Consider the following 110,673-nt stretch of genomic DNA (forward strand, 5'->3'; position numbering starts at 1 on the left):
TCTGGGACAATGTGTCTTTCCACCGCTCTGCTCTGGTTCAGAACTGGTTTCAGCAACATCCACATTTCACCGTCCTACATCTTCCACCATACTCTCCATTCCTCAACCCTATAGAAGAGTTTTTCTCGGCATGGCGGTGGAAGGTATATGATCTCCGTCTCCAGGCTGAGGTACCCCTCATCCAAGCCATGGAGGAGGCCTGTGACCAGATGGAGGTAGCAGCAATGCAAGGATGGATTCGTCATTCAAGACGTTTCTTTCCAAGGTGTCTTGCTAATGACAACATTGCCTGCGATGTTGATGAAATTCTCTGGCCAGATCCAGCTAGGCGAAGAGACAATGTCTAGTTATTTTTTTTTATTTTTTTTTGAACTTACAATACGTAAAGTGACGTTTGGTTACAGTATTATGAATCTCCATGTCAACATTTTGGGCGTGTTGAGAAATAAATGAGTTTCTTCAGTCTGCAACATTGGTCTTGTGTAGTGTTTGGTGAATTTACATTATATTTGTACTTTGTTGATAGTAGCCTACTCTAATCATAGGGAAGTAGAAGTGCTAAAAGTGTTTTAGGTTTATCACAGCAGAGTGTAACTCGTGCAAATAGAGTATAGTAATGTGAAACGTGTGTGTTTCATATGGTAACAAAGTGTGGTTTTTAAAAAGAAGTGTATAGATTTTACAAGAGTGTTTAATTTTGCAAAGGATCTGTAGTGTTTTGCTAATTGGATGTGTGGTTGTGCTAATTGTGTGTAGTGTTTTGAAAACACGGGCCCTGTTTTGAAAATCGTGCTTAAGCAAACAAAAAAAACTGTAACACAAATGACAACACACATGTCACTCAATTCAGTACTTCCTAGTTCCATGTATCAAACAGTTATTTAAGTTATATTAAAACCAGGAAAATCTGGAGAGTCCCCTGTTGATTATAAACCCCTCAGTATAATACAATAAGTAAAAAAACAAGATATAGGTTTATCAATAATGGCTGTAAATGCCGAAAAGGCTTTCGACCATCTTGCATGTCCTTTTCTATTCAAAACTTTGGAACTCTCCAGCTGAAATAATACATTTAATAAAAAATTTGTATAAATGTCCTAAAGCAAAAATAAACACAAATAATACACTATTTGATTAAATTACCTTAGAAAGGGGCATAAGACAGGGATGTCCCCTCTCCTCCCTCCTGTTTGCACTGGCAATTGAACCACTTGCAGAAAGAATTAGACAGGACCCATTGTCAATGGAGCAGTCCGCAGTAGGCTACGGTGCGTTCTGTGTACTGCATGCGTTCCAATATTTTCATCTCGTGCGTTGCTTAACCGCGTGGTGGGACAAATGGAAGTACACACAGACTACAACTAGCTAGCGTTTAGCTAATTGAAAAGCGAAGCACATGTACGGAAAATGCAGGCTAGACATCCGGCAAAACAAAACGCATATGCATCTGCTGGACATCAGGCATAAGTGTTGGTCATCGTTTCACACTGATTGCAACTCGTTACGGCATGATAGCATTCAGTCCCGCTATGCTCCATATGTTGCAATGGGAAACACTGTTATTGCCTGGCATTACATTTGATGGTGTACACTGTAAAGTATGTAGACAGCCCTGTCTGGGCTGTTGTGTCATACCCAGGATCGTATACACACACACACACAAGCATTAACCGTGGCAAGGTCGTAAAACAGACTCTGACACGGAGATAAGGCGAAAGAGAAATCATGAGTGAAAAACATTCAGCTCCAGTGCGGGGATCAGTATTACTAGAGGTGCCTGGTGTGTAGTAGTAGTAGTAGTCTGAACAATGTGGATGGTTTCTCTCTCTCAGGTCTCTTTTCCTCACTTTCTCTGCCTCCCATTCTCTTTCTCAGTGAGTCTTTTTTCCTCACTTTCTGTGCCTACCCTTCTCTCTCCCTCAACCTGTTGCTTGTCTGCTTCTCATTGTTTTTACTTTCTCTCTCTTGGCTCTCTGATTTCTGTCGGTCAATCATGCTTCTCACCAATTTCTCAGCCTCTACTCTCTCTTACTTTTTCATTGTTTTATTATGTCCCTAGATGCTTCTCAGTCACACACTGTTTGCCTCACTGGCTGTCAATCTCTTGCTTTCTCTTTCACTGCTTATTTGTACTCTTCCTCCCTATACCTTCTATCTCCACCTTTGTCGCTGCCTCTTGTTTTGTATTCTCTCTCTCACTCTCTCTCTGTCTTCCCCTGACCCTCCCTCTGTCTCTCTGTCTACCTTTCTCCCTCTCTCAGTCTACATCTCTCCCCTATGTGAGCTTGCCTGCCACTGTACAGCAGGCATTGGGTCTTGCGCAACCCCTGTGCTGTGCTGCCTGTCTGTGTGTCTGTGTAGCCAGTGGGGCTGGAGCAGTATTTGTATGGCATTACCTCAGTCCCACTCCTCTGACACGTACCACATTCCTAGAAGAGGGTTGACTTTCAGCCACACAGACAGACTCACTCGCTTGCACCTGAAAGTGAAGGGGGGCAGCTTACGCAATGGCCTGGGGGATTGCTCAACCTCTCCCTCACCGCCAACAGGAACGGTGTCGACACACCGGGAGAGAAAACAAAAGCCAGAGCAAATAAGTCACTATAGTAACTATCAACACATGCAACCAGCAATTCAATATTTAAATGGGGCCCAAAAACGAATCATTGAGAGGTTGCTGCACTAGCAGACTAGCCCGAGGCATGTTACTGTAGTTAATAATATACAGGTTTCACTGTCTGTGCTGGCTTGTGGTGCATCTGTATGGACAATCTGAGTGTGTCTGGTGTGATAAATACTCATCATCACCATCATCCTCTAGCCTCTTACAACCATCCTGATCTCACAGACATTTCAGGAAAGTCACACTGAGTTCCAAGAACGCATCACAACAGTGGTCTGTGTAGGCCCCTTGAGGACACCCAAACCCATCTGATCCTACTCTGTTGTTACTCGTCTGGAAGCGTTCTACACAAGGAGGCTTGAACAAAGAAGAAGACCATCCAAGAGATAAAGTGAATACCACGTCAGTGACAGTAACACAATTACACCCTGCCTATTTGTTTAAACCCAGAAGTTCAGTGAAACTATGTTGTGAGGTAATAGCAGGTTGCTGAGTTTTTCCTCATAACAGGATGTTTCCTCATAATAGGGATGTTCCACAGAATTGACTTCTACCTCTGATTGCTAAAACTTCTATTTAATTCATCAGGAAAAATAAAGGCTCAAATTATCACAGGCTTCAACTAATGACAGAACCATCACCTTTCAGAATCCCACTTCTCCACAGTTCGCTAAACACTCTACTGTCGTTTTCATTAAGTGTATGTGATTGTTGGAGTTAGATCATGCGGCGCTTTACTAACTCTCCCCAGTGGGAGTTCCCAACAAGAAAATAAAGAGACTTTTACTCAACTGTCAAAAGCGAACAAGGCCTGCAATTTGAATCAAACAGAGTGCCGATGGTAGAGGAAGATTATTTTTGACCCTGGTGTATGACCCTCTATTGAATTGACATACTGCATTACAGAGTGTTTCATCAGAGTTTCATTCCCAAGCCTGCGTGTACTGAAATGGCTACCACTACCATAGCAGTCATCTGGGCAAGGGGAGTTAATTATTGTATAAGGAATGGGGGTGATATAAGCCTGAAGTAATACGAAGAATGGGGTTGGGGGAGGAGAGGAGGCGGTGTGCAAAAAGTGGACATGTATTTTTCCCTTTGTGAGACTTTATAAGTTAATTCTTGCATATGGGAACTACAGTAACAGTACAGCTCTATTTTATCAACTGTAATCTCTGAAGTATATCATAACCTATTCGTATCAGTGCATTCATTAGTATCTAGTGGATATCAAATCCCTTCCATCAATCAATCTTTAATTCTCAACTGGGAATTAATACTGTACAACCAAGCTTACTAGTCTTTATTAAAGTTGTACACTGGATGAACTCCTTCAGTTCCAGGACATTTCTCATGTATCTGTCCATACCCACCCAGCTATGCGGACAAAGTGTTTGCTTCCTTTTCCTTCCTGGTTTGCGACCCGGCTTCATGGGCAACAGGGAGTCCGATGCTGTGGCAACCGAGGGGAAGGAGCTAGGAGGAAGGAAGAGACGAGGAAATTAATCAAAGCTCAGATAAAGCACAGATAGTTCTATGGATTTCCTGCTCGTAGCAGGATGAAGCTCCCAGCACTGAGATGAGATGACTGATAGTTATTTTCTAATGAACGGCATTAATAGTGGGGCTTGCGAATACTTCCGACATCTCGTTATTCAGCCCCCATTGATTTTGGTACAATGTTTGACCCAGTTAGCATAAGAACACGGCATAAGCCATGGCAAAATGTGTAGAATCCCAGATAATTTGTCTTAAACCTGCAATTTTTTTCTCTCAGCCCCATGACAAAATGTGTAGAATTGTAGGTTTCTAGCTATTATCTGTACAGTCCCTCAGTCGAGCAGTGAATTTTAAACAAAGAAGGCCACCTATACATAGACGAAAATAATTTTGAATATTGAATTTTTGAATATCCCTTTGTGCATGATGAAGTTATTAGTTATATTTTGGATGTTGTATCAATACACCCAGCTACTACAAAAGTTCCAGTAACATGAAACACAAGGCCAAATCTACACTGGAATTCCTTACCGAGAAGACAGTGAATGTTTCATTTCCAAACCTTTGTGGGCTCTGCCTGTCAAGCAGCAGAAGGGTGCACTTGCCGATATACTATTAGCTGACAATGTTTACTTTGCAAGCTTCAGAGGGGTTTAGTTAAATGTAGAAGGCACATTTCAGTTGAAGGCATTCAGTTGTACAACTGACTAGGTATCCCCCCTTTCCCTTTCCCTTTCCCTTTCCCTTTCCCTTTCCCTTTCTGGTAGAAACTTTGTACAGTTGGCTAAACACAGTGGTAAATAGACCTAATGTACCTTTTTCCCCAACCAAACTATGCCTATCTAGCAAAGTTAGGTAACATTATCCCTTTTTCAACATTGCTTTTAAGAGTGTTTAATCACGGCTACATTGATTAATGGATCGCATCAAATTCGCTAGCTAGCTAATAACAGATCACGTCAATATGGCTAGTTAACAAGCTATCTTTCAGGGGATGAACTAGATGGCTATATTTGTTTGCCATCTACAGTGGTGATGACAGTAGTCCGACTGACAACTTTGCCAATGTCAAGCTCTTTCCAAAAGCCTAATCTCTGATGAAGCAAGCTAAATGGCACGTTGTTTGCTTAGCTCGCTGGCTACATGCCAAATGGATAGGCTACCCTCACCTATATGAAAATACATGATAAATTGATGTTTACTGATCATGAAAAGCATGCAGTTATTTGCTGTATAACTCTGATAGAGCTAAATGTGTAAAAAAAAATTGGAAATATGTAGTTCTGACTGTGTGCTTTAAGAGGTGATGATATTAAAACCAAATACACTGAACAAAAATATAAAAGGCAACATGTTAAGTGTTGGTCTCATGAGCTGAAATAAAAGATCCCTGAAATGTTCCATACAAACATTTAACTCAAATTTTGTGCACAAATTTGTTTACATCCCTGTTAGTGAACATTTCTCCTTCACCAAGATAATCCTTCCACCTGACAGGTGTGGCATATCAAGAAGAACCTGATTAAACAGCATGATCATAACACAGGTGCACCTTGTGCTGGGGACAATAAAGGGGCACTCTAAAATGTGCAGTTTTGTCACACAACACAATGCCACAGATGTCTCAAGTTTTGGGGGAACGTGCAATTGGCATGCTGACTGCAGGAATGTCCACCAGAGTTGTTGCCAGAGAATGCAATGTTAATTTCTCTACCATAAGCTACCTCCAACATAATTTTAGAGAATTTGGCAGTACATCCAACCTGCCTCACAACCGCAGACCCCGTGTATGGCGTTGTGTGGGCGAGCGGTTTGTTGATGTCGACATTGTGAACAGAATGCCCCATGGTGGTGGTGGGGTTATGGTATGGGCGAGCATAAGCTACGGACAACGAACACAATCACCTCATGTTTCAGCATGATAATGAACGGCCCCATGTCGCAAGGATCTGTACACAATTCCTGGAAGCTGAAAATGACCCGGTTCTTCCATAGCCTGCATACTTACCAGACATGTCACACATTGAACATGTTTGGGATGCTTTGGATCGTGTTCAGGTTCCCGCCAATATCCAGCAACTTCTCACAGCCATTGAAGAGGTGTGAGAAAACATTCCACAGTCCACAATCAACAGCCTGATCAACTCTATGCGAAGGAGATGTGTCGCGCTGCAAGAGGCAAATGGTGGACACACCAGATACTGTTTGGTTTTCTGATCCACACCCTACCTTTTTTAAAAAGGTATCTGTAACCAACAGATGCATATCTGTATTCCCAGTCAGGTGAAATTTACAGATTAGGGCTTAATGAATTTATTTAAATTGACTGTAACTCACTAAAATCTTTGAAATTGTTGCATGTTAAGTTTATGTTTTTGTTCCGTATAGTCATAACTTTTATTTAACAATTTCTTGGAAATGGCACGTAGTTGTCAATGGTTTTAGCGGAGCTGGGGTCTCCTTGTCGAACACTCACTGACACTGACATTTTATTGATCAGGAAATAGGAAACACTGTCTCCACCGATAAATCCACGATAATTGAGAATTTCAATAAGCATTTTTCTACGGCTGGTCATGCTTTCCACCTGGCTACCCCTACCCCAGTCAACTGCCCTGCACCCCCCACAGCAACTCGCCCAAGCCTCCCCATTTCTCCTTCACCCAAATCCAGATAGCTGATGTTGTCACAACTTCCGCCGAAGTCGGTTCCTCTCCTTGTTCGGGTGGCGTTCGGCGGTCGACGTCACCGGTCTTCTAGCCATCGCCGATCCACCTTTCATTTTCCATTTGTTTTGTCTTGTTTTCCCACACACCTGGTTTATATTCCCTCATTACTTGACGTGCATATAACCCTCTGTTCCCCCCCATGTCTGTGTGTGGAATTGTTTGTTGTAAAGTGTATGTGCACTTCAGACTGGTTTGAGACAGGTTATTTCAACCCGTATTTTGTTGTTCTGGGTGAAGTTTGTTTTGCCGCATTAAACTGCTCCGGTTGTTACCCATTTCTGCTCCCCTGCGCCTGACTTCCCTGCAGCCAGTTACGCACCTCTTACAGATGTTCTGAAAGAGCTGCAAAATGTGGACCCCTACAAATCAGCTGGGCTAGACAATCTGGACCATCTCTTTCTAAAATGATCTGCCGAAATTTTTGCAACCCCTGTTACTAGCATGTTCAACCTCTCTTTCGTATCGTCTGAGATCCCCAAAGATTGGAAAGCTGCCGCGGTCATCCCCCTCTTCAAAGGGGGAGACACTCTAGACCCAAACTGCTACAGACCTATATCTATCCTACCCTGCCTGTCTAAGGTCTTCGAAAGCCAAGTTAACAAACAAATCACCGACCATTTCGAATCGCAGCGTACCTTCTCCGCTATGCAATCTGGCTTCCGAGCTGGTCATGGGTGCACCTCAGCCATGCTCAAGATCCTAAACAATATCTTAACTGCCATCGATAAGAGACAATACTGTGCAGCTGTATTCATCGACCTGGCCAAGACTTTCTACTCTGTCAATCACCACATTCTTATCGGAAGACTCAACAGCCTTGGTTTCTCAAATGACTGCCTCGCCTGGTTCACCAACTACTTCTCTGATAGAGTTCAGTGTGTAAAATCGGAGGGCCTGTTGTGCGGACCTCTGGCAGTCTCTATGGGGGTGCCACAGGGTTCAATTCTAGGGCCGACTCTCTTCTCTGTATACATCAATGTTTTTTCTTGCGGCTGGTGATTCTCTGATCCACCTCTACGCAGACGACACCATTCTGTATACTTCTGGACCTTCTTTGGACACTGTGTTAACTAACCTCCAGACGAGCTTCAATGCCATACAACACTCCTTCCGTGGCTTCCAACTGCTCTTAAATGCAAGTAAAACTAAATGCATGCTCTTCAACCCGATCGCTGCCCGCACCTGCCCGCCCGTCCAGCATCACTACTCTGGACGGTTCTGACCTAGAATACGTGGACAACAACAAAGGCCTAGGTGTCTGGTTAGACTGTAAACCCTCCTTCCAGACTCATGCTGCTAAACATACCCTCGTAAAACTGACTATCCTACCGTTCCTCGACTTCGGCGATGTCATTTACAAAATAGCCTCCAACACTCTACTCAACAAATTGGATGCAGTCTATCACAGTGCCATCCGTTTTGTCACCAAAGCCCCATATACTACCCACCACTGCGACCTGTATGCTCTCGTTGGCTGGCCCTCGCTTCATACTCGTCGCCAAACCCACTGGCTCCAGGTCATCTACAAGTCTTTGCTAGGTAAAGCCCCGCCTTATCTCAATTCACTGGTCACCATAGCAGCACCCACCCGCAGCACGCACTCCAGCAGGTATATTTTACTGGTCATCCCCAAAGCCAACACTTCCTTTGGCTGCCTTTCCTTCCAGTTCTCTGCTGCCGATGACTGTAACGAACTGCAAAAATCGCTGAAGCTGGAGACTCTTATCTCCCTCACTAGCTTCAAGCACCAGCTGTCAGAGCAGCTCACAGATCATTGCACCTGTACATAGCCCATCTGTACATAGCCCATCCAACTACCTCATCCCCATACTGTATTTATTTATTTACTTTGCTCCTTTTTACCCCAGTATCTCTACCTCCACATTCATCTTCTGCACATCTACCACTCCAGTGTTTAATTGCTATATCGTAATTACCTCGTCACTATGGCCTATTTTATTGCCTTACCTCCCTTATCTTACCTCATTTGCACACACTATATATATATATATATACTTGGCCAGGTTGCAGTTGTAAATGAGAGATACGTTGCGGTGGCGGTGGATACGTTGATCCTGCTGCTTTGATTGGATAGATGTCTCCGTTCACTTGCTGCACCCGGTCACTTCTTGAATGTTTCGGTCTGATCATTTAGATTGCTGCTGCCTCCTGGAGCCTGCTACTATGATACATCAATAGGTGAGGACGTTTTCTAGCAAGCTATCAATGTCCATAATATCTAACAAGCGAAGCGAGAGGAGGGAAAAAAGAAGAAACGAGTGACAGCAAACTTGTCTGCCTGCTGCAAATTTTTTGTTGCCTGCTGCAACAGAAACATCGCTCTCTTGCATTAAAGGGTAACTACACCCAAAAATCTAAATTTCTTTTATTTTTCCCAGACCTAAAAAAAAAGGTCTCCTGATGTGGTTTAAGCATTCTTAGAACATCCAATTTGTTGTTTTTATATTTAAAAGGTGTGAATTTGAGAGCAATTTTTTATTTTACTTGAACAAACTGACACCTGGAAAAACTAAACTGAGAAAATTGAATCAGGTGTGTATATACAGTGGGGCAAAAAAGTATTTAGTCAACCAACAATTGTGCAAGTTCTCCAAACTTAAAAAGATTAGAGAGGCCTGTCATTTTCATCATAGGTACACTTCAACTATGACAGACAAAATGAGAAAAAAAATCCAGAAAATCACATTGTAGGATTTTTAATGAATTTATTTGCAAATTATGGTGGAAAATAAGTATTTGGTCAATAACAAAAGTTTATCTCAATACTTTGTTATATACCCTTTGTTGGCAATGACAGAGGTCAAACGTCTTCACAAGGTTTTCACACACTGTTGCTGGTATTTTGGCCCATTCCTCCATGCAGATCTCCTCTAGAGCAGTGATGTTTTGGGGCTGTTGCTGGGCAACACGGACTTTCAACTCCCTCCAAAGATTTTCTATGGGGTTGAGATCTGGAGACTGGCTAGGCCACTCCAGGACCTTGAAATGCTTCTTACGAAGCCACTCCGGGCGGTGTGTTTGGGATCATTGTCATGCTGAAAGACCCAGCCACGTTTCATCTTCAATGCCCTTGCTGATGGAAGGAGGTTTTCACTCAAAATCTCACGATACATGGCCCCATTCATTCTTTCCTTTACACGGATCAGTCGTCCTGGTCCCTTTGCAGAAAAACAGCCCCAAAGCATGATGTTTCCACCCCCATGCTTCACAGTAGGTATGGTGTTCTTTGGATGCAACTCAGCATTCTTTGTCCTCCAAACACGACGAGTTGAGTTTTTACCAAAAAGTTCTATTTTGGTTTCATCTGACCATATGACATTCTCCCAATCTTCTTCTGGATCATCCAAATGCTCTCTAGCAAACTTCAGACGGGCCTGGACATGTACTGGCTTAAGCAGGGGGACACGTCTGGCACTGCAGGATTTGAGTCCCTGGCGGCGTAGTGTGTTACTGATGGTAGGCTTTGTTACTTTGGTTCCAGCTCTCTGCAGGTAATTCACTAGGTCCCCCCGTGTGGTTCTGGGATTTTTGCTCACCGTTCTTGTGATCATTTTGACCCCACGGGGTGAGATCTTGCGTGGAGCCCCAGATCGAGGGAGATTATCAGTGGTCTTGTATGTCTTCCATTTCCTAATAATTGCTCCCACAGTTGATTTCTTCCAACCAAGCTGCTTACCTATTGCAGATTCAGTCTTCCCAGCCTGGTGCAGGTCTACAATTTTGTTTCTGGTGTCCTTTGACAGCTCTTTGGTCTTGGCCATAGTGGAGTTTGGAGTGTGACTGTTTGAGGTTGTGGACAGGTGTCTTTTATACTGATAACAAGTTCAAACAGGTGCCATTAATACAGGTAACGAGTGGAGGACAGAGGAGCCTCTTAAAGAAGAAGTTACAGGTCTGTGAGAGCCAGAAATCTTGCTTGTTTGGAGGTGACCAAATACTTATTTTCCACCATAATTTGCAAATAAATTCATTAAAAATCCTACAATGTGATTTTCTGGATTTTATTTTCTCATTTTGTCTGTCATAGTTGAAGTGTACCTATGATGAAAATTACAGGCCTCTCTCATCTTTTTAAGTGGGAGAACTTGCACAATTGGTGGCTGACTAAATACTTTTTTGCCCCACTGTATGCTATGCTCAGTTAACTTATGTGTCCCCCCCGGGGGGCAGAGGTGCTCCGAGGGAAGGGGTAACGCCTTTCCGGCCAGTGGGTCCCTCTTCCCACTGATCCCCCTCCAGCCCAGAGAAGACTACATGAACATCCCGCTATCATCCAAATATGTTGTAATATGTATTTTATTTAATGCCTCGTTGTCTTCTGTGCTCTATTATGACAGTTGACATATACTGTGGTATTTTGGTAGGAGAGTGTATAAAGGTGTAGTGGTCCGAGTGTAGCTATTTCTGATTAAATGTGTGATCTAACTGCCCCACAATCCAAAGTAATAAGGTTTATATAGTAGTATATCAAAGTAATTAGAACAGTTATTTTACTTGACTATATGTAACTGCTTTGCTTTAAATAATAAAATTAAACTTTTTAAACTTTTTACACTACCACAAAACTAATTTTAAAGACCAAAAGCAAGCCCCACTACGTTACTTCATGTAAAGTTATCATCTAAGTTAGTTATTATACAACATTTGAATGACCTTGTCATGAGATATCAAATGGACTTTTGACTGATCTCAAAGTGCTAGACTCATATCAACCTGTCAAATGTGTCAAAGTGCTAGTCAAGTAAAGTGTCTCTGAATAGTCTTTCTTACTTTTGCTTTTGTTTTTGGCATGGATTGTACAGCCCTCATTGCATAGTACTCGTACTCCACATGCAGTTCTGGGGCCTGTTCTATCCGCCGCTGCTTGATCTCGGTGGCCTGGTTACTCACAGGCAATCATATGAGCAGGGAGTGGAAACGCTGGCTAAACCACAGACCTCAGCCCCACCACTCCACTCCAGTAGCGCCCCTTTCCTGCAGGCAGGGCCTTGTGGTTGCCAGTGAGACTGTGGGACTGTGAGGGGGGCTGAGAAGGGAAATCCTCACAGAGATTCAGATGGGAAGTGTCCCAGATAATTGCATCCTGATTCCTGACTATTGTCCCTGCCCTGTCTCCAGGGTCCTTAGTGACATCCCCTGACCACAGACGACCTGTGGGGGAGAATCAATCATGCTGAGCCACTTTAAATCTACATCTAGATACCCACTAATGTCAGCTTAGCTGAATCACAGAGAACAATTAAGCCAAAATAGTCATCTTCTCCTAAATACAGCTTGGAAAGCATCCAATTAGCAACTAACTCGTATTAACTATTAGCAATATGAGTATGACAGACAGAGGGAAAGGTGCCAGGTGTAAAAGTATCTGTAAAACCACAGAACTGTATACTTTAAAGCAGCATCGTCATTGGTGAATCCCACAGGCCGTGACATGCCTACCCAGCGAGAGGACCCACACCTACTGCTGAGCTCATCTAAAACACATATATAGTCAATATGGAGTCAACACCAAACCCTACTACCCACACTAAACCTTTTAATCTGTACCGCAGTTACAGAAAGACTTAGTCATTTACACCCAGTGGCCAGTTTATTACACCAACCTGTTCACGAAAATGGTATCTCAGAACGCACAACTCATTGACCCTTGTCATGGATGGGCTATTGCAGCAGACGACCACACTGGGTTTCACTACTATTAGCTAAAAACAAGAAGAAGTGGCTCCATTGGGCACGCGATCACCAACACTGGACAAATCCCGGTTTCTGTTGCGTCATGCTGATGGCAGAGTCAGGATTTGGCATAAGCAGCATGAGTCTAAGGCCCCATCCTGCATGGTGTCAACATGTTCCTAATAAACTGACCACTGAGTGTATATTGTTACATCATTCCACACACTGACACCTTTCTGTAGTCTTCGACAGCCACTGACCAACATCTGTTAAGTCAGAGTGGCTCAATACTAGCCAGTAAATGTAAACTCCTTCAAATCAAAGAAAAACAAAACCCCGTATTAAAGACTATTGGATCTGAGAATCTATTGAATCCAATAGCTAGATATTTGGGGAACTATACTGATTTGACCACAAGCCTAGGGCTTCTGTCAGAAAGAATGGGTGAGAGAGAAAGGCCTGTAAAATCCCACAAATAGCTCTGTTTTAATGATCAGACCTTCATCTTGTATGGTAAAACAGAGCTAAACAACAAGCGAAAAGCACCCTGCTGTTTTGGTCCATGCTGTATGTATGAGTGGTGAGTGTATCCAGACCATGCTGTATGTATGAGTGGTGAGTGTATCCAGACCAAGCTGTATGTATGAGTGGTGAGTGTATCCAGACCATGCTGTATGTATGAGTGGTGAGTGTATCCAGACCATGCTGTATGTATGAGTGGTGAGTGTATCCAGACCATGCTGTATGTATGAGTAGTGAGTGTATCCAGACCATGCTGTATGTATGAGTGGTGAGTGTATCCAGACCAAGCTGTATGTATGAGTGGTGAGTGTATCCAGACCAAGCTGTATGTATGAGTGGTGAGTGTATCCAGACCATGCTGTATGTATGAGTGGTGAGTGTATCCAGACCATGCTGTATGTATGAGTGGTGAGTGTATCCAGACCAAGCTGTATGTATGAGTGGTGAGTGTATCCAGACCATGCTGTATGTATGAGTGGTGAGTGTATCCAGACCAAGCTGTATGTATGAGTGGTGAGTGTATCCAGACCATGCTGTATGTATGAGTGGTGAGTGTATCCAGACCAAGCTGTATGTATGAGTGGTGAGTGTATCCAGACCATGCTGTATGTATGAGTGGTGAGTGTATCCAGACCATGCTGTATGTATGAGTGGTGAGTGTATCCAGACCATGCTGTATGTATGAGTGGTGAGTGTATCCAGACCAAGCTGTATGTATGAGTGGTGAGTGTATCCAGACCAAGCTGTATGTATGAGTGGTGAGTGTATCCAGACCAAGCTGTATGTATGAGTGGTGAGTGTATCCAGACCAAGCTGTATGTATGAGTGGTGAGTGTATCCAGACCAAGCTGTATGTATGAGTGGTGAGTGTATCCAGACCAAGCTGTATGTATGAGTGGTGAGTGTATCCAGACCATGCTGTATGTATGAGTGGTGAGTGTATCCAGACCAAGCTGTATGTATGAGTGGTGAGTGTATCCAGACCAAGCTGTGCTCTGTCTCTTGGTATAGCCCAGCATTAATGGCAGACCACCATTGAGTCAGAAAACTTGGCCCCTGATTTCATCACATTTTGTTATGAAAGGCATGTGATTCAGAGAGAAAACGCAGCCGACTCAAGGCCACCTTCGTGCCTGGGTGTGGAAATGCATTTGAAATGTCGCTCTCAATATAGAGATAGCGCCGTTGCACCAGCCAGCAGCTATGAAATAGTAGCTTGGGGGCCGTTTATAATGCACATCTATTGAGTCCCAAATGGCACCCTATTCTCTATATTATGCACTACTTTTGATCAGACCCCTATGGGCCCTGGTCAAAAATACTGCACTATGTAGGGAATAGGATGCCATTTGGGACACAGCCATAGTGGGTGAACTCTAGCTTGGACTGAAGGTTAGTGAGCCACGGCAACACATATATTTCATTTGGTTGACCCCAATCGTGCCTTATACTACAGTACCAGTGAAAATGCCATGTTAATTTTGTGTTCTGTTGAAAATAGGAAATTGCTGATGTGGCATGTGTAAATCTTGTGTACTTGTTTGTGGTTTGCCGTAATGGTAGAAACACAAACAGAGCAGACTAGAGGGAAATGAATGAGCTCAATGTGTGGCCTTATCAGCCAGAACCAAAATACCTTTCTCAGTATTTCACTGGGCCTTAGTTAATTCTCCATTGACCTGGGCATCCACTGGCTCTCTTCTAGTACACCCAGGCTCCTTGGCTTCTATGCCAGTTTAGTATGATTTCATTTAGCCCACGTTATGATTTTATTACAGTCATAAGGCTCTCATTGAGATTGTATCTTTTGCCCTCGACTACAGGCTCTGCTCGCTTGCGAAAGGTCATTTCAGTTTCAGAGGCCTCATGCTATGTTTACACAAGACTCGAAGACATGTGTTTGACATGACTCACATAACCACGTAGGCAGGAGTTCTTTGTGAAGACAGGGGTTTATTGTTTTGATAGAAAAGGGCAAAAGACAGTACTAGGGTATCAAAGACAGATTGTCTGTACCTTTCCATTGGCTAAAGTTAAGCAATAGCCTACAGCAGGAGAATTAAAAGGTTCAAGAAGTTCTTCAAAGTTCATAGACTTTTCTTCTTTCTTTTGATGGTACCAAAAAAAGGTTACATCAAATCAAATCAAGTTTATTTTATATAGCCCTTCGTACATCAGCTAATATCTCGAAGTGTTGTACAGAAACCCAGCCTAAAACCCCAAACAGCAAGCAATGCAGGTGTAGAAGCACGGTGGCTAGGAAAAACTCCCTAGAAAGGCCAAAACCTAGGAAGAAACCTAGAGAGGAACCAGGCTATGAGGGGTGGCCAGTCCTCTTCTGGCTGTGCCGGGTGGAGATTATAACAGAACATGGCCAAGATGTTCAAAATGTTCATAAGTGACAAGCATGGTCAAATAATAATCAGGAATAAATGTCAGTTGGCTTTTCATAGCCAATCATTAAGAGTTGAAAACAGCAGGTCTGGGACAGGTAGGGGTTCCATAACCGCAGGCAGAACAGTTGAAACTGGAATAGCAGCAAGGCCAGGTGGACTGGGGACAGCAAGGAGTCATCATGCCCGGTAGTCCTAACGTATGGTCCTAGGGCTCAGGTCCTCCGAGAGAGAGAAAGAAAGAGAGAAGGAGAGAATTAGAAAGAGCCAAGATTTTCAAAATGTTCATAAATGACAAGCATGGTGAAATAATAATCAGGAATAAATGTCAGTTGGCTTTTCATAGCCGATCATTAAGAGTTGAAAGCAGCAGGTCTGGGACAGGTAGGGGTTCCATAACCGCAGGCAGAACAGTTGAAACTGGAACAGCAGCAAGGCCAGGTGGACTGGGGACAGCAAGGAGTCATCATGCCCGGTAGTCCTGACGTATGGTCCTAGGGCTCAGGTCCTCCGAGAGAGAGAAAGAAAGAAAGAGAGAAGGAGAGAATTAGAGAGAGCCAAGATTTTCAAAATGTTCATAAATGACAAGCATGGTCAAATAATAATCAGGAATAAATGTCAGTTGGCTTTTCATAGCCGATCATTAAGAGTTGAAAGCAGCAGGTCTGGGACAGGTAGGGGTTCCATAACCGCAGGCAGAACAGTTGAAACTGGAACAGCAGCAAGGCCAGGTGGACTGGGGACAGCAAGGAGTCATCATGCCCGGTAGTCCTGACGTATGGTCCTAGGGCTCAGGTCCTCCGAGAGAGAGAAAGAAAGAGAGAAGGAGAGAATTAGAGAGAGCCAAGATTTTCAAAATGTTCATAAATGACAAGCATGGTCAAATAATAATCAGGAATAAATGTCAGTTGGCTTTTCATAGCCGATCATTAAGAGTTGAAAGCAGCAGGTCTGGGACAGGTAGGGGTTCCATAACCGCAGGCAGAACAGTTGAAACTGGAACAGCAGCAAGGCCAGGTGGACTGGGGACAGCAAGGAGTCATCATGCCCGGTAGTCCTGACGTATGGTCCTAGGGCTCAGGTCCTCCGAGAGAGAGAAAGAAAGAGAGAAGGAGAGAATTAGAGAGAGCCAAGATTTTCAAAATGTTCATAAATGACAAGCATGGTCAAATAATAATCAGGAATAAATGTCAGTTGGCTTTTCATAGCCGATCATTAAGAGTTGAAAGCAGCAGGTCTGGGACAGGTAGGGGTTCCATAACCGCAGGCAGAACAGTTGAAACTGGAACAGCAGCAAGGCCAGGTAGTCCTGACGTATGGTCCTAGGGCTCAGGTTCTCCGAGAGAGAGAAAGAAAGAGAGAAGGAGAGAATTAGAGAGAGCATACTTAAATTCACACAGGACACTGGATAAGACAGGAGAAGTACTCCAGATATAACCAACTGACCCTAGCCCCCCGACACATAAACTACTGCAGCATAAATACTTTTGAAAAAACAGAGACAATAGTAAATGTGAAATACTTAACATAATAAAGAAATAAGATGATGATGAAATTGGTAACTACATAATATACATATACCAACCTAATCTGTATATTTCTCAGAAGAATGTATTTTCTTCAGGATTGCTCTGTCTTTGGCCAGCTTCTCCATGAACTTCTGGCAGGGGAGGTTGAAGTTTGTCTTCACAATAAGCATGGCCTTGATGGTAGGAACAGTGAATCTATTTCTTGCTGCTGTCCATATATCATTGGGGCGGCAGGTAGCCTAGTGGTTAGAGCGTTGGACTTGTAACCGAAAGGTTGCAAGATCAAATCCCCAAGCTGACAAGGTAAAAATCTGTCGTTCTGCCCTTGAACAAGGCAGGTAACCAACTGTTCCTAGGCCATCATTGAAAATAAGAATTTGTTCTTAACTGACTAACCACCTAGTTAAATAAAATCATTCATTTGGGAGAACACTCTCTTGACTGCTGCATTACTTCCAGGTAAGCACATGACAACAGATGCTAATCTAGCCAGGTTAGTGTGTGGGATGTCTTTCTTTTTGAAGTGGGTATCTCTGAAGTTAACCTTGTCAGTTAACCTTGTCAGTTAAGAACAAATTCTTATTTACAATGACAGCTCTTTTTTATTTTATTTTTTTATTTAACCAGGTAGGCTAGTTGAGAACAAGTTCTCATTTACAACTACGACCTGGCCAAGATAAAGCAAAGCAGTGCGACAGAAACAACAACACAGAATAAACAAGCATACAGTCAATAACACAATAGAAAAAAAAGAAAGTCTAAATACAGTGTGTGCAAATGGCGTGAGGAGGTAAGGCAATAAATAGGCCATAGTAGCGAAGTAATTACAATTTAGCAGATTAACACTGGAGTGATAAATGAGCAGATGATGATGAGCAGATGATGGTGTGTAAGTAGTGATACTGGTGTGTAAAAGGGCAGCAAAGTAAATAAAAACAGTATGGGGATGAGGTAGGTAGATTGGGTGGGCTATTTACAGATGGACTATGTGCAGCTACGGCGATCGGTTAGCTGCTCAGATAGCTGATGTTTAAAGTTAGTGAGGGAAATGTAAGTCTCCAACTTCAGAGATTTTTGCAATTCGTTCCAGTCATTGGCAGCAGAGAACTGCGGCCCTGCCTTGTTCAGGGGCAGAACAACTTTACCTTGTCAGCTCGGGGATTCGATCTAGCAACCTTTCAGTTACTGGCCCAACACTCTAACCACTAGGCTACTTGCCGCCCCAGATGTTTTCCATTCTTCAAGCGATCCCCCCTTTAGGAACTCTTGCAGGCCAGTAACCTCGTCAAACAGTGCATCCTCATTGATGGTCACGTTGGGGCATTTTTCCTGCAGTGTGGCTGCTGGATCTCTTCACGCTGACGTTGCCTTTTTAAAAGGAGATGTAAATCTTTTAGATTATCGGTGTGCTTTGCCCATGCTTGCAAGTAGTTCATAGCCGTAGTGAAGAATGATTGGGATGCTTTGAGAAAGCTTTCTTTAGACTTTGCTCCATTTTCCTCTAGCTCTCTCAGAAGTCCTCTGACCAAAACTGGAATGAAGTTGTCATCACGTCTTGCAGTCAATTTTGCCTCAACGTTTCTCAGAATTGCGGCTGATTTCACAGCACAGCGGTCCTGGCCTTCAAGCATCTTGATCGTGTCACTGAATACGGTCAGGTTTCCATGGATGAAGGTTAGCCAAAGTTTAGTCAGTGGATCTTCAAACATTGTTCACAGGACAACAGGGCATTTGACTTCAGAAAGAAAAAAGGATTTCAATGTCACATACATTTTCAGCACTCTTTCTAGAGCATGGACAGCCAGCGAACATTGTTGTGTAATAAAATGTTATGGTACTCCTGGCCAACAAACTCACAAAAGCTCTTCAGTCTTTCTACTCTGATGGTGAAAATATAAAAATATCCAAATATCTTTGTGAGCAGGTACTCAACATCAAGGGGAATCATATCCAAAGCTGTTCTGGCTGTGTTATGAATGATGTGGGCAGGACAACCTATGCCAATCATCTCCCACTGCAGAGCATTTTTAACTTTGGTATGGACATTGACCTTCCCCAGCCTATTCAGTCCTCCAAAGTTGGTATTTGTGTTGTCGGCAGAGAATGCCACGACTTTGTTATCCAGGTAAAGTTTTGGGATGACCACCAGGACCTCAGCTACAATTTCCTCTGGTGTTTCCCCTTTCAATTCAACAAAATCAAGCAGTTTTGTTTCCACAGATGTGCTGCCATCATATATCTTACAATATCTGACTACTATTGTCAGCAGCTTTACATGTCCATGATTGGATGCATCAATGGACAGGAACACAAATTCAACCTGGTCTAGGTCCTGTGTTACCAAAGTAGTTACCCATGGTGTAAACACGTTACTCACTATGGCGTCACATTTTGTCCTAGCACATATAAACTTTGGCTCATAAAGCTTCCGTGTCAGTTGTGCTGTGCAGTCCATAGATCTGTAACTATGATTGTGTCGCATAGTGTGGTATGCAAAGACACCCTCCTGCACAGCTAAATCATATTTTTCTTGGGAAGGCACTATCTTCTTGAAGAATGTGGTGACAGAGGGCATACCAACACGGGCAATCAGAGGCATTATGCTTTTTCGTCTTGTTGATATTCTACCACTGCCGTTCTTCCCCCGCTGCCATTTGAAAAAGTGGAATTACAAAGGGTGCAGTGAACCATTCTATCGTCTTGACCTGAGCGTTCAAATGGAAATTCTCTCATCATGGTGTCATTAAAATGGCATTTCCATTTCTTGGAAAGAGCCATTGTACCTCCTTTGTCTGCTCTTCTTCACTCTCCTTGTCACTCTTCTTACTCTCTTAACTTTTTCTTCTCCTCCAATCCTTCTCCTCCTCTTTTCTTCACTCGTTTTCCATCTCTTTCTTCCTTGCCTTCTTTACCTTTCCACCTCATTCTCTTCTACACTCTCCTTGGTTCACTCTTTTTACTCCATTCATTTTTCCTTCTCTCTCTTCTCCTTCCTCTCCAATCTTTAACAAAAAATAAACTCAGCAAAAAAAGAAACGTCCTCTCACTGTCAACTGCATTTATTTTCAGCAAACTTAACGTGTAAATATTTGTATGAACATAACAAGATTCAACAATTGAGACATAAACTGAACAAGTTCCACAGACATGTGACTAACAGAAATGAAATCATGTGTGGCCACCAGCTGCATTAAGTATGGTAGTGCATCTCCTCCTCATGGACTGAACCAGATTTGCCAGTTCTTGCTGTGAGATGTTACCCCACTCTTCCACCAAGGCACCTGCAAGTTCCCAGACATTTCTTGGGGGAATGGCCCTAGTCCTCACCCTCCGATCCATCAGGTCCCAGACGTGCTCAATGGGATTGAGATCCGGGCTCTTCGCTGGCCATGGCAGAACCTTGACATTCCTTTCTTGCAGGAAATCACGCACAGAACGAGCAGTATGGCTGGTGGCATTGTCATGCTGGAGGGTCATGGCAGGATGAGCCTGCAGGAAGGGTACCACATGGTCGAGGAGGATGTCTTGCCAGTAACGCACAGTATTGAGATTGCCTGCAATCACAACAGGCTCAGTCCAATGATGCTGTGACACACGGCCTCAGACCATGATGGACCCTCCACCTCCAAATCGATCCTGCTCCAGAGTAAAGGCCTCGGTGTAACGCTCAGTCCTTCGACGATAAACGCGAATCCGACAATCACCCCCGGTGAGACAAAACGGCGACTCGTCAGTGAAGAGCACTTTTTGCCAGTCCTGTCTGGTCCAGCAACGGTCGGTTTGTGCCCATAGGCAACGTTGTTGCCGGTGATGTCTGGTGAGGACCTGCCTTACAACAGGCCTACAAGCCTTCAGTCCAGCCTCTCTCAGCCTATTGCGAACAGTCTGAGCACTGATGGAGGGATTGTGCGTTCCTGGTGTAACTCGGGCAGTTGTTGATGCCATCCTGTACCTGTCCCGCAGGTGTGATGTTCGGATGTACCGATCCTGTGCAGGTGTTGTCACACGTGGTCTGCCACTGCGAGGACAATCAGCTGTCCGTCCTGTCTCCCTGTAGCGATGTCTTAGGCGTCTCACAGTACAGACATTGCAATTTATTGCCCTGGCCCCATCTCAAATCAAATGTATTTATATAGCCCTTCTTACATCAGCTGATATATCAAAGTGCTGCACAGAAACCCAGCCTAAAACCCCAAACAGCAAGCAATGCAGGTGTAGAAGCATGGTGGCTAGGAAAAACTCCCTAGAAAGGCCAAAACCTAGGAAGAAACCTAGAGAGGAACCAGGCTATGAGGGGTGGCCAGTCCTCTTCTGGCTGTGCCGGGTGGAGATTATAACAAAACATGGCCAAGATGCTCAAATGTTCATAAATGACCAGCATGGTCAAATAATAATAATCACAGTAGTTGTCGAGGGTGCAACAAGTCAGCACCTCAGGAGTAAATGTCATTTGGCTTTTCATAGCCGATCATTGAGAGTATCTCTACCGCTACAGCTGTCTCTAGAGAGTTGAAAACAGCAGGTCCGGGACAGGTAGCACATCCGGGGGAACAGGTCAGGGTTCCATAGCCGCGGGCAGAACAGTTGAAACTGGAGCAGCAGCACGGCCAGGTGGACTGGGGACAGCAAGGAGTCATCATGCCAGGTAGTCCTGAGGCATGGTCCTAGGGCTCAGAGAGAGAAAGAAAGAAAGAGAGAAAAAATTAGAGAGAGCATACTTAAATTCACACAGGACACCGGATAAGACAGGAGAAATACTCCAGATATAACAGACTGACCCTAGCCCCCCGACACATAAACTACTGCAGCATAAATACTGGAGGCTGAGACAGGAGGGGTCAGGAGACACTGTGGCCCCATCCAATGATACCCCCGGACAGGGCCAAACAGGCAGGATATAACCCCACCCACTTTGCCAATGCACAGCCCCCACACCACTAGAGGGATACCTTCAACCGCCAACTTACTATCCTGAGACAAGGCCGAGTATAGCCCACAAAGATCTCCGCCACGGCACAACCCAAGGGGGGGGGGGGCGCCAACCCAGACAGGAAGACCACGTCAGCGACTCAACCCACTCAAGTGACGCACCCCTCCTAGGGACGGCATGGAAGAGCACCAGTAAGCCAGTGACTCTGCCCCTGTAATGGGGTTAGAGGCAGAGAATCCCAGTGGTGAGAGGGCTACCGGCCAGGCAGAGACAGCAAGGGCGTTTCTTTGCTCCATAGCCTTTCCATTCACCCTCACACTCCTGGAGCCAGACTACACTCAATCATATGACCTACTGAAGAGATGAGTCTTCAGTAAAGACTTAAAGGTTGAGACCGAGTCTGCGTCTCTCACATGGGTAAGCAGACCATTCCATAAAAATGGAGCTCTATAGGAGAAAGCCCTGCCTCCAGCTGTTTGCTTAGAAATTCTAGGGACAATTAGGAGGCCTGCGTCTTGTGACCGTATCGTACGTGTAGGTATGTACGGCAGGACCAAATCGGAAAGATAGGTAGGAGCAAGCGCATGTAATGCTTTGTAGGTTAGCAGTAAAACCTTGAAACCAGCCCTTGCCTTAACAGGAAGCCAGTGTAGGGAGGCTAGCACTGGAGTAATATGATCAAATTTTTTGGTTCTAGTCAGGATTCTAGCAGCCGTATTCAGCACTAACTGAAGTTTATTTTGTGCTTTATCCTGGTAGCCGGAAAGTAGAGCATTGCAGTAGTCTAACCTAGAAGTAACAAAAGCATGGATGAATTTTTCTGCATCATTTTTGGACAGAAAGTTTCTGATTTTTGCAATGTTACGTAGATGGAAAAAAGCTGTCCTTAAAACAGTCTTGATATATTCGTCAAAAGAGAGATCGGGGTCCAGAGTAACGCTGAGGTCCTTCACAGTTTTATTTGAGACGACTGTACAACCATCAAGATTAATTGTCAGATTCAACAGAAGATATCTTTGTTTCTTGGGACCTAGAACAAGCATCTCTGTTTTGTCCGAGTTTAAAAGTAGAAAGTTTGCAGCCATCCACTTCCTTATGTCTGAAACACAGGCTTCCAGGGAGGGCAATTTTGTGGCTTCACCAGATTTCATTGAAATGTACAGCTGTGTGTCATCCGCATAGCAGTGAAAGTTAACATTATGTTTCCGTATGACATCACCAAGAGGTAAAATATATAGTGAAAACAATAGTGGTCCTAAAACGGAGCCAAAATGTACAGTTTATTTGTCAGAGGACAAACCATCTACAGAGACAAACTGATATCTTTCCAACAGATAAGATTTAAACCAGGCGAGAACTTGTCCGTGTAGACCAATTTGGGTTTCCAATCTCTCCAAAAGAATGTGGTGATCGATGGTATCAAAAGCAGCACTAAAGTCTAGGAGCCTTGGTCTGACACCATTAAAAGGTAATTTACCACCTTCACAGGTGCAGTCTCAGTGCTATGATGAGGTCTAAAACCAGACTGAAGCATTTCGTATACATTGTTTGTCTTCAGGAAGGAAGTGAGTTGCTGTGCAACAGCTTTGTCAAAAATTTTAGAGAGGAATGGAAGATACGATATAGGCCGATAGTTTTTTATATTATCTGGGTCAAGGTTTGGCTTTTTCAAGAGAGGCTTTATTACTGCCACTTTTAGTGAGTTTGGTACACATCCGGTGGATAGAGAGACGTTTATTATGTTCAACATAGGAGGGCCAAGCACAGGAAGCAGCTCTTTCAGTAGTTTAGTTGGAATAGGGTCCAGTATGCAGCTTGAAGGTTTAGAGGCCATGATTATTTTCATCATTGTGTCAAGAGATATAGTACTAAAACACTTGAGTGTCTCCCTTGACCCTAGGTACTGGCAGAGTTGTGCAGACTCAGACCAACTGAGCTTTGGAGGAATACGCAGATTTAAAGAGGAGTCCGTAATTTGCTTTCTAATGATCATGATCTTTTCGTCAAAGAAGTTTATGAATCTATTACTGCTGAAGTGAAAGCCATCCTCTCTTGGGGAATGCTGCTTTTTAGTTAGCTTTGCGACAGTATCAAAAATAAATTTCGGATTGTTCTTATTTTCCTCAAGTAAATTGGAAAAATAGGATGATCGAGCAGCAGTGAGGGCTCTTCGATACTGCACGGTACTGTCCTTCCAAACTAGTTGGAAGACTTCCAGTTTGGTGTGGCGCCATTTCCGTTCCAATTTTCTGGAAGCTTGCTTCAGAGCTCGGGTATTTTCTGTATACCAGGGAGCTAGTTTCTTATGACAAATGTTTTTAGTTTTTAGGGGTGCAATTGCATCTAGGGTATTGCGCAAGGTTAAATTGAGTTCCTCAGTTAGGTGATTAACTGATTTTTGTCCTCTGACGTCCTTGGGTAGGCAGAGGGAGTCTGGAAGGGCATCAAGGAATCTTTGGGTTGTCTGAGAATTTATAGCATGGCTTTTGATGCTCCTTGGTTGGGGTCTGAGCAGATTATTTGTTGCGATTGCAAACGTAATAAAATGGTGGTCCGATAGTCCAGGGTTATGAGGAAAAACATTAAGATCCACAACATTTATTCCATGGGACAAAACTAGGTCCAGAGTATGACTGTGGCAGTGAGTAGGTCCAGAGACATGTTGGACAAAACCCACTGAGTCGATGATGGCTCCGAAAGCCTTTTGGAGTGTGTCTGTGGACTTTTCCATGTGAATATTATCTGCTATGACTACAAGGTCCGATAGGAATTAAGGGAACTCAGTGAGGAACGCTGTATATGGCCCAGGAGGCCTGTAAACAGTAGCTATAAAAAGTGATTGAGTAGGCTGCATAGATGTCATGACTAGAAGCTCAAAAGACGAAAACGTCGCAGTTTTTTTTGTAAATTGAAATTTGCTATTGTAAATGTTAGCAACACCTCCGCCTTTGCGGGATGCACGGGGGATATGCTCACTAGTATAACCAGGACGTGAGTCCTCATTTAACACAGTAAATTCATCAGGCTTAAGTCATGTTTCAGTCAGGCCAATCACATCAAGATTATGATCAGTGATTAGTTAATTGACTATAACTGCCTTTGAAGTGAGGGATCTAACATTAAGTAGCCCTATTTTGAGATGTGAGGTATCACAATCTCTTTCAATAATGGCAGGAATGGAGGAGGTCTTTATTCTAGTGAGATTGCTAAGGCGAACACATCTGCAGTCATCATGCCTCTTTGCAGCATGCCTAAGGCAAGTTCACGCAGATGAGCAGGGACCCTGGACATCTTTCTTTTGGTGTTTTTCAGAGTCAGTAGAAAGGCCTCTTTAGTGTCCTAAGTTTTTTCATAACAGTGACCTTATTTGCCTACCGTCTGTAAGCTGTTAGTGTCTTAATGACCGTTCCACAGGTGCATGTTCCACTGAATGTTTACATTAGAATTTTTTAACCTAGCTACCATGACAGTAGCTAGCTAAGCTAGCTAGCTAACTTAGTCTACATAGCTAACGTTATCTAGTATAATCTATTTAAAACCTTATAGAGCAAATCATCTATATAATAAATGGTGACATTATAACATCACTAGCTAGGATCTCAAACAATTGTAACTTACCTGGCTTGAAAAGATGTTTGTGGTGAGGTTGTGGATTCACTTGACACTTGCTAGCTTCTGGCCGAGTTTTCCACAGCAGTTTTCTCTAAAACTAACGCGAGCAAGTAGTTAGTAGAAAAAGAAGAGTGAATGAAGCTGCTATAGCGAGCAGCCCCCTCTGTTGGCCAAAACAAGCACAACGCGATTGAAATGTCAACTGGTAGGCTCTGCTGCCCGGTCTTTCTTGCCACGTAAAATATTATTTCACTTTGCGGTCTGTTTTTAACGCACAGTTAAAAACGGGGACAGTCCCCGTTTTTGGTGGCCTGTCCCCGGGAAATGTCCCCGTTTTTAACTGTGAAAATGGGAGAAGAAAAAAAAACGGAAAAGTTAGTCTGGTCACCCTAACTTGGATGTATTTCAATCTCACAAAATTATAGGCAAGACGCAAGACGCAAGATAGGATTCCAAACAGATGTAAATAACAAGTATTGCATATCCAGCAAGCTAGCTAGCTAAGTTTACTACCAAACAGTGAGGAGAAACAATAATACAACAATTTACTGTTGTAAATCTCTAAAACTGAAGCTGGTTTTACTATAGAACATATTTGCCTAAGCATGCCTGATAGACATGGCTGTAGGTAGATACTGTCTACCTAACTACCTAGTCTCATTTGTACGGTCTGGTCACTGTGCAAAGGTTGAGAATTATGCCATATTTATTTCTTTTAGGCCAGATATTGTTGTAAATGTAATCTCTGTTCCTGTGCACATGTATGCCTTTTCAACTAGTCAACCCTAATGTTGATTTTATGCTGGCACGGTTCAACAGTTGTTCAAACTGTACAATAGTGTAGAATTATTTTTGTTTTTTGTCTTACAGACAATACTGTGTAGTGCCTGGGCTTCTTTCTGGAGTGGATACAGAAACAGAATTCTTGTGTGTCATTGTAGCAGAACTGTATCCCATGAACTATATCCCTCTCAAGGGATTAGACATTATGCAAGATTTCAAGCAGATGACTCATGAGGAGCTGAATGGCAGTTTGATCATGACAACACTCCTCCCACAGCTTTACAAGAATTCCCTGAACTTACTGTATGTTTCTTTGGAATGGTAATTTTATCATTAACACCTCTACTATCATCTGCTGATCACCAATTCTCTTAGCTATTCTCTTATACCAAATAATGTGATTTAACCAAAGATTTTTGGTATCCATTACTGGGAGTTACAGGATAGTTACTGTTTGGTGTAGCACAGAGAATTTTCAACCAACCTTGGCAATGCCGTCTTCGTCCTCAATTCTGGGAAACAGGAGTCTCATTAAATGTCTGTGTCCAGTTGCAGGGGATCAGTTTGAGTTTAGAAAATGCTCCGTTATTAAAATAAATAAAAAATTTGGTCTATAATGTAATCCAACAAAATGTGCGCCGCCATAGTGTCTATTTCAAGTCTTCTCACTCATTGATCGAGACAGGTCTCTGTCATCATGAGATGCAGCAATGAGAGAAGAATTGAAATAGACAAAAGTCTTTGGGTAAATCACATTATCTGGTGTAACAATCTACAGTTTTCTGCACTTGTGTGTCTACACCTGAAACATACTCAGACACTGTTTGATGCTACAGAGCTCTGTACAGCTTATATAAATATCTCCTGTGAATTTGGAAATTTCAAACCTGTTCCTGGAGAGCTACCATCCTGTAGGTTCACTCGAACTCTAATCTAGCACACCTGATCCTAATAATAATCTGCGTTTACAAAGGCAGCCCAATTCTGATATTTCTTCCACTAATTTCTTAATCACATCAGATCTTTTTCAGAACTGATCTGATTGGTCAAAAAATTTCAGAATTGGGCTGCTTGTGTAAACGCAGCCATATCCGGCTTCGGTACATTGGCAGTGGTGGGCTGGGGAAGCTGAGACTCTTTGTGATAAGGGCGATGGGCCTGCCCTGTCTGCGGTGAACGGCCAGCGGGATTAGACTCTGCCGAATGTGGTGTAAGGCTTCTTAACCATCAATTGTTTGGTCCTCTTGCAGAAGATTTGCTGGTACTGCACTTCTCCTGGAAAGACATGGTTGTGGTCTTAGCATTCTACACTTTTTGTGTCCCGTAGGGCAATAAGCCGTTGTTGCTAAAGATATTAACCGAATGGGACCGGCTTGCGTATTGTTTAGGGACAATGAGGGGAAAGGTCAGTCAACAAAGTGAATGGGCTGGGGGGCTAAAGAAGGTGTGAACAGTCTTAGGAATGGGAGATTGAGGAAAAATGGCATCTCAATCGCTCTCATACACAACAATACATTTATTGTCTAAGCACAACCCTGCACAACCAAAAAACCCTTTCCCATCTCAAAGTACTGTCCATAAACCTCCCCAGCCCACTGACTTTGAGAGATCATTCTTGTCAATACTAGCCCTTTGCAGTGGAATTGTAGACGTCTTTGTATTGTGTTTTGAGAATCTGCAGAGACAATAATGAGGTGGTTGTGTCATTGCTGTTGTAGTCTTGATTTTATATATTTCAGTGTCCCTTGATGGCTTCTGTCCCACAATCTTGTTGTGCTCCATAAGCACAAGGTGTGTCCACTCCCTCATGCTTGTGTGCCCAAAATCACCCCACTTTGGGGTATTTTTCAACAGGGCACTGTGGAATGACTCATAATAACCTGGTTTTACAACAAAAACAAAAAGGTTAAAAAAAGGGGTAGACTAAATTGATTAAATAATCTGGAAGGTACTCTATGGTCCTCAGGCTACCTCCAATCACCTGTAACCCCATAACACAAACACTACCCAATTAATGTTTATACCCTGCTTACTGTAAATTGAGCTTTTAGCCGTCAGTTTGTACAATTTTTGTGCGGAGCTAGGGGTTGGAAGCGCATGTTGGTGGAACCAGATTCTGTACCACCTACAACAAAATACACAATGATACACCATTTAAACACCCCACTAATTATATTGACATCTATTAGAATGGCTAGCTAAGCATACCTAACGTTGACATTTCAATATTGTCAGCTTGCTGTTAGCTAACTAGTGTCAGAAAGATGGCTAGCCAGCAGAGAATGGATGAGAACTAACTAACCAACCATAGATGATTTATACACATGCATCATTGCTACCAACACACAGTGAGTTAGCTTTATAGACAATTCTCTTTTTAGTAAAAAAGTATTTTCCAGACAAGGGTGGAATAGATGGCTACCAAATTGAGATATTCTTTATTTGGTAACATTAGCTAGATTACATTAGGTAACGTCAGTCAAAGATAGAACGAACAAACAAACAAACATGTTTACTCTGCTGCAGGTAGCTACCAGTCTAGTAGTGACTACCATGGCAAAGGCGAAATTGACTGACAGTGTGTACTGTATACCAAAAGATAGCTATATGATTTAGCTGATGGCTTTCAGAGTTCAATACAGGACTGTAATATTAGCTAGCTAGCTAACTTACCCAGCTAGGCTAGCAAGCTAGCTAATGTTAGGTTACCTCTTATTGAATATCTTCCGTTTTGTTGTGAAGGGAAACCAATTGCTGGTATCGCATCACTTCTCAGCTGTCATTGAAATGGATTCCCCATCAGTTCAGCCTGAAAATCCCTCTTATAATCTTTGGTCACTGCATCATTCTTTATAGCCGCAAGCCACTGGCAGAATCGGGGTGAATCTCTGGTAGGATGGTAAAAGATCAATCAATCAATCAATCAATTTTATTTTATATAGCCCTTCGTACATCAGCTAATATCTCGAAGTGCTGTACAGAAACCCAGCCTAAAACCCCAAACAGCTAGTAATGCAGGTGTAGAAGCACGGTGGCTAGGAAAAACTCCCTAGAAAGGCCAAAACCTAGGAAGAAACCTAGAGAGGAACCAGGCTATGAGGGGTGGCCAGTCCTCTTCTGGCTGTGCCGGGTGGAGATTATAACAGAACTATGCCAAGATGTTCAAAAATGTTCATAAGTGACAAGCATGGTCAGATAATAATCATGAATAATTTTCAGTTGGCTTTTCATAGCTGATCATTAAGAGTTGAAAAACAACAGGTCTGGGACAGGTGGCGGTTCCATAACCGCAGGCAGAACAGCTGAAACTGGAATAGCAGCAAGGCCAGGCGGACTGGGGACAGCAAGGAGTCACCACGGGCGGCAGTCCCGACGCATGGTCCTAGGGCCCAGGTCCTCCGAGAGAAAGAAAGAGAGAAGGAGAAAATTAGAGAGAGCCAAGATTTTCAAAATGTTCATAAATGACAAGCATGGTCAAATAATAATCAGGAATAAATCTCAGTTGGCTTTTCATAGCCGATCATTAAGAGTTGAAAACAGCAGGTCTGGGACAGGTAGGGGTTCCATAACCGCAGGCAGAACAGTTGAAACTGGAATAGCAGCAAGGCCAGGCGGACTGGGGACAGCAAGGAGTCACCACGGCCGGTAGTCCCGACGTATGGTCCTAGGGCTCAGGTCCTCCGAGAGAAAGAAAGAGAGAAGGAGAAAATTAGAGAGAGCCAAGATTTTCAAAATGTTCATAAATGACAAGCATGGTCAAATAATAAATCAGGAATAAATCTCAGTTGGCTTTTCATAGCCGATCATTAAGAGTTGAAAACAGCAGGTCTGGGACAGGTAGGGGTTTCGTAACCGCAGGCAGAACAGTTGAAACTGGAATAGCAGCAAGGCCAGGCGGACTGGGGACAGCAAGGTGTCAGCATGCCCGGTAGTCCTGACGTATGGTCCTAGGGCTCAGGTTCTCAGAGAGAAAGAGAGAACGAGAGAATTAGAGAGAGCATACTTAAATTCACACAGGACACTGGATAAGACAGGAGAAGTACTCCAGGTATAACCAACTGACCCTAGCCCCCCAACACAAACTACTGCAGCATAAATACTGGAGGCTGAGACAGGAGCGGTCAGGAGACACTGTGGCCCCATCCGAAGAAACCCCCGGACAGGGCCAAACAGGAAGGATATAACCCCACCCACTTTGCCAAAGCAAAGATAACTCATTTTCGCGCTTATTTGTAATTAGCACAGCCAGGCACTGAACACCACATGGGCATGATGACAAACAGTGAAAAACAAACGTTTTCAAAAGAAATATTGCCTAGAGAAGTTGAGATTACTATGTGTTGGTCATTCGAAGTAAACAAAGCCAATATTCAAGTTTGTGGGCATGCCCCGTCTACCTAGCGGGCGGGAGGTATCAGCATTTGCTATAAATGCTGAACTTTGTTGTTCACTATGAGCAGACCAATACACAGGGAGTCAAAATTTCCCGATTCTACCAGTGAAACGAAAGTATGCTAGTTCTAGCTTGTGGTTTGGATTATTGTGATGTTTATGACAAAACGTAATGTTGTTAATATAGTAATGACTATATGCTGTGGCAAAGGCAGGATGAAATTCCCTGTTAATGATGGTGTTGGAGCCGTGAACGGCCAAACAGACGTGGGTGAACAGGGAATACAGGAGGGGACTAAGCACCCACCCCTGAGGGGCCCCCATGTTGAGGGTCAGCATGGGGGATGTTGCCTACCCTCACCACCTGGGGGTGGCCCGTCAGAAAGTCCAGGATCCAGTTGCAGAGGGAGGGGTTTAATCCCAGGGTCTTTAGTTTAGTGATGAGCTTGGAGGTCACTATCGTTTTGAATGCTGAGTTGTAGTCAATGAACAACATTCTTATGTAGGTGTTCCTTTTGTCCAGGTGGCAAAGGGCAGTGTGAAATGCAAATGAGATTGCGTGATCTGTGGATCTGTTGGGGTGGTATGCGAATTGGAGTGGGTCCAGGGTGTCTGGGATGTGAGCCATGACCGGCCTTTCAAAGCATTTCATGGCTACAGATGTGAGTGCTACGGTGCGATAGTCATTTAGACAGGTTACCTTGGTGTTCTTGGGCACAGAGACTATGGTGGTCTGCTTGAAACATGTAGGTATTACATACTGGGTCAGGGAGAGGTTGAAAATAGTAAAGACCCTTGCCAGAGCATGCTCTGAGTACGCACCCTGTTAATCCGTCTGGCTTTGCGGCCTTGTGAATGTTAACCTGTCTTACTCATCTGGAACAGCTGGTGCTCTCATGCATGGTTGAGTGACCTCGAAGCGAGCATAGTAGGTATTTAGCTCGTCTGTGTAACGGTCGTCCTCCTCTTCAACCGAAGAGGAGGAGTAGTGATTGAACCAAGGCGCAGCGGGTTGTGAATACATAATTTATTTACGACACGACAAAACAATGAAGACAGAAAACGACCTAGACTTGAATAAACTACAAAATAACAAAACCGAAATGTATAGACAGACCTGAACAATACGAACTTACAAATAACGCGAAGAACGCACGAACAGGTAAAAATAGACTACACAAAATGACGATGTACAAAACAAACCGAACAGTCCCGTATGGTGCGACAAACACTGACACAGGAGACAACCACCCACAACGAACACTGTGAAACAACCTACCTAAATATGACTCTCAATTAGAGGAAACGCCAAACACCTGCCTCTAATTGAGAGCCATACCAGGCAACCCTTAAACCAACATAGAAACAGAAAACATAGAATACCCACCCAAACTCACGTCCTGACCAACTAACACATACAACAAACTAACAGAAATAGGTCAGGAACGTGACATAACCCCCCCCCTTAAGGTGCGAACTCCGGGCGCACCAGCACCAAGTTTAGGGGAGGGTCTGGGTGGGCATCTGACCACGGTGGTGGCTCAGGCTCAGGACGAGGTCCCCACCCCACCATAGTCAATCCCAACTTGCTAATCCCCCTCAGAATGACCACCCCTCTCTTCCACCCACCTAATATAGGCAACACAAAATAAAGGGACAGCTCCGGGACAAGGTAGCTCAGGACATAGAGGTAGGTGAGAATAGAGAGGTAGATAGAGAGGTAGCTCAGGATAGAGAGGTAGCTCAGGATAGAGGGGCAACTCCGGACTGAAAGGCAGCTCCGGACAGAGAGACAGCTCTGGACTGAGGGGCAGTTCTGGATTAATGGCCACTCTGGGCTGAGGGGCAGCTCATGACTGGCTGACGGCTCTGGACGCTCATGGCTAGCTGACAGCTCTGGACGCTCATGGCTGGCTGACGGCTCTGGACGCTCATGGCTGGCTGACGGCTCTGGACGCTCATGGCTCGCTGACAGCTCTGGACGCTCATGGCTGGCTGACGGCTCTGGACGCTCATGGCTGGCTGACGGCTCTGGACGCTCATGGCTGGCTGACGGCTCTGGACGCTCATGGCTGTAGGGCAGCTCATGACTGGAAGGCAGCTCATGACTGGAGGGCAGCTCATGACTGGAGGGCAGCTCATGACTGGAGGGCAGCTCATGACTGGAGGGCAGCTCATGACTGGAGGGCAGCTCATGACTGTCTGACGGCTCTGGCAGATCCTGTCTGGTTGGCGGCTCTGGCAGATCCTGTCTGGTTGGCGGCTCTGGCAGATCCTGTCTGGTTGGCGGCTCTGGCAGATCCTGACTGACGACTGGCTCTAGCGGCTCCTGACTGACTATCGGCTCTGACGGCTCGGGACAGACGGGCGGCTCTAATGGCTCGGGACAGACGGATGGCTCAGACGGCGCTGGGGAGACGGATGGCTCAGACGGCGCTGGGGAGACGGATGGCTCAGACGGCGCTGGGGAGACGGATGGCTCAGACGGTGCTGAGGAGACGGATGGCTCAGATGGCGCTGCGGAGACGGATGGCTCAGACTGATCCTGTCTAGCGGAAGGCTTTGGCTGCTCCTGTCTGGTGGAAGGCTCTAGCGGCTCCTGTCTGGCGGAAGGCTCTGTAGGCTCATGGCAGACGGGCGGCTTTGCAGGCTCAATACAGACGAGCAGTTCATGCGGCGCTTGGCAGACGGACAGTTCAGGCGCCGTTGGGCAGACGGCAGACTCTGGCCGGCTGAGACGCACTGTAGGCCTGGTGCGTGGTGCCGGAACTGGAGGCACCGGACTGGAGACACGCACTTCAAGCCTAGTGCGGGGAGCAGGGACAGGGCACACTGGACTCTCAAAACGTACTATATGCCTGGTGCGTGGTACCGGCACTGGTGGCACCGGGCTGAGTGCACGCACATCAGGACGAGTACGGGGAGAAGGAACAGTGTGTACAGGGCTCTGGAGACGCACAGGTGGCTTAGTGCGTGGTGCCGGAACTGGAGGCACCGGACTGGAGACACGCACCATAGAGAGAGTGCGTGGAGGAGGAACAGGGCTCTGGAAACGCACTGGAAGCCTGGTGCGTGGTGTAGGCACTGGTGGTACTGGGCTGGGGCGGGGAGGTAGCGCCGGAAATACCGGACCGTGCAGGTGTATTGGCTCCCTTGAGCACTGAGCCTGCCCAACCTTACCTGGCTGAATGCTCCCCGTCGCCCGACCAGTGCGGGGAGGTGGAATAACCCGCACCGGGCTATGTAGGCGAACCGGGGACACCATGCGTAAGGCTGGTGCCATGTAAGCCGGCCCAAGGAGACGTACTGGTGGCCAGATATGTAGAGCCGGCTTCATGGCGCTTGGCTCAATGCTCCATCTAGCCCTACCAGTGCGGGGAGGTGGAATAACCCGCACTGGGCTATGCACACGTACAGGAGACACCGTGCGCTCTACTGCGTAACACGGTGTCTGCCCGTACTCCCGCTCTCCACGGTTAGCCTGGTAAGTGGGCGCAGGTCTCCTACCTGCCCTTGGCCCACTACCTCTTAGCCCCCCCCCAAGAAATTTTTGGGTAGTACTCACGGGCTTTTCGGGCTTCCGTGCAAGACGCGTCCTCATAACGCCGGTTCCCTTCTCCGATTGCCTCTGCTCTCCTCAGTGCCTCCAGCTGTTCCCATGGGAGGCGATCCCTTCCAGCCAGGATCTCCTCCCATGTGTAGCAACCTTTACCGTCCAAAACATCCTCCCATGTCCATTCCTCCTTCTTGTGCTGTCCCTTCCTCCGATTACCCCGCTGCTTGGTTCTGGTTAAGAGGTGGGTGGTTCTGTAATGGTCGTCCTCCTCTTCAACCGAAGAGGAGGAGTAGTGATTGAACCAAGGCGCAGCGGGTTGTGAATACATAATTTATTTACGACACGACAAAACAATGAAGACAGAAAACGACCTAGACTTGAATAAACTACAAAATAACAAAACCGAAATGTATAGACAGACCTGAACAATACGAACTTACAAATAACACGAAGAACGCACGAACAGGTAAAAATAGACTACACAAAATGACGATGTACAAAACAAACCGAACAGTCCCGTATGGTGCGACAAACACTGACACAGGAGACAACCACCCACAACGAACACTGTGAAACAACCTACCTAAATATGACTCTCAATTAGAGGAAACGCCAAACACCTGCCTCTAATTGAGAGCCATACCAGGCAACCCTTAAACCAACATAGAAACAGAAAACATAGAATACCCACCCAAACTCACGTCCTGACCAACTAACACATACAACAAACTAACAGAAATAGGTCAGGAACGTGACAGTCTGGTAGGCTTGCGTCTCTGGACAGCTCGGGGCTGGGTTTCTCTTTGTTATTCATGATAGTTTGCGCATGCCCTGCCACATCCAAAGAGCGTCAGAGTCGGTGTAGTAGAATTCGATCTTGGTCCTGTATTGACGCTTTGCCTGTTGGATGGTTCGTTGGAGGCCGTAGTGGGATTTCTTATAAGTGTCCGGATTAGTGTTCCGCTCATTGAAAGTGGCAGTCCTAGCTTTTAGCGCAGAGCGGATGTTGTCGCTTCATCAGACCACTTTGGTATTGAGCATGTCACTGGTACTTCTCGTTTGAGTTTTGTAAGCAGGAATTAGGATGATAGAGTTATGGTCAGATTTGCCAAATGGAGTGCGAGGGAGTGCTTTGTATGCATCCCGGTGTGTGGAGTAAAGATGATCTAGAGTTTTTTCGCCTCTAGTTGCACAGGTGACATGCTGATAAAAATGTGATTAAACGGATTTCAGTTTTCCTGCATTAAAGTAACCGGCCACCAGGAGTGTCGCCTCTGTATTTTCTTGTTTACTTATGGCCCTATACAGCTCGTTGAGTGTAGTCTTAGCACCAGCCTCAGTTTGTGGTGGTAAATAGACAGCTACAAAAATTATAGATGAAAAGTCTCTTGGTAAATAGAATGGTCTAGAGCTTATCATTAAAGTCACCGGCCACCAGGAGCATCACCTCTGGATTTTCTTGTTTACTTATGGCCCTATACAGCTCGTTGAGTGCAGTCTTAGCACCAGCCTCGGTTTGTGGTGGTAAATAGACATCTACGAAAAATATAGATGAAAAGTCTCTTGGTAAATAGAATGGTCTACAGCTTATCATGAGGTATTCTAACTCAAGCGAGCAGAACCTCGAGACTTCCTCAATATTAGAGATCGTACACCAGCTGTTATTAACAAAGAGACACACACACACCCTCCCCTGAGCTTCCCGACACCACTGCTCTGTCCCGACGATGTATAGAAAAACAGCTAGATTTCTATTTACCAGGTCCTTGTTCAGCCACGACTCTGAGAAACATAGGACATTACAGTTCTTCAGAACACGTTGATAGGATAGTCTTGAAAGGAGCTTATCCCGGAGCTCATCCAGTTTATTCTCCAGTGATTGCACATACGCCAATAGAATAGAGGTGGATTATCCACTCTCTAAAGTAGTCTCGTCAGGCATCCCGCACGCCGGCATCTATAGGGCCGTCTCCTCCTTCTTCGAGTGTCGGGATTTGGGCCTGGTCCGAGATAATCAATATGTCATTCACTTCCGACTCATTGAAGTTGAAGTCCTCGTCCAAATCGAGGTTAGTGATAGCTGTTCTGATGTCCAGCAGCTCTTTTCGGTCACAGATGGCAGAAACTTTATGTACAAAAAAAGTTCAGCGCAAAAAAAATACACTAAATACCACAATTGGTCTGGAGCCCGTAAAACAGGCGTAATTCCCTCCAGTGCCATTCTCAGCAAGTGAGTCATTATTAACCAAGAAATACCCAGCTAAAATACCCAGCTAAAATATCCAGCTAAGCCAAGAAACTTGCCAATAGCTTGGAGAGACTGAAGCAAACCTTTCTGACTTTCAGTTTCCTTCATGGTCATCACTTAAGAATATATATTGCATTGTTAGGGACGTGACTTCTTATTGAGAAATCTTTCACAAGAACTGCTCAACTCAGCATTTTCCACTTTGTTTGTTAATCGCTCACATTTCTTCTGAAATAAACAAATAAGGGGAAGGAATAGGGAAGTCCCTGTAATAGGTAATTGGATGTCATGCTATGCTACCAATGTGAGCGATTGAGTTGAACTCGCTTGGGTTTTTCTTCAATATTTCATTATGTAGTACAAACTCTATGGAGTGCTTTCGCAATCCTTTAAGTTAAGCTATGCTACACCACCTGTAGCTAAAATCGTTAAAACTGTGAAAGCTTCTCCCCTTGACCATCTTCAGTTTCCCCCATATTGACATTCACAGGTTACACAGAGGCAGAATGTTGAGTGTTGAGGCAGGCTTCTAGGATTTGCAGTAAATTCCAGAAGACACTGGAGGGAGAGAGAATCTAAGCAACTGGGCCAGTAGGCACTGGGAAGCCCTGGTCGATAAAGGGGTCCAATTCCCTTTACACACACACACACAGAGACACACACACACACAGCATCCGACTACGCCACATGTCAGACCGCCAACCAACCTAATCCTTTCAGAGGATTGCTCCACAGAGTAGAGTGCACACCAACTGTGCAACGGTCTTAGCAGTCTGGGACGCTTCCGGGGCCACAGATGAGACAGGATCCTGTGTAACATGGTAACCTCTGAGTGGCCTTGAGATTGGGTTTACTATTGTATTGGTTGTGTGCACAAACATTGCATAGATGTTAACCTATTCAAAAAGAACAGGTCAAGAGAAGCATGACCATTCCTAGTGAAACGCTCTGGTTGCTAGCACTGACTGGCGTTTGACATTGATGTGACTGACCTAGTAGCTCCACAGGCAGCAGCACACTACAATATGTAATGGATTGTGGATTAGCCAGAGGTGGCAGTGCCCTTAAGCCTTCCTCCTTCCTTCAAGTGTTAGCAGACACTAAGCTCCCAACAGACAGAAGCATTCAATTCTGTCAATACCCGGAACAGCTGTTAGCCAAAACTACATGAGGGCGTAGGTTTAAAACGATCAAATGTCTCTGACGATTTGTTTAGGGGACAATATATAAAGATGGGTTGTGTAAGGTTCATGAAATCTATTTAAAAAGGTATAGGCTCTGACTTGAGACTGTTGTTTACACGACAGCATTTAAAATTGTGTCACTCTTTAGAAATGGTTTGAACTGCCATTAAATGTAATGTGCAGGTAATACAGTAGGCACAAAGGACTGAAATCACAACTCTCTAGTCACTGAGCTAGAATAAAGAAATCAATAGTGACCGGTGATGGGGGAAGGCCTTGGGGATTTACCGCTTCCTCAAAGGGCAGGGCCCCTCCTTCCTGATTAGACATTAATGACCCATTAGAAACAAACTGAAATACACAAACTGTGCCTCCCTACACAATATACAAACACCCATGGCCCTGCTATGTGTTGTGGAGCTGCTCCACTGTGTAACGGCTGTCGTCCTCCTCTCCTGATGAGGAGAAACGAGAAGGATCGGAGGACCAATGCGCAGCGTGGTAAGTGTCCATAATGTTTATTTTCAGACAATAAACTGAACACTACAAAATACAAAACAATAAACGTGAAACGAACGAAACCGAAACAGTACCGTGTGGCGACAAACACTAACACGGAAACAAACACCCACAACCCAAAAGTGAAACCCAGGCTACGATTGACAGCTGCCTCTGATTGAGAATCATACCAGGCCGAACACAAAACCCCAACATAGAAAAACACACACAGACTGCCCACCCCAACTCACGCCCTGACCATACTAAATAAAGACAAAACAAAGGAAATAAAGGTCAGAACGTGACACACTGTACCACAGTCAGCAGTAAGAAGTGTTAAAGGACAGTCATAATGTAACCCGACACCTACGACTTCTGATCTGTAAAGAGATTAGATCTCAAAGCAAATCAAATTTTATTGGTCACATACACATGGTTAGCAGATGTTAATGCGAGTGTAGCGAAATGCTTGTGCTTCTAGTTCTGACAGTGCAGTAATATCTAATAGGTAATCTAACAATTCCCAACAACTACCTAATACACACAAATCTAAAGGGGTGAATGAGAATATGTACATTTAAATATATGGATGAGTGATGGCCGATCGGCAAGGTGCAATAGATGGTATAAAATAGCACATATATGATATGAGTAATGTAAGATGTGTAAACATTATTAAAGGGGCATTATTTTACCAGATGTTATTGTGGGTGTAGCGAAATGCTTGTGGTAGCGTCTTGGAGCAGCCTCTGTGATAAGTTCAATTGCCCTGGGGTGGTGCGAACAAAGGATCGAATTCGCGAAAGTCGTATTCCTGTTCGTAATGCTGGTGAGTTCCACCACTCTGATATCCAAAAGTTATTTCCGGCTGTAATAACACAAAAAACGTTCTGGGCTAATATTGTAAGAAATAACACACAAAAAAATCTAAAATATTGCAAAGTTGCTTTGGAGCTAGAAGCTGAGCTGCCATGTCTGTCGGTGCCATCTTTCCCAGCTCATTAGATCTCAGTGTCGAATGAGGTGGAGGTCTGTTAAAACTTCTTATGGCTAAGATCCCGCTAACGGGATTGATATGACAACAACTAGTGAAAGTGCAGGGCGCCAAATTCAAACAACAGAAATCTCATAATTAAAATTCCTCAAACATACAAGTATTTTCCACCATTTTAAAGATACACTTCTTGTTAATCCCACCACAGTGTCCGATTTCAAATAGGCTTTACGACGAAAGCACCACAAACGATTATGTTAGGTCAGCGCCAAGTCACAGAAAAACACAGCCATTTTTCCAGCCAAAGAGAGGAGTCACAAAAAGCAGAAATAGAGATAAAATGAATCACTAACCTTTGATGATCTTCATCAGATGACACTCATAGGACTTCATGTTACACAATACATGTATGTTTTGTTCGATAAAGTTCATATTTATATAAAAAAAATCTCAGTATACATTGGCGCATTATGTTCAGTAGTTCCAAAAACATCCAGTGATTTTGCAGAGAGCCACAACAATTTACAGAAATACTCATCATAAATGTTGATGAAAATACAAGTGTTATACATGGAACTTTAGATAAACTTCTCCTTAATGCAACTGCTGTGTCAGATTTCAAAAAAGCTTTACCAAAAAAGCACACCATGCAATAATCTGAGTACAGCGCTCAGAGACCCAAACAAGGCAAACAGATATCCGCCATGTTGTGTAGTCAACAGAAGTCAGAAATAGCATTATAAATATTCACTTACCTTTGATGATCGTCATCAGAATGCACTCCCTGGAATCCCAGTTCCACAATAAATATTTGATTTGTTCGATAAAGTTAATAATTTATGTCCAAATACCTCCTTTTTTGTTCGCGCGAGCAGACGAAAAGTCAAAAGGTTCCGTTACAGTCCGTAGAAACATGTCAAACGATGTATAGAATCAATCTTTAGGATGTTTTTATCATAAATCTTCAATAATGTTCCAACCGGAGAATTGCTTTGTCTATAGAAATGCAATGGAACTCAAGCTAACTCTCACGTGAACGCGTATGGTCACCTCGTGGCTCTCTGCCAGACCTCTGACTCATTCCCCTCTCATTCGCCCCCACTTCACAGTAGAAGCATCAAACAAGGTTCTAAAGACTGTTGACATCTAGTGGAAGCCTTAGGAAGTGCAATATGACCAATATCCCACTGTATCTTCGATAGGCAATGAGTTGAAAACCTACAAACCTCAGATTTCCCACTTCCTGGTTGGATTTTTTCTCAGGTTTTTGCCTGCCATATGAGTTCTGTTACACTCACAGACATCATTCAAACAGTTTTAGAAACTTCAGTGTTTTCTATCCAAATATACTAATAATATGCATATCTTAGCTTCTGGGACTGAGTAGCAGGCAGTTTACTCTGGGCACCTCTGGGCACCATATTCATCCAAGCTACTCAATACTGCCCCCAGCCATAAGAAGTTAAAGCACGGGTAGTTACAGTCAACAGGGCTGAATGGGTCCCAATACAAAAAAGGCCTGGATGAAGAAATCACAGAGATCACTCAGAGAGGTGGGGTGCAGCCTCAGGAAAGACCATAAGTGACAGCAGCAGCAGAGTGTAGCCTCTTATAAACTGAATGGTTCGAGTCCTGAATGCCGATTGGCTGACGGCCATGGTATATCAGACAGTATACCATGGGTATGACAAAACATGTATTTTTTCTGCTATAATTACATTGGTAGCCAGTTTATAATAACAATTAGGCACCTCGGGGTGTTGTGATATATGGCCAATATACCACACCTCCTCAGGCCCTATTGCTTAATTATAATTCAATCTAGAAAGAGGCATATATGAGGCATATATTAACAGAACCCAGCTAATTGAATCTCCTCTTCATTGAAAGGCTAGAGGAAGGTGACAGGTACTTTGTTGCTCCTACTTCAAGGGACAAATCTTTAACATGATTAATAAAAGAGCAAACCAGATGGCATCTTCGGGTTAAATGAATAAGTGAATCAAAGTATGAAGCTTTATTTGAACTGTTGTTTATTTAAATGAGTTTTTTCTTTTTTCTTTGGCGCTTTCTGTTTTTTTTAATCTGTCTGTCAATCTATTTAATTGTCTTTAAGATAAATGGGCTATAACTAAAGTAGAAGCTTTGTCAACTGTCCTTGGGTTGCCTGAAAACAGGAGCACAGTCAGAGCAGCAGGTACCGCCTGCCTGAGAAGAACACCACTGTCTAACTTGTTTATGCAAAAAGGACCTGTCGCTACAATGGAATTTCTGCTTTCGTAATCTCCTGCAATGCTCTCCGTGCCAGAGCGAGGCCAGGCCAAGTATGGTTGGCTCTGCTGTTATTTATTTTCCTGGCCGCAGTTAAGAAGTCCTGCCGATGTTTTCCCTAACAGAGAAACATCCACCACAAAAGCTGTGTGATGATGAAATACCCCAAACTTGCCCTTTTCTTTCCACTGACTGAATCCCGATTACAGTAGTGGGAACAGACCTGATTTCTGGAAGTGTCTGTCTGTTGTGAATGCCAGGAACTTCACTGTACTGCTCTCTGTGGTCTGATAGTTGAAGGGCCAAACTCCAAAGGAGCCACGGAAACCCCTAGAAGCACTGCTAATCCAATTACCCACAGACATATAAGCTATAGCCTCTTTGTAAACTAGGCTAATTCTGAGCTAGCCCCCTCACGTATGCGACTGACATGGATGGACAGCAAGTGACCTCCAAACCCAGTAGTGGTGGCCCCCTATCAGTTATGATAGCAATCTCTTGAAAAGACATGGCTGGAGCGAATATCCACTTGACAGGGAGCCCCATTGCCTCCAGTCGCCATGACATTTTGTATCATAGGTTACCAAGACAGCCATGTCTACATGACTCCAACTTCAGGCCACGCCACTGCACTATTCACAAATGGCTATTTATTGGAATAAGACAGTTTTTGGTTTATCATTGCACTATTCACAGACTGCTATGTTCCCAACACAAATTATGGTGTTTCATAATCCTTCCATGTCAGTGTTGATACAGAGGGTGATTCATTCAACATCAAACTGTGACTCTCAGAGGGCAGAGTTAATGTAGGGAGATTGAGGCAGCAGGCAGGCAGGGGGAGAAATGCTCCCAGAGAATATTTAGGGATATTTAGTGCTGTCAAGTTACATTGCGAAGACTGACAATTTCACGGCTGTAGCCTCAGGCAATGTCTCTAGCAGTAATGCAGCACTGTGTGTGCGGCTGAAATGTTTCCATTTTAAGGCAAAAATGATCTCTGACTCCCACTCATAGGGCTGTCTAGAAGTCACCATGGCACAGGCACAGGAAGCTGCCCTCACCCACACGCTTACACACACTTACACACATACGCACACACACAAACACACACACCATCTGACTCCACACCAGTACTGAAGCAGTACATCCTCTCTTTGGTCACACAAAGACATGACTTTGAAGGGATCATTTATCAATTATTTTTCACATGTGCAACTCAAGCACAAGCTCAGGCCATTAAAAGCTGTCTGTGCAGAACTAATGAACATTGACATGAATAATGTGAAATGCTCCTCTGTGTGTGTGTTAGTGACACATGCATGCATGTGTGTGTGTAAGTGATGCATACCGGGGGAAGTTATATCAATAGTTGGACAAAAGGCCTTGCCCACTTAATTTCCATCCTTTTGGAGCTTTGTCATCAATGTTAGGCAATCTTTCCCTGATACTTGCAATGTGTTGAACATAGATAGCTAACGATAATGCTCTTCTAATTTTCAAATCCATTTCTCTCCTTTTCCATGGTTGCAACATCAAACAGACATTTTATAACCCATAATAACCCAAACCATTTGCATGGCATCCAGAGAGCATGCATTGTGAGAAATGTTGCAATACCATTACTGCTATTGAGTCATGGGAGGGGTGTGGCAAACCCTGTCCAACATATAGTTGGGTTTATAGTGACATGTTTTCTGTTATTAAATAACATTCCCAATGTCCTTTTGGACAAATTAAATTACATGTACCAACTCTGGCATGTGGACACAATTGTTTAGAAAACGTGTGGTCAGAGGAAATTTGGATGTTGTCACAGAATTACTATATAGCCAATGACATGCAACACACCTTGTTGTACGATTATTTTGTTCCATGTGTAAACTGCACGAGTGACTATTGCGAGGTTCACCCGCCGATGTCGTCAAACCAGGGGGTGGAGCTACGATGTTGCAATCATGCTCAGTTGCGCATTATCAACATCACTGCTGTAACAGAAAGGATATTTGAAGCCACTGCGCTCTCGGGTCTATTCTCAATCAGACGGGCAGTCGGTGGGGGCACGTCTGATTAGAAATCTACTTTTTAGGGACTCAATTGACACATTAAAGGATTACTTCGCAAGTGACCAAATAAGGGAACGTGTAGCCTACTCTTCCCTATGACCAATAATTATTTATTATACGAGGTTCCATACTTTGGACGAGTATGCTCTTTTTTTACATTATTGTGCAAGAGCCTTTAAACAACTTTAAAGGTTTGTGTTTTCTCTGTTTATAAAAAGTTTCTAAGGTTTTCTAATAACCTCCGATTTAGAAAACCTGTCATCGCAAGGAAAAACGTTCGATACACAAGTCGCTGCCACACAGCGGGAATAAGGACAAAAGCATCTGTACCAACAACACAGGCGGTGTTGCTGCCACACTTCAAAGCGAAATAACCTGTTAAATGTGTCAATGACTTTCATACATATTCTGCTTTGGCTAAGTGAACAGACATCCTGAGCAAGAACCAACGAAAACTAATTTGAACTATTATGCATACATAGTTCATTTGTAACTGTTTAAGTTAAAGACTCCCTTGAACCACTAGGCTATTTATTTTATAAAGGAAGAATAACTTTTGTCTGAAGCTCTCCAACCTCTGGTTTCCTCTACACCACGTGTGTTTTTGCTGAGCTTACTGCACATTTCGTGTTTCTTGACAAGCAAAGCACTACACACGAAGCTGGAGTTACCATACCATTGTTCTGTTTTGAAGAGCGGACCCCTTTGTCTTCCACAGCCAAGGTAACAGTTGTTCATATTTTTCGCCCAACCTCAAAGTATCCATGTTTTTATCATTAGGTTACAGTTGAAGGGGTTGCTTGTAGTCCCGACTCGTATTGAGAATTCATTGATTTTTAACGTGTAGGCAGGCCTATGTTGTGAAACAACAAGGTTAAACTTTAGAAAGTGATGGTGCAACTCTTCCTACGAGTCACGACCTACCACTCCTCGCAGCCGGAGTATGTCTATCGCAACATTGTATTCCCCTCCCGCACACTGTTTCTCGGAATGGCGCACTGTTCTGACCATTTTCACCCGGTTCAACAAATATTTATTTTGACTAATAACATGACCCCACATGTGACCTCTCGTGTTTTTAATGCCAATTTATCATGGTTATAATGGCAATTTATCATATTTTTTTTACCTGAACTTCTGGCGTTATTTGGTGCTTTCAAAACAACTGAACTCGGAAAAAACTAGATCAACTCAAGACCTCTGATCTTCAGAAAGTCGGTGCTCTAGAAAAATGCCCCAGATTCCGACTTGGAATTCCGAGTTGGATGAATATTCAAAAGATTTTCCCTGTCGCGAGGTCGTTATTTTCGAGTTCCCAGTTGTCTTGGACGCTCGGAAGTCGGATATTTCCGCGTTCCCAGTTGTTTTGAACGCGGCATTAGAGCAATCTAATGGAAACCTGACGTCACTTTCATGACGTTTGCCCATGATCTTATTTGGGTGGCTGTGAATGACTCACTGAGTCACAGCCACATTTCGAAAGAGACAGACAGTAATTTGAGTAATGCATAGCCTATTACAGGCAACACTGCTCATCAGTTGAGACTCCATGGCGTCATCCAAGTTCTTTTTAACCTATTATTTGGCACTGTTTAATGGTGGATATGATTCACATGTCTGCTATTCAAGTTTCGCTTGTCACAGATGCATTGTGTGTGTGTGTGTGTGTGTGTGTGCACACTAAAAAGGGGATTTGCAGACACCAAGTTCTTCCAGCTAGTTCTGTCACTATGCATTTGAAATGTTGTCTTTATGTAACATGCATTTTCAGTGTATCCAATCTGTGGTTTAGTCACATCCTAGGCATAGCTCAATGAAACCTACTAAAACAACTTATGTGACTTTCAGATGAGTGTGAACATCTCCTCGCCCGCCGCGGCACCTACTCGTCCCCTGCGGCTGAAGCGGCTGGAGCTGGACGACCCGCAGGATGACACGGAAGCGCTGAAATGCAAGCGTCCCCGGCTGAGCCTTCCACCCTCGTCCCCTGGCCTGGCCCCCTGCCTGAGGCCCCTGAGCCACAGCCCAGACTCCGACCAGCACTGTGTGTCCTGCATTGGGCCCTACGTCCTGCTAGAACCCACAGAGGGGACAGAGACCTACAGGGCCTTCCACAGGGTTACGGAGCAGGAGTACACCTGCAAGGTATGTATTATAGCCTGCCCCATCACAGTATGGCTCCCAAGTGGCGCAGTGGTCTAAGGCACTGCCATAGTTGAGTATAGTCCCTGGTTCGAATCCAGGCTGTATCACATCTGGCCGTGATTGGGAGTCCCATAGGGCAGCGCATAATTGGCCCAGCGTTGTCCGGGTTTGGCTGTGGTAGGCCGTCATTGTAAATAAGAATTTGTTAACTGACTTGCCTAGTTAAAGGTTAAATATAACAAAATAGTGGTGTACTGCAGTGGTGTACTGCAGTTTCACGGGGCCCCTGCAAGGGCCCCCAATATGCACTGAGTGTAAAAAACAAAGAGGAACTCTTTCCATGACAGCCTGACCAGGTAAAAGCTATGATATCTTACTAATGTTACCTGTTAAATCCACTTCAATCAGTGTATTTGAAGGGGAGGAGACAGGTTAAAGAAAGATTTTTAAACCTTGAGACAATTGAGACATGGATTGTGTAGTTTCCCATGTGTATAAAGAATGACCCACCACCCAAATGACATCCAGCCAATTGACACAACTGTAGGCCAGCATCCCTGTGTAATGCTTTCGATCCCTTGTAGAGTCCATGCCCCAACAAATTGATGCTGTTTTGAGGGCAAAGGTGGTGCAACTATATATTAGGAAGGTGTTCCTAATGTTTTGTACTGTGTGTGTGTGTGTGTGTGTGTGTGTGTGTGTGTGTGTGTGTGTGTGTGTGTGTGTGTGTGTGTGTGTGTGTGTGTGTGTGTGTGTGTGTGTGTGTGTGCTCTGAACAAAAAAAATAAACACAATATGTAAAGTGTTTCATAAGCTGAATTAAAGATCCCAGAAATGTTCCATATGCACAAAAAGCCTCTTTCTCTAAAATGTTGTGCACAAATTTGTTTACATCTGTTAGTGAGCATTTCGCCTTTGCCAAGATAATCCATCCACCTGACAGGTGTGGTATATCAAGAAGCTGGTTAAACAGCATGATCATTACAGGTTCACCTTGTACTGGGGACTATAAAAGGCCACTCTAAAATGTGCAGTTTTGTCAGACAACACGATTCCACAGATGTCTTAAGTTTTGAGGGATGCTGACTGCAGGAATGTCCACCAGAGCTGTTGGGAGAGAAGTTAAATGTTAATTTCTCTACCATAAGCCGCCTCCCACGTCTTTTGGGAGAATTTGGCAGTAGGTTCAACCGGCCTCACAACCGCAGACCGCATGTAACCACGCCAGCCCAGGACCTCCACATCCGGCTTCTTGACCTGCGGGATCGTCTGAGACCAGCCACCCGGACAGCTGATGAAACCGAGGAGTATTTCTGTCTGTAATAGAGCCCTTTTGTGGGGGAAAACTAATTCTGATTGGCTGGGCCTGGCTCCCTAGTTGGTGGGCCTGGCTCCCTAGTTGGTGGGCCTGGCTCCCAAGTGGGTTGGCCTATGCCCTCCCAGGCCCACCCATGGTTGCGCCCCTGCCCAGTCATGTGAAATCCATAGATTAGGGCCTAATTCATTTATCTCCTTATATGAACTGTAACTCAGTAAAATAATTGAAATTGTTGCATTTATATATTTTTGTTCAGTGTCTACACTGTCGACATGCCTTAAAATTAAAGGATTCGGCTATTTCAGCCACAAACCGTTGCTGACAAGTGTATAAAATCAATCACACAGCCATGCAATCTCCATAGACAAACATTGGCAGTAGAATGGCCCCTACTGAAGAGCTCAGTGACTTTCAACGTGGCACCGTCATAGCATGCCACCTTTCCAACAAGTCAGTTCGGCAAATTTCTACTCTGCTAGAGCTGCCCGGTCAACTGTAAGTGCTGTTATTGTGAAGTGGATATGTCTAGGAGCAACCGCAAAGTGGAAGACCACACAAGCTCACAGAACGGGAAGGCTGAAGCATGTAGCGTGTAAAATATATTTTTAAAATAAATATTGTCTGTCCTTGGTTGCAACACTCACTACTGATTTTCCAAACTGCCTCTGGAAGCTACATCAGCACAAGAACTGTTTGTCAGGAGTGTCATAAAATAGTTTCCCATGGCCAAGCAGCGGCACACAAGCCTAAGATCACCATGTGCAATGCCAAGCGTCAGCTGGAGTGGTGTAAAGGTCACCGCTATTGGACTCTGGAGCAGTGGAAATGCATTCTCTGGAGTGATGAATCACGCTTCACCATCTGGCAGTCCGACTGAGAAATCTGGGTTTGGCGGATACCAGGAGAACACTATATAGTTTGGAGGAGGCGGAATAATGGTCTGGGGCTGTTTTTCATAATTTGGGTTAGGCCCCTTAGCTCCAGTGAAGGGAAATCTTAACGGTACAGCATACAATGACCTACTAAATTCTGTGCTTCAACTTTGTGGCAACAGTTTGGGGAAGGCCCTTTCCTGTTTCAGCATGACAAACCCCCCGTGCACAAAGCAAGGTCCATACAGAAATGGTTTGTGGAAGAACTTAACCGGCCTGCACAGAGCCCTGACCTCAACCCTATTGAATCCCTGGGATGAATTGGAATGCCGACTGCGAGCCAGGCCTAATCACCCAGCATCACTGCCCAACCTCACTAATGCTCTTGTGGCTGAATGGAAGCAAGTCCATGCAGCAATGTTCCAACATCTAGTGGAAATAATGGATGCTGTTATAGCAGCAAAAGGGGGACCAACTCCATATTAATGGCCATGATTTTGGAATGGGAGATGGGAGAACCTTCCAGAAGGACAACCATCTCTGCAGCACTCCACCAATCAGGCCTTTTATGGTAGCCACTCCTCAGTAAAAGGCACATGACAGCCCTCTTGGAATTTGCCAAGAGGCACGATTCTCTGGTCTGATAAAACCAAGATGGAACTCTGGCCTGAATGCCAAGTGTCAAATCTGGAGATAACCTGGCAACATCCCTACGGTGAAGCATGGTGGTGGCAGCATCATGCTGTGGGGATGTTTTTCAGCGGCAGGGACTGGGAGACTAGTCAGGATCGAGGGTAAGATGAACATCGCAAAGTACAGAGAGATCCTTGATGAAAACCTGCTCCAGGACCTCAGACTGGGGCGAGGGTTCACCTTCAAACAGTACAATGACCCTAACCACACAGCCAAGACAAGGCAGGAGTGGCTTCAGGACAAGACTCTGAATGTCCTTGAGTGGCCCAGCCAGAGCCCGGACTTGAACCCGATCAAACATCTCTGGAGAGACTTGAAAATAGCTGTGCAGCAACGCTCCCCATCCAACCTGACAGCTTGAGAGGATCTGCAGAGAAGAATGGGAGAAACTCCCCAAATACAGGTGTGCCAAGCTTATAGCGCCATACCCAAGAAGACTCGAGGCTGCAATCACTGCCAAAGGTGCTTCAACAAAGTACTCAGTAAAGGGTCTGAATACTTATGTAAATGTGAATTCAGTTTTATATTTTAAATACATTTGCAAAATGTCTAAACCTGTTTTTGCTTTGTCATTATGGAGTATTGTGTGTAATTGATGAGGGGGAAAAACCAATATAATCAATTTTAGAATAAGGCTATAACGTAACAAAATGTGGAAAAAGTCAAGGGGTCTGAATACTTATCGAATGCACCATATATCTATGTAAAGTTTTTTTGAGGGGGTGTCACAGCCAACATACAGAAACATATGTAATTGTATAGCTAATCTAATAATATTCTACACATTTTGCCATGAGGCTGAGGGGAAAATGGAGCAGTTTTACAGTTAATTTCCTGTAATAATATGTATTTTTTTGCCATGGCTTATGTGTTTGGGGGGGGGGTTGGCGGCCCTGCCTTGTGGGGGTGTGTGGTTCCAGTGATGGAGTGGCGTGCGCAATGAGCATGCTGTGTTGGCTTAGTCCAGTCATTTAATTGTCACTACTGGCTTATAGCAGGGTTTCCCAAACTTGGTCCTGGGGTCTCCCTGGGTGCACATTTCTGGCTTTTGCCAAAAACCAAAATGTGCACCCAGGTGGGGCCCCAGGACAAAGTTTGGGAAACCTTAGCTTACAGTGAAGTTGACCTATACACATATCCTTTTGGTGTGACTTTATTTGACAACGAGTTCACTCGAGTGGGTACATTACCCTCAGTGGGTACATTACCCTCAGGAGAAGACATTCATATAGTTTGTAATTTGACCATGACCTTATGAACTATGACCTCTAACCTAACTCTACCCCATCTCCACTACCAGGTGTTCTCTATGAGGCGGTACCAGGAGTTCATCGCCCCCTACGTCCGCCTGCTGCCCCACGACAACATCTGCCGCATCGCCGAGGTGATAACAGGCGAGCACAGCGTCTTTGTCTTCTTTCAGCGCAACTACGGCGACATGCACTCGTACGTGCGCACATGCAAGCGGCTCCAGGAGGAGGAGGCGGTGCTTCTCTTCCGCCAGATGGCGGTGGCGGTGGCACACTGTCATGAGCATGGGGTGGTCCTGCGCGACCTCAAGCTGCGCAAGTTTGTCTTCGTAGACCAGCAGAGGTTAGTAGTTTATGCGCTTCTTTTAAAGTGGCAATCAGCAGTTGAAACGATAACAAAGCTCCTCCCCACCCGTTTCAGTAAAAAGCTGAGGGATTAATAAATGTAACGACTAACCATATATTGTATAAATATTCTAGTTTTAAACATGTTTTGAGGCTATACAGTGTTTGTTTATATTGACTTTGTTTACTATCATTGGAGTAAAACAGGCTATTATTTTGGGTTCTGATGGGATAAATTATATTCTTCAAGAATAAATTAATCTGGTTGCCCCTTAATTAACTTAACCTAATTTTAGCTGAGGAACATGGTCATTGGATGTTCTGTTTGCAGGTTGGATTGACTTACAGTAGTGACTGAGACGTGGCCCAAATTCGTCATCTAAATGTTTACTTGAGACACATCAGCCAGGCATATGTGGACTAAGTTCAGTTGCATTATGTCACTGCTAAAGAAGGCCATTTAGTTAAGAAACTGTCAAAATGGCACTAAAGCTCCTCATGATGCCTTTATCACACCATCATAACAGCTATGTCATATGACTAGGGCTATATTTCTCCCACCCCGTAAACACAGGTGTCATTCCAGACAGAGTTATGTAAGGTGTATTATGCACCATCGATGAATAACACAAAGCAGAAAACATGTCGCACCATGGGGGTATGATGATGACTCAATATCTCTCTCTGGTTCTCCTTCCTTTCAGGACCAAGCTTGTTCTTCAGAACCTGGAAGACTCCTGTCTGCTCCACGGGGACGACGACTCTCTTACGGACAAGCACGGCTGCCCAGCCTACGTGGGCCCCGAGATCCTCAACTCACACCACTCGTACTCAGGGAAGGCTGCTGATGTCTGGAGCATGGGCGTGGTGCTGTACACCATGCTGGTGGGTCGCTACCCGTTCCAGGATGTGGAACCTGCCGCTCTCTTTAGTAAGATCCGCCGGGGGACCTTCACAGTGCCAGAGTCGCTCTCGGTGCGGGCTAAGTCGCTGGTGTGCTGCATGCTGCGTAAAGCACCCTTGGAGAGACTGGAGGCCTCAGAATTGCTGCTCCACCCGTGGCTGAACTGTTCCAATAACACAACACCTCCCAACATGCACCTCAACCCCAGGAACTGCACTGACCAAGTGGTCCCCAACTACACAGAAGATACTAAGGACACAGGCTGTTTCTAGAATAAAAATAAAAATGTCCTCTGTCCCAGTGATGCAAGTAGAGCAGTATCATCTCCATAGAGGGACTACTGGTAATGCAGGGTTTTTTCCTACCTACCTGACACTTAAGAAACATAACATAGTCATATGGCATTACATATTTCCAAAGTAAACCTCTTATGCTAATGTCTAACTGCAGTTTGGTATCAAAGCAGTCAAAGCTTTGTTAATCTGTTGTTAGACATTAGCATGTATAGATTGTGAAGTTGTGCTTTTGAAGAAGTTGTGAACGTGTTATGCAGGGCCCTTAATCCAAATTGTTACCAAATGTATTATATAGTTCGGTGTCATGAAACATGTATTTGTTTAGGTAGTAACATTGCGATTACACAAAGCAGTAACTACTAACTACTGGATCTCCTGGCCACGTGTAACAGACGCCTCCTTCGAGTTAGATGTATATCTGCTTGTCAAGGGTCCAATGCAGTTATTTCCACATTGCAGTGTAACCTCAAGAAAAGCGCTTTTCAAAAGCTACCCGACTATTGTCCTTTAACCAATGTAAATTGTTTTGTTGACTCAATGGGAATAACAGGTGAAAACAGTCCTCGAGATCCCTTGCCCCATATAGAAGCAGACTTTCTAGCAGTATTCCCTTTTTGCTGGAAGCAGTAATTTGACCCATTTTTGATTGTGAGCAACTCCGTTGGGAACACTAAATTGAAGCTGTATACTGAACAAAAATGTAAACGCAACAATTTCAAAGATTTTACTGAGTTACAGTTCATAGAAGGAAATCAGTCAACTGAAATAAATAAATTTGTCCCTAATCTATGGATTTCACATGACTGGGCAGGGGCGCAGGAGGAGCCCACTGCGGAGCCAGGCCCAGCCAATCAGAATTAGGTTTTCCCCACAAAATAGCTTAATTACAGACAGAAATAGTCCTCAGCACCCCCTCCCCCCTCAGACGATTCTACAGGTGAAGAAGCCGGATGTGGAGGTCCTGGGCTGGCGTGGTTACATGAGGTCTGCGGTTCTGAGGCCGGTTAGACGTACTGCCAAATTTTCTAAAATGACGTTGGAGGCGGCTTATGGTAGAGAAATTAAAATTCAATCTCTGGCAACAGCTCTGTTGGACATTCCTGCAGTCAGCATGCCAATTGTACATCTGTGGCGTTGTGTGACAAAACTGCATTTTATTGTCCTCAGCAGCAGGTGCACCTGTGTTATCATCATGCTGTTTAATCAGCTTATTGATATGCCACAAAGGAGAAATGCTCACCAACAGGGATGTAAACAAATTTGTGCACAAGATTTGAGAAAAGCATTTTGTCTTATGGAAAATGTCTGGGATCTTTTATTTCAGCTCATGAACTGTAACATGTATTTAACTAGGCAAGTAAGTTAAGAACAAATTGTTATTTACAATGACAGCCTACCCCGGACGATGTTGGGCCAATTGTGCACATGAAACATGTGATCTTCTTTACATGTTGCGTTTTTATTTTTGTTCAGTATATATCTGACAGGACTGATGCCTGATGCCTCTGAACTTGACAAAATCCTAGAATACTTGAAGCACGTTTTGTGCCTTTGTGTGTGTGTGTACTGTTGTTTACATATTTGATTGACAAATCTGGATTGTTTCAACCATTAAAGTGCCTTGTTTTCATAACCACAGTTTGTTGTAGACCCCCTCCCCTCTCTTATATCCCTATCAGAAGTTCACCAAGCTTTTCTTTACGAAAGAATTAAGCTACCCTCAGTTATTACGTATGGTGTGATGATCCAGGTTTAGTGAGCTGTGATTCAGTGATAGTTCAGCGTGGTGTCCTAGATCCCTAGACAAGTGTAGTCATCATGACCTCAAGCGTGAGTTAATGTCCATAGTATATAGTGCAGTGGGTTAGATCCTGAAAGATACAGTGCTGTAGTGTACTTTAAACACCCATATAATGGTGAGACTGTTTCGTATCTGTTGACCTGAACAAAGGCATCACATACATTACACAGTAATGTGTGGTGTTAGTCGTGATGCCTGCATGCAGTTCGCTAACCCTAAATAGATCTCAGATCCTACTTCACTATGCCATAGATCTTGTGAGACTTTAAATACATTTTCATATATATTTATATATGATGCAAAGGAAAGTACACTACATTTGTTTTTCTTAGGTTGGAGGGTTGTGGATGTACTTATGTAAAAGTATTGTCATTTTCCAGTAAAAATAAATCCTTCAAACGGTTTGCCAATAAATGTTTTTTTGTGATAAGACCAAACTTTGTCGTTGGAGATTGTAACAAACTTGTTCATTACCCAATCTCTATTTCTGTTTTCAGGGTCAGATAAATATTATTTAAATCTACAAACCCACAGAACTTGATTCAGCTTTGATCAATACTAGGATGTACAGGGGACCTGAATATTATCAAGAGTAGTGTACAAGGACAGAGGTTATGACCAATTCATATTAAAGAAATCTATGATTATTGCTACTGTTCACAATTTATAGTACTGATCTACTAGCTAGTCCCAAACCCTGTACTGGTTGGATTACACCAATTTTGAAAGGAAAACAAATCTCACCCAAGTTTTTCAAAAGAATTACACATCTACATTATTTAATCAGTGTAATAAAAACAGGGAAGCGAGGCAGTTTTAGTCAAGACCTTTATTGTACATGGTGAGTTGGTGACAAATCAAATGGATACAAGTTTAGTGAAATAAAACCAGAAGTATGAGGTCTTGTAAGCTGCCAGTCATTAGCACAAGACTAAAATAAATGTGCCAATGATGCAAGAGTTAGCCGACTTCCGCAACAATATTATCTCGCTTCTTAGTATTTAATTGGACCATATCATCCGGAAGTCGGAGGCAATAAGCCTGCATGTCCTTGCCATGACAACCACCTTATTTTTACACATGGGCCACATTGAACAAATCAGTGTTGAAAGTCTAAAACAGCTGCTCTGTAGACAAAGATAATCAACAAGAAAATGTGTACTGTAGACATGTCTACCTGCACAAAGTATGTTTGTCAAAAGTCAATATGTTGATAACTTAGGATGTTGTTGACATTTGAAATCAAATTCAGGAATAGGTTTGTGGTTTCAACGTCACTAGAGGCAGATAGATATACATCACATAGAAGGGACAAGATGAAACTTTACAATACCTACTGTATCGTTCTACCATTTTGTACCTAATGTACGAAGGATATGAGTCTTTCACATTTTACTTATACAAAAACGGGCAAGAGCAAGACGTATGCCACATACAGTAACACTGTCCAGCTGGTAGTCAATAGGACAACCAAAATACTGATACAGGAGCTGTGACCATTGAAAGATGACTAACCAACCACTCACTACTGAGCCTAAATAGGTAGCCTTGCTCTTCAGTCCACCCACTAGTCACAAATGCATTATTGCATATTCAGTACATGCTTCATTTGATCAGGAATGTTGGACCATAGGCATCACTGATCTCTACAGGGAGTTTTTGCAGTGGAAATTATAAATCAGACGTTTAGATTTGTCTTGAGACTAAGTCTAAAATTACATTTCAAAATGCCACACAGGGGGCACCGCTCTAACTAAACACACAAAAAAATGCTTAAACTAAAGCAATACCTAAAAAAGGCTTTAAGTTATATTAAAATACAAGATATGTAAATTCAAACAGTATACTCTACAAGCAGAGTTTGTACTACATATGAGAAGTCACATGTCACACAAGTCCTTAAAACACACCATGGAATTGAGAATCAAGACTAGATTCTGGGGTGCTTTTGGAACAGATATGCAGCAGAATCGTATTTGCTGGCTTGACCCATAAAACTATAGACTGCACTTGACGCTAAATAAAAACAAATAAACAATTGTAGGCTTGAGTAGCATTGGTATGGAAGGTAGAACATCACCAAGAGGCAGACTGATTCAAGCTGTTATATGACTTTTCCATCAGCTGAGATTGAAATGACAGTATTGTTTGGCCATCGGCAAACAGCAGTTTTATGGATGTAGCTACAGTGGAGGACACCTAAATTGAGTCTGCCCCCTGGTGTTCAAACATGCGCTCAAGCATGCAGTCTGAGAATGGTCCTATACCTAAACCTTGAGTGCCAATTTGGTATGAGAACAGCTCACACTTTGGAATGGTAAAGCTTGAAAAACATAATAAAAATCAAAAACTTTGCTTAATTAATGCATTATCAAAACCAGCATAGAGAATGTGAAATATGTTGCAAATTAATGAGTGCCAGGACATGCTCTAATACCAGGTCAAACACACCAAACAAAGCTTTTGCTTCTGATAAACAAGGTAAGGAGAACGTAGCGATGGAAAATTAAAATGATAAACACAAATAAATGGGAATAATCCTCATCTGAACATGAGTAACAGATCTCCAAGCTCATAGTCTGATTTCCACAGTAAAATACAGTGAGGTTCACCAACACAAAGTCAGAGAAAAAAACAGAAGTAAAATCCCAACACGAAATATGATGAGTTTTAGATGAGTTGTAAAATAAATGGTAGTGACGTGGGTACAGACAGACATCCAGTATACTGTCTGGTCCTGTATGAGACTGGGACTGGTGCTTCACTGGGCACACAGGGCACCATACCTGCCGATCGGAAAAAAATACATGGTTTAGATTAAAAGATTAGACAGACCCAAATGATGCAACCATGAACAGTACTAATTCAACATACAAAATAACTTGACACTTAAAAGAAAGTAAAACAGTTTCATGCTTTATCATATTTTAGGGTTTTCTATGAAGAATGCAGGCTGTGTGACCTCTTTACCTATCTTCATCCATGTTCTCATAAAAATCTTCATCCAGCTCCAGGTCCAGTTCATTGCCAATGCCAGAGTCCCGTGGTGCCATGAATAAACTAACACACGGGGACAAAAGCAAGTGTTGCTCACTATAGACCACTTCAATGTATAAGCAATTATTTCAGGGATGGCATATAAGTATTTTGGACATTGGCCAGTAAACATTCAGATGTCACTGGTCTGGCTCATTTTCTACTAGCCCAGATTGAAAAGTACTAGCACGGGGCTAGCTTAATTTCTATCCCTTCCCTGGTTCTTTGGCTATTTTGAATGACTGCCTAGGACACTTATACATGTATCCATTTAGCTTTGAGCAAAGTATTTATTGCTCCCGAGTGACGTGGCGGTCTAAGGCACTGCATCTCAGTGCTAGAAGCGTCACTACAGACCCTGGTTTGATTCCAGGCTGTATCACAACCGGCCGTGATTGGGAGTCTCATAGGGCGGCGCACAATTGGCCCAGCATTGTCAGGGTTAGAGTTTGGCCGGGCTAGGCCATCATTGTAAATAAGAATTTGTTCTTAACTGACTTGCCTAGTTAAATAAAGGTACAATTAAATAAATAAAATATTGTCAGTATGCAGTTATATTGTCTATGACCAACCATGTACAGATTATAAACAGATGATTTCCACTCAGATAAAAGAATACCATACCCATATAACTGACACCTCAAATGGACATTAGAAGTTAAAAGGGTATAGTTCACTCAAAAACGTAATTTTTTATTTTGTTCATATGTCAACTGTTAATACTATCCCAAATAATTGTGTAGTCAGCAGTCAACTTTTCAAGGTGGAGTACTTTCAGTACAGAGGAAAAAACGGTAGTGATGTGTTTTTCAGACTTCAGTCTTACCTGACCGAGCGGCATGTGAAGAAGACAATCCTCTTCAGCCTTGTGTTGTAGAAGAAATAGTTGAAGGACCACATGTTGCCCTCCTCTCCGTACGGGTCAGAGTCCAGGTCTGGGTTGTAGCTGCAACGTCCAAAACAATATGGCCTTTACATTCTTGTTTACAAATTGCATGTATGCCTCCCCTCAAGGGAAAACAAAATAACACAGAAAATGGATTATTGCTCTGTGAAAACAGTACCACTCCCCAAGACACTTGTCATATATCTGAAAGGATTGGATGGGTGTAAGCAATATGGTAGTGGCTCCACCTAGCACTCTGATGCTTGTGCCAGAGTTTCTAGTAATAGTTCTGCCAACTCCGGACCACACATACCCTCTCTATCGTTAAGAAAAAGTGGCGTTGCTCACCTGTAGATGTCACACTCGGTCAGGCAGATCTCAGCGCCAATGGCCTCCCACAGCTGGGGCTGAAGCAGACTATAATCCTCCCCGACCGCCGCCGACAGACTACTGTTCACCGCGTTGAACACCTGAAGTCACACACTATGTTAATAATGGCATACAAATGCATAACGTCCGTGTATATCCAGCCAGGTAAGAATTCAGCAAAGACTGTCCATGACTAGACATATAGTTTCAAGCACTGTGTGCTATACTTTACATTTTTTTGTTAATATGTTAGTCCCCTTGCGTAGCCTTTTGTCCTCCAGGTAATGGATTACAGTCTCATTCCATATAAGACCAGACAGGCTTTGGGTTGTGTACAAGCTGCCTCGGCACATCAAGCCCAATCAACTCATGCTGCTGTGTAGTGAAAGCCACGATGCAAAACCAGCAGAATATGGTGGTTCGGGTGTAAGCAATTCATAACAGCAACGCGAGGCATGTACAGGTACAGGCACTGTTGTGTAGGTAGGAGATGTTAAATAGATCCTCACCCAGTTAACGCTGGGCTCTCTGCTAAAGTCGTGGCTCTTCGTGCGGCTGAAGTCATAGTCGGGGCGGAAGGATTCGTTGAGGGTGGCGATCAGGTAAAAGAGGGTCTTCCTGCTGCACTTGTCAGAGAGAGGCCCTTCCCCCTCGTCTCCACTCTGACTCTGGCTCAACCTGCAACCACAGCACAAAACCACAGACACACACTTGTTAGTGTTATGAACATGCTCAGTCCAAACTCGTTCATACTTGTAGTGCATTCTTGTCATCTGAACTGTGCTTGACAGGAACTACAGGATTCTTCTTGGTCTTCATGTGACCAGGCCATGGGCATTACATAATACAGATAGAAGTGTAATGACTAGAACATATTCAATTTACTATCACTATGTTATACATCTACTTTAGTGTGTGCTCTACATGCATTAGCTACATTTATCTACAAAACACTGACCATTTCTCCCCATTACTGAATAGACCTCTGAGTTCCTATGGTGTAGTGTGGACTGAAGTCTTACTTGTTGGGGCTTATTCCTGAGGACTGTGGAGGGGACAGGGCTTCCAGGACATGAGGCAGTCCCTCCTGACAGAACTGCTTGAACATCTGCTTGTCCTCGCCTGCCATCTTGCAAGAGTAGCTCTCGATCCTGAGAAAAGACAGAGCATGGTTCATCACATCATGGATACACTTAAACAAATGATGTGGTTGCTGAAAATCTATTTCCTGTGTAACACAGTTCAGTTACGTTAGATCTTCATAGTGAGGCATTGAAATGTTGGCCAATTCTGTGCAAATGTTGTCCATTTGTAGGTCTACATAGCAAATGGGCTATTGGCACCATGGACATGTTGATAACTTACCTTCCTATTATCTGACAGTCCCCCGTTTCAATGGTGAGTCTTGTGTTTATGGCTTCAAAACTAGAATTCTCCAGGAGTTTCATCTTGACAGTTTATTTATTTTTATTATGCAAAATATTAAGTGTTTAAAATGCATATACTCATCCCCTATCTAGCCCCTAGGCTTAGAGACGACCGTAAAGGCTACAATCTGCCACCACCAGGAGGTCAGGTCGCCAATTCTGATAAACAAAATGACACTTGTCTTTTTCGCAATCATCTGTCTTACACGTTAGTTAGATATTCAACAATGGTCGTACGAATTTAACGAACCTAACAATTAACTATGCACTGGCCCACATCGGGTGGGTATAATTTGTGGAACGTTCAAACAGGAATGTGTTCCAAAAACTTCGTAAAGTACAAGGTTGCCAACAAACGACGCATACAGAGTAGAATGATCAATTCACGTCGCTAACTAGCTGCCGAATAGGCATCAACTCACCACGTAGCTTATTCTTAATGTTTGTCCATAGGCTACCAGAGTGAGGACAGACATTTTTCGGAATAAACATGGTGAGTGAAAAATTAAATAGCCCACTCCCTACCCGGTATCTTATTCTGCCGCTATACAACTTTGTATGCGTTGTTTATTGGCAACCTTGTTTACGAAATTTTTGGAACAGATTCCTGTTGGAACGTTCCACAAATTATACCCACCCGCCCACATCAAATAAACTCGGTCAAATGTGTCGTTCAAAAAACAGCGAACGCACAAACTTTTGAGGCCTTACTGTATCCAGCTGGAAACATTTCGTGCAATAACAATGATTGCCTTGAATTTAAATACCTCCGACCACAGAGCTAACTGGCCGTGGAGATCCTCAGCTCGCGCGCAAAACAGTTTGTTGTATCTAGCGCTCACTTAATGCAATACCAAAGTAATCAATTTCAATCACAAACTTTAAATTAAATATTGCATGATTAATTTACGGATGATGTAAAGATCTTTGTCGAGGGCTTATGGCACTTATATGTCTGATAAAAATGTCTTCCTTTTTACTGTGAAATTTCCAATACCTGCCATTAAATAAACTGAAATTAGATAGACAGTTCTTCATCCCAGCTTTTGTATCAGAATTTGAAGAGAAATCCCAGGCTTCTCGAAGCCTTTCGCCTTCGCTATGCACCTGAATTTGTCTGTAAAAACGGCAACCCAGTTTAGATGTTTTGATCCTTCCTCAATGTAACTGCACTTCCTTCTTCTCTCCAAGGCCAGTTCCTCTTTTACCGGATTTTTCCTCGAGAGGGCGCCATGGGGGCCAGATAAACATGCAAAGACGTAGCTAGTTATTATAACACCCCCTTGCTCATCGTCCAGCTACAGACTTTCACTTGCGTTAGTTAGTTAGCTAGTTAAAACACACACACAAATATATTTAAATTATTAAAATACGTATTGGTCTATATGGATATCATTAAACGGCAGTATGTCATCACTATATATGTACAGTACTGATATGTCATAAATTGGAATGTGCAAATGGCTCCTTTAAAACGTATTTCCTGAATATAGCTACGTTTCGTTTCGCTTTTCATTTAGACTTCTGATCAGTGACGTGTATGCAAAGGGAAGGCTTCCCCCAATACTAAAATAAAATAATATTTCGACTGTCTCTGTTTCATAATTTGCCTTCAATTCGCAAGAGGCTGAATGTATCTCACACGAGAAAGCATACGGCGAGCAAAGCAGCGCCCCTCTGTCACTCTACGTGTAAGCCATCTACCTGATGCAGTCTGGTCCAAACGAGTATGATATTGCAGTCTGGTCCAAACGAGTATGATATTGCAGTCTGGTCCAAACGAGTATGATATTGCAGTCTGGTCCAAACGAGTATGATATTGCAGTCTGGTCCAAACGAGTATGATATTGCTGCCGCCCTAAGCATTGAAGGCCAAGGAAGCCAGCGAGCATCCGGTCTCCCTTGACAAAAAAGTATACAAAAAATGAGCCAATTAGCCTTGAGCTAAACTGAGCGAGTCCTGGCGTAGCAAAAAAAAGATGTCAAAGGAAGCCAGCTTGGATTTGGCCTCACTCCTATCATACCTCATTGATTGAAAAAATTGAATTGTTGCATCTCGTTGTGTTGTTGTCCTCCGGTGGCTGGCTAGCCATCTAGCTAAATATTCCCTTTCCTAAATTAGCCATGGATGGAGATAGGGATTTGGACTTGTGGTTTTACGTAATTCCCCATACTGGCCGATAACTATAATGCGATTCTGATCCAACCATTAATTCATACATTGTTGTGCCCCTGGCCTGAGAGGATGGAAGTGCAATATGTAGCTAGATGTAGAAGGCTAATGTTAACTAGCTAAAGTTGCCCATTCATGGAAGTTAGGTTAGAGAGCGAGCATTTTAGCCAGGTAGCCTAGGACAACAAAAAATAGAAGTGTTTTACAGTATGACAGAGTGATAGACCGTTTCATCAACATCAAAGAGAGGAGGATGGCATTGGCGTTTCTCTACAAGGAGGGTGAGTCAACATGTTTTCTACTTGCACAAATGCGCACACGCACACAGAAATCAGAATCATGGACAGCCACATCATATTTAGCTTACGTTGATTGGACTAAATTGGGTGTATCTTTTAATTGTCACTGTATTAGACTAAGCAGAGGTGATTTGATGATGTTGAAACGTTTAAACGTGAAATGGTGCTGGAATAGTGGAGGCACCTCCTGTTTTCTTTACGACTTGCTGTAACTCTCTGTGGTTCTAAATCAATAGTTGTTTAGTGGTCCGAAAATGTCAGAAACATTAACTTGCTTGACCATGATGTAGGTCATGTAACTGTCTGTTACTGTACAGTACATGCAATATGCTTTGTGGACTTCACTGGACAGAGGTTGGCTTCACCAGTGATTTTACCCACTCACCGCTACTGCTTCTGATCTTGATAATAGCTACACACGTAAATAGAAGGTTCAAGTTCTATAATTACATTCAAATTTTGAGGCGAAGGAAAGGTTGGTTTATTGTCAACAGATGTGGAAACTGTATGAAGAAGTCTGATAGCCATATTACGTAACTGAATGCTGATCGTCTGAGAATCCCCTTTGCACTTTTACCAATTTGAAGCTCAGTGCTGTAGTGAGTGTGTGACCCTGACCCATTCTATGCAAATTTCACTCAATTTTGGTAGCCTCTGGATACTTATAGCTAAAGTATAATTATGGCTAAAATATCACGTTATTTAGTTTACAATACAATATAAATATTGTCCTTAGTGTGCTGTCAAAGTGAAAGGGTGCTGTCAAAGTGAACGTTTCCATTTTGTATAATGTTGTTTTTCACTTTGTGTTATTCTTTGTATCATGATTTTCTTTTGCTTGTAATTTCATAAAATAGGTCAAACTATGTCTTCTCATGAGGTGACGTTCACAAGCAATTTAAGATTAAAAGGAGGGTAAGAATAAAGGTTATTCATAATAAAGTTAGGCTTAGCCTATGTCTGTGTGGTTCTCATTTCTGATTTCCTGATAATATCTAAATAGGCAGGTCAATAAAGGGCCAAAGAGCAATGATAGTGACACATAATATGACATAATATGTGAAAATCAGCACATGCAATATCTGGTCTCTGACTAAGTTTAAATTAGCATTGTTCTATGCATTGATGAAAAGGTTATTTTTCTATTGCAGTGGAGGAGCTACGCCAGTTGTTGAGTGAGGCCATCACCTGTGGTGACAAAGAGGAAGCCAAGAGGCGCTTGGAGCAGCTGGCAGAGTCGTGTGTACCAATGTCTGTCAGGATCTCCCACAAGGCTTACTCCCAGGACTCTATTCGGTATGTGGAATCATTTAGTAGTGTTCTGTTGGTCATACTTAACATTACATAGGATTGGCCTATACTGCATATGAGAGCAAACACAAGTGGAATAATCGACATGTAACCACGAGGTACAAGGGATTGTGGATTACTTACTTTACACTTTAGCTCCCACCTTTCTCTTGAAAAACTGAATGAATAGTAAAACCTTTGTAAATGTGTTTAAGTGCAGAGTAATTCAGACCCAGTTACCTTTTCTGGTTGCTTTGCTGCAGTTTGAAGTTGGGAGTCGGGGATGCACATTCAGATAACTATGTTCCTGTTGCCTTGTTGATAACACTCGACATGACCGTTTCAGATCTGAAAGAGAAGGTAAAACAAATTATTGATGCAACTCCATTTTCATCAACAGCAATTGAACGATATCATTTTTTTTTTTTTTTAATATGTCATATATTTTTTCTCTGAAATTTATTCATTGTCTTTAATACACATATTTGTATGAAAACAAGTAGAGACAGAGCTCCCATGTATTGTTGAATCTCTCTACAGATCAATACTAACTATGAATTTAATCCATCTCTGCAGAGCTGGGTGATCGGGAAGCGTCTGGCCCAGGACTAACACTCAGCCATTGGTTGAGGAAGAATGAAAACCAGGCCTACTTGTACATCAAGTCTGCCCATGCTGTCAACCTCAGCTGGGATCAACTGAACCAGGAGGAGCACCATCGGCTAGACCGTAAGGACACTCCACCCTACAGCACCAGTTGGTCTTCCAAAAATAACCTATTATACTGAGCAAGGCCCACAGGTTGTCAGTATATCAGCTTGTGACACACACATGCACACTTAAAGGATAGGTAGCCTAAATGTAACCACATGTAATATATGGATTTTCATTAGTATACGCATCAAAAGTCCCAATGAAAGGTTACACCTTCCTTTAACATCTTTTGAGTTATTAAATAAAACCGATCAGAATTCCGAAGAATGCCGAAGTCAGATTTTTTTTTGCGGGATGTGACATAATATGGAAGACCCGGCAAGCCAGCATATTCCCTATGTGTAAACTCCAACAGAAATAACTTCAAATGTATAACTTCAAATAAAACTAAAACAAATAGTTTACACCAAGGTTATTGTAGTTTTATTGTAGTTTTTATATTAATATTTGAAATTCAGTTTAGTTTCAGTTAGATTTCAGACTTGATTTACTAGTTTTTATTGATTTTGAGTTCATACAATTATTTATATTTTGTGATTATATTATCAAGTTTCAGTTTTAGTGTAGCCTTATGCGTGGGAGGCTAGGAGCCATTTATGTGCTGTAGGCCTATAGTTACGCCTACTCCCGCTCTCTCACACCAGGTCTACTAACCCCCGGTCCAGGCAACCCACATTATGCACAGCTAGCAGCCATCATTGCGCACACCTTCTACCCTTTGTTACGCACACCTGGACTTCATTATCACCCTGATTACGCTCCCTTTATTTAGCCTTCAGTAGCCTCAATCTTCAGGCAGTATTGGTTTTGTTTACGTTCTGTACGTTACTCCTGTTTTGATTATCTTCATGTTTCTTAGTATTAAACTCACCTTCTGCACCTGCTTCCTGACTCCCTGCATATATGTTACAAGTTGTGTTTTTTGGGGATATCGCTTCTTGTCACTGGGGGGGCAGTAATACATACAGGTGATGTGTCAGGTTATAGGTTTGGTTAGGTTTAAATTATAAATCAGTCTTAATGTGACTTGGATATTAAAGGATAATCGTCAGTGTCTGACTTGGATTCATACATTTCTGCCACGCCTTTCGAAGCTATGGCCAGCTCTGGTTGTTGTTGATCACAGGTTTTCTCTTGCCTCTTTTGTAATGGCTTGATAGCCTTGACTATGTTCGCCCCGTTCTCAGTTACGACAAGTAGGATCTTCTCCTCTGGTATGTCCCATGTGTCCAATGTGCTGTCAATTACCTCTACGGTGTGTGGATGCTAAATCCGATGGATGTTGAGCAACGCATTTTTACATTTCATTTTAATTTCACCTTTATTTAACCAGGTAAGCCCGTCGAGAACAAGTTCTTATTTACAACTGCGACCTGGCAGTGTGACACAAAGCAGTGTGACACAAACAACAACACAGAGTTACACATGGAATAAATAAACGTACAGTCAATAACACCATAGAAAAGTCTATATACAGTGTGTGCAAATTAAGTAAGATTAGGGAGGTAAGGCAATAAATAGGCCATAGTGGCGAAATAATTACAATTTCACAAATAAACACTGGAGTGATAGATGTGCAGAAGATGAATGTGCAAGTAGAGATACTGGGGTGCAAAGGAGCAAAAATAATAACATATATAAATTAAATAAATAACAATATGGGGATGAGGTAGTTGGATGGACTATTTACAGGTGGGCTATGTACAGGTGCAATGATCTGTAAGCTGCTCTGATAGCTGATGCTTAAAGTTAGTGAGGGAGATATGTCTCCAGCTTCAATGATTTTTTCAATTCGTTCCAGTCATTGGCAGCAGAGAACTGGAAGGAAAGGCAGCCAAAAGGAGGAATTGGCTTTGGGGGTGACCAGTGAAATATACCTGCTGGAGTGCGTGCTATGGGTGGGTGCTGCTATGGTGATCAGTGAGCTGAGGTAAGGTGGGGCCTTACCTATCAAGGACTTATAGATGACCTGGAGCCAGTGGGTTTGGCGACGAATATGAAGTGAGGGCCAGCCAACGAGAGCATACAGGTCGCAGTGGTGGGTAGTATATGGGGCTTTGGTGGCAAAACAGATGGCACTGTGATAGACTGCATCCAATTTTCTGAGTAGAGTGTTGGAGGCTATTTTGTAAATGACATCGCCGAAGTCAAGGATCGGTAGGATAGTCAGCTTTACGAGGGTATGTTTGGCAGCATGAGTGAAGGAGACTTTGTTGCAAATTCAGATTTAATTTTGGATTGGAGATGCTTAATATGAGTCTGGAAGGAGAGTTTACAGTCTAACCAGACACCTAGGTATTTGTAGTTGTCCACATATTCTAAGTCTGAACCATCCAGTAATGATGCTAGGCGGGCGGGCAGGTGCGGGCAGCGATCGGTTGAAGAGCATGCATTTAGTTTTACTTGCATTCAAGAGCAGTTGGAGGCCACGGAAGGAGAGTTGTATGGCATTAAAGCTCGTCTGGAGGTTAGTTAACACAGTGTCCAAAAAGAAGGTCCAGAAGTATACAGAATGATGTCGTCTGCGTAGAGGTGGATCAGAGAATCACCAGCCGCAAGAGCGACATCATTGATGTATACAGAGAAAAGAGTCGGCCCAAGAATTGAACCCTGTGGAACCCCCATAGAGACTGCCAGAGGTCCGGACAACAGGCCCTCCGATTTGACACACTGAACTCTGTCTGAGAAGTAGTTGGTGAACCAGGCGAGGCAGACATTTGAGAAACCAAGGCTGTTGAGTCTGCTGATAAGAATGCAGTGATTGACAGAGTCGAAAGCCTTGGCCAGGTCGATCAATGCGGCTGCACAGTATTGTCTTTTGTCGATGGCGATTATGATATCGTTTAGGATCTTGAGCGTGGCTGAGGTGCACCCATGACCAGCTCGGAAACCAGATTGCATAGAGGAGAAGGTACGGTGGGATTCGAAATGGTCGGTGATCTGTTGTGCCTTGCCTATGCTGTGCCTTGTTGGAGGAGGGGTGATAGAAGTAGACTGATATGCATATAAAAGAAGCAGTCAGTCATTTCTTGCTCCATCCGTAAACACACAGGGTTGTTTTTCATGCCTCTTTCAGAATCTCCTTAACTTTAAGGATTGCTGTATCCATTTGCAAAGCAATCAACCCGTGCCAGGCCTCAGTCTTGCCAGACTGGATGAATAAATTAACCATTGCTTTTATTTTTGTAAACTCATTTGAATGAGGTTGCCATGTTTCTGCTCTTTTCATGCAAACTGTTCAAGTTGGTTGTCCTGATGTGCAGCTACTGGTTGCCGTTGACTTGCAGCTACGAATAGCTGTTGGCTGTCTTTCTTGTCTTTATTCTGAAACTGTTTGTATGATTCTTTGTGGGCGCTGTATAGATTAACTTTGAGGTAGGTTGTGTTTTCCCTTTTATCTCTGTTCTACACACGCTACCATCTTCTGACACTGCAATACATTTTCTTTTGTCCTTTCCAGCAATGTACTCAAAACAATCCCATACAGGGCTTTACCTTTTGCTGCCGCTGTTGTTCACGCCTATGGTTCTGCGCTTGCCCACATATTTCTTCCCTTAGCTACTGATAGCTAGTGATAGTGATGAATAGGCCTATTTGAAACATCGCCATCGACTGGCAAGATTTACACACCAGATTCAGAAGCTCGAAAAAACCCATTCGAAAAAAGCTTGCAAACCCCATTACATTTTCGCACAAATTTAAAAAAAAATATATAAACATAATTTAGGATGGTTTTTATTTTAGTTCGTTTTGCAGTCAAAGATAACAGTTTCAGTATAGTTTTAGTTTTTCAAATGTTTTTTTACAAGCAAATACTTTGTTAATTTATTGTTACAAATCAGCTTGCACGGTTGCTAGCCAACTAGCCTGCTAACATTAGCCCTACTAGCCTTCTAACATTAGCCCTACCAGCCTGCTAACGTTACGTTAGCACTCCATGAGTCAGCCAGTTGCTATCAACTCCTAGCTTACAGCTACATGAAAGTAAACCAAAGTTTTGGAAATATATAACACCATCTAACCAGTTATCAAATAATGCAGTTGTCTTAGCCAGCAAGCCAGCCAGCTAAAGTTATTTTAGCATGCTAGCTAGCCTAGCCAGCTAACTAGCTTAGATAGCCAACTACCATGGTCGACATAGCTAATTAGTAAGCCAGAGAACAACACCACCTAGTCTAGCACAGGCAGGAACCCAGAGAACACAAAAAAAGCCAGCAGTAATAAAGTAGAGAGAGCGGAAACTTACCGATTGACGCCTGCGTTACCTACCAAAGAAGAGCCAAGGAGAGAGGCACTTCAGAGGGAGAGGCCGTTTCACCGGCCAAGGCAGAGTCAGCTAATCCAATAGCGATATAGTGAGGTAAATCCAAAGTAGATAGATTCCAGAGGCAATAATCCAGAGGCGGCATTGGGCACAGGAGAAGAGGAGAGGAGTCAACAATAAGATGGAGATCGGAGGAAGGCTCCAGGCAGATGGAAATGATCACAACAGCACAATCAGTCAGCTACTATAGTGTGCTAGTACTAAGCCAAGGTTGAAACACTCTGGTAGCCTACTGATTGGTTGTTTACATCACACCTCCTCGTGAATAGTGGATTGTAGCTGAAAACTGCCAACACTCTGTGTGCATGGCTAGTGGCTAACGTTAGCCAGCTCGAGCTAGCTTACGCAGAGTAGATGCTCCATATGACGTTGAGAAATAGTGCATTGTGGGTAGTTTAAAAGATATCTAGAAATAAGTTAATAAATATGTAAAAAAAAAAAAAAAAAAAAAAAAATACGATGTTTGTAGTTATAGGTAACCAAATCGTATCTACAACTAAGTTACTAAGTCATTGACCACACTGTGTTGCTACTTTGGTGAGTAAAAACGCATGCTTCCTACCCTTTAAACCAAGCTACAATATAACCTAAAATGTACTCCAATTTTTGGCAGCCATATTTTTCATTTTGACTTGTTGCCATTGTGCCGTAGGTATCATCGAGTCATTGAGTCCTCTTCTGGCCAGAGGAGCAACTGGACCAACTCCACCTCCCAGAAATAAAAACCCAGTCGCTCCTGCTCCTCAGGTAAGATTATAATGCAAACTGTGCAATGACTTGTGACAACATATATATATATATATATATATATATATATATATATATATATATATATACACAGTTGATGTCGGAAGTTTACATACACCTTAGCCAAATACATTTAAACTCAGTTTTTCACAATTCCTGACATATAATCCTAGTAAAAATTCCATGTCTTAGGTCAGTTAGGATCACCACTTTATTTTAAGAATGTGAAATATCAGAATAATAGTAGAGAGAATTATTTATTTCAGCTTTTATTTCTTTCATCACATTCCCTGTGGGTCAGAAGTTTACATACACTCAATTAGTATTTGGTAGCATTGCCTTTAAATTGTTTAACTTGGGTCAAACGTTTCAGTTAGCCTTCCACAAGCTTGGGTGAATGTTGGCCCATTCCTCCTGACAGAGCTGGTGTAACTGAATCAGGTTTGTAGGCCTCCTTGCTCGCACACGTTTTTTCAGTTCTTGAAGTCAGGGCTTTGTAATGGCCACTCCAATACCTTGACTTTGTTGTCCTTAAGCCATTTTGACACAACTTTGGAAGTATGCTTGGGGTCATTGTCCATTTGGAAGAACCATTTGCGACCAAGTTTTAACTTCCTGACTGATGTCTTGAGATGTTGCTTCAATATGTCCACATAATTTTACATCCTCATGATGTCATCTATTTTGTGAAGTGCACCAGTCCCTCCTGCAGCAAAGCACCCCCACAACATGATGCTGCCACCCCCGTGCTTCGGGGTTGAGATGGTGTTTTCTTCGGCTTGCAAGCCTCCCCCTTTTTCCTCCAAACATGACGATGGTCATTATGGCCCAAAAGTTATATTTTTGTTTCATCAGACCAGAGGACATTTCTCCAAAAAGTACGATCTTTGACCCCATGTGCAGTTGCAAACCGTAGTCTGGCTTTTTTTATGGCGGTTTTGGACCAGTGGCGGTTTTCTTCCTTGCTAAGCGGCCTTTCAGGTTATGTCGATATTGGACTCGTTTTACTGTGGATATAGATACTTTTGTACCCGTTTCCTCCAGCATCTTCACAAGGTCCTTTGCTGTTGTTCATGCGTTGATTTGCACTTTTCGCACCAAAGTACGTTCATCTCTAGGAGACAGAACGTGTCTCCTTCCTGAGCGGTATGACGGCTGCGTGGTCCCATGGTGTTTATACTTGCGTACTATTGTTTGTACAGAACGTTGTACCTTCAGGCATTTGGAAATTGTTCCCAAAGATGAACCAGACTTGTGGAGGTCTACAATTTGTTTTTCTGAGGTCTTGGCTGATTTCTTTTGATTTTCCCATGATGTTAAGCAAATACATCCACAGGTACACCTCCAATTGACTCAAATTATGTCAATTAGCCTATCAGAAGCTTCTAAAGCCATGACATCATTTTCTGGAATTTTCCAAGCTGTTTAAAGGCACAGTCAACTTAGTGTATGTAAACTTCTGACCCACTGGAATTGTGATACAGTGAATTATAAGTGAAATAATCTGTCTGTAAACAATTGTTGGAAAAATTACTTGTGTCATGCACAAAGTAGATGTCCTAACTGACTTGCCAAAACTATAGTTTGTTAACAAGAAATTTGTGGAGTGGTTGAAAAACAAGTTTTTATGACTCCAACCTAAGTGTATGTAAACTTCCGACTTCAACTGTATATTGCAAAGTTTGGTAACAGAATGACGGCACAAACAGCACAAACTGTCATTCTGTCATGTTGTTATCAAACTTTATATCTGCACTGTTCTTAAATATGTTCATGTAAAATTTTCGGTGGAAATTGTGATAAGTAGTCCTTGTGCATAGAGTTGTATGGTTTATTTAACTTTGCAATCATTCGTTTCTGTTTGGCATACATTTTAAAGTGAAAAATCGCATCACTCTGTTACTGTGGAATTGCCCTAAACAAAATATATTTCTCTGAGCAATTGTATTAGTTTAAAATAATATAATTTCCCCAAAATGTTGAGCATTTATACTGTCTTTTTTTCTCATCTTCATCAAGGGTGCCAATAATTATGAACCCCACTGTATATACAATAACCATTTGTTTCTACATTAATAAAATTTGATTTGATTTGATTTTAATGTTTGTGCGTGCGTGTGTGGATGGGTGGGTGGGTGCTTGCATGCGTGTGTGGACAACCAGGTGGGCTAGTCATGCCCTGTGTACACCTATGCTAACAAGCCAACGCGGCCGGGCGTGTGGGTCTGAGAGACCAGCAGGTTATGACATACCCAAGGTTTACCAGCCTGATAAGCAGGAGGTCCAGAGACTCCAGCTAGAGGAGATGGCCACTTTACAGTACCAGCAGGTGAATGCTTTTTACTGTACATGGATGCAAGATATAAGATCATGTCATCATTAAATATAGCTAAAAAGAGACTTGTGTGGGTTTTTCTTATTCCACTACTATACTGAGCAAAAATATGCAACATGCAAGATGCAACAATTTCAAAGATTTTACTAAGTTAAAGTTCATGTAAGGACATCAGTCAATTGAAATAAATAAATTAGGCCGGATCTATGAATTTCACATGACTGGGCAGGGGTGCAGCCATGGGTGGGCTTGGGAGGGCATAACGACTGGAACGAGCTGCAAAAACCACTAAAACTGGACCATTTTATCTCCATCTCTTCATTCAAAGACTCAGTCTTGAGCTTACTGACAGTTGTAGCTGCTTCGCGTGATGTATTGTTGTCTCTACCTTCTTGCCCTTTGTGCTGCTGTCTGTGCCCAATAATGTTTGTACCATGTTTTGTGCTGCCACCATGTTGTGCTGCTGCCATGTTGTGTTGCTACCATGTTGTTGTCATGTTGTGTTTTGATGTGTTGCTGTCATGCTATGATGTTGTCTTACTATAGGTATCTCGTTATGTAGTGGTGTGGTGTCTCTCTTGTCGTGATGTGTGTTTTGTCCTATATTTATATTACATTTTTTATATTTAATCCCAGCCCCCGTCCCCGCAGGAGGCTTTTTGCCTTTTGGTAGGCCGTCATTGTAAATAAGAATTTGTTCTTAACTGACTTGCCTTGTTAACTAAAGGTTAAATACAACAACAAAAAAACACTTGGCAGTCATAAACACTCCTCAGCACCCCCAACCACCCTCAGACAATCACACAGGTGAAGAAGCCGGATGTGGAGGTCCTGGGCTGGTGTGGTGACATGAGGTCTGCGCTTGTGAGGCAGGTTAAATGTACTGCTAAATTCTCTAAAATTACGTTGGAGGCAGCTTATGGTAGAGAAATGAACAATACTGAGCATTGTATTGGCAACAGTTCTGGTGGACATTCCTGCAGTCAGCATGCCAATTGCACGCTCCCTCAAAGCTTGAGACATCTGTGGCTTTGTGTTGTGTGACAAAACTGCACATTTTAAAGTGGCCTTTTATTGTCCCCCAGCACAAGGTGCACCTACGTAATGATCATGCTGTTTAATCAGCTTCTTGATATGCCACACCTGTCAGGTGGATGTATTATCTTGGCAAAGGAGAAAGGCTCATTAACAGGGATATAAACACATTTGCTGTGGTGGAAAAAGTACCCATACTTGAGTAAAAGTAAAGATACCTTAATAGAAAATGACTCAAGTAAAAGTGAGTCACCCAGTAAAATACTATTTGAGTAAAAGTCTAAAATTATTTGGTTTAAAATGTACTTAAGTCTCAAAAGTAAATGTAATCGCTAAAATATACTTAAGTACGTGGGATGATAAAAGCATTGGAGGAAGAGCGGGAGAGGAATGTCCTGAGTGGTGGAAACGGACGCCCACAGCCTCGTCTCCAACACAGAGGAGCTGGACTGTCCTATCTGCTACTGCTCCATTCCGCCAGTGGAGGGAGCCACACTGCGGTATTGCCTGCATGTTTTCTGCATGTATGACACATCTTGACTACTGGCTTCCATTGTCTCGTGCACAAAGAAATAAAGCTACAACTATTGAGACAAAGCCCTGGCTGGTATTCTCTTGAGTAGATCACTGTCGCTCCACTGCTATTACTAATATAGACATGAAATACTAATTTATGTTTAATCTGAAATAAATGGAAATCTAATAGGATTGTTGTCTTACTCACCTTGTATCAATATTAAATATGTTTCTGTGAATGTTTCATCTGTAATAAATAAAAAACTAACAACACTGCCATCTAAATAATAAAGTAATTAGAGATGTGTACAGGTTAAATACCTTGTTATTTGGGTGTGTTCTCTAAACTGGGAGTGTCTTAAAGTAACCATAGTGAACAATATGGATGCAGAAGTGACCTGCCCTTATGAGGACGAAAACTACAGCTGTGATAGCAAGCTGCATGACCGGGAGATCAAATCTGTGAGTCCTGCTGGTGCTCTCACTCCTAGCCTGGCAGCCAGTCTGTTTATGCTTTGTTGGTTAAAGAAAAAACAGGCCTGTACCCAGGCTATCTCACGATGGTTATCTGTATCAAGTGATGACATTACCTTGTATAATTTATGTGAAAGATACACATCACCATAACACATATTTAGTCGATTCTGTTGTACTTTACACAGTGACCTGTTCTTTGTCTCTTTAGCTTCTCTCTCAGGAGGAGCCCCGGAAGTTTCTAGAGCTGAGGCTCAGTATCACTGAGACGTGGAGTGAGACAGCTACCAGTGCAAAACTCCTGACTGCGCTGGCTGGGGCATCTTTGAGGACAAAGTCAACGAGTTTATGTGTGAGCTCTGCAGAGAACAAGGTATGTCAACTTTCTCTCTCACTCCTCCTCCCTGGTCCACCCTTGAATGCTAAAATAAATGATAAAGATGGGTGCCTGGACAACAACCTTTTTGTCTACCTCTTTTTAAGGCCATCCACAAAGACAGAAACTGCAAGGAGTTTCAAGACAATCTCCGGATCAGAGCTGAGAAAGACATGGCTGCAAACAGACCACACAGATGCTGGAGGTAATGTGGTAACAGACAGATAGTTATTTCCCTCTAAGTGGTAGAGCCCTGTTTCTGCTCACCATTTCAATCAATCAGCTGATGTCACGTAGTGCTGTACAGAAACCCAGCCTAAAACCCCAAACAGCAAGCAATGCAGGTGTAGAAGGACATAGGAAAAACTCCCTAGAAAGGCCGGAACGTAGGAAGAAACCTAGAGAGGAACCAGGCTATGAGGGGTGGCCAGTCCTCTTCTGGCTGTGCCGGGTGGAGATTATAACAGAACATGGCCAAGATGTTCAAATATTCATAGATGACCAGCAGGGTTAAATAATAAGAATCACAGTGGTTGTAGAGGGTGCAACAGGTCAGCACCTCAGGAGTAAATGTCAGTTGGCTTTTCATAGTCGATCATTCAAAGTATCCAGGTCAGGTCGCAGTTGTAAATGAGAACTCGTTCTCAACTGGCCTACCTGGTTAAATAAAGGTGAAATATATATTTTTTATCTCTACCGCTCCTGCTGTCTCCAGAGAGTTGAAAACAGCAGGTCTGGGACAAGGTAGCACGTCTGGTGAACAGGTGGAGCAGCAGCACGACCAGGTGGACTGGGGACAGCAAGGAGTCATCAGGCCAGGTAGTCCTGAGGCATGGTCCTAGGGCTCAGGTAGAGAGAGGTAGAGAGAGGTAGAGAGAGGTAGAGAGAGGTAGAGAGAGAGAGAGAGAGAGAGAGAGAGAGAGAGAGAGAGAGCACCACTAGAGGGATATCTTCAACCACCAACTTACTATCCTGAGACAAGGCCGAGTATAGCCCACGAAGATGTCCCCCACGGCACAAACCCAAGGGGGAGCGCTAACCCGGACAGGAAGATCACGTCAGTGATAAAAGAGCACCAGTGACTCAGCCCCTGTTATAGAGTTTGAGGCAGAGAATCCCAGTGGATTCCCACCAAACCTGTTTTTGATTGAACATGAGATACTATCGGCCTATTACACTACTGAACTGCAATATGAAGCCTATAGGGAGTTTTGATGAAACATACTATCGGCCTATTACACTACTGAACTATTATGAGAAGTCTAAAGGTGAACTTGACCTTGATTAAACCTACAATTGGCTTATTACACTATTGAACTGTGATATGATATCTATGGGTAAACCTAACCGTGAGCTTCTGTTGTCTTCTTCGATAGTCCTTACTGCAGAACGGGGAGGCCATGCACTGTACAAAGTAATAATTCAGAAGCAGGATGGCTGTGACTGGATCTTCTGACTGATGTGTAAGACGGAGATCTACTGGGTCACCCGGCCGGCTCGCTGGGGACCAAACGTAAGACAGTTTCTCTTACAGTTACTGTTAATCCGACAGTTACAGTTACTCTGACGTTTACAGCTACTCTTAAGATAAGACAATTACTCTTCAGTTACAGTTATTCTGACATTTACAGCTACTCCGAACATAAGACAATTACTCTTCAGTTACAGTTATTCTGACATTTACAGCTACTCCGAACATAAGACAATTACTCTTCAGTTACAGTTATTCTGACATTTACAGCTACTCCGAACATAAGACAATTACTCTTCAGTTACAGTTACTCTTATAAATACACTTACTACAAACTGTACTCTTACAGTTACAGCTACTCTGCCTCCCCACTCTAATACCTCACCATACTAGACTATTCTTCTTAGACCTACCCTACGGCTCCATTTCAAACATATCACTATGGTCACCAAATTTGAGCTAAAATAAACTTACCATGCCCAGTTTGACTGCTATACTCTTTATTAAGGCATTCAGATATCTTAGATCAGATAGAATCCATCTGATTTCTCATTTTACATCTAAGTAGGTAAACACTTCCCAGTGATAACCTAAAATACACTACATTACCAAAAGTATGTGGACACCTGCTCGTCAAACATCTCATTCCAAAATCATGGGCATTAATATGGAGTTGGTCCCCCTTTTGCTGCTATAACAGCCTCCACTCTTCTGGGAAGGCTTTCCACTAGATTGCTGCGGAGACTTGCTTCCATTTAGCTACAAGAGCATTAGTGAGGTCGAGCACTGATTTTGGGCAATTTGCCCCGGCTCGCAGTCGGCGTTCCAATTCATCCCAAAGATGTTCGATGTAGTTGAGGTCAGGGCTCTGTGCAGGCCAGTCAAGTTCGTTCACATCGAACTCGACAAACCATTTCTGTATGGACCTTGCTTTGTGCATGGGGGCATTGTCATGCTGAAACAGGAAATGTCCTTCCCCAAACTGTTGCTGCAAAGTTGGAAGCTTAGAATCGTCTAGAATGTCATGTATGCTGTAAGGCTAAGATACGATAAGATTTCCATTAACTGGAACTAAGGGGGCTAGCCTGAACCATGAAAAACAGCCCCAGACCATTATTCCTCCTCCACCAAACTTTACAGTTGGCACTATGCATTTAGGTAGGTAGCAGTCTCCTGGCATCCACCAAACCCAGATTCGTCCGTCGTACTGCCAGATGGGGAAGCGTGATTCATCACTCCAGAGAACGCTTTTCCACTGCTCCAGAGTCCAATGGCAGTGAGCTTTACACCACTCCAGCTGACGCTTGGCATTGCGAATGATGATCTTAGGCTTGTGTGCTGCTGCTACATGGAAACCCATTTCATGAAGATCACGACAAACAGTTATTGTGCTGACGTTGCTTCCAGAGGCAGTTTGGAACTCGGTAGTGAGTGTTGCAACCGATTTTTACGAGCTACAACTCAGAGACAACTCAGGAAGCTGTTGATGTTGAGTCAATGGGGTGCGTTGCCACCCTAAATGCCAGAACTGCCACTGAGGGGCCCCACTCCATCTCAACGTAGTGCTGGGTGGGTAGTCCATATGGGGACACACCATAAAGAATCATAGAGGACTCGAGTGCCCAAAAGCCTGTTTTAGCATGAGCTGCGCCATTGAGGACTTTCATCATTTTGAAGTAGTCAACTGGGTGGGACTTCTTATGGGTTAAGGAACGATTACATAATTCCATCCAGGTCATCAGGAGGGACCAGCCAATGAATTATGCTTGTGAGCAAACATTCCATAACTGCAGGTGGCAGTAAATCGCCAACCTTGGCTTTATACCTGTTCAAATAACACACTCCAGGTGGCGGTGTGGACCCTTTCAGTTTGTTTACCAACTCAGAAGTAGTTGAATAAGAAAATGGACCACTTCAAAATGGAGTTGGCCTCATTGGCACTACTCGTGTGTGCACAGACACCAAAATGGGACAGATACAAGAAGAGTCCTCTATCATTCTCTATGGTACAAACCCAGGCAAGGATGACTCATTTTCAATCCTCAATTACAGGGCAGGAAAACAGCACATTTCCTACAATTCTACACATTTTGCCATGTTTTAGTTATTTACAACATTAACAATGTCTACACTGTATTTCTGATCAATTTGATGTTATTTTAATGAAGAAAAAATGTGCTTTTCTTTCAAAAACAAGGACATTTCTAAGTGACCCCAAACCTTTGAACGGTAGTGTAGCTTCAGCCGGCTGGTGTGTGACCGTGGCAAAGTTGGTTGGACATTAGATAGCCTATCTCTGGGGCTAGTTAGGGACCGTCAATAAATTACACAATATAAATGGAACTATATTTTCATGTTGCACATCTTTTAGTTGTCTCATTAAATACTTTAAATATTTTATATGAATTTATACAATTTACCCTTGACTTATTTCACATTTGTTGTGTTACAGCTTGAATTCAAAATGGATTAAATATTATTTTTTTCTCACCCATCTACACACAATACCCCATAATGACAGTGAAAACATATATTTTTTCATGTTTGCAAATGTATTGAAAATGAAATACAGAAATATCTCATTTACATAAGTATTCACCCCTGAGTCAATAAATGTTAGAATTGGCAGCAATTACAGCTGTGAGTTTTTCTGGGTAAGTCTCTAAGAGCTTTGCACAGCTGAATTGTACAATAATTGCACATTATTATTAAAACAATTATTCAAGTCAAGTTGGTTGTTGATCATTGCTAGACAGACATTTTTAAGTCTTGCCATAGATTTTCAAGACGATTTAAGTCAAAACTGTAACTAGGCCACTCATGTCGTCTTGGTAAGCAACTCCAGTGTATGTTTGGCCTTGTGTTTTAGGTTATTGTCCTGCTGAAAGGTGAATTTGTCTCCCAGTGTTTGTTGGAAAACCAGGTTTTCCTAAAGGATTTTGCCTTTGCTTAGCTCTATTAGTTTATTTTTATCCTAAAAAACAAGCATACCCATAACATAATGCAGCCACCACCATGCTCGAAAATATGAAAAGTGGTCCTCAGTGATGTGTTGTGTTGGATTTGCCCCAAATATAACGCTTTGTATTCAGGACAAAAAGTTCATTTCTTTGCCACATGTTTTGCAGTTTCACTTTAGTGCTTTATTGTAACTACAATGTTGTTGATCCATCCTCAGTTTTCTCCTATCACAACCATTAAACTCTGTAATGTTTTAAAGTCCCATTGGCCTCATGGTGAAATCCCTGAGAGGTTTCCTTCCTCTCCGGCGAATGAGTTAGGAAGGACGCCTGTATCTTTACAGTGACTGGGTGTATTGATACACCATCCAAAGTGTAATTAATAACTTCACCTTGCTGAAAGGATATTCAATGTCTGCTTTTAAGTTTTTTACCCATCTACCTATAGGTGCGCTTCTTTGCGAGGCATTGCAAAACCTCACTGGTCTTTGTGGTTGAATATATGTTTGAAATTCACTGCTCGACTGAGGGACCATACAGATAATTGTATGTGTGGGGTACAGAGAAAAAATTAAAACCTGTTATTGCACACAGTGAGTCCATGCAACTTATTATGTGACTTGTTAAGCAAATTTTGACTCCTGAACTTATTTAGGCTTGCCATAAAAAAGTTATTATTATTTATTTATTTTTGAATACTTATTGACTCAAGACATGTCAGCTTGTCATTTTTAATGAATTTGTAAACATTTCCAAAAACATAATTCCACTTATTGGGTATTGTGTGTAGGCCATTGACACAAAATCTAAATTTAATCCATTTATATTCAGGCTGTAACAAAAAAATTGGGAAGAATTCAAGGGGTGTGAACATTTTCTGAAGGAACTGTCACGAATCCCGCCGAAGATGGTGCCTCTTCCTGTTCGGGCGGCGCTCGGCGGTCGTCGTCACCGGCCTACTAGCTGCCATCGATTATTTTCTTTTTGTTTCTGTTAGTGTGGGCTGATTGGGTGCACCTGTTTTGAGTTTAGTTTGGTGGGTAGGCTATTTAAGGGCAGTTAGCCCGCTGGCTTTTGTGCGGGCTTGTTTATCTGTTATTTGGTGTTGGATTGTTATGTGGATTTATTATTTTTTCTGGACAGTTTAGTCCGGTGTTTTTGGACTTGTCTTTTCATGCGCCCGTGTGTTTAGGGCATGATCGTTTTCCCTGTCAACTGGAAAATAAATCCACTTTCTTGAAACCCTGCTCTCTGCGCTTGACTCCTCCACCCAGTACTCCTAGCAGCTCTGACAGGAACTTTATAGTTGGTTTGAGGTTAAGTCGTTGAAATTTGGAACTATTGACATTTAAAAAATATTGTCCCATATATATTTTGTAATTTACTGATGGTCCCTAACTAGCCCCATAGGTATATCGAATGTCAAACCAAATTGACCATGGGTGTTACGATCGGTCCTGTGCAACTGCTCCCCAAATTGATGATTACTTGGGTGCTGCCAGCTGTTGGCAGCATTGAAATAAACCCAACCCAAGGAAAACTGTTAGGGTACCGTTCATTCCGTGACACCAATTTTTACTACCATCTTACAAATCTCAGTTTTGGACAAGACTGACTTTATTACCAAAATTATTATATTTTATACTGTAGTCAATTTTGACACTAGAATAAATGTTGATGTCTCATTTCGATGCCACATAGGCAGTTTTCAAAACGAGAAGTGGCTTTTTAGGGGCTGTCGCTCTTTAAAGTTAATTTCCTGCAATTCTACACATTTTGCCATGGCTTATGACGTGTTCATATGCTATCTGGGGTTTCAGTGACCTCCAGGGGGCCCATAACCAACGAGTTCATATACTATCTGGGTGGGCCTTGAACACCTGAGGGCCCATAACCGACGTGTTCATACGCTGTCTGGGGGCGCCGACCTACAGGGGGCTCCCAACTGATGTGTTCATATGCTATCTGGGGGGGCCCGACTAGAGGTTGACACGGGAGTGAGAATTCATTCCTGTCTGTCTTATCCTGTCAATTTTGTCCCGTACTATACTGATCCCGCAACAATTATATAACGCCATAACAGTTCTATTACTTTCTTGTCCTGTCCCGATACAAATCACTCCTGTCCCTTGCTCATTTTAACCGCATGCTCAGCGCTCACGAGATGAGAGAACCTTTAGCTAGCTACTGTTTTATGCCTGCCTGCTGATAAAGGTAGTGATTGAAGACTGAAGAACACGTGTTACTGATGGGAGGGACAGGGGCCCAAAAAAATCTAAACAATATGACCTTCTAAAACGGCTTATAACAACAACAAAAAATTGATTCCTGTACTTCCTGTGGACTGTTGATCCTGTCCCGACCTGTCCGGAACTTAACTCTGGAGTTTCACTCTCGTTCCTACAGGAATCCTGCGGGAGTGCTGTTCCCGTGTCAACCCAGGGCAAGGGTTCAATCTTAACCTGGATTTTGAAAAACTCATGCACTGATGTCAAGAGATGATTTGTGTAAAACCTTGAGTTGTGCACATAACTTGTTAGGATTCTGTTCAGTTCTTTGTGAAGACACTGGCTGGTCTTACTTCCAAAGGCACTTTATATTATTGTTTTTGTTGGAACTTTGAACACCATTGAGTGTCTGATGATTCCAGATATGAGAATAACATAACAGAATAACATTATCCTAGTGTTTAATTGATGGTTCAAAGGACATTGCTATATCACTAATTGTATTACCTAGTTGGGAGATTGATATTATTTTGCACTGTACATGCAAAATAATTTGTAATTTGGCATATCACCACCTTTATCTGACAGGGGACACTCCGTTTGAACAAAACAAGGTTGTGATATAAATTCAAGATGCTTGTTTTCTTTGTTTATGTTTTTGTTGAATGGCAAGAGTCTCCGACCCTGGAAGAATATTGAATATTGTCTTTGATGTAGAAAATAAATGTCAATGTTGGCTAATTGTTTAACTCAAGCAGTAAACTGAGACGGGTCTCCATAAAGTGCTAGTCATGACCTTAATTCATCAATACTAGACATTGTAAAAGATACATATTATAACGGGGATAACTATACACAGCAACAAGTCAAGCAGATTAATTTTCCTTTTGACGGAGCATGTACAACTGTAATGGAGTATTTAACATTCATTTGTTGTGTTAGATTTTATAAGTTGTTATCAAAAGGTGGTAATGAACAATCAATTGACTTCTGTAGTATGGTTTGACCATTCCTCCAGCCTGATCTTGGAAGTGTTTGTTTGAACACTCCAAGCAGAAGCCATACATTTTTGTCATTGATGACTACAGCCAATCTGTTCAGTGTAGACAATTTCTTATATTTAACACTGCAGTATAATGCAAGTCTTGTGTTCATGAGGTACTTTTTTAAAAGGATAATACCATTGCAGAGCACAATGTCTACAATAAAATGTTTGACGAATGTAAAGCATGATTTACTTTGGGAATAAAGAACAACTTTTCTTGATGAAAAAAGAGATGTTCTACTTTTACTGCTTGGAAGATTCATTTTTAGCCCTTAGTGTAAGCAGAGACTGTATATACCGTAAATAGACTGCATTGACCCTAAAGAAATACTGTATAAGGTAGCGATAAACACATAGGGAACTAAACAGATACAATTGTCCACTCAACCTAGGCAGTTTATTTGCTTTGATCTTGTAAATGTTTTAATTATTCTCATGACAAATATAACAGAAATCAACATAAAAGGCAGAAAAAAAACATTTAGTGCAATGATACAGAATGAGGCCATTTCTGTGCAACAAAATCCATCTATTGCAAATAAGACTGATGGAGCTGTATTGTTTGGTATCCAAAATAGGCACCACTGAGTGTCTGTGTCGCAATCAAGTCGACTACGCATGATTATACACATGTATTTCTGTTGAACAAATATGAGCAGGTCCAATGCGTCACATTTTTTAAAAACTCTTGCCAACAAGCTCAAGTGACATTGCTAAAAATGAAATGTGCAAAAACCTTGTCATTTCTTCAACCAAGCCATTTGGTATAATGAGTATAATGAGTTCTGCTGAAATGTGAAGACATGTGTAACTAACAAAATAGGATTTAATTATTGTACAATAAAAGCATGGGATCCAGTCAGGGCTTATGGGATATCTGGCAGTGCCATTGGTGCTTTGTCCGAGATCAAAGCTAACCTATTTTAGGCATGCTATGGAAAATAACTTACGCAAATTGTCATCAATGATAAATATGGGTGGTGTGTTTGTGCAAGAAGTATTTTTCCTATAACTTAATGCTTTAGAAAATGATACAATTAAGTGCTAAACATACAAAGATGGGAGTATTTGGTCTTGGTACAGTAATGAAAAGGACGTGTTTTTAGGGCAGGCAATTTGACTTGGGGGGGGGGACCAGGCCAGGGGTGCTTGCGAGAACTCTGTCCTTGTGCAAACATGGCCCATGTGAGGCTCAGAGGGTCATTTAACTCACCCTTGAACCGAATAGCATACACACACAGCATCTGAATTGGCACCCTATACAGTGCACTACATAGGGGCAAGGGTGAGTTAAATCTCGGACACAATCACACACGCTCTTCATTGGCAGCAGTTTCGACCCCAGTGACTGCTCTTCAACTAGTAACCCAAAGCCTTAATAGTTGCCGCTTGCCATCACATAAATAGCTTAATCCCTCTGTGCACAACATTTATCAGTATCCAGTTATTTTATTTACAAATATAAATTAAAGACAAAGTTAACAGTCAAGTCTCTGTTCCATTCTCGTCCTTCATAATAGGGAACAGAACTCCATATTCTCTTTCCCTCTTGTGTACGTCTTCTGCTGTAATAGCCGCCCTGTTTAAGTCTGTACGTCAGCCCCCACTTGTTCCCTCCAAGTCCCCCCTCGCTCTCTCTCTCAGGGGAAGAGATGCAAGTCCAGTTTGGGCACCCACTCCAGGGCTGTGTTGACCAGGGTGAGGGCGGCTGCCCCCAGGGCCACAGTGAGCCCCATGACGGCCAGTCGGACGAAGCGTCGGGCCACAGTGGGTTGTGCCGTCGCCACCATGGCCCCTGCAGCTGCTCCTTCCAGCGCCTGCTTCTCCCTCAGCCGCCTTCGCAGCACTGAGTCAGGCCGCTGCTGCTCTGAGACCAGGTCAAAGTCTTTAAAGGTGGAAGCTGCTGTCCTGAGAGACCAAGGAAAACATTAACACCAGCCAGCTATTGCTGGGACAACGCAGGGGAATTCACAGCTGTTTGGGGCAAACCTTGTTACTTCTACAACAAACTAGTTCTATAGTTCACCTATTCTACTAGTGGTATAGGAGAACAAACATCAGAAGGAAGGACATGTATTTTCCTAAATATACAGTACCTTAGCTTGGGGTATGTATAAGTTAAAATTCATGTGTTATTGTTTAAATATGCTGGGGAAAAGTACATGATAGTAACAGTTGTACAGGCTAATGAGAAGGAGGGGACAGAATTCTCTTAGTATCAGGTTATTAAAGCGACAGTTCACACCATCTCACCCGAGCGTGTTGAGGGAATGTGACTCAACAGCAGGGAGCAGAGGGAGGGGGCGAAAGAGAGCAAAAGACAGACAGGAGATATAGGAGGTAAAGGATCTGTGGGGGGGGGGGGGGGGGGGGGTCCATGGGAGACTACGTGGCAAAAAGAGACAAGCGAGAAAGGAGGTAGACAATCTTACTGTTGACTGTACTGTTGGGCAGCCTCCCTGGCCAGCTCGGAGGGGGGGAACTGAACAAAGAGGTCTCCTGCACGGCTGATGAGTGTCTCGTAGGGCAGGTCCTGGGGGATCTGGGACAGAAGGTGATGCACCGACGCCATGTCACACTCACAATCCAACACCTCGTCCTCTCGGTACAGCACAATCTGGAATAGACACCGACCAAACAGTGCGCACACAATACAACAACTCGTTAACAGCATGCGGTCTATGGCCTATGCCAGGGTTTCCCAAACTCTGTATTGAGGCCCCCCCTGGGTGTACGTTTTGGTTTTTGCCCTATCACTACACAGCTGATTCAAATAACCAACTCATCAAGGTTTGATTATTTGAATCAGATGTTTAGTGCTAGGGCAAAAAGTTTGGGAAACCCTGGTCTATGAATCTATTGAATTCAATACAGTTTTATCAAACTCCTCAGGGGCAATTTAGAAGCTATTGTCCAAAGACAAGAGCACAGCATAAGTGGTCAGCTAAGCTCTGCTGCAAAAATAAAAATATGTTTTTCATAAGCAAACACTTGATTTGTGAGGCACATTTGAACTCTAAGAATGATCTAGCCCCCAAAGGAAAAAAAAGAGACGGTTATGTTGGGCTCCACTTTAGAGGACACTCACCACAGCAGCAAAGTAGATTGGCATCAGAGGATGGCAGGCCAGGAAGAAGTCATACAACCGCACAACGTGGCGGAAATCTGATAGGACGTGGCCAAACCAGGTGATGAGCCAGCTAAGGGCAAAGATGGTGCCCACCTCTGCCCTGGAGACACAGTCAGTGGAACATAATTTTACTTACTGGTATTGTATCTTCATTAGTTGTGCTCATTAATTATTTGACTAACTACTGATTGTACTAACAGAACAAGAGAAGAGATGCTTACTGTTGCATGAAGTCATGCACCTCTGGGTTGATCCTCTCGATGATTGGCATCAGATAGTTAAGGATGTGTTTAGTGTTGTCCATGGTGGGGTCCATAAAGTCCCTGCAGTAAAGGAACAGCAGAGGACCACCGTGACAAATTGAACCAGGATTAGAGAATCAACATGACAGTTTGCCAATCATAAACATAGAAAGTAGTACTGTGTGTGTAATTCAAGTGAAATGCTTCAAGATGACTCGTCTCCAATAGCAACTGTTTAGGATGACTCATCTGACCAATTGTGTGCAGTTTACACAGTCATTTAAACCGGCACACTACAATAGCTAAAACAAATGGTTGTATTGCAACTGGCTACGTTCTCTTTTCAAAATGGATTCCCCTTCTACTTAACCCCCATTTTAAAGCCAAGCTCCTGTGTGAATGGAACACCAAAACAGACAAAGACCCACCTGAGGTGGTGCGTAGAGAGTTTCTCTACCAGAGCGGTGGCCAGACGCTCGTCCAGCACAAGCAGGAAGGTGACCACGATGTCATGGTAGCCCTGGTAGTAGTGCAGCTGGGTGTTCCTTCCCAGCACCCGCAGGATGATGTCAATCAGCTCCTCCTGGAGGTCCTCACGCTGCTTGTCTGGCATGCCTACACAGGGAGAGGGGTCAAAGACACTTCTCTCTATATATCAATGATGTCACTCTTTCGGCGGGTGATTCTTTGATCCACCTCTACGCAGACGACACCATTCTGTATACATCTGGCCCTTCTTTGGACACTTAACAAACCTCCAGACAAACTTCAACGCCATACAACACTCCTTCTGTGGCCTCCAACTGCTCTGAAAAATGCTAGTAAAACAAAATGCATGCTCTTCAACCAATCACTGCCCACACCCGCCCAGCATCACTACTCTGGACGGTTCTGACTTAGAATATGTGGACAACTATAAATACCTAGGTGTCTGGCTAGATTGTAAACTCTCCTTCCAGACTCATGTGGTCCCGTGTGGCTCAGTTGGTAGAGCATGGCGCTTGCAACGCCAGGGTTGTGGGTTCAATTCCCACGGGGGGACCAGGGTTCAATTCCCACGGGGGGACCAGGATGAATATGTATGAACTTTCCAATTTGTAAGTCGCTCTGGATAAGAGCGTCTGCTAAATGACTTAAATGTAAATGTAATATTAAGCATCTCCAATCCAAAATTAAATCTAGAATCGGCTTCCTATTTTGCAACAAAGCCTCCTTCACTCATGCTGCCAAACATACCCTCGTAAAACTGACTATCCTACCGATCCTCGACTTCGGCGATGTAATTTACAAAATAGCCTCCAACACTCTACTCAGACTGCATCCAATTTGCTATCACAGTGCCATCCGTTTTGTCACCAAAGCCCCATATACTACCCACCACTGCGACCTGTATGCTCTCGTTGGCTGGTCCTCGCTACATATTCGTCGCCAAACCCACTGTCTCCAGGTCATCTACAAGTCTTTGCTAAGTAAAGCTCCGCTCACTGGTCACCATAGCAACACCCACCCCCGTAGTACGCGCTCCAGCAGGTATATTTCACTGGTCATTCCCAAAGCCAACACCTACTTTGCCCGCCTTTCCTTAAAGTTCTCTGCTGCAAATGACTGGAACGAATTGCAAAAAAAAAAAAAAAAAAAAAAAAAAAAAAATCACTGAAGTTGGAGACATATCTCCCTCACTAACTTTAAGCATCAGCTGTTAGAGCAGCTTACCGATCGCTGCAGCTGTACACAGCCCATCTGTAAATAGCCCATCTGTAAATAGCCCATCCAACCAACTACTTACCTTACCCCATATTTGTTTTTCTGCTCTTTTGCACACCAGTATTTCTACTTGCACATCCTCATCTGCACATATATCACTCCAGTTTAAACTGTTAAATTGTAATTACTTCGCCACCATTGGCCTATTTATTGCCATACCTCCTTACTTCATTTGCACACACTATACAGCTATTCTATTGCGTTATATTTTATTTATTTTTCTCTCCCAAATTTCGTGGTATCCAATTGGTAGTAGTTACAGTCTTGTCTCATCGCTGAAACTCCCGTACGGACTCGGGAGAGGTGAAGGTCGAGAGCCATGCGTCCCCCGAAACACAACCCAACCGCACTGCTTCTTGACACAATGCACATCCTACCCGGAAGCCAGCCGCACCAATGTGTCGGAGGAAACACCGTACACCTGGCGACCTGGTCAGCGTGCACTGCGCCCGGCCCGACACAGGAGTCGCTAGTGCGCGATGAGACAAGGATATCCCTGCCAGGCCAAACCCTCCCTAACCCGGACGACGCTGGGCCAATTGTGCGTCGCCCCATGGACCTCCCGGTCGCGGCCAGCTGGGCCCGAACCCAGAATCTCTGGTGACACAGCTAGCACTGCGATGCAGTACTGCCCCACCCGGGAGGCCCTCTATTGTGTTATTGACTGTACGTTTGTTTATCTCATGTGTAAATCTGTGTTGTTTGTGTCACACTGCTTTGCTTTATCTCAGCCAGGTTGCAGTTGTAAATGAGAACTTGTTCTCAACTGGCCTACCTGGTTAAATAAAGGTGAAATAAATAAAATAGGTCACAAGTCAAAAGGCCCAGCTGATTTCCTCAACTATAGAAATAAATGTATAACTTGGCCTTTATGCACTGATGTCAACAGGAGACTATGAGCTCCCACGGTAGTATTCTGTATTATACAACTATAGGTGCTTTTCTCCAGGGGTCCCTGTTCGGGTGCCAGTTCTATAGCGGTATTGTTAGAGGGGTAAAGATAGTACCACTACCAGACACACACATCAGCAGAAGAGATTGCCTAGAGTGTAGCTTGTTGGCCAGAAATTATATCTGGCAAAAACACATCTAAAAACAAGCTACAGCACAGGGGTAACCAGATCAATAAAACCTCATACAAGAATAATGACAGAGCAATTCAATTGCAACTAAATAGAAACAATTGACAAGAACGAACCCAGTCATAAACCTTAGAGAATTTGCAATATACTGTATTACCTCCCAGTGGAGGAGTGAGGGGGGTATGAATGTGTGTGTGTGTGTGTGTGTGTGTGTGAATGTGTTCATAGACAAAACAGAAGGCCTTATAATGTCCAAAAAGCTTATTGGCCAAACGTCAATAGTCCCACACAAAATCAACAGTTCAAACAATAAAACAAACTCACGCAACCTCCCTTTAACTAAAATGTCAAAAAGTTCATTATTAGTTCACCAAAGGGACTGAAAATAAAAGGGAACGCAGCACAAAGAGATAAATAATTTCAGTGTAAAGAACTGAAGGAGATAGAAAGAGATGAGCTTAGCTGTTGCATCTAGGCTTGAACGTGCATTCGCCCATCTGACACAATCATTGGTTGGTTGTCTGACAAAAGCTTGCAACAATGTTGCTAGTAATCCATGTGATCCGAGGGTTGAACGGTTCTAACACATCAGGAGTAGCGCGATAAAGACGATCAAACTTTTTTGTATATATATATATATATATATAAATAAACTAAGCACGCTGAAACTACAATACTTCTGCAGAGTTGCACACACCGTCAAACTGCCGCGCTAACCGATAGACCCTACACAGAGCCGGAACAGACATCTTTATTTCCTCCTTCCTGACTGCTGCTGCGCTCTTAAAGTGGCAGCGCACGGTGAAGACTCCGTGCAGCATTTCACTATAAAACCATCATGCCCTTAATTGACAAAAATGGCCAAATCTTCCCGGGCCATACCCGAGAAACAAGCATGGCAGTATGTCAAAGCGCCCAGTAAATCAGATTCTTCTTTATCAATTTTTGGACTTTCTTAATTATAATAATTAGTATTATTAGGTGGGTGCATATTTGTCCATGTGCTTTTTGCATATCCCAACTCCCCGAAACACCCTCTGAGAGGTGTCACGGGCAGGTTCCGCCATTAGCAACATTGCAGCAATTAGGGTTAAGTGCTATACTCAAGGGCACACCGGCAGATTTGCACCTTGTCGGCTAGGGGGTTTAAACTACCAACCTTTAGGTTACTGGCCCAATGCTCCAACCGCTAGGATAGCTGCTGCTTTAATAAAGAAAGCAGTGACACATAGAACACCCTCCAAAAGAAACATATACAAAATGACAGGGTTGCGTAGCCTGTACATCTACATCACACAAGTCAAATTCAAGAGGGACAGCCAAAACAGACAATGACAAAACACAACCTGACATGATTTAGTGCTATTCTAAGAACACGGTCTGAGGTGTGCATGCATACCCCACAAGACATGCCACAGGAGGTCTCTTCACAATCCAAGTCCAGAACAGACTATGGGAGGCGACAGTACTACATAGAGCCATGACTACATGAAACTCTATTCCACATCAAGTAACTGATGCAAGCAGTAGAATCTGATAACAAAAAAAGATAAAAATACACCGTATGGAACAGCAGGGACTGAAGAGACACAGGTACAGACACACGCATACAGGCGCTAGCAAATGCACTCTACACACACACGCACAATGTAATATTGTTGTATGGTGGTATCATACATTTTGTGTTGTAGATATGTAGTGGTGTAACAATGTTATATGATGTACTGTTTTATATTTTGTTTTATGTGTAATGTGGGGAGGCAGGTAAGCCTAGTGGTTAGAGCATTGGGCCAGTAACCCAAAAAGTTGCTGGATCGAATCCCAGAGCACAAGGTAAAAAATAATCTGTCGTTCTGCCCCTGAACAAGGCAGTTAACCCACTGTTCCCCGGTAGGCCATTATTGTAAATAAGAATTTGTTCTTAACTGACTTGCCTAGTTAAATAAATGTTCAATTAAAATTTTTAATGTGAGTGCCTTAATGTGTTTGGACCCCAGAAAGAGTATCTGCTGCCTTGGCTAATGGGGATCCCTAATAAATACAAATGTGTGTCACTCACCAGGAGGGAATCTTTTAAGGGAACGCTGGACATCCAACAGCACCTGGTTATAGTCCTTATTATTCTCCCTCTGTATATCCTCTGGAGAAAAGACAATGAGAAAAGGGTGAATATGTGCCACTGCACTTAATTGTGGTCTAGTACCCTTTGTAGCCTCAGTGGCATCTATGGTCTGTCAGTAGCAGTGCCCACTGCCCAGGCAGCTTACCTGGTTTCTCAGGCAGGGTGTCGGTGGGCACGTTCAGCAGCCGGGGCCACACTTTACAGCGGATCTCGTCTGTGAGCAGCCCCCCCTCACTGATGGCCATCCTCCTTAGTGCCGCCACATCCACCGGCGTCACATTCAGGGCCTGAGAGATCTCTGCCACCTTCCTCTTCCTCCGGGAGTCGCCATCTGTCCACATGACAACGGTTCAGCTGAGGTCCCTCAACCCACAGCAGCTACAGTAACACAGTGGCCATTAACCAGAACATCCTCCTGAGATAGCTATACTCGGAAGCGGAGAGGCCAAACGGACATCAGACAACCAAGTACATCCCTCACAAAACTGAGCTGCAGACTCCCAGCTCGCTAAAGTGAGGGAGCACTCCAGTAAAATAACCACATTCTCTGAGTTGCCAGCCATCATGTAATGTAGTAGTGAGCCCAAATCATGACCTTATGCCTGGATTTGTAAGACAGTCCCCCTGCACTTTGCTTGATAGTGATGCCACTATGCCACACAATGGGAATAATTCTGTGTTTACAGTATGAAGAGATATGAGTTATTTAGGTACCTAACATGTCTTTCAAGGAAGCCAGTAAGTACTACTAGTATTTATTGTTGTCCTTGTGTTCGATTTAAGACTTAGGAGACCATTTCTCAAAATCAATGGGTAACCTTACCAGTCAATTATGTGTTTTTAGCTAACGTTAGCGAACGTTAATGCAATTAGCTAGTTAGCTAGCTACATTTTCCAGCTCGTGACATTCGCTAGCTAGCTAATCTAACACGAATTACGTGCAAACATGACAAATAGCTAACTAGTTAGACAGTGACACCTTCTCGACTAATTCAGGTAACTAGCTAGCTAGCTAACGTTAACTAAAAACATATATATATATATATAAAAACGAGTGTCCATTACGCTATCTAGCAATACCTTGTTTTCCTATCCCATTCAAAGGTGAAGACGCACCAACACTTCTAGATCTTTTCATGGTTTCCACGCTAGTCCTATTGTCATCGTAGATTACTCGATCGATATAATTTTCGTCCTCCAGCAAATTGATAATACATTACAAATGGTCACTCCTACAAACTAGAGAGATAGCCAGTTGCCAAGCTGGTCCAGTGAAATAGGCCAAATCATTATTGCCTGCACAAGGTAGCTAGCTGCTGCTGCTTTCTTCTTCTTTTGGGATTGGGTTGTCGGATCGCAGCCAACATTTAAAGTGTTTGCACCGCCACCTACTGTACTGGAGTGTGTGGAAGGTCACGGCTGTAATATTCATATGTGTAAACATACTGAATTATAATTGGATGCATTTTACCGCCATATCATACTATGCTATGATTGGTTAAGACCACCCAAATGGTTAGGTCATGGTCAGTTTGATCCTGGTTGGCGATACGTGAACATGCCAGTTATAGCTAGCTAATAAAGAGCTACGTTAAGAAATATCCTGTAGTACTGCATTTTATTATTTTGTACAAAGTGTGCAAAACAAGACAAGGGCCTTCTTATAGTACATTAAATTATCTTCATGTGTTCTGCTTCTCTAAGAAAGTGAACTAGAGCCCTAGACACCACTTCCCTCCACTTTTCTTCCCCCACTACACCACCCCAACCCTGTCCAGCCTCTCTGACCTTTTCACACAATCTCTCCTTATCTAAGTCATACAGTTCACAAAATATTAGGACCATGAGGACCGCCTCCGAGCGGTTGGGTAGGCTGTTTGGAGTGTTTATCCGACAGGATAAACAATTAATCATAATAATAATGCCCCCCCACTTCTAAAAACCAACGTTGCGCCTCTGATTATTTTTATATGCACATTTTCATGGAACAGTTTCATTTCAATAATAAGGTTTTCGTTTCTAAAGAAGGGTGTAGTGTACACACCCTTGTGTTATACTAGGGCTGACAGTGAGGACTTGTGAAGAGCAGAATCAACAGCCTCTGCATAATCAAAACAGTTGCCTTGTGAGAAGGTATTAGCCATTGTTATATAAATGAAATCTGAAAAGTACCAGTGGCCTGGCTTTGGCCCGAGGTGAGAGCAGGTCCGCAGGAGCCATTGCCCAGTGAGACATGGGTGCCCGACCAAGTAGATGGAAACAGAAAAGTCTGAGCCTTTTGGTTAAAACACTGGGGTAAATTGTGTATGGAAATGCGCTAGAAGAGTAGAAGTGCTGATCTAGGGTCAGGTCCCACAAGTTAATATAATTTGATTCATTATGATCTAAGATCAGCATAGATCAGCACTCCTACTCTAAGAAGCTTTGTGAATAAGGGTCCAGATAAAACAAGTTGACCCTAGCCCCCCAGCACATAAGCTATTGCAGAATAATTACTGGGGACTGAGACAGGGGGGATGGGAGACACTGTCACCAATGTCACCCCTGGACAGGGCCAGCCAGGAAGGAGCTTACCCACTCTGAGGCAGTGGTTGTGTGGCTACCAGAGGTGTGCTTAGCAGATCTGAAAGAAAAGCCCAACATTATTTTAATGAGAATTGAGTCCACTTGACAATTCAACAGAATTCAGTATTCTTCATGCTGATGATTTGTACAACTTGAGACAGATAGCATTACAGTACAAATATATTAAAACATCATATGGAATGTAACACAGATACAGATGATGTGCATGTGGTGGTTTCAAATAATAATGTTACTACAGATAACAGCTAGCTCTATCTATGCTTTTCCTGAAAATGTCTATGTGATATTATAGCTAGCTAGTTCATGTTTTTTTTGTTTTTTTTACATTTTTTATTTCACCTTTATTTAACCAGGTAGGCTAGTTGAGAACAAGTTCTCATTTGCAACTGCGACCTGGCCAAGATAAAGCAAAGCAGTTCGACACATACAACAACACAGTTACACATGGAATAAACAAACACACAATCAATAATACAGTAGAAAAATATATATACAGCATGTGCAAATGAGGTAGGATAAGAGAGGTAAGGCAATAAATAGGCCATGGTGGCGAAGTAATTACAATATAGCAATTAAACACTGGAATGGTAGATTGTGCAGAAGATGAATGTGCAAGTAGAGATACTGGGGTGCAAAGGAGCAAGATAAATAAATAAATACAGTATGGGGATGAGGTAGATTGGATGGGCTATTTACAGATGAGCTATGTACAGGTGCAGTGATCTGTGAGCTGCTCTGACAGCTGGTGCTTAAAGCTAGTGAGGGAGGTAAGAGTCTCCAGCTTTAGTGATTTTTGCAGTTCATTCCAGTGATTGGCAGCAGAGAACTGGAAGGAGAGGCGGTTGAAGGAAGAATTGGCTTTGGGGTGACCAGTGAGATATACCTGCTGGAGCACGTGCTACGGGTGGGTGCTGCTATGGTGACCAGTGAGCTGAGATAAGGCGGGGCTTTACCTAGCAGAGACTTGTAGATGACCAGGAGCCAGTGTGTTTGGCGACGAGTATGATACGAGGGCCAGCCAACGAGAGCGTACAGGTCGCAGTGGTGGGTAGTATAAGGGGCTTTGGTGACAAAACGGATGGCACTGTGGTAGACTGCATCCAATTTGTTGAGTAGAGTGTTGGAGGCCATTTTGTAAATGACATCGCCGAAGTCGAGGATCGGTAGGATGGTCAGTTTTACGAGGGTATGTTTGGCAGCATGAGTAAAGGAGGCTTTGTTGCGAAAAAGGAAGCAGATTCTAGATTTAATTTTGGATTGGAGATGTTTAATGTGAGTCTGGAAGGAGAGTTTACAGTCTAACCAGACACCTAGGTATTTGTAGTTGTCCACATATTCTAAGTGTCATGACGTTGGGTTGGGGGTAGGTTTATGACAGTCATAAATACCTCTTTCCCCCTTTTTCTCTCTCCCTACTATAACTGATGTGACATAAGAAAACCCATTGGTTAACATAGAGATTCTGAGAACATCAGAAGTTGGGGGGGAAATGAACTATATTCTGGTAATCCGACCAACTGAACATATGCGGTGGTACTTAAGGTATATTATATCAGTTCGGTTGCCCTCTGACACATTCTCATCAATGATAGAATGACATAAACTCTACTGTGGAAAGTCTAAACGTCAGAGGTATCGGATTCACATGGAATTGTTGTTTAATTCAAATGTTTGAATATGAAAATATTTGTGAAAGAGATGAAATGTAATTTTAGCTTCCAAATGAGAGATTTGGGTTTTCATAAGCTTGGCTTCTGCTCAACCAGGGGCCCGTCCCTGTGAAGAGACATGGGTTACAAACTTTTCAGACACACCCCTCTCCCTCCACTATAAAAGCCATTGACAAAAATATAACTTCCTGTTCCGGGTACATTTAGGATGACGATCCGATGTCAGAATGGTTCAGATAATAACTACAGAACTAAGCCAACATCAGCATGGACTTTGGTTGCAAATGGTATGAACTTTGAACTCGTATTCACTACAGAAGTGATACCTCCTAGCCGTTGAGTTAGCAACAGCTGCTACAAACGCAGGTTAGGAAGGACAGTCAGAGTATCCCGTCTACTACACATCGACGCTACTCCAACGTATCCAGTGACCACCGGAGACATTCTTCAAAGGACAGAGGACTCGGTTTGGCAAGACGGCCTTCCATCTACCACCAACCTACTGAAGCGCAGCTCAGAGTAAATATTTATTGCATTTTCCTTTTCAAATGGGCGGTAATTTAGAATGCATAAGATACTGTATTTACGATAGCACAGCTTCGGCCCTGTTCCAGTCTCCCGCTCTTTCACTAAAACTCAGCCCCTTCCCTTTGTGTAACAAGCTGTCATATCTATTCCGCCCGCTAGGGACGTTTTTCTTTATGACGGCACTTTGTAATCAAGTTATGATTTAATTGTGTATGTGTGTTTCTGTGTGATTAGTTAGGTATTTAGTAAATAAATAATTAAACCCAATTTTGTATTGCTGATTCAACTTGTTAGCCAGGATTCTTGCAGATAACCAAGGATTTACCACTTTCAGATGAGACTGAATAAAATGACGATTAATGTGACTGCTATGGATGTAAAATATTACAAAATCTTTAAGAGTTTATTCGGAAGATAACAGCTCTATAAATATTCTTTTGTGGTGTCCCTCTCTAGTTAATAACATTTACCTGATTAGTTCAATCAGGTAATATTAATTACGGAGAAATTATTTTATAGAATAGCATGTCATAGCAACTAATCTGGCATAGCCAAAGACACGACATATTGGTGCCCCCTGTGAGGAGTCTAAGATAGAATGACGCTTTCATTTTGATTCAGCCTGTATAAAATTTAAAAGCAGATGACATAATATACCAAGTTTATTATACACATTTTTGGAGTGATAGACAAGCATTTTTGGGTGTGTGTGCTGAAGATTCCCCCGCCGCCGTGTTGTTCTCTGACGCAGTCAGTGGATAACGTAAGCGAATACATTTCTTGTAAGAGGCTGAGAAAGCTAATTATAGAAATCTGAGAAATAGAGCGTTTGGCCAAACGCAGGGCTATTTCTGCCTGGCGCGTTTCATACGCGGGTAGGCGAGGTCATTATTAATTTCTCGAGCGAGGACAAAGAGCCAGCCGATTGAAATTCAGGAGATATAGCTCGACCAGCAATAATTATCTCTCTCTCTCTCGCGCGATTCCACGCGAGGAGACCACGGTGCATTTCGTGTTTGCCGCGTGTTCCGGTTAAAACATCATCAAAAAACGCCGAAAAGGGTTTGAACATAATACGTTATAAGTAAAACCTTTTCCCTGCCAAGGGAATCCTACGTGCTACATTTTCAGGCACAAAGGAGGGTTAGCTGGCACGAGGTGCTAAAGCTAACAAGGGAAAATAGCAATTTTTTTCTGGTGCCACGTTGAAATTCCTCCGCCTCGCGGAACGGAAGTTCCGCCCCGGGTAGTTCCGTTTTATTTCAGCGTGTGAAATCAGTGACCGCTGAAGTGTGCCCAGTATATTCGTTCATGAAGAATTATTCAGGTCACACTCAAGTCATTACTTATGATATCCAGACGAATATCAATGTCTTATCCAATTGAACTAATAAGTGTAAATCTGGCCATTTACATTCTGAAATAGATATTTTAAATAATATCCAAATTGTTGAGTTCTCTAAATAAGACATTGCAAACTTTTCCCAAACGAATCTAGATGAAGCAACTTCTCAGGTTAATTAAAGTTTAATTCACAAATTGCCTATACAGGTTTGATTTATCATTAAATTGATTAATCAGTCAAATTTGGGTTTTTCAAAACCCATTCAGTAATCCAGTACTGACAGAAGCCCCGCCCCAGCGGGAATCCCATGTGGCTTCGGCCTTAGGGGGAAGTGTACCACAGTGTTGAATGTTCCCAACATTTGGTCTACTGTTTACACTTATGATATCCAATCAACGGAGATTGTATGGATTATCGTCTCATTCAATTTCATAAGTCAAATTGTTGAACATAATTTAATGTTCTTCCAATCAAATGAGACACTTTTAAACTTCTCATATTAACCTAGATTAAGCACTTCTCAGGTTAATTAAAGTTTAATTCACAAATTGCCTATACAGGTTTGATTTATCATTAAATTGATCAATCAGTAAAATTTGTGTTTTTCAAAACCCATTCAGTAATCCAGTACTGACAGAAGCCCCGCTCCAGCGGGAATCCCATGTGGTTTCGGCCTTAGGGAGAAGTGCCACAGTGTTGAATGTGCCCAACATTTGGTTTACACTTATGATATCCAATCAACGGAGATTGTATGGATTATCGTCTCACTCAGACTTCCAATGAAGTCCAAACCAAAACTTTGAATAAATTTAGGGAACATTTTTCCTCTAACTTTTTCTAATAATGTGCAAGCTATCAAAGGAGGTATGAACTTTGAACTCGTATTCACTACAGAAGTGATACCTCCTAGCCGTTGAGTTAGCAACAGCTGCTACAAACGCAGGTTAGGAAGGACAGTCAGAGTATCCCGTCTACTACACATCGACGCTACTCCAACGTATCCAGTGACCACCGGAGACATTCTTCAAAGGACAGAGGACTCGGTTTGGCAAGACGGCCTTCCATCTACCACCAACCTACTGAAGCGCAGCTCAGAGTAAATATTTATTGCATTTTCCTTTTCAAATGGGCGGTAATTTAGAATGCATAAGATACTGTATTTACGATAGCACAGCTTCGGCCCTGTTCCAGTCTCCCACTCTTTCACTAAAACTCAGCCCCTTCCCTTTGTGTAACAAGATGTCATATCTATTCCGCCCGCCAGGGACGTTTTTCTTTATGACGGCACTTTGTAATCAAGTTATGATTTAATTGTGTATGTGTGTTTCTGTGTGATTAGTTAGGTATTTAGTAAATAAATAATTAAACCCAATTTTGTATTGCTGATTCAACTTGTTAGCCAGGATTCTTGCAGATAACCAAGGATTTACCACTTTCAGATGAGACTGAATAAAATGACGATTAATGTGACTGCTATGGATGTAAAATATTACTAAATCTTTAAGAGTTTATTCAGAAGATAACAGCTCTATAAATATTATTTTGTGGTGTCCCTCTCTAGTTAATTACATTTACCTGATTAGTTCAATCAGGTCATATTAATTACGGAGAAATTATTTTATAGAATAGCATGTCATAGCAATTAATCTGGCATAGCCAAAGACACGACATAAGTCAGAACCGTCCAGAGTAGTGATGCTGGACGGGTGGGAAGGTGCGGGCAGGAATCGGTTGAAGAGCATGCATTTCGTTTTACTTGCATTTAAGAGCAGTTGGAGGCCCCGGAAGGAGAGTTGTATGGCATTGAAGCTCAACTGGAGGTTAGTTAACACAGTGCCCAAAGAAGGGCCAGAGGTATGCAGAATGGTGTCGTCTGCGTAGAGGTGGATCAGAGAATCACCAGCAGCAAGAGCGACATCATTGATGTATACAGAGAAGAGAGTCGGCCCGAGAATTGAACCCTGTGGCACCACCATAGAGACTGCCAGAGGTCCGGACAAAAGGCCCTCCGATTTGACATACTGAACTCTATCAGAGAAGTAGTTGGTGAACCAGATGAGGCAAACATTTGAGAAAACAAGGCTGTTGAGTCTGCCAATAAGAATGTTGTGATTGACAGAGTCGAAAGCCTGAGCCAGGTTGATGAAGACGGCTGCACAGTAATGTCTCTTAACGATGGCGGTTATGAAATCGTTTAGGACCTTGAGCGTGGCTGAGGTGCACCCATGACCAGCTCTGAAACCAGATTGCATAGCGGAGAAGGTATGGTGGGATTCGAAATGGTCGGTAATCTGTTTGTTAACTTAGGTTTCGAAGACCTTAGAAAGGATGGGTAGAATAGATATAGGTCTGTAGCAGTTTGGGTCTAGAGTGTCTCCCCCTTTGAAGAGGGGGATGACCGTGGCAGCTTTCCAATCTATGGGAATCTCAGACGATACGAAAGAGAGGTTGAACATGCTAGTAATAGGGGTTGAAACAATTGCGGCAGATAATTTTAGAAAGAGAGGGTCCAGATTGTCTAGCCCAGCTGATTTGTAGGGGTCCAGATTTTGCATCTCTTTAAGAACATCAGCTATCTGGATTTGGGTGAAGGAGAAGTGGGGGAGGTTTGGGCAAGTTGCTGTGGGGAGCGCAGGGCTATTGACCGGGGTAGGGGTAGCCAGGTGGAAAGCATGGCCAGCCATAGAAAAATGCTTATTGAAATTCTCAATTATAGTGGATTTATCGGTGGTAACAGTGTTTCCTAGCCTCAGTGCAGTGGGCAGCTGGGAGAAGGTGCTCTTATTCTCCATGGACTTTACAGCGTCCCAGAACTTTTTTGAGTTTGTGCTACAGGATGCAAATTTCTGCTTGAAAAAGCTAGCCTTAGCTTTCCTAACTGCCTGTGTATATTTGTTCCTATCTTCCCTGAAAAGTTGCATATCCCAGGGGCTATTCGATGCTAGCTATACCAAATATACATTTTCAGGAAAAGCAGCTCAAATAGCAAGCCAATAAAAGGAATATGATTGCATTGGTTTGACATTGACATCTAGCTAGCTAGTCAAGATTAAAAGGTGAGATCGCTCAGATTCTATGTAGCATTTAGCTCTCATCTTATCTGGGCATTGCATCAGCCAGATGAAACAATTGCACATCTAATCTTCTTCCCCATCCCCTCTTGTCTTGATTCTACAGGGAGCTAGTCTGTTCTCCTCAAAACATTATTAGCAAGCTAGCTAATATTAGCCAACTTAGGCACAGACATATGCATACAAACACACGATAACATACGCACTATACACACACGTACACATGGATTTTGTGTTGCAGATATGTGGTAAAAGAGTAGGGGCCTGAGGGAACACACTTAAAATGTTGTGAAATCTGTTGGTAATGTATTGTACTGTTTTTAAAAACTTCCTTAATTTTGCTGGATCCCAGAAAGAGTAGCTTCTGCCTTGGCAGCAGCTAATGGGGATCCATAATATATACAAATACAAAACTTGAGCAGAGATCTCAGCTTGCTAGCTAGCAAAGCCAACCAACTACACACCAAATATACACAGAGCAAGCAATTATTTTCTAAACTAATATTAGTCTCAACCAAATAACAAGTACATAGCTAGACCTATTGCTCTGTTATATTCTGTATACTTCTGGCCCTTCTTTGGACACTGTGTTAACTAACCTCCAGACGAGCTTCAATGCCATATAACTCTCCGTCCGTGGCCTCCAACTGCTCTTAAATGCAAGTAAAACTAAATGCATGCTCCCAGTGAGACATGGGTGCCGGACCAAGTAGATGGAAACAGAAAAGTCTGAGCCTTTTGGTTAAAACACTGGTTTAAATTGTGTATGGAAATGCGCTAGAAGAGTAGAAGTGCTGATCTAGGGTCAGGTCCCACAAGTTAATATAATTTGATTCATTATGATCTAAAAGTAAAAACTGATCCTAGATCAGCACTCCTACTCTAAGAAGCTTTGTGAATAAGGGTCCAGATAAAACAAGTTGACCCTAGCCCCCCAGCAGAATAATTACTGGGGACTGAGACAGGGGGGATGGGAGACACTGTCACCAATGTCACCCCTGGACAGGGCCAGCCAGGAAGGAGCTTACCCACTCTGGGGCAGTGGTTGTGTGGCTACCAGAGGTGTGCTTAGCAGATCTGAAAGAAAAGCCCAACATTATTTTAATGAGAATTGAGTCCACTTGACAATTCAACAGAATTCAGTATTCTTCATGCTGATGATTTGTACAACTTGAGACAGATAGCATTACAGTACAAATATATTAAAACATCATATGGAATGTAACACAGATACAGATGATGTGCATGTGGTGGTTTCAAATAATAATGTTACTACAGATCGCTGCCCGCATCTGTCCGCACGTCCAGCATCACTACTCTGGACGGTTCTGACTTAGAATATGTGGACAACTACAAATACCAAGGAACAGTCACAAACTTTTACAGATGCACAATCGAGAGCATCCTGTCGGGCTGTATCACTGCCTGGTATGGCAACTGCACCGCCCTCAACCGCAAGGCTCTCCAGACAGTAGTGCGATCTGCACAACGCATCACCGGGGACAAACTACCTGCCCTCCAGGACACCTACAGCACCCGATGTCACAGGAAGGTCAAAAAGATCATCAAGGACAACAACCACCCGAGTCACTGCGTGTTCACCCCGCTATCATCCAGAAGGCGAGGTCAGTACAAGTGCATCAAAGCTGGGACTGAGAGACTAAAAACAGCTTCTATCTCAAGGCCATCAGACTGTTAAACAGCCATCACTAACACAGAGAGAACATACAGACTGAAATCTCTGGCCACTTTAATAAATGTATCACTAGTCACTTTAAATAACGGCACTTTAATAATGTTTACATATCCTACATTACTCATCTCATATGTATGTACTGTATTCCACACCATCTACTGCATCTTGCATAGGCCGCACGGCCATTGCACATCCATATATTTATATGTACATATTCTTATTCATCCCTTTACATTTGTGTGTATAAGGTAGTCGTTGTGAATTTGTTAGATTACTTGTTAGATATTACTGCACTGTCGGGAACTAGAAGCACAAGCATTTTGCTACACTCGCATTAACATCTGCTAACCATGTGTTTGATTTGGTTTGACTTAATTCGCCCTCATTCACTTCCATTTCACGGGAAGGGTTTTTTCTTCTAACCAATCAAGTGTTGTCGTTCTGGAATGCACTTTTACGTTTCACAGGGTTCCGGTCTGGAAGCACGCTTCCCAATGTGCTAAGTATGGATCAAATTTGTTGAAAAATACTAGCTAAATATGGATCAAATTTGTTAAAAAATACTAGCTAAATGATATTCACAGAATTTGAATGCTACAGCAAAGTGTTGGGTATAGTATAACCGCTACAAAGCTGATGATAGCTAGCTAGCCTCTTTTCTATTAAAATTACATGGCTGGTTAGCTAGCTGGCTAGCATTAGAGCCTTCTGGCTAGCCTGTACCTAGTGGTTCTTTACGTTTAAAAATATATATATATTTCAACTTTATTTAACCAGGTAGGCTAGTTTCGAACAAGTTCTCATTTACAACTGCGACCTGGCCAAGATAAAGCAAAGCAGTGCGACACAAACAACAACACAGAGTTACACATGGAATAAACAAACAGTCAATAATACAATAGAAAAAGTCTATATACAGTGTGTCCTGGAGATTAATCTCATGATCACTGGTCGTGGTGGCTGGTTGTTTTCCCCATCTCTCAGCCTACCCAGGCGATGCACTACGTCCAGAGAACCTGCAACAACATTTCGCTCCTCCTCCGGGACTATTGCCCTGCAAATGTCCTTCACTCTTGCTTTGATGTTCTCGTCAGATTTTTCTGCCATTCCATAAATTCGAAGATTCCATCTCCGACCATACCGATCATTCTCGTTTACCTTGACTCCATTTCAATGAATTTCTTCTCCTGCTTTGCAACCTGAATTTTCAATGTTGCGTTCTGATGCTTCAGAGTTTTTACTTCCTCAGCATTGAAATCAATCGCTTTCTTCAGGTTAATGATGCTGATAGTGTTCTTTTTCACCAAATCCATGATGTCATCTGTGCTCTCTTTGATTTTAGCCGTGAGGATGCGGACGATGTTGTCCTGTAGTTGGCTCAGTGATGGTTCACTTCTCAGCTTCTTTGGAAGTTGCTCCTTGGTTGGGGTATTCGGGTATGAATCACATTCACCCCTCTTTTTACACTGCAAGCATATGAGTGAGTTTCAGCAATGCCTCTTTTCTCCTTGGAAGTTTCAACATCCATCATCTCAGCAACAGTTTGGTCATGTCCTGATTCCATGCTACAGCTATGAAGACGTTAGCTAGGTAACTTAACTACAAACGCTGAAACTTTTCGATAGCTAGCTTGTTCGTTGGAAATCGTCAAAACTATTTCAATGGTTTGATTAATTACAAAATTATTCAAAATAGCTACATTGTATGGCTAGATATACTTTTTTGTGTGGGTAAAAAAATGCAACTGCAGCCTAAAATTATAAACTTTGAGAAAAACTTAATTGTTCCTCAGCTAGAAATGTTACACCTTCTCATGCCTCCATCTTGAACTCACCCCCTCCTCCCTTTTTATTTTACCTTTATTTAACTAGGCAAGTCAGTTAAGAACAAATTCTTATTTTCAATGACGGCCTAGGAACAGTGGGTAAACTGCCTTGATCAGCGGCAGAAGGACAGATTTTTACCTTGTCAGCTCGGGTATTCGATCTTGCAACCTTTCGGTTACTAATCCAACGCCCTAAGACTACCTGCCGCCCCTCCTTGCCCTGCAAGTGTATTCTTGTCCAATGTCATGAAACGTCATCAGAAGCGTCCACTTAATTTGAGGGCTGAGGGGATGGGGTGTGTCAATTAAGTGTTTGGACTGCACACATTGTGTCGATCAGTTGTGCTGTGAAAACTGCATTGGAGTTCCGGTATCAATTGTCCCATCATTATGTAGGCCTACTGTATATAGTAATGCTGTATCTATTATTTTCTTGGCTTGCAATGTCTCGCAAATTCACCAAAGTAGAGGCTATCAATAAGTAGAATGAGCTATTCTACACCCAACAGAACCGAAGACTGAACACACTCGCATCTTTCTTAGAGAAGAGAAAGAGCAGGCGAGCCAGTGGGGGAGAGAGCAACGAGATCACTAGTCACTTTATTAATGGCACTTTAATAATGTGTACATATCTTGCATTACTCATCCCATATGTATATACTGTATTTTATGCAATCTATTGCATCTTGCCTATGCCGCTCGGTCATTGCTCATCTATATATTTATATGTACATATTCTTATCCCAGCAAGCAATGAGGATTCGGCCCAGATCCACCGTGCTAGCTGGGATTCCATCCCTTTACTTAGATTTGTGTGTATTCGGTAGTTGTTGTGGAATTGTTAAATTCCTTGTTGATATTGCTGCACTGTCAGAACTAGAAGCACAAGCATTTCGCTACACTCACAATAACATCTGTTAACCATGTGCACGTGACCAATAAAATTGTATTTGATTTGAGGAGGGTTAGGCAGACAGACAGTTGGACCTGTATGCATAGGCAGGGTTGGTTATGTTACTTTCTAAATGTAATCCGTTACAGTTAATAATTACCTGTCCAAAATTGTAATCAGTAATGTAACTTTTGGATTACCCAAACTCAGTAACTTAATCTGATTACATTCAGTTACTTTTGGATTACTTTCCCCATTTGAATAACACAAAAATATATGTTACCAATTGAACGGCATCTATTGCAGGATAAATCAGTGTTAAAGTTTACATAGCTGGCCATATTTGGATGTTAAATGTTACTTTATGGGTTAGTTATGTAGGCTTCTTCTAACAAATCGCTTTCTACTACATATAACAATACAATTAAATTATATCTTTACAATAGTCTGTTGTTTATTTTGTTGTCATGGAGGACTGATTGGGCTCAGTGATTCGAGTTGAAAAATAAATACTGCACACACGGAATGGTATGATTTGAGCACTACTGAAAAGTGCTATTTACATGTGAAAAATGAATGCCATATGCTGCATTTGCTATGGGTCTATTGTTGAACTTTTTGTTGGTGACACTTTGATATCTGATAATATGCAACTGTTTAAAGGGCAAATCCACAGATGAAACAATAGCAAAACGGACACCCCGACTCTGTTTTGGTAAAAAGCTGAGGGATGTGTCTGGAGAAATGTAACCACTCCCAGATTAATAGACAGAGCTATGGATACAAGGACTGACCATCCATGATGTGATGTCAAAATTATTGTTTTAAACATGTTATGAGGTGATATAGTGTTTGTTTACATTTACAATGCTTACAAACATTGGAGTAAAACAAGCAAATATTTTTGGTTCTCATGGAGTATGACAGTTGAACTGAGCTCATGAGGCATTTATAAGTTATATTATTCAAGAATCAATGGATATATACAGTACCAGTCAAAAGTTTGGACACACCTACTCATTCAAGAGCTTTTCCTTATTTTTACTATTTTCCACATTGTAGAATAATAGTAAAGACATCAAAACTATGAAATAACACATATGGAATCATGTAGTAACCAAAAAAGTGTTAAACAAATCAAAATATAATTTACATTTGAGATTATTCAAAGTAGCCACCCTTTGCATTGATGACAGCTTTGAACACTCTTAGCATGCGCTCAACCAGCTTCATGAAGTAGTCGTCTGGAATGCATTTTAATTAACAGGTGTGCCTTGTGAAAAGTGTATTTCTTGAATGTGTTTCCTTCTTAATGCGTTTGAGCCAATCAGTTGTGTTGTGACACGGTATACAGAACATAGCCCAATTTTTTGTTTTTATTGCCTTTATTTAACCAGGTAGACCATTTGAGAACAAGTTCTCATTTACAACTGCGACCTGGCCAAGATAAAGCAAAGTAGTGCGACAAAAACAACAACACAGAGTTACACATAAACTAACGTACAGTCAATAACACAATAGAAAAGAAAAATAGAAAAATCTATGTACAGTGTGGGCAAATGTAGAAAATGTGGTAAAAGACAAAGTCCATATTATCGCAAGAACAACTCAAATAAGTAAAGAGAAACGACAGTCCATCATTACTTTAAAACATGAAGGTCAGTCAGTGCGGAACATTTCAAGAACTTTGAAAGTTTCCTTATGTGCAGTCGCAAAAACCATCAAGCGCAATGATGAAACTGTCTCTCATGAGGACTGCCACAGGAAAGGAAGATCCAGAGTTACCTCTGCTGCAGGGGAAAATTTAATTTGAGTTACCAGCCTCAGAAATTGCAGCCCAAATAAATGCTTCGGATGATCTCTGCATGTGTGGTTCCCACCGTGAATCAAGGATGAAGTGGTGTGATGGTGTGGGGGTGCTTTGCTGGTGACGCTTTCTGTGATTTATTTAGAATTCAAGGCACACTTAACCAGCATGGATACCACAGCATTCTGCAGCAATACGCCATCCCATCTGGTTTGCGCTTAGTGGGACTATCATTTGGTTTTCAACAGGACAATTACAGGACAACACCCCGTGCCAGGCCAGTGGTGGTTCCTTGTTTTCCACGCCCCACTGCGCCACCTGGAGGAAGGTGCAGTGCCTCGTTGCCCTGCACAGCGGCATGTAGATGGACCTGGACCGATGGTGGTGGTGGTCAAAGGAATGAGGTGCCCAACCAGACAGTGAAGGTTGCCCACTATGGGGAAGGGGAGCCCTCTGAACTCTACCTAGCCCAGTTTCAGCTAGCTGTGTGGCAAAATAAATGGGCTGAAGAGAAAATGGCTATGCAGCTGGTCCTGGAGAGGCGTGCGTTACAGGCTCACTAGAACTCAGCTCTGATCAGCGGAGGTACTATACTGCCCTAACTACCACCTTCAGGCAGAGGTTTGGCAGTAGAGATTACAGCAAAAGCATGCGGGTGAAGTTAGCAGGTTGCGGGAGAAATGGAGGTGAGAGCCTTGGTGCCCTGGCTGCAGATATGCGTTATTACGCCAGACAAGCGTACCCCAAGTTTGCTACGGCTAATCAAGATTAACTGTCCCTACATGTCTTCCTCCGGGCCTTGACACCAGAGAGGCTCCAATAGCAGATGCCCCTGGTCACCCCTGCCACCCTGTCTAAGGCCCTGGAAGAAGCGGAAAGAGTGGAAAACATCTTGGGCCCAGAGAGTCGGGTTATCCAAGGACATGGCGGGTAGAAACGGAGGTGGAGACTAAGAGTGACTCAGATGAGGGGGTCTGTCAAGCCAAGGTGGCACACCCGCAGTGGACTCCACGACGGTCCACTTCGAGAGGTCAACGCCGGCCTGAGATAATCTGTTTCCGCTGTGGCCAGAAAGATCACAACTCTTGTCACTGTGAATCCCAATCTCACCCCTTGCCCACCCCTGAGTCGACGGGAAAAGCCAGGGGGATGATGAAGTGAGGGGAACATCATCATCCCAGTCTCCTGACCCCCTCTTTGAGCCGGAACATCAAGTTGGTCGTTTGGTCCAGACGCAGGGCCTCTACCTTCCATGCAGCATCAGCAGTGAGGCCTGCCAGGTGTTGATTGACACCGGTTCCACGATATCCCTTGTTCGGCCTGGTGTTCTTAAAGACATAGTGGGCCCTTCCCCTCTGGGTTTACCCCTACCTCGGTATGGCTTCACACTGTGACGGGAGCTTGCAGACATGAAGGGCCGGAGGTCCTTATCGGCGAGAGTCGGCAATGTATTTTTGGAGCACGAATTCTGGTTGGCCGATATCCAAGATGACTATGGTTGGATTTCCTCAGTCAAATGGGAGCATGGCTAGATGCTGAAACGCGGAAACTCCAGATGAAAGACTCTGTGATGGGACTTTGGAGCAGTGGAAGAAGACAATGGGAGCCGCAGGTGTTTTGGAAGGAATTGGAGACAGACAGCAACACAAAGATCCTTCCCTCAGATGAGAAGGAGCAGGTAAAGCCCTCCAAAGGGTTGACTGTGCCCCAGCAGGTGACCAGAGGCACAGTAGACGTACCTTCGGAAGCTACCCGGCTAACTGTGCGGGAACTAGGGCAGAGATGTTTGGAAAGGTTGGAGCCTGAGCAGTGGGATAAGTTGGAACCACTGCTTGCAGAGTTTGTGGATGTCTTTGCAGCACGAGACAAAGACTGCCAGAGAACCAGCACTCTATGGATACTGCTGACGCAGCACCTATCCGTTTGCGGCCCCATCGCTTGCCACTGGCGAAGAGAGAGGTAGAGGAGCAGAAGATCCGGGAGATGGTGGAGACAGGGTTCATCGAGCCATCCAACAGCCCAACTTGGGCGGCCCCGTAGTCCTTGTCAAGAAGAAGGATGGCTCATGGCGTTGAACTATGTGACCAGGAAGGATTCTTATCCCCTCCCATGCATAGATTATTTTATTTTTATTTATTTAACCAGGCAAGTCAGTTAAGAACAAATTCTTATTTACAATGACGGCCTACCCCGGCCAAACCGTAACCTGGACGATACTGGCCCAATTGGGCACCACCCTATGGTACTCCCAATTGAAATACAGCCTGGAATCTAACCGGGGTCTGTAGTGACATCTCTAGCACTGAGATGCAGTGCCTTAGACCGCTGCGCCACTCGGGAGCCCAAAACTGGACTACATCACAGCGTCACAGTGGTTAAGTTCCCTCGACCTCCGCAGCAGTTATTGGCAAGTAGAGCTTGCCCCTGAAGCCAGGCCGAAGACTGCCTTCTCGATTGGACAAGGACTGTGGCAGTTTACCGTGATGCCCTTCATGCTCTGCAACGCTCTGCCAACCTTTGAGCGTCTTATGGAGCAACTGCTGCAAATACTCTGCAACGCTCCTGCAACAAGAGTGTGGTCTACCTGGATGACGTCCTTGTGCATGTGCTATACATCCATGAATCTCTTATGAATCTGCATGAGGTTCTACTTGCCATCTGGCAGGCAGGACTCAAGCTCCACCCCAAGTGTCACCTACTGCAGGTCAAGTTCCTAGGCCATGTCGTCGGGGCAGACGGAATCGTAACTGATCCAGCCAAGGTAGTGGCAACCCTCAAGGACCTCTCTCAGTTGAGAAGCTTCGTTGGTCTAGCTTCTTACTAACGGAGGTTCATCAAGGACTTCAAGGACATTCAAGAATTCAGTGTGTCAAATCAAAGGGCCTGTTGTCCGGACCTCTGGCAGTCTCTATGGGGGTGCCACAGGGTTAAATTCTCGGGCCGACTCTTTTCTCTGTATATATGAATGATGTCGCTCTTGCTGCTGGTGATTCTCTGATCCACCTCTACGAAGATGACACCATTCTGTATTCATCTGGCCCTTCTTTGGACACTGTGCTAACAAATCTACAAACATGCTTCAATGCCATACAACACTGCTTCCATGGCCTCCAACTGCTTTTAAATGCAAGTAAAACTAAGTGCATGCTCTTCAACCGATTGCTGCCCGCACCCTCCCGCCTGACTAGTATCACTAGTCTGGACGGTTCTGACTTAGAATATGTGGACAACTACAAATACTAAGGTCTCTGGTTAGACTGTAAACTCTCCTTCCAGACTCACATTAAGCATCTCCAATCCAAAATTAAATCTAGAAACGGCTTCCTATTTCGCAACAAAGTCTCCTTCACTCATGCTGCCAAACATACCCTCGTAAAACTGACTATCATACCGTTCCTCGACTTCATTTACAAAATAGCCTCCAACACTCTACTCAGCAAATTGGATGCAGTCTACCACAGTGCCATCCGTTTTGTCACCAAAGCCTCATATACTACCCACCACTGCGACCTGTATGCTCTCCTTGGCTGGCTCTCGCCACATATTCGTCGCCAAACCCACTGGCTCCAGGTCATCTATAGGTCTATGCTAGGTAAAGCCCCGCCTTACCTCTGCTCACTGGTCACCATAGCAACACCCAACCATAGCACGCGCTCCAGCAGGTATATCTCACTGGTCATCCCCAAAGCCAACACTTCCTTTGGCCGCCTTTCCTTCCAGTTCTCTGCTGCCAATGAGTGGAATGAATTGCAAAAATCACTGAAGCTGGAGTCTTATATCTCCCTCTCTAACTTTAAGCATCAGCTTTCAGATCAGTTTACCGATCACTGTACCTCTACACAGCCAATCTGTGAATAGCACACCCAACTGCCTCATCCCCATATTGCTTTTTATCCTCTTGCTCTTTTGCACCCCAGTATCTCTACTTGCACATCCTCATCTCCACATCTATCACTCCAGTGTCAATGCTAAATTGTAATTGCCTTACCTCCCTACTCTTCTACATTTGCACACACTCTACATAGATTTTTCTATTGTGTTATTGACTGTATGTTTGCTTATGTGTAACTCTGTGTTGTTGTTTTTGTCGCACTGGTTTGCTTTATCTTGGCCAGGTCGCAATTGTAAATGAGAACTTGTTCTCAACTGACCTACCTGGTTAAATAAAGGTGAAATAAAAAAAAATGTTAAAAAAACAGTAGCCAGCCCTCTACGCCGCCTTACAAAAAAGGATGATGACTACATGGCAACATTCACTGAACTACACCAGGCACTTATCAAGGCTTCAGTCCTGGCATACCCCAACCTCCAGCACCCATTCATTGTGGACACAGATGCCAGAAATGTGGGCATTGGTGCCGTTCTTTCACAGGATGATGTCAGTCATCCCGTAATTTTTGTTGGGGAATAGTTACCCCATATTTACATTTACATTTAAGTCATTTAGCAGACGCTCTTATCCAGAGCGACTTACAAGTACATACATTCATACTTTTTTTGTACTGGCCCCCCGTGGGAAACGAACCCACAACCCTGGCGTTGCAAGCACCATGCTCTACCAACTGAGCCACACGGGGCCATATGTGGGTTAGCGGCCTTGGGTTAGCTATGTTTGGACAGCTGTGGGTGAAGGTTTCATGCCAGTTCAGGTATCATGTTGTACTCTGTTAATAAAGGTTAAGCTTGTACACTGCCAGTTCTGCAGTCTTAAAGGGGAATGGAAACACTTTAGGAAGTAAATCTAAGCAAATTGATGTATTCAATCCACTAATACTAAACATGTGCATTTAACATAAAAACATCTCTATATTCAGTATTTTGATTGCCGACAAGGTTCATTTGAGCTATGGTTAGCGCCATTTTAAATTGCCATAGTAACGACTGACGCCAGTGCGTCACTGGCAGGAATCAGCTAATTGTCTGTGGTATTGAGTTTTCGTGCGGAGAGTGAATCGAAGAGAGTGAGGTTAGGGGCGGACAACGAAGATGTAGTAGTAATTCAAATATGAAGTGTATAGCGCCAGGCTCTATGAATTGGCTCAAAAAAAATCCCTCGGTAAACTACCATCGGCTGCCCAAGGACACACAACTTTTGAAGAAGTGGCTCCATGTCCTGAAGAGGAAGGATGTGCCAGCTCGAGCTAGCAGGATCTGCAGACAGCATTTTGCGGGGGCAGACTTCGCGATGAAGGGCCCTTTCGATGCGGCAACCGGGAGTTTCAGAATGGAAAGGAGTCATAGGCCTAAGCCCTCTGCTTGCGCCTCCTTTTTAAATTGAAGGTTATGGTGTAGGGGTTACCGACCGACCGATTTTGTTGTGGGTGTGTTATAGGCCACCCAAGCAGAATGCATTTTATGAAGGTCTTGAAATTGTGTTGTCAAACTGTAATGATTCCCTGTTGAAGGAAATACTTTTGTTAGGGGATTTCAATACTGATGTCTGCAAAAAGAATAGGCCAACCCACAATGTATTTATGCACTTTTATAGATCACTTGCTCTGACCCAAATGATAAAACATCCCACCAGGATATGTGAAACAGTGCAAAGTACAATTGGCTTAATATTGGTGTCTGATAAATCTAAAATATCGCAGAGTGGAGTAATAGTCTATGGAATCAGTGATCATTTTATTACATTTTGCACAAGGAGGATTTTTAAAGATATATTTAAGTGTCACAAAACCGTTAGAATCAGAGGACTCAAAAAATACTGTGTAGAAAAGTTTAGGGAGGAAGAAGGTCAAATTGACTGGTCACCTGTGCTAGATAGTGTATGGGTAGACAGTGCCTGGGAAGCCTTTAAATGTAGATTCCTTGATGTCGTGAATGTGATGGCTCCCATTAGACGGGTCAGGGTAAAGCAGAGATCTAGCCCTTGGTTTAATCATGAGATTCTAGAATCTAACCAAGCAAGGAATAAGGCCTTTAAAAAATATAACTCTCAAGAGCAGTATGATTTTGTCCTATATAAACGTCACAGAAATGGAGCACAGAGGAGGATGGATGAAGCTAAGAGGGGTTACTTTGCTGAGAAAATAATTGAAAACAAAAATGACCCTA

General features: G+C 43.1%; 3 protein-coding genes and 1 pseudogene across 7 annotated transcripts; 2 read left to right on the top strand and 2 right to left on the bottom strand.

Moving 5' to 3' along the window:
* Positions 1-43,459: 43,459 nt before the first annotated feature.
* LOC120065223 (tribbles homolog 2-like) lies at positions 43,460-52,130 on the top strand. Its single transcript, XM_039016024.1, has 4 exons — positions 43,460-44,247; positions 45,373-45,669; positions 49,853-50,145; positions 50,852-52,130. Exons 2-4 carry the CDS (start codon positions 45,373-45,375, stop codon positions 51,321-51,323), a joined length of 1,062 nt encoding a protein of 353 aa, XP_038871952.1. The 5' UTR covers positions 43,460-44,247; the 3' UTR covers positions 51,324-52,130.
* A 1,829-nt stretch (positions 52,131-53,959) lies between these two features.
* Positions 53,960-67,686, bottom strand: LOC120065224 (repressor of RNA polymerase III transcription MAF1 homolog). Of its 5 annotated transcripts, none has more exons than XM_039016029.1 (8): positions 67,589-67,686; positions 62,869-62,976; positions 58,462-58,590; positions 57,949-58,117; positions 57,419-57,540; positions 57,011-57,130; positions 56,119-56,208; positions 53,960-55,934 (listed from the first exon to the last, which is right to left on the bottom strand). In XM_039016029.1, the coding sequence occupies exons 3-8, from the start codon at positions 58,566-58,568 to the stop codon at positions 55,910-55,912; spliced, it is 633 nt and encodes a 210-aa protein (XP_038871957.1). In that variant the 5' UTR covers positions 58,569-58,590; positions 62,869-62,976; positions 67,589-67,686; the 3' UTR covers positions 53,960-55,909. The 5 variants fall into 5 exon arrangements, with proteins under 5 accessions (XP_038871957.1, XP_038871956.1, XP_038871954.1 ...); XM_039016028.1 differs by lacking the exons at positions 62,869-62,976; positions 67,589-67,686 and adding exons at positions 58,805-58,815; positions 59,864-60,049; XM_039016026.1 differs by lacking the exons at positions 62,869-62,976; positions 67,589-67,686 and adding an exon at positions 59,864-60,049.
* Positions 62,204-74,850, top strand: LOC120064756 (annotated as a pseudogene).
* Positions 74,851-81,223: 6,373 nt separating this feature from the next.
* Positions 81,224-90,520, bottom strand: LOC120065225 (TBC1 domain family member 20-like). The gene is made up of 8 exons (XM_039016030.1): positions 90,274-90,520; positions 89,339-89,524; positions 89,131-89,211; positions 84,654-84,840; positions 84,205-84,306; positions 83,942-84,083; positions 83,286-83,470; positions 81,224-82,761 (listed from the first exon to the last, which is right to left on the bottom strand). The coding sequence occupies exons 1-8, from the start codon at positions 90,329-90,331 to the stop codon at positions 82,494-82,496; spliced, it is 1,209 nt and encodes a 402-aa protein (XP_038871958.1). The 5' UTR covers positions 90,332-90,520; the 3' UTR covers positions 81,224-82,493.
* Positions 90,521-110,673: the final 20,153 nt, after the last annotated feature.

The sequence above is a fragment of the Salvelinus namaycush genome, chromosome 20 (genome assembly GCF_016432855.1).
Source record: "Salvelinus namaycush isolate Seneca chromosome 20, SaNama_1.0, whole genome shotgun sequence".
Taxonomy (NCBI): domain Eukaryota; kingdom Metazoa; phylum Chordata; class Actinopteri; order Salmoniformes; family Salmonidae; genus Salvelinus; species Salvelinus namaycush.

Bases quoted from the DNA above. Each gene is read 5' to 3' on its own strand.
- LOC120065223 (XM_039016024.1), top strand. From the start codon at position 45,373: ATGAGTGTGAACATCTCCTCGCCCGCCGCGGCACCTACTCGTCCCCTG. The intron at 45,670-49,852 runs GTATGTATTATA...CTCCACTACCAG, and splicing joins AGCAGGAGTACACCTGCAAG to GTGTTCTCTATGAGGCGGTA. The intron at 50,146-50,851 runs GTTAGTAGTTTA...CCTTCCTTTCAG, and splicing joins GTCTTCGTAGACCAGCAGAG to GACCAAGCTTGTTCTTCAGA.
- LOC120065224 (XM_039016025.1), bottom strand. From the start codon at position 58,887: ATGAAACTCCTGGAGAATTCTAGTTTTGAAGCCATAAACACAAGACTC. The intron at 58,118-58,461 runs GTAAGACTTCAG...CTGTGGTTGCAG, and splicing joins TCAGGAATAAGCCCCAACAA to GTTGAGCCAGAGTCAGAGTG. The intron at 57,131-57,418 runs GTGAGCAACGCC...TGGACGTTGCAG, and splicing joins ACCGAGTGTGACATCTACAG to CTACAACCCAGACCTGGACT.
- LOC120065225 (XM_039016030.1), bottom strand. From the start codon at position 90,331: ATGAAAAGATCTAGAAGTGTTGGTGCGTCTTCACCTTTGAATGGGATA. The intron at 89,212-89,338 runs GTAAGCTGCCTG...TCTTTTCTCCAG, and splicing joins CACCCTGCCTGAGAAACCAG to AGGATATACAGAGGGAGAAT. The intron at 82,762-83,285 runs GTAAGATTGTCT...TTGGTCTCTCAG, and splicing joins GCCCAACAGTACAGTCAACA to GACAGCAGCTTCCACCTTTA.